General features: G+C 33.9%; 3 protein-coding genes across 14 annotated transcripts; 2 read left to right on the top strand and 1 right to left on the bottom strand.

Annotated features, from left to right (window-relative positions):
- Positions 1 to 10,738: 10,738 nt before the first annotated feature.
- LOC142322512 (uncharacterized) lies at positions 10,739 to 78,550 on the top strand. Of its 11 annotated transcripts, none has more exons than XM_075361660.1 (5): positions 14,191 to 15,397; positions 40,167 to 40,317; positions 47,894 to 48,049; positions 57,972 to 58,260; positions 67,892 to 71,302. In XM_075361660.1, coding segments are annotated over exons 1-5 (792 nt in total). In that variant the 5' UTR covers positions 14,191 to 15,395; the 3' UTR covers positions 68,086 to 71,302. The 11 variants fall into 11 exon arrangements, with proteins under 11 accessions (XP_075217756.1, XP_075217775.1, XP_075217765.1 ...); XM_075361650.1 differs by lacking the exon at positions 67,892 to 71,302 and adding an exon at positions 66,510 to 67,422 and having other exon boundaries at positions 57,972 to 58,578; XM_075361642.1 differs by lacking the exon at positions 67,892 to 71,302 and adding an exon at positions 58,345 to 60,360.
- Positions 12,263 to 13,910, top strand: LOC142322596 (uncharacterized). The gene has a single exon (XM_075361675.1). It carries the CDS (start codon positions 12,757 to 12,759, stop codon positions 13,780 to 13,782), a length of 1,026 nt encoding a protein of 341 aa, XP_075217790.1. The 5' UTR covers positions 12,263 to 12,756; the 3' UTR covers positions 13,783 to 13,910.
- Positions 71,285 to 114,166, bottom strand: LOC142322616 (limulus clotting factor C-like). 2 transcript variants are annotated; one of them, XM_075361693.1, is made up of 7 exons: positions 114,009 to 114,166; positions 110,128 to 110,191; positions 106,514 to 106,743; positions 99,854 to 100,066; positions 91,802 to 91,904; positions 85,292 to 85,413; positions 78,574 to 78,713 (listed from the first exon to the last, which is right to left on the bottom strand). In XM_075361693.1, exons 1-6 carry the CDS (start codon positions 114,070 to 114,072, stop codon positions 85,395 to 85,397), a joined length of 693 nt encoding a protein of 230 aa, XP_075217808.1. In that variant the 5' UTR covers positions 114,073 to 114,166; the 3' UTR covers positions 78,574 to 78,713; positions 85,292 to 85,394. The 2 variants fall into 2 exon arrangements, with proteins under 2 accessions (XP_075217815.1, XP_075217808.1); XM_075361700.1 differs by lacking the exons at positions 106,514 to 106,743; positions 110,128 to 110,191; positions 114,009 to 114,166 and adding exons at positions 71,285 to 71,733; positions 74,318 to 74,471 and having other exon boundaries at positions 78,546 to 78,713; positions 99,854 to 99,994.
- Positions 114,167 to 124,810: the final 10,644 nt, after the last annotated feature.

Below are 124,810 nucleotides of genomic sequence, written 5' to 3'. Positions count from 1 at the left end.
AATTTAATTTAAAGAAATTATTACTCTAGAACGGGTACACCCGGACTAATGAATTTTAAACTAGGTATATGTAGGCTTGCAGGATAGGCAAATCCAAATCATAGTACTTTTGATGCGTTGTTCTCCAACCCACATCTTAATTGATATCAGGAACATCTGAGATCGATTGCTTTACTAGGCATCAGAGCTCAGCACCTTCTTTTATTTTAGCTCTAAATATACATTTACCTCCAGTGCCTCTTGTTACTGAACATTACTCCCCCCCCCCACCCCATGGAAGCCTTATCTTATGAATTATTGCTGTAATGTTGATCAGTATCAAAAGAATTACACGAATCTGGTTATCTTACGAAACAAATCTTTTAATATTGTAAATAGTGAGAATTTAAGTGTTTACAGACAGTGTCAGACATGATAACTCTGTTGGTTGTGGTTGACAATAAGACTTACATGTTTGGCCTTCCCAGTATCACCACTATTTACTTCATAGAGCTGTTTGCAATTAACAAGGTCTTAAATATACTGCCTGACTTTCCGACCCTATTCCATGTGTTTCGTTACGTGGACTGTGTAAATAAAAGAAATACTGATTAGAATTAACAATTGTATATTAGCATGTTCATGATTTAATTTAATTTGTATTACTTTTGTTGAAATATATATATATATATATATATATATAATTTAATGTATGTGCATATCTGTTGTATAACGTGTGAATGATATCTCGACTAGACTAGATAAGATGAGACTGACTGGACGAGACAAGACTAGAAACTGGACTGCCTTATAGATGGACTGCCTTAGTACACATGGAGCTGAGTGAATCATAGGGAACTGAATGAGTTGTCAGGAGCTGAGATAATCGTACGAAGCTGTTCTCAACATACTGCCTCCCATAATTTAACACATCTTATGATAATATTACAAGATTGAATTCAACAAGCTTGGTGACTAGGCTGCAAACATGATTGCGTGTCACACTAACAATTAATGAATAAAATCACATCTTTAATAAAATACAAACAAATTATGTTGAAAAGAGGGAAAAACTAATATTTAACATCACATGGTGGGTAATGGACATATCTTGGTCACAGGTCTTTTACAAGTCCCTGTTGGTGTTTGAATGAGGTTGTCTGTTCCAGGATGTACATCATCCATAACGCCTAGTTTCCACTGCAGTAATGGTGTGTTGTTCTCTTTTAACAAAACTAGAGTTCCAGGTTTCAGCGACGGATGCTCAGCTCTCCATTTGTAACGTTATAGAAGTTGAGGTAGGTAATCAGAAGACCATCGGTGCCAGATCGTTGAATACTTCGCTGAACTGCCATCTGTTAAGCTTGTTTAAAGGTACAAGAGGACTACCAATATCGAAGGATTTCGAAGATAACGTATAAAGGAAGCGAGAATTATGACAAGCTTCTGTTTGGGTCAGTACAGTAATGAGCTCCTCAAAGATTAAAGCTAAATTTCCTTATCACACATCTTAAATATATTTCATTGACTTTACCCTGACTTCCCATAAGCCTGTGAAATGTGGTGAATTTGGCAGAAAAAATAGTCATTGAATCCCCCTTTTTTGGATGGAAAATTTGCTATTTTTATTCTTACATTCTCATTGTTTAAAAATTTATACATCAAGTGAAGTGAATTATTGGCTCCGATGAAATTTATCCCATTATCACTGTATAGGTTTGAACACTAATCTGTTTTTGAGAAAAATCTTCTTAATGCAACTATAAATGCCTTGGTTGATAAATCATTGTCTAATTCTAAATGTGTAGCTTTGGTAGACAGGCAAACAAATAATGCAACATAACATTTTATCCTAATGTTTAAGCGCTGCCCACCTTGACGTATTAATAAAGGTTCTGCATAATCTATTCTGCAGTTAGTGAATGGCTTGTAAGTAATCTCATTGCGGTATTTTGGCAGTTGACCCATTAATTGCCGCGATTGCTTTTCCTTGAATCAAAAACATGTCAGACATTTGTGTAGAACTGATCTGATGATGCTTTTACGATTAGTTGATTAATATATCACTTCATCATATAGTAATGACTTTCAGAGGTACAAGGCACAGATAGAAATATTGGCGTTAAACATTGGTGATTCGGTTGGTGAACTGAACGGAGTGTTCAGTTCACCAATAAGAATGGAGTATTCTTATTTAAAGAATTGTTGCACGCACTTAAGTACTCATGTGACACTTCCCCTGGACCAGACAATGTTCGCCTTTGTATGCTTTCACACCTTCCCTACTCAGCACTACATCTTTTGAATATTTAGAATGGTTTATTCTCCAAACAAGTCTTTCCACCCTGTTGGTCAGAAGCATTTATTATACCAGTACTAAAGCGTGGTAAAGACAAAACCAATCCCTCAAGCTACTGCCCTATTTCTTTAACAAGCGTGTTGTGTAAAATAATGGAGAGGATGGTAAAATAATGGTACCGCAGGCTTGCATGGTACTTGAAGAAACATGGCTTTCTTTCTTCGGAACAGTGTGGTTTCCAACAACCATTGACCATTTGTGTCAATTGTGACCATTGTGGTTTCCATTGACCATTTAGTGTCAATGGAAACAGCCATATAAAACGCCTTCCTGAACCACCAACATCTCATTGCTATCTTCTTCGATATAAAAAATGTGTATGACACAGCATGGCGACGTGATATTCTTAACACCCTCAAGAGATGGGGAATCAACGGCAATATGCTTGCTTTTACAGGGATTCTTAAATCACCGAGCGTTTCGTGTTCGTGTAGACGATTCACTTTCAGACAGTGTCGTCTCGAAAAATGGAGTACCTCAAGGTAGTGTATTCTGTAGCCATAAACAGCATTACCAATTGTGTACAGGCTCCTGTCTCATGATCTTTATTTGTTGACGATTTTGTTATTTACATGCGAGCCGTTCAGCACCCACTGCAGAGCAACTGCTACAGAACACTATATTTCGCCTTGAGGCTTCGTCCAGAACTACTGGTTTCACATTTTCATCCGACAAAACGAAATGTGTTGTCTTTTCTCGGCCACGAAACTCTTCTATTCCGCAGGTTTTTCTGAACAGAGAGCTTATTGCTATTTCTCCTTACATTAAGTTTCTAGGTTTGCTTTTTGATAGCCGTCTTGTGTCAAACATATAAAGGAATTGAGGACAAAATGTTCCAAACTTTTAGATATGATGCGGGTCCTTAGTAACACCAATTGGGGAGCCGATCAGTCATGTATATTACATTTTTACTATTCCCTTGTTCGTTCCCGTTTAGATTAAGGTTGTGTCGCCTACTCTTCAGCTCGTCAAATTGTCCTTAAAATGCTGGACGGTGTACATCATGCTTTTCTTTGGCTTGCCACAGGTGTGTTTAGATCAAGTCCTATCGCAAGCTTACTTGTAGACTGTGGTGAACCATCACTTTGGGATAGACAAGACCAGCTTTGCACCTGTGGGTGTCCGTACCTGACGTCTGCTGCAGCATATAAATGTAGACACTCCGTCATTCTTTCCATCATGTCCGTGCTCATATCCTCCGTGGAGAATAAACCATGTGAATTTTACATTTGACCTTACAACATACAATAAACAATCAACACCGCCTACTGTTTTCTGGCAAATATTTCAGTCTATTCTCACCAAGACGAACCCAGACATGGTGATATACACTGATGGGTTGAAACAAGATGATAACGTTGGTTGTGCTTTTGTTGTCAATGAAAGAACTTATATGTTTGGCCTACCCGGTATTACGAGTGTGTTAACCGCTGAACTACTCGTTATAAATAAGGCTCTAAATATTGTTAACCCTAAATATAGAAACATTCTTATTTGCAGTGACTTGTATAGTGCTCTGAAGGTGTTAGAAAACTTTTATTCCAAACATCCAGTCATCACTGAAATTTACGATGCAATCACTGAGTTAGGTAATTGCAACAGAGAAGTAAATTTTTGCTGGGTTCCTAGCCACAAACAAGCAGATTATGCTGCCAAAGAAGCATGTATTCAGCCTCCTTTCACCACCCAAGTTACTACCTTTGATTTTAGCAATCGTGTAAAACAATCACCGAGAGCAAGGTGGCAAAGTGACTGGGCGAGACTACCATCGATAATAAAGGTTCAGTGTTGCCATGGGGCTTCTCTTGGTTCGCCTTGGGGGTCCTCTGCCGGTTACGGATAGGACATATGAGGATCACACACGAGTACCTAATGTCGGGAGGAATTGCACCCCTATGCATATGATGCAACTGCCGCATGACTGTGCACCACATTCTCATGGACTACATATGTTATGCTGTGTTGTGTCGTAAGTTTAATCTACCTAGAAACATCCATGATATCTTATATAATAATAATGAAATTTTGGACCAGATGTTTCTGTTTTTGCATAGTACCAGGTTAATGCAAAAAATTTAGTATTATCATATATATTTTATCCTAGAAGAGTTGTTGATAATTTTTAACCTTTACTTTCAATTTTGACTTTTTTGGTGCTATGTCTTTAATTTTATTATCTGAGAAGGGAGCCTTTTGCACAACCCATCGGAATTAGGTAAGTTTTATATAGTTTCTTTATTCGATTATTTTAACTTTTATATTTTAAAGACTTCATCCGCGGTATTAGTTTTGAGTTTTATTTTACCTTCTTGACTCTTGTTTTAATAAATTTTTATTGTATGATCAGTATTAATTTTACACCTTATGAGTTTTATTATTTTGGAGTTATTTTACCCTTTTATTAATAAAATTTCGGGTGATCATAACCCCCAGGCATTCTTTGCCCTCAAACACAAAAAAAAAAGAAGTTCAATATTTCTCATGAAGTTGAGAATGGAGTAATTGAGGTCCTGCATGCAAGAGCATAAGATGTTCATTTTTAATTATTAACATAGTTAAATTAGATTTAGGCAGAAGAATAACAGGATGCTTATTGTCAAAATTCAAATCAGATAACTGCACGCAATCTTCCTCTCATTCTTGGATTACTGTTTTCATCTGTGAATGGGTGCATCGAATATAGTTTGCTTACTTTAGATACAGATGATTGGTGTGTAATTCTTTAATTTCCATTTGAAAATTAATATTTTGAATGTGAATAATACATCACATTAAATAGATGAAACATGTTTACAATTAATTTTAGTTTACTTATTTTTCAAATTTTTAATAAATATCATACAATAACACAATGCATTTCTCATTTTTCACAGTAAGGAAAACAAATCAGATAAATCTGTCAAGCTAGTATTTATAATTATTGATGTGGATACTTTTCAAATGTATGTAATAAAATTTTTTAACCAAAAAGGAACCTTCCATCATAAGGATTATTTTGTAATTCGATTGCACTCACTCAAGGTGTATAGAATGGATTTTTTTCAGAATATACATTTCCCCATTTACAGCTTTCAGTATGTTCTTGAATCTCTGACACCGTTTGCTACAAAGGTTTTCCATTTTGTTGGTGAGGCTGCTATCCAAGAAAGTGGAACTGTAGATTCTGTTCATAAATAATTATTACAAGTACTGCCCTGAAAGTAACTTACGTTTTTAATTAAAAAACCACCCAAATAAAAAAAGAAATTTTATTATATACATTTGAAAGAGACAATTTTTAAACTATACTACATAGTCACCATTTAAATTGAGGCACTTATAACGATTCACAAGCTTTTCAGTTGCTTCTCTGTAGAAATCTGCCGCCTTAGATTTTTGGCACCCTTCTTGGACAAAACTTGTGATAACCAAACTTTCCCGATACAATTTCATGCTGTTAACTTCGTGAAATTTGGGGGAATTGAAGCAAGAGTTTTGTAATTGTAATTTGGTGATTTTCATGAATTTTACCATTGATTTTTGTTGAAATGCACATTTCAATAACTCACAATGAACAAAGTAGAAAAATCACAGTCCACATGCTACAACAGCTTGATACATAATGAGTATAGAAATGTTTTGATGCCAAGTTGGTGGCTCTACCCCTACCCACCACCATGCTAGGCACAAGTGTAATTTACTTTCTGGACCGCTGAATTTATATTTAAACAAAGAGCAAAAGCAACATTTTTGACAATAAAATTGTTATATTTGTAAAAAATTGGAGGAAGTTTTTACACACCATAGCCCTTTTCCTGATACAGATGCTATTTTGTCGATAGCAACTAGAGTAATTGGTGATGAAACAATAATTGTTTTAACACTTTCAAAGAAGGCATGAAGCAAAGGGTTAAAATTTAATACATCTTAAACTATCGAAAAAAGAGATCAATCCTTTATTGTCAAAAAATAATAAGGTAAAAGTTAATAACGATTTTGTTCCAGCTTATCTGTTATTGCTATTTCAGCGAATCTGCGTTCTGAAAAAATCCGATGAAGAGCTGAAAACTTACATGAATTAGCCTATATCCTTTTGTTCTCTTTGAAGATAGTTAAATGTGAAAGACAAAAAACATCAATATTATACAAACTATTTCCCGAAGTCTCTACAACTATTCATGGTGTAGAAAATTTTAATTATGTCATTGATGGAGGTATATTGGTTGTTACACCAGTGTAAGTGGCAGTAAGAAGAAAAAATGGGAACAATATGTAATCACTAAGTAAGACATTTGAAGAATGATTACAGCAGAAATGTGTATGCAGTATTTGACAATTACAAAAAGACAGCATAAAATCAGCTGGAAGAAATCATCGTACTTCAAAAATAAGTGTGCAGATAGAGTTTGATAAAGATATGCTGCTTAAAATTAACCAAGAAAAATTTCTTATAAATAGTAAAAATAAAAGCCGACTTACAGAAATGTTAAAGAAGAAATTATCTGACCATAATATTTTTACATGTCAACCAGAAATAGATGCAGATAGATTGATTGTTGAAACGGCATTAATTTACAATCTGAAAATATTGCTATAGTTTCTGAAAACATATTAGTTTTATTAACTGCCCTAACTCCAACAGACCATGAAATTTATTTTCAAAAGTCACCTCGAGGGAAATTTGCTTAGAAAGGTTTTTCATCCAAAATAATTCAAGGGGCAAAAAATAATATTGAAAAGATGCACTGCTGAAAGAAAATGCTACTTCTAATTTTAATACAAATGCAAGTAGCAATTACTTTAGTTTAAAAATTCAAGGTGTAACTCAGATTTTACTTGCTGCGGCCGTCGTTAGGGTTAAAGATTCAGATAATCAGTTGCAATCCTGCCGTGTGTAACTTGATGCCGGCTCTCAGGCCAATTTTATTACCAAACACATGGTGCAGCGCTTAAGACTAAAACTACAGCAAGAAGATTTACCAATCTCCAGAATAAATAACGTTTCCGCAATGACAAAATATAGTGTAAATATTAAATTGTACTCTATGAGAATTATTCTACTTATATTAAATGTTTTGTTTTATCACATATTACAAGTTTGGTGCCCACTGCTCATATAAATACAAACATGTGGAAATTTCTGAAGTTTGTGACTTGTGGATAGTGATTTTAATACACATGATAATGTAGACATATCAGCTGGATCTGAATTATACTTACATTTAATTAAAAAGGGCCAAAACAAGAAAGGTGAAAATTTTCCAGCTATTCAAGACTATAAATTAGGTTGGATAATTGCTGGAAAGTTGCCGTCCACAAATACAGAAGAAAAACCTCCTTGCATATTAATCAATTCTGAAATGAATATTTAAAATCAATTGAAGAAGTTTTGAGAATTAGAAGAGATTGTCACTAAACCTCGCACCAAAGAAGAAAACTTAAGTAAACAGCATGTTTTAGAAAAATTTGTGATGAAGAGGAAAGATATATTGTGCAATTACCAAGAATTCCAACCCATGTTCCTCTATGCAATTCTTAACAATGCCCAACAAAGATTACTTGTATTAGAGAGAAAACTGAGAGAATACCTTCAACTTGGTCATATACAGATGATTTCACCATCAATACAAAAGGATTATTCAACATGCACAGCAATATTGAGAATCCATACTATCTACCACATCATACAGTGTTGAAAAAAATAGCACTACAACAAAAACACAAATAGTCTTTGACACGCCTGCCATGGTGGAAAATGTAATTGATATCTTGATGAGAGGACTGTTGGTAACTAAACTTAATATCAATCGTTTTATGATTAGAATGCACGTTTATGAAATTGCTGCGGATGTTGTAAAGATGTACCGACATGAGCATGTTGACCAGAAAGACTATTAGCAACTGATTTTGTGGCAAAGCTCAAGTAATGAAGAGATCAAACACTATCAACTGAAGTACAAAACTGCATCTGCCTCATTCCTTGCAACAAAGTGTATAATTCAATTAGCTAATGAAAATTCAGAAATATTTCCAAGGGCTTCGGAAATAGCCTCCAAACTATAAACTGATTGCAACAATTAAAATGAAGCAATAAAATTGTAAGACGAAATCATTTTGATCTTCAAACAAACTGGATTTGACTATGCAAATGGTGTTCAAATGAGCCCACACTTATAAATTTTGTGGCTGAATTGGACAATGCCAATCGCTCATTCAATTTTTCTAATCACTGTATTAATACTTTAGGTTTAATCAGATTACTAGATCTTGGATGCCGGTGTTCTTTGGTGGTTGGGCTTCAATTAACCATATATCTCAGGTATTCTCGAACTGAGAATGTACAAGACTACACTCATACATATCATTCTCTGAAGAATTATCTAAACGGTAGTTACCGGAGGCTAAACAGTAAAGAAAGAAGGTTTAATCAGAAGGATATATTACGTTTTCAAATAGTCTCACTCGCCCTGCGCCGATTTCGGCTTCACCCTCCGCAGCATCTGGAAACAGAGTAATCAGAGTGTCCATGCGATATGGTAATGAAATTTGTAGTTTATGAAAAATGGCATATGTGATTGCGATTTGAACCCGCATGAAAGTCTAAATCATATCAGTACGCCACTGAAACCCACCGGGTTGGTCTTAGTGAACGCGTCTTCGCAGAATAATTGATTTCGAAGTCAAGAGTTCCAACGATCAAATCCTGGTAAAGGCAGTTTCTTTTATACGGATTTGAATACTAGATCGTGGATACCTATGTTCTTTGGTGGTTGGGTTTCTATTAACACACATCTCAGAAATGGTCGACCTGAGACTGTACAAGACTACACATCATTTACACTCGTACATATCATCCTGTGAAGGATGAGTGATTTGAAGTATTATTTAATTGGGGGTCTCTTCTCTCAGACCCGACCCACCGATTACACAATTTAATTTTAAAAGCTCGAAGCACACTTTCCGCAGGTGATTTCTCCAGTCGACAGCCTTGTGGCCGATATTTATTTCGCGTTCTCATGTCTGTCAGTCATTTGATAGTTCCATGAATAAATAAATAGTAAAATTTTATCAAGTCTTAGTAGTCCTGCAGCCATTAATTGGACCGCATTTTGTATGAAAACTCGGCACAGCCTTTTCTTGCATCGTCACCGTTCTTGGTTATTCAAAATGTTTTGTGATGAACTGTCCCTGATTACAGTAGTATAGAAAGCTCAGGTTTTGCGTCAGGCCAACCAATCCTGAGCAAGAGCCACTGACGCAGAACCTGAGGTTTTTTTCACGAGAGCGACCTCCTCTTTCGAGTTAAATTTTCACCATGAAAGAGTGTAGTAAGCACAATTCTGTTTTACAAAAAAAAATAAAACTAGATAAAAAATAATAAAAAAACAAATAATTAAAAATTTCATGAAATAATAAAAATAAAATAAACTAATTATGAATTTTGTTTTATTACTTTGCCGGTTAACGGTGAGTAAGCCACTATATTTTCATATATTAGTAAGGGTTTAAAATTCTCTTCAACTTCAATATTAATTTTCAAATTCAAAGCACCCATTTTTATCGATACATCTTGTGAACAATCAATCACTTATAATGGATATTTGTTTTTATAATGGAATATGTGTAAGGTGAATCAGACAATTTATAATATGATGGTTTAAACTCCACAAACATCTTTAACATCAACATTCGATCCCCCTTTAAATCCTCATAAGGATAACAGCTAGAATTGATGAATTCTTTAATATTTTTAACGTTACACGAATCAAATTCTGACGCGTTCTTTGTAGCTTTATTTAATCTATCGGTTTGAAAGCCTACAATAATGTGTCGAGGTTTGTCTAATTGTGATGATGTTTTTACGTTCCAAGTCATAGATTTTGTTTGTGGGACTGTTGGATTCTGATGAAGTTCCCAACTTCTAAATGGTATACGCAACTCTTCATTTTTTCTCTCAATTTAGCCAATTCCAATTGATATTCACTCGACACCTTTAAATATGGTACAAGCCATCCAATATGTGTTATTTCTAGTTTAGATTTATGACCTGAAACTGTGGCCAGTATTGCGTTCACATCATCACTGGTATGTTTCAATAATAATTCTTGTCTGTTGTTAATAATTATTTTTCTATAGTCTTCAGCAAACTTAATAACATTGGTAATGGTATGTATAAAGTAAAACCCCCCTCATCGTCCATATTAATTTTATTTGTTCCATTAACCCATCCCCATCCGGCTTGTTCCAACAATAGAATCGAATTATTTGTTAATTGAAATCACATTTTTCATAATAGAGGTCACACCTACGTTTCTCATACTGGCCATCTCTTGGCAATTTATTTTATAAATTACCTCATCGAATAGAAAGGCACCAACAAAATTCACTCGGAACTGTATACTCATGTGGTTGATTTATTCTTATTTTAATATTGTTAAGCGTTTCTATCGGATCGACCTCTCTGCTAACTGTTCAAGAGGGAGTGGGGGCAGTCTATTGCCAGTCGCGTTCCAGTTGCCGACTCTGGCAGTCCAGTGCTGTTTCTAAACGTAAAATTAAAGGACATGTAATATGCTGAATGTTTGTTATACTGTATCAATGTTATATAATTTCAATAAATACAAGTTATAACTTATTGCGTGAATATCTATTTCACCTTGCTTTATTCTCAAACATGTGTTGGTGACCCCGACGTGATTATTTAAACGACTATATTAAACAAAGTTTCGAAACTATAATTAAACGAATTTAATGAACAGTTCGCTTTCAAGATTAAGTGTGTATTTAAACGGAATTATATTAAACTAGTTCGAGATTTTCCTCATAATTAACTATTTGGTCTTGAGTGCTGTGTATAAACGTGTTTACGTTCACCATTTACGCGAAGATAAACGTTCGATGTATGGCTGTTCAAAATCTGATCTTCCAGCAACATCACCTCAGATCGCATTTTTTTTCTACACCTATGTCTTCATCTATGCTTCTAGACATTCGCAACACATAGGTAGTCAAATCTTTCTTCTACTTATGGTAGTTTGGCCAACGTGTCAGGTTCTGGTGAGAAAAATACGCATTATTCCACGCAAGTCAAGCCATATTTTATAACGTATATCTGTAAGTAATGAAAATTAATTTATTGTACCTTAACATTGACGCAAGCCACTTACGTAAAATATTTAAGCTTATGTTCAGTATTGTTTAAATATTGCATTAGTTCTAGTTGTGAATCTGTTGTTTTTCACATTTCGATTTTTATTATTTACTTGTCTCAGTATACATTTTTGTTTTAACATGTTTGTTACATTTTCGTTATTGTGTCCATAATTTCAAGTTCAACCTTGTATGAGGTCAAGTCGTTTATTAAATATTAAGAGTTTAATACTACATAATTGTTATTGTAAACAGATTTTATTTTGTTTTTCTTCGTTTTTTCTACACTCAGTTAATTTTAACGACCTAAATTCCTCTTATCAGTGTTTATCTTTAAGTAATGAAATCTATATTTTGGCTTCTATGCTAATGTTTATAATCATGTTTGTTATGTAATTCCATTTTACAGTCTTTGAATTTGTGTATAATACTTTCTTATCTTTACTTAATTGATCTTTTCCCAGAAATGTTTGTATGATGGAATTTTATTGCATTTAGAATAATTATTCTCTACAGAATAGTTTTCTTTAAATTAAACGTTTTTTTTTAAATAACTTTTGCTATGTATCTATAGATATCAGTCTATTTACTATTTCTTGTATTCTTACTATTTAAATATTATTGAAGCGATAATATTTATATATTATAATATAATTTTTTTTTTGTTTATTTGACGTATGTAATTTAATATATTCTCGTAGCTAGGTTTATGCATTGTACTATTTAACATTTTCTTTATCATTAATCATATATTTAGCGTACCTAAGTTCAATTAGTTATAATTTCAATTTGTAATCTCAGTACTCGGTTGTTATATTTTTAAACATGTCTTCAAATGAGGAGAACGAGGAAAAGGTTCGGAACGAAGCAAGAGGCTCTTAAGAGCTAAGCGCGGACATGTAAAGGCACGAGTCACTCGCATAAGGACTTATCTCCTTACCTTTAATGCAAAAATCCAATCCTTATCCAATTTAACTTCGAGACTACAGAAGCTTCAAGAATGCTGGACCGACTTCAACGTCATCCAAAAAAATTCAAGAAGTTGCTACTAGTGATTATAATGAAAACGACGAAGCTGAGTACGTCTCATTTGAAGAGAGTTATTTTGATATCCGTGCTAAAATTGAAGATATTCTTCAGCCCCTAAAATTCCTGAAACAAGTAATCCTTTCGAGCTTTCTCCTAAACAAACTGACGTAACTGGTGACGTTAAACTCCCACATATACCTTTACCTTCCTTTTCCGGCAATTATGAAGATTGGACAAATTTTCATGATATATTCGATTCTATGATAAATAATTCAACAAAACTGACAAATATACAAAAATTTTATTACCTTCGTTCTTGCCTTACAGATGAAGCTCTACGGACTATCAAGGAAATCAAGGTCTCAGCATGTAATTACGATTCAGCTTGGTCATCTCTCAAACAAAGATTTGACAATAAGAGATTAATAATAAAGGCTCACGTACAGGGAATACTTAAAATTAAACGGCTAGATATACCTACCTGCTCAAGCAAAAATCAAGAAGTAGTTCTAGCAACAGCGATAGTGTTGGTTGCAGATTCTCAGGGTAATTATTATCTGGGTCGTGCCTTACTAGATAGCGGTAGCCAATTAAACTTCATAAGTCAGTCATTTGCTGCTGCGTTAGGCATTCAACAAGTCAAAACTTCAACATCAATAATTGGCATTGGGAACTCAAATACATCAGCTAAATATTCCGTACGAACTACTATTGAATCAAGGTTTGGCAACTTTGAAGAAGAGCTAGAGTTATTGGTGTTAAAAAGGATAGCTCATGATCTTCCTACATCTTCAATACACAAAGAATTTAATATTCCAAATGAAGTAAATTTGGCTGACAAACACTTTTACAAGAGTAGAGGAATTGACTTACTTATTGGCGCTAGTATTTTCTTTAACGCAATAATAGAAGGACACATCAAGCTTGGCTCTAATTTACCAGTTCTTCAGAATACAGAGTTTGGTTGGATTGTCAGTGGGACGATGACTTCAGGTAAATCACGAGAAATTGAAACTACTTCCATTACTACTATTGCTCATTGCAATATTGCTGCATTAAACGATTTAGAAAATCTTATATCATCTTTCTGGGGGATAGAAGAACTACCAATTGAGAAGTCAAAAACGTTTGAAGAAGATGCCTGTGAACAACATTATACTAATCATGTTAAACGTCAGTCTGATGGCAGATTTATAGTCAGCTTACCATTTTCTACAGATCCTACTATTACTTTAGGCGACTCAAAGGAGCATGCGATTAAACGGGTCTTTGGAACAAAGATTTAGTAGACAACCAGAGTTGAAACAAGCTTATACTGAATTTTTAAACGAATACTTGGAGAATGGTGAGGTGGAACAAATAACCAGCTTTCATGAACCGAACCTTACATACTATTTGCCGCATCATCCGGTAGTTAAGGAGGCATCTTCCAGTACACGGCTTCGCGTAGTATTTGACGCATCGTCTAAAACATTTACCAACAACTCTCTGAATGATGTACTCATGATTGGTCCTACAATTCAACGAGACATTGTCACAATTCTATTATACTTTCGTATTCCTATTTACGTCTTCACAGCAGATATAAAGCAAATGTATCGACAGATATTAATTACAGAAGATGAACGCGATCTCCACGTATCTTGTGGAAGAATGATCCTGCTGAGTCAATTAATATTTATAGACTTAAAACTGTGACATATGGCACTGCATCTGCTCCATACCTTGCAATACGAACGTAAGTTCAACTCGCAAACGAAGGAAAACAATCCTTTCCGAAGGGAGCTGAGTGTCTACTTCGGGATTTTTACGTGGATGATGTTTTGACTGGAAGCGATTCTCGTGAGCAAATATTTGAAGTACAATCGCAACTGATATCTCTTCTGAAGGAAGGCGGATTTGAACTACACAAATGGTGTTCTAATGATCCTACTATAATGGAGAACATTCCAAATGAACGTCGTGAAACTGGATTTACTATAGAAGAATCTAGCAATAAAGCAATTAAAACTTTAGGAATGTTTTGGCAGCCTTCCTCCGATTCCTTTAGATTTAAAATTAATTTAACGAAACCTCCAACTAGAATCACTAAACGATTTATTCTGTATGATATATCAAAATTATTCGATCCTATCGGAATAGTTTCTCCAGTCGTTATTACTGCCAAACTAATTATGCAGGAGATCTGGCAAATAAAGGATCTGGGATGGGATGAAATGGTTCCTGAGCAAATTCAAGTTAAATGCACAAACTCTATTGGTGCTAATAATTTATTCCGTGAATTAAAACAAATGCTAGCCTCTGAAGATCATCGTCATCAAACGCATTCTTTTTGTGCTGATAACGGTTTAACGTGGCATTTTATTCCTCCTCGTTCTCCCCATTTTGGCGGCCTTTGGGAAGCCGGAATAAAAACTATTAAACATCACATAAAGCGAGTACTGGGAACGAATATTCTATAGTACGATGAATTTGAAGCTTTATTAATTAAGATTGAGGCTTGCGTCAATACCCGACCACTTACTAGTCTGTCGAATGACCTAAGTCCCTTAACTCCTGCTCATTTCCTTACTGGTGGTAATCTTTTATTCTCAATTCCTTCACCTGATTCATCTGTAGTAAATGTTAACCGGCTTGATCAATGGCAACGTCTTCAACGTATGTACCAGAACTTTTGGCGTCGTTGGTCAAATGAATATCTTATCAACTCTTCAGCAACGAAATAAGTGGAAGAAGGATTATAAACCTCCGCAGCCAGGAGCATTGGTGCTTCTTAGAAAAGAATTCCGGCCTCCTCTCCACTGGGAATTAGGTCGAATACAAGAACTACACTACGGACCTGATGGTAGGGCTCGCATCGCCAGCATTCGTACTGCCAAGGGAATAGTTAAATACATAAATGTAAATACATAATTATTATTTTCATATTTTTTGACATCCTGGTCGAACGCATAACACAATTTATTATTTTTGTTCTCTTCAATATTTGGAATAGTGTTGGCCGTCATCAACCATTTTAATCCCAATTCATATTGGCCTTTTGAAAGATCGATTGGTGGAAAAAATTACTTTTTAATCAACGAATTCTTTCCGTCAATCGATAACAAACACGATATATGTAAAACAAAAAAAATCTTAATCCAAAATATATAATTTATTCTGATAAAAATTCTAAACACAATCGACCACAAATTACATCATCATCGGCTTGATATCAGTTATAATTGTAGATTACGTTAGATTTTCAAAAATAATTGATCAATTTTGGATGGGGGTGTGTTTCCTATACTATCAAAATAATCTAAATTTTTATCGATTTTTCTAAAGCAAACCCAGTGTATACCACCATCCTTTGAAGTGTCCAAATTGATTATAGTCCGTTCATTTTTTCTAATCTTTTTTGGTAAAGCATCCAACATAAAAACACCGCTAAAATGTGGAATTTTCAATTGTTTTCCACACTCAATCAATTCGTTGTCATGTAAAGCACGCCTCGGTATTGAATATTATTTTTTTCCTTTTTTTAATCTACCCCCACTTTTCTTTAATTTTAATCTACTCCCAAATTTAGATTTTAATTTCATCGCATTTGTTACAGCATAAGCAGCCGCTCTTTCAGTCAAACTACTATCTGGGGCAATTACACGTTCCCAAGCTCGCTCAGCAAGTGGTTTATCAGCTTGTGATCTGGTTTTGGTGTCTGAATAGTTTGAATAGGCTATATCATGCATCATCGAATTTATTAACGCCTTTATCTCCACGTTTTAATCTTTTATCTAATTTCGTCCCAGGCCCACAATAATTATAACATGGTGTGTGCTTCAATTGATAATAAATCTACAGCTTTATTCACCACAGAACCAATAAGTTCACGTCTTCTTTTCTTCACCATATCTATATATATATATAAAAATTTTAATTTCTATTTAAATAAATTATTGATTAATTTCTTTTAATTTTGTTTTTTCATTTTCACGAATCATTTCAGCCACCATAGATTCAATCGCTTGCATTTTATTCTCTACATGTGTCTTGATGGTCATTTTTAAGAGATCTTCACTAACGAAACCGTGTAGCTTTTCATCTATATATGTAACGATTTTTGTTTTAAGCAATTCAATCGCATCTTTCATAAACGTTTTAGTTTCTTCACCCATTTTTAATATTTTATCATCTATATGTTTTTGTATGTACTTGTCAAACTCGTCCAATCTTTCGAGTCGGACAAAGTGTTCTTTCAGAATGGTTATGTATTCGTTAATAATATGTTTAGTACGTCTCAAAATAAATGCATCTGTATCAACGATCGCATCAGATACGTTACACAATCTATGATGATTTATATCAAAATTTCCATCTGGTGTGAGTGAAAAACTTATCCCTGGTGGGCCTCGTTTTCCACGACCTTTGTGACCTAATTTTAATAGTGATATTTCTCTATATAAAAAAAATAAAAAAATAATATTCAAAAATCTATTCAAATTCAACATCATTCAATTCTTTAATTATAGATATGATTTCGTTTGAAACACTTTTGTTTCCAGCGTCATATTCATCCCCAAGTGTATACAATCTATCTATCAACTCGTTTGGATCGTCCCAATATAAATATACTGGATTGTAATTAAACTAATCATGTAGCAACCCAGAACCACTAAAAGACGTGAATGGTGTTTACATGGGGAGATTGGGTTAACAGGTCTTTTTGAAGGCAACAGCTTTCTAATCACTTCATTATATTTAAAAGATTTATTCGATTTTACTGTATTTGTATCATGTCGCACCATCAAGTGGGAATGGAATGGAATGCAAAGTTGACGGGAGTTTATTTTTCCCTACTTATCGCAGAACCTGGACAGAGTCCCTTGCTGCTGGATCATTCTGATCGGGCTTGTTTTTTAAAGGGTTATTTTATATAGCGGGTCTAATTTTCTCAAGTTTTGGTTATTATTATTTAGTTAATTTAAGACGGATTTAATTGCATTCCAATCCGTTGTTGAACCAGCGTTATCGAACCGATTTTATGGGCCGACCGCGGAAGGCTAGGCTTATGAAGCCGGTCCTCCCGACGCAATTCCCCTTCAGACCGTCTACTGAAGTCCTTTCGGTGCTAACGCTTAATAGGCTAGCAGGAATACGCCACAACGGGGCACTAACTATAAGGAGGGAGCAATGCGACCCCTACTTCGGAGGAGTCGCAATTGCTGGTTTATTATTTTTTTTTTTTTTTATCTAACTAGTAAGTTTTAAAAAGGAAAGGTTGTGTAGAAGTTCTTCATCCACTTCTGTTATGGCTGCCTTCCAGGACGCATCTCTGCTGGGCTCTGTTCCGGACTCCAGTCCGTGATGTTGGGACGAGTAGAGGGTCTTCCTTCTTCTTCATCTTCTTCTTCTCCCTCTTCTTCTTCCGAAGACCTCTTCATTCTTCTTTGGCCTGCACTTTCCAAGAATTGGCAGTAACCGAAGTTACATGCCGTTAACCTTGAAATTCCCGAGGCCCCGAAGGGCTGAACGGGGGAAAGTGCAGGTTTCTTCGTTCTTCCGTGCTGTCAGTGGCTGCTGGGCAGGTGGCTGCTGGGCGGGTGGCTGCTGGGCTTGTTCCCTCTGTCTTCTTTCTTGAAAGGAAAGGAAGGTAATAGGGAACTTACAAAATGGTGATACCTATTCGCGATCGCGGTTTTGGGGCGGCGATTTTCCTAGAAGAAGTAAACAGAAATTATTCACCCTACGTAATTATTAACCTTCAGACACACGTGTGTCCAAGAAGGGGTTGGGGGGACCCCGTGGCCGCAGTGAAGAAACCATTTGTTTTTGTGGTGGCTGTTGGTATCTGCAACAAAAGAAGCAGAACACACACACACGAAGAGAAAACAAAAAAAAACCCAAAATTAAATAAATAATAAATAAATAAAAAATTTGATTTTTTTACTTTCCTTTGGACTGGCAGGATGAGAGGAAGGAAAGGCCGTTTCCCAAGACGGCACGACGAGTCGTTCTACATCCACGTTTCTCCCGTTTCTGAAACAAGAGAAACAGAACAAAACACACGCGGAAAAAATTTAAAAAAATAAAAATTAAAAATTTTGACCGCGTTTTTGTTTTATGCGCGACTTACCGTATTTGACGTCTTCAGACTATGTAACTCGCGAAAATCAAGCACTCGCGACCCCAGAAACGCTTCTGACGCGCTATTCCGTTTATGGCTCATGCGATATGGAGGCCCCTAAGCCTGGTTTGTCGATTCTCGGCTCCCGCACCGCACCATCACGGTGGTTCGTCCAGTACGGCGTGAGGCCGCTTCCTTACAACTGTCGGGGTTGGGTCCTCTCGGCAGATGTCCCGAAGATGACTGTGTTCGGACACAGCCGCTCTCCCGAACAGTCTGCGCGCCTGCGCCACCCCCACCACGGACACGGATTAAAATCTCGCATCAGATCGGAGAGTGGCGTTTCTGACGAACCACGGAGCTCCAAAGATCGTCCGCAACGCGATGTTTTGGACGGCCTCGATCTTCTTTTGAAGCGAGGAGCTCAACACTGCCCCCCATGCCGGGTAAGCATATGTTAGAATCGGCAGTACGTACAGCCAAAAAATGAGAAGCTTAGTTGCCAGTGGGTACGGGCTGGCACTGTTCAGCACTGGGTATAGCGAGGCTCTGGCGGCCTTAGCCCTCCGGGTCGCATAATTTACATGTTCGCCGAAGGTAAGCCTCCTGTCCAACACCACCCCCAGGTACTTAACTGTTTTCTCAAAAGGGATTTTCTCCCCTGAGATTTCTAGCTGTCTGGCCGGTTTTCGTGTCTTGCATGTGAACATCACGGCCACCGATTTTTCACCGTTGACCCTGATTCTCCACATGTCGAGCCACGGTTCCACTAAGTCCAGCTGCCTTTGGAGCCTCCGGACCGCGTAATCCACATTTGCGGATTCGTAGAAATATGCCGTGTCGTCTGCGTAAAGGGCCGTTTTGACCCCTTCCGACAGCGGCATATCGTTCACGTACAAAGTGTACAAGAACGGGGAAAGCACTGCTCCTTGGGGAACGCCAGCGGCTATTTCTCTGGTAGAGGAAATCGTTCCCCCTACACGCACGACAAAATGTCGGTCTAGCAGATATGACCGCATCAGTCTGACATAGCGGTAAGGGATCGCTGATCGCGCTAGCTTATAAAGCAGCCCGCTATGTCAAACTTTGTCAAAAGCCTTGGCCACATCCAGAAAAACGGCTGCAGTCACCGCTTTCCTGTTCAGGCCTCCGACAAGGTCATCTATTATTTTTACCAGTTGGAGGGTAGTTGAGTGACCCTCCCTGAACCCAAATTGCTCGGGCCGCACTTCTCCCTCCATGTATCGCCTCAGTTTTTCGAGGAAAATTCTCTCGAACAACTTAGACAATACCGGTAACAGGGAGATTGGCCTATAATTCCGTGGGAGAAGTGAACTTTTCCCCGGTTTGGGTAAACATACGACTTTGGCCATATTCCAACAATTCGGGAAATATCCATCGTACAAAATGGACGTGAATATCACCGAAATTGTTGTAATCACGGAGGCCGGTATGTTCCGGAATGCACGGGCGCTGATCCCGTCGACACCCGGGGCCTTGTCGGGGCTTGTGGCCTTAATGGCTGCGGAAACTTCCGCTTCAGTGACTTGGTCAATCTCTAGAGGGGCGTCCTCCACCTGTGAGAAATAATCTACAAGAAAGGATTCCACCTCGGTTGTGTGCTCGTCGTTCGGGGCGAGAGGGGGGTTTGGAGTGAATTGCTCCTCCAAGGTATCGGCGAAAACCTCGGCCCTCTCCGCTTCCGAGTAGGCAAGAAAACCTCGCTGCCCCACAACCGGATGGCAAGGCTTCTTCCCTTCTCGTAGTCTCCTGTTCAACCTGAACACCGAGGAGATTTCGTCAGAGATCGAGGCGAGGTATTCGTTCCACGAATCCTCTCGATGGCTTGTCAGCAGTTGTTTCACCCTGTCCGTTTGATTATAAAAGGCCCGCTTGTCAGCGGGGGACAGGGTGATTCGATATCTCCTCCTCAGTCGTCGTTTCTCCGTTATGGCTTCTGAGATATGAGGAGGGAGGTCGTTTCGAACAACTGCTCAAGTTTTGGCCGATGAGCTGCCTGCCAGGGCCTCGGTCATTGACGACGTGACGCGCCCGACAGTGTCGTCGATTTCCTCCGGGGTGTTCAGGAGCTCAGGATTTGCCGGCCTGTACTCCCGCTGGAGGGTCTCGTAGAACCTTTTCAAGTTAACTGACCTTCGGGGTATAGGCGGGGGATCTCGGCCACCCCCTGCCTGACCTAGTTCCAACAGGACAGGGGAATGGTCCGAGCTGAGGTCTTCTATCGTTTCAATCATGAACGGGAGGGTACCCCCCGTCATTACTGCGATATCCAGCACGTCAGGCCTGAATCTGCCTGTATGATGGACGTGCGTGGGCACCTCAGGCCTACGACGACCAAGCGGCGGGCTTCGCCCTTTCGTTCAGCAATCTGCCATTCGGGTTTGTCAGATTGCTGTTCCATGACACGTGTTTGGCATTGAGGTCGCCCATGAGTATCATGGGCCCATCCCAATTTTCCAGCACGGCATCCAGATCTGCGCCGGTTACCGCGTCTTCCGACTTGCTATAAGCCGACATACCGTGCCTAGATGCTCCACATGCACACACGTTTGCTCCATCACGTTTGTATGAAGAACAACGCGCGTATGCATGTGGCGTCTTGTGGACTAAAACCGCAGTTCCACCGGAGGTGAGTTGTCCGGGTCGTACTGGCCTATCCGTCCTATATGTAAAATAGTTCCGAAGGGTCAGTTGCTTGCTTGGGTTCAAGCGCGTCTCAGACAACAGTATCACGTCTATCAGTAGATCCTCGGCCAGACGGCATAGTTCCTCCGTCCGGCCTACTACTGAGTTGGCGTTCCACTGCAAGAGTCTGAGGGTGGGCCTAACCATACCTGGACAGTACAGCCATGAGGCACTCTATTAAGGACTGAATACAGTCCTTGAGAGATTTTGCCAGGAGCAGGCGTGGCAAAACCATCATAATGTCTGGGAGGACATCCCTCACTGTCATCTGTGACAGGAAGTCCATGCCCGTGGTCTCCAACGGGGTAGCCGGTTTCGGTTTGCCGCTGGAGGCGCCTTTTGACGCGGCCGCCCTTTTGGTGGGGCGCGGGGCCACAGGGGCCACGGTGTTTTTAACAGCCTGCTTGGCCTTCCCAGCCGGAGCAGGCTTTGCCTTTCCCGTCGAGGAAGGCTTGGCCTTCTTCGCCGGAGCCGGCTTTGGCGCGGCCTTTTGTTTTACCACCTTCTTGGTGGTTGCCGCCGGTTTTGGCTTGGCGGGTGTTGGGGAGGGTACCTCTCCTTTTTTCACTACCGCCTTGGCCACAGGTGCCGGCACCTCCGGTTTGGGGGCTGATTTTCCCCCACCGGCAACACGGGCCCAGCTGCGGCCGTCAACAGTCGCGGGCTTTTTAATACACTTGACCCTGTTGACTTGCTCCTTATAATAGGGGCAGCCCCTGTAATTGGCCGGATGAGGCCCCTTGCAGTTAACGCCCATCAAGTGGGGACCAGTATGTTTTAAAATTTCACCATAAGCTTATCTGCTCTGTGAACCTTTTTCAGGTCTAGATTTTTATAAACTAACAACTCTAAAAGACCTGGTGCTGCTGGATAAATGAAATCCACCAAATGAATTTTATCATTTATAAATTCAATTCTAATGTCACCCAAAGTGCAAGAATTTGTATTTTTATCATACTTTACTCCATACACATGATCTAGAGATACTTTTGGACCTGTTTTTAACATTTCCAAGTATGGTTTAATTATTTCAGTTATGTCGGAAGACTGACTGTCTTCTAATATAAGTGTATATTTTGTATATATTCTAGGTTTTCCTTGAGTTTGTTCAAAGTGTAGTGGTAATGTTGTTTGTTCAGATAACAATGTTGAAGAGGCTACATCATCATCATCATCATCATCATCTTGTTCCAACAAACTCTGTTCACACCTATCTTGATGTCTTTCTAAATTAGGTAACAATCTATCACCCAGTTCACGTCCTACTCTATATCAATATCTCCATCGGTTGGAGGTGGTTTTGATTTATCTATTTTTTCTTTAATTTCATTTATAGGATCTATTATCGGTTTGAAGCATTTGGCAAATAAAGCTTATTCTTCAGCCAAACCCATCGTAATGGCTGCATGTTTATGTTTAAAATCTTTATTAAGTTTATCGATTTCAATCATTTTTTCTCCTTCTTCATTGTTCTAAGAAGAAAAAAATAAAATTAAAAACGATTATTTTATTAGTGATATTAAACACAACGTTTAATGTTGTTACAACGTTAAACGTTACGTTCAACAATGATGAATCTATCTGTACTGTTTCTATATCAACCTTTATTTTTATCGTTCTCTTTATTGATAACTAGAAAACTATGTTGATTTGTGTTCCAAACTTGTTCACACATCGATTTAAAATCATCAAAAGACATATCAATGTTTACATGATCATTGAAAATGTGTTTTAAATTTAAATTGTCTTGTCTGAATAAAATTAAAAAATTTACAATTATCATGTATGATTTGTTTTGGTATTTTAGTATATGTTTGTACTAGATAAAAACAATCAATTTTATTGTGACGACCCCTTGCAAAATAAGCATCGATATTATTTTGTTTCTCTTTGATTACATCATCAAAAATCATTATTCAATGGGTTTCAATCGACTCTGGTTGTGGTCCATTTCACGATTCAACATCATCAAATTTGATAACATTTTATAAAGAGGTTGGTGAGACTTGGAGAAAATGTACAAGTTTTGAAAACGTGCTCCGTTTTCTTGAACTAAAAGATTAAAAACTACATTTGTTTTACCACAATTCGATGGACCACATCTAATAGTGTTTGGTAAGAGAGAACCATGTCTACTTCGTTTTTTGAATGCATATCCCCTTCATTGTGTTCACAATGAGCAATTTTGTTTCCTGTTGTACTTCCTTTATATCTCTAGAAAAAAAATTAAAATTAAAAATTAATAAATTATTAGAAACGAGTGTCTATATAAAATCATCTTCAAGTTCTTTTCTAAATGACTCTACTTCATCAAATAGCGCGAGTAAAAAAATTGATAAATTATTGAAAAGTTAAACTCACGTTGAAACAAGCGCTCACATTTAAAACAATAAACTTAATTTTTGATAAATCATCGTGAAATTCTTTTCTAAATGACTACATCATCAATATCATAACATTTATCAAAAATAGTGTTGCATTTATGAATTGTGTGATAAATAATTGTGATCTAAATAATTAATAATATAATAAAACGAATCAATTGCAGAATTAATTTCAGATTCTACATGCATTGGACTATATTCATCAGGATCTATAAGGGTTGAATATTTAAATCTAGGTCTTGAATTTGGTGAATTAAATTTACCAACAATTTTATTATTACGAAGTTTCATTTCTCTCTGTATTTGAATTAAATTTTCATTCAAATAGACTATTGATAGTAGTAGGTTTTTTGATTTATTCGCAAACTCTATATTCGCGTCTCAAATAAAAATCTTTTATTTTGATAAGAGAAGTTAAACTCACTTTGAAACGAGCGTTTATGTTATTTAAAACATCAAAATTAAGTTTTGATAAATCATATTCGAGTAATACTTCAAATAACTTTTTATTATAAATTGCATCAAAAATAGTGTCGCATTTATCAATTGTTTGATAACCTATCTTCAAATATATTTCTTCGCAATCAGTATCTAATTCTTTAATAATAGAATAGAACGAATCAGTTGCGTCTATAATTTTAGCTTTTACATGTCTTTCACTATATTCATCATGAATTATAATGATTGAATATTTAAATCTAGGTTTTGAATTTAGTAATTAAAATTTACCAAACATTTTATTATAAAGATTCATTTCTCTCTATATTTGAATTAATTTTTTTTTTTATTCAAATAGACTATTGGTAATAGTAGGTTTTTGATTTTTTTACAACCTCTATATTCGAGTAAAAAAATTAAAATTAATAAATTATTGACTAGTTAAACTCGCATTTAAAATATTAAAATTAGAGACGTTAAACTCAATGAAACGAGCGCTCATATTAAAATTAATTTTCAAGTTCTTAGACTACAGAACAGGTTTCTATTCACAACCCTTATATTCAACTAATAATAACAAAAAGTTAAAATAAAATATCATTATGTCTGAAACAATCGACATTGTGTGGGAATCTATATATATAAATTGAAAAAGTGAATTGAATTAAGTATTACAAAACAACATCACTCAAATCGAATAAAATTTCATTCGTCCAATTTGGTAGATAACCCTTTTCAAATACATTTTATGTTTACTTATACGAACACGATCATCAACATTAAATTAATTTTTACAACCTTTTTTCTATCGTATTTTTTACTTAGATTTGCTAACACTTGTGATTCGTTGTTTTTATTCACATCTTTAGGTTTAAATGAAGTAGCTGAATGTATAGTATCGTTGAATTCATCAACAAGGATTTGTAGTATATCAATCCATTTATAGTTGCCATTTTCTGTGAATTTAGTCCACATTTTTGTTTTCAACGTTCTGTTGAAGCATTCAATAATAGCAGTTTTTTATCTGAATAGGTGAAATAATGATTTATGTTGTATTTTTTCAACAAGGCTTTGTGGATTACAAAATTCTTTTCCCTGATTTGTTTGAAAATGTTTTATTTTATGTTTTTTCAATATTGGTTCCAAAGCAAACGCGACCTCTTTACCCGTCTTGTTCTTTAAAGCCACAGCGTACGAAAATTTAATAAAACAATCGATGATGGTCAATAAATATTTATAACCTTTTTTGGTTCGAGAATAAGGTATCATTTCAACTATATCTGCTTATATAAGATCGTTTAGACTTTAATTCGGTCTTTTTCGTAGGATAATTACGTCTTGCTGGCTTGTGTAATTCTTTTGCTTATCGGCTTTAATTGACAAGCATTCTAAAAAGAAGAAAAAATAAAATAATAATTTACTCGTCTTCTACTGTTGTCGTGATTTGTAACTTATTAAAAGTTTTTTCATACAACAAATCTAACTTTTGTATAAAAACATCAAATTCCATATTTATAGGAATATTTAACATTCTATATTAAAATGATTGTTTTCTTTTAAATTTAAGATCTTTAAAAGCAAGATTAAAAAATCGTACACTGTTTGAAACTTTTAATTTTTGATAAACAATTTTAAAATTGGAATATGTTTTTTAAGTTTATTCAATGCTTCTTTTAAATTTTTATATTGATCACGAATAACATAATATTTATACTCTTCGTCATCTTTATTTGTATCTAAAATTATAACACAGTTATCACTATCATCGCGTGAATAAAGTACAGATAAATATAGTGTGGCATAGTTTTAATTTTTTTACATTACCCTTTAATTCGTTAATTTGCAACTTAACGTTTTAAATTTTCATCTACAAGGCTCTTATTCCGATTTCTATAAATTGCAACTTTGAATGTAATTGAGTATTATAATTTTGATATGACAAAATCTTTGTTGAAATACTCTAATAATTTTATACCATTTTTTATAGAAATTAGTAGATCCAACAAGCTAAATTTAAAATTAATTCCTCCCTTAAATAAGTACCAGAAATTACTAAATCTAGTGGATTTGTCCCCTTTAAAACGATTTTATATGAATTATTTTGGGGGTCTGAATTCGGGCCACCAAATGATTCTATTAATTCTTTTGATTGTTTATTTTGAAACCATTTTTTAAATTGTTTCCCACCATCTTTACATAATTTTGTTGCATTAAAAACACCTGTATCTGTATCAATAATTGGCTTAAAATCACCGAAGATATCATATTAATAGTTGTCTTTGATCTGTTCATAACACACATCTATTAAACTCATTTGTTTCTATATAAATATGATAATTTTTAACAATAAAATATTGATTTTAAATATTTTTACTTATTATATAGATACGTAAAAATGTCTAATATTTTCGATAAATTAATTAGTTAAAATTATTATAATAATATTAAAAATATTAGTGAAATGATGCACAATAGGCGATATAGAATTTAAAAAGTAGAGTTTACAAAGACAAAAAAATGGTGATTCAATTATTGCATCAATTGAAAGTTTTGGAAAAATATTTTTACATCAAAGATTCAATGATCTTAAACTATCAGATTTGAATGAAATTAATAATTCTAAAGACGTTTATATAATATATAAGGGTATGAAAAAACTGTCTAATGGTTATAATTATCATGATGTAGGTAGAGTTTACATGTGGTATTGATGTTCCATATTTTAAAGATGTTTTTTTTTTTGTCTTTTTTTTTTTGTCTTCAGTCATTTGACTGGTTTGATGCAGCTCTCCAAGATTCCCTATCTAGTGCTAGTCGTTTCATTTCAGTATACCCTCTACATCCTACATCCCCAACAATTTGTTTTACATACTCCAAACGTGGCCTGCCTACACAATTTTTCCCTTCTACCTGTCCTTCCAATATTAAAGCGACTATTCCAGGATGCCTTAGTATGTGGCCTATAAGTCTGTCTCTTCTTTTAACTATATTTTTCCAAATGCTTCTTTCTTCATCTATTTGCCACAATACCTCTTCATTTGTCACTTAATCCACCCATCTGATTTTTAACATTCTCCTATAGCACCACATTTCAAAAGCTTCTAATCTTTTCTTCTCAGATACTCCGATTGTCCAAGTTTCACTTCCATATAAAGCGACACTCCAAACATACACTTTCAAAAATCTTTTCCTGACATTTAAATTAATTTTTGATGTAAACAAATTATATTTCTTACTGAAGGCTCGTTTAGCTTGTGCTATTCGGCATTTTATATCGCTCCTGCTTCGTCCATCTTTAGTAATTTTACTTCCCAAATAACAAAATTCTTCTACCTCCATAATCTTTTCTCCTCCTATTTTCACATTCAGCGGTCCATCTTTGTTATTTCTACTACATTTCATTACTTTTGTTTTGTTCTTGTTTATTTTCATGCGATAGTTCTTGCGTAGGACTTCATCTATGCCGTTCATTGTTTCTTCTAAATCCTTTTTACTCTCGGCTAGAATTACTATATCATCAGCAAATCGTAGCATCTTTATCTTTTCACCTTGTACTGTTACTCCGAATCTAAATTGTTCTTTAACATCATTAACTGCTAGTTCCATGTAAAGATTAAAAAGTAACGGAGATAGGGAACATCCTTGTCGGACTCCCTTTCTTATTAGGGCTTCTTTCTTATGTTCTTCAATTGTTATTGTTGCTGTTTGGTTCCTGTACATGTTAGCAATTGTTCTTCTATCTCTGTATTTGAACCCTAATTTTTTTAAAATGCTGAACATTTTATTCCAGTCTACGTTATCAAAAGCCTTTTCTAGGTCTATAAACGCCAAGTATGTTGGTTTGTTTTCTTTAATCTTCCTTCTACTATTAATCTGAGGCCTAAAATTGCTTCCCTTGGCCCTATACTTTTCCTGAAACCAAATTGGTCTTCTCCTAACACTTCTTCCACTCTCCTCTCAATTCTTCTGTATAAAATTCTAGTTAAGATTTTTGATGCATGACTAGTTAAACTAATTGTTCTGTATTCTTCACATTTATCTGCCCCTGCTTTCTTTGGTATCATAACTATAACACTTTTTTTGAAGTCTGATGGAAATTCCCCATTTTCATAAATATTACACACCAGTTTGTATAATCTATCAATCGCTTCCTCACCTGCACTGCGCAGTAATTCTACAGGTATTCCATCTATTCTAGGAACCCTTTCTGCCATTTAAATCTTTTAATGCTCTCTTAAATTCAGATCTCAGTATTGTTTCTCCCATTTCATCCTCTTCAACTACCTCTTCTTCCTCTATAACACCATTTTCTAATTCATTTCCTCCGTATAACTCTTCAATATATTCCACCCATCTATCGACTTTACCTTTCGTATTATATATTGGTGTACCATCTTTGTTTAACACATTATTAGATTTTAATTTATGTACCACAAAATTTTCCTTAACTTTCCTGTATGCTCCATCTATTTTACCAATGTTCATTTCTCTTTCCACTTCTGAACACTTTTCTTTAATCCACTCTTCTTTCGCCAGTTTGCACTTCCTGTTTATAGCATTTCTTAATTTCCGATAGTTCCTTTTACTTTCTTCATCACTAGCATTCTTATATTTTCTACGTTCATCCATCAGCTGCAATATATCGTCTGAAACCCAAGGTTTTCTACCGGTTCTCTTTATTCCGCCTAAGTTTGCTTCTGCTGATTTAAGAATTTCCTTTTTAACATTCTCCCATTCTTCTTCTACATTTTCTACCTTATCTTTTTTACTCAGACCTCTTGCGATGTCCTTCTCAAAAAGCTTCTTTACCTCCTCTTCCTCAAGCTTCTCTAAATTCCACCGATTCATCTGACACCTTTTCTTCAGGTTTTTAAACCCCAATCTACATTTCATTATCACCAAATTATGGTCGCTATCAATGTCTGCTCCAGGGTAAGTTTTGCAGTCAACGAGTTGATTTCTAAATCTTTGCTTAACCATGATATAATCTATCTGATACCTTGCAGTATCGTCTGGCTTTTTCCAAGTGTATATTCTTCTATTATGATTTTTAAATTGGGTGTTGGCAATTACTAAATTATACTTCGTGCAAAATTCTATAAGTCGGTCCCCTCTTTCATTCCTTTTGCCCAGCCCGTATTCACCCACTATATTTCCTGCCTTGTCTTTTCCAATGCTTGCATTCCAATCTCCAACTATTATTAAATTTTCATCTCCTTTTACGTGTTTAATTGCTTCATCAATCTCTTCGTATACACACTCTACCTCATCATCATCATGGGCGTTTGTAGGCATATAGACGTTAACAATCGTTGTCAGTTTAGGTTTTGATTTTATCCTTATTACAATGATTCTATCGCTATGCGTTTTGAAATACTCCACTCTCCTCCCTATCTTCTTGTTCATCACGAAACCTACTCCTGCCTGCCCATTATTTGACGCTGAGTTAATTACTCTAAAATCACCTGACCAAAAGTCGCCTTCCTCTTCCCACCGAACCTCACTAATTCCTACTATTTCCACATTTGTCCTACCCATTTCCCTTTTTAAATTTTCTAGCCTACCAACCTTTTTCAAGCTTCTAACATTCCACGCTCCGACTCGTAGAATGTTATTTTTTAATTTTCTGGTGACCCCTTCCTTAGTAGTCCCCACCCGGAGATCCGAACGGGGGACTATTTTACCTCCGGAATATTTTACCAAGGAAGGCGCCTCCATTATTGCTATGTGAAAATGCAGAGAGCCACATTTTCTTGGAAAAAAAGCAGCTGTAGTTTTCCATTGCTTTCAGCTGCGCAGTACTCAGAGGACTGAGTGATGTTGATACGGCCGTTTAAGTCGTCCTGACTCACGCCCCTAACAACTACTGAAAGAGCTGCTGCCCTCTTTCAGGAATCATTCCTTAGTCTGGCTCTCAACAGATACCTCTCCGATATGGTTGCACCTTCGGTCCAGCTACTCTGTATCCCTGAGCACTCAAGCCCCCTCACCAACGGCAAGGTCTCATGATTCATAGAGGAGGTTTAAAGATGTAATGTAGATTAATATTTTTACTTATTATATAGAATTTTAAAAATGTCTATTATTTTCAATAAATTGAATAATTTAAGTTATTCCAATAATATTAAAAATATGTATTGATGCTACATACTAAATAATACAAAATGCATCTTGAAACTAATTTCTTTTCTTTTTTATCATATATTCATCAATTTCTTTATCTCCGTATGGAAGTGTATCTATAAAGTTTTCTAACACGAATCTTTTGTCATGATATGGAGAGAGAGCTTTTTTACACTGATCAATCGAGTGTATTTGATGATTAAAACTACGTAATGATTTCGAGGTGGAATATGAAATGTTTCTATTGAATAAACGATCTTTATAAATGTCATGATTTAAAATGTTTAAATTACAATTTTGATCAAATATACGAGAACCTTTTGTAATTCCCTTGGCCGTCTTTTTTTGTTCTAAATAACACTGATTACGTTCCCAAAGCATTGAATACATTTTTGCTCTTAACCCGATAAATTCATAGATTGGCATCCCACTCATTTTATCTTTTAAAAGACCAATATCTAAGTTCCACGTTGCGTAAACATTTTTGGATGTTCTTGATTCAATCGTTTTGTTGTTTCAAAATGTTCCTCTTTAGTTGGTATAATTGAGTATAATAACGAATCTCTGTGTCATTAGTAGTTTTATGTTTTCTTGTCCATACCTAGGTAAAAAGTGATTGTAATTATAATCGTACATGATTAGTTTTGCCAGATCCGTCACTGTTAAACCTACATATATGGTTTTGTTTAAATATATATATATTTTTGAACATTGATATTCCAACTACATCGTTTCCGTAAATGTTTTACTCTTGGACTGGCGTTTAGGTTTTTAAATTTTAATTTGTCGTTGATTAAACGCATATCGATTCGCTTTCTTACATTTTCAATAGTTTTACCATATACACTGTTGATCAATAGTTTATAAACTTTTTTTTCAATCGGATCTTTTGTATTATACCTTGCATTGAAATTTTTCAAAACATAATCTTTCAACCGTGGAGATTAATTAAAACTAACAGCTCTGTGTATTTTCTTTAAAACCATACCCTGTTGAAGATACAATTTCAACGTTCTATAATTCATCCAATGCTAATACAATATGATGTGAATCGTATTCACGTAAATTATGAAATACAATTGAAATAAATGTTACCTGTTTACCATTTAAATTACAATTTTCATGTGTAGGGCCAATAAATTTATCACTTGTGTGAGAGTGATGTCTTACACGAGTCCCATCAATCTCATTTCCACATTTAGTATGTTCTTCAAATCTTTTTGATCCTTTTCACTCATAATACACCACTCTTTATTGGTTGATAATTCCTTTTTGAAATACTCGTATTTATCATATAAATCTGTGAGAAACTTTTCAACTACCTTATCATCATCTACAGTAGCACTGTATAATTTTGAATCTACAACACATCGATTTTCATCTAGTATAATATAACAATATCCAGATGGTTTAGCAGTGTGTGTTTTTGTAGTATTACTAGTGGCTGGTTCATGATTTGTAATATGATTTAGAATGATAAACGATTCGAAATCTGCGTATATAACAAAAGGGACACGTAATGTTGAAGAATAGTCTTTAAACGATATTGTATTACCACGTCTACAGTTCTCTCCTTTACCAATCCATTCGATTGGCATTCTAATTCTCTGAACCTTTCCTTGCTTACAATCTTCAATATGTTTTGCAAGCTTTTCTTAAGCTTTGCTTTCACTAGTCCAAGATTTAAAACAATACAAATAATAGGGGCAATATTCACATTTTGTACAACTTTTATTATTACCACTCAACATCCTTGATAAACCATTATGTGCGTTTGTCATACTTATTAGATTATTATGGATGCGACAAATTAATTTAACATCAGTTAATAATAACAATCAAACGACGATTTTTCGATTATTATTCACTCGTTTATATATACATTATTATAATTAAATGATTCTTTATCAGCTTTGATATCATAAAACAACACATTTACACCAATATGTGTAATGTGTTTTGAGCTTCAAATTTATCAATGTCTTTAACACAAACAGGATATTCTATTCCTTTCATGTTTGAATGATTTTCAAATTGTTTGTAGAATGAAACACGATAATTACGATTACTATTAGGAAATAGATGTGCTACAATAGACCATAAAAAACATTTTTGATCATCATTTTGTATATTTATTATAGCTCGTTTATTAAATAAAGCTTTTGGTACTGGTAAATATGTACTATTGCCCTTATAAAGTGGATCGAATTCTGATATTGAAAGATCCAATTTTAATATTTTATTCATAACCCAACCACTTCCCATTTGAATAAATCATTCAAAAGATTCGTTAATTTTTTCATAGGCTTCACAAAAATCACATTTATCAGCCTCGCATTTTTGTAACTTAACAACAACGACGATATAACATTTAATATTGTCTCCTTTATATTTTTCAACTTGTAATCTTATAGCGTTAAATACCCTATCTTTCATACCCATTAAAAATTCATAAATATCTACAAAATTTTTATCACTAACATTCCACAAGTGTAATACTTGTGTCTAATACTTGTTTTGTATCTGATATTTGAATATGCAATATCAATTCAAAAACAAATATTTTTTATTTAGATTGTTTCAATTCAAAATAATGTTCAGTTAAATCATCATAAGCTCTGGTGAAGAAAACCTCGGTTCAGAGTCAGTGGCTCTTGCTCAGGACTGGTTTTCCTGACGCAAAACGTGAGGTTTCTATACTACTGATTACAAAGTTGATGTTTTGGTAAAATTCAGAAGGTTGAAACAAACGAACACAATTCATTTTATCTCTTTATAAAATAAACAATTCAAACATTTGCAGGAAGATCCATAAGATGCCGAATTGTAATTACGTACTGCAACGGAGACAATAACGGTACAACACGGCTCGAATGACTATGATATAGTGATATAATTAAAAAAATAAATATCAAACAACCGAAATAACACTAGCCCCGTACGAATATGTAATCAGAAAAGTATGAACATACTAGCCAAAGTCTAAGATAATAATCATAACAGCATCAACCTCTTGCTGGGGACTTCTTAAATCTGAACAGACAGGAATGAAGATGAACTTAATTACAAATTTCGTTTACACAGTCTTTAATACGTGCAGTAATAAGTCCAATATAAATTGTTGAGTAATGACGTTCAAGAGACTGAGGGGTGGATAACGGAGAACGATTCTGTATTGAAAATTTATTATGGCCCCTTGTTATGCCGGTCAAAATCTGTCGTATGCCCACAACACTTTGAGATAAAAATCATCAGGTTTGCAGCACTTCCAACCATGGCTAGAAAAATTAAACAGTTATAATTTCAACTGATAAAGGAAATTAGATTTTGTTATGTATGATAAAATCTATAAAAATAAAAATGAAGACATTACAATATAATTATCAAAACTGAACGCCTATATGAAGCAGAATGATTATCCTTTTAATCAGTATTAAAAGGATAATAACGCTATATTGAAATAAGAAATTAAATAAAATTATAAATGTACTCTAACCAAATTTAACCTATGCTTGGTAACCTTGACTTGCCAGCATAGATTAACTTTGCTTAGATTATTGCGCGAGTGGTAGAGTCTCGGCCTTTCATCCGGAGGTTTTAGTAAGTCCCGGTCAGGCATAGCATTTTCACACGCTATTTTAATTCGTCTCTTCCTCTGAAGCAATACCTAACAGTGGTCCTGGAGGTTAAAAAATAGATTTTTTTTTTATTTATTTGTTTTCTTATTTCAATATAGCGTTGCAGTGGCGCCATCTAAGAAGTAACTATAGAAGCGTTGTGGGCATATAACTGGTATTGACTGTTATGCCACGTAATTGTGGGATAAACGATTCTTTATCAGAAATTGATTCTTTCGATTAATTCTCAGAAAAGAATCGTTCGTCCGGTTCAATGATTCTTTTACTTTCCTACCAGTACTGTAAACTCTAATGCGCATGCTCTGTTTCTCTTCTTCATCCAAGTTTAGCGGTTCATCTTTTCATACTCCAGTTCGACTCAATTCTTTTTCGGTTCAATACGATATTTAATAAACTTAGAAGACTCTTACTTCTAATGCGCATGCTCTCTTTCTGTTCTTCGCCCATTTTTAACAGTTCAGTTCTCTTCATACTCCTATTCGACTCAGTTTATGTATACCTACTAAATGTCTTCGATTCTTCTCTTTTCAACTCTTATTTGACTCTTAAGTTAACTTCTGATTTTTTCTGGATTGAATACGAATTTTATTAAAATTAGTAGACTTTAACTTCTAATGCTTATGCTCTATTCCCTTCACCTGTCCAACGATTCTAGTTAATTCATTTCTTACTCGATTCCTTTACGAAAACAAGCTTATATCAACAAACCTCGTCGCTAAACAGAGAAGGGAAAATTTATTTTTTTTTTGCACCCATCCTATATAACATAATTATTCTTTTTTCTTTTAATTTCATTCGGGCGGGAAGCTATGTAGCACAATATTATTTATTGTCGTTATTTTAGTGCATACTGTCATGCTGAAGATATATTTTACAATTATTCTTAGTAGATGGGTAAAAGACGACGGTCGATTCTGTTTTCATGATGCATAATCTTTTCGTGTTCTATTTAGAGTTGTGTTTTTAGTTTGTTTATATATTTTTTTTTTTTTGGGCCTACACAATTTCGTAAAATTTTTTTACTTTACATAATCAGAAGATGATTTTTTCTAAATGTTTATTGGTATTATTTTTATAAGTCATTAGTTTTTACAGAAGTAGATATTTTATAAGCACTTTTATAAAAGAGTGTTTTGTTTTAAAATTATAAACATGAGCTGCAGAAGAAGTCAAGCTGTAGAAGTCACATCTGAACTTGCTTTTTTGAAGCAAGCTCTGGAAAAGCCTTGTGTAATCTTTGTCATAGTTCAGTATCCTGTGCTGGTGGGACGACTAGTAATCTATCTCGTCATATTAAAGTTAACCCAGTAAACCGAGGAGTTGATATTTCAAGATAAAAAATCCTTGTTCTGATTATCGTTTCAGACATGCATTACAATTTAAATCTTACTACGTCTATTGCGACCAAAATGAACCAAATGAATTGCAGCAATTAGGCCTTAAATTAACAAATCCTGTGGAATCGCGTAATCCTTCTTGTTTATCCAATAACATCTTTGTCCTAAAAAAAAAAACAAAAAAACAACTGTTGTCCCTTACTTCCTTTGTTACAAATCTGTCCCTCAAAGTAAAATCCGAGCGTTAAATATTCAAATAATTAGGTAAATAACTAAAGAATATCAACCTATTTCACTCGTTGAGGATGAAGGATTCAAGAAGTTTGTTCATATGCTAAAACCTGGGTATTTGCTTCCTTGTCGGAAAACAATTACAACTAGTTTAATTCCACAATATATGATTGAATTTATTGTGAGATTTGTATGTCACTATATAATATAAAAGCATGTGCAATAACCACTGACAGTTGGACATCAGTTTCAAATAATAATTATATGGCCATAATTTACCATTTCATAGAAATATTGCTATAAATTGAATCGTAATTTAGAAAGATTTGGTTTCCTGTCATCCATCCAATTCATTGTTAATAACCGTAAAAAGAATCGGGTTCTCCTGTTACCCGATTCTCGATTCTTTCATTCGAATCGAAGGCACGACTCGTACACGATTCATCACATTACTAATGCTATTTTTGAGAGGTTGTTCAGGTGTTACATCAGTTTTATAATTTTTATGCCTTGTAGTCTCTTGGTGTTTCAGGTAATATATAAAATTTGTTCCTGTAAGTATTATCTATGACTTAAGTGGCTGATTACGATAGATATTCCATAGTGCTTTTAACTATGTGTGTAACAATTTATTCTTTTGTTGTGCATGTAAAGAGGTTGTTTAATTTATTATTTTTGTCTTGGGTCTTGCATTAACATAGCACACAGAAATTTTAACTAAAAATCTGATCTCTGAAGTGTAAGTTATAACTTACACTTTATATCAGTAATACCTATAATTTTTAGAATGAATCTATTTGTCATAGAAATTAGGCAAAAGTTAGGCTTTTAGACTGCTTGCTATCCATCCAACATAAATACAAAGACAGTACAATAAAATTGACAATGGAGTTCAGAGACACATCAACTTATAATAAAAGAGTGAAGCTAGGAAAGGTGAACAGTACTCAGTGTAGAAATATAAGACATTTAATTTAAATAACTTGTTAAAAGCATTTAAAATATGAAAATAAACTAAAGAAAATAACCTTAGCTATAACAACAACAACAATAACTTGCATAAATTTATATTGGTAACAAAGGCAAACAAAACAAATCACATAACTGTAAAATACAATATAAAATCTCTCGGATAAAAACTATTATGAAAACTTACCCAGCATCAATAAAGTATTCTGAAGAGTTCATGTACTTAATATTAATAAATCATTTAAAAAATATAAATACTCTGCAAATTGAAGCACCAAGTAATAGTGTAACAATAGTAACAGAAGTTTAGCATGCCAAGATTCACATTGGACTGTATCATCGGTGAAAGAAAAAAAAATATCAGCAGTTAATACTGTAACACCAAAGTTTATCATTATATAAACGTTATGTGTGAAAATTGCAAAAGTAAATCAGATTTATAAATTACTTTGTTGTCTCTATTCTTTCCCATCTTTTGTCCAAATAACAATTGTCAGATTGGTTTGCATGATTTTGTTAAGTCCAATCAAGTACTTTGTTCTCTTCACATCTGTAATAAAAGAAGGATTACTAAATGACATTTAATATTATATAAAATACAAACCACCAAACACTAATTAGATAAATTAAACTTATTAATTTTTAATAACTAGTTTTTGCGGTATCCTGCATCTTTAGTTTGTATTAAATACTATTATTATTATTTTTTTTAACTTTTATGTCTGCGTAGGATCACTTCAGTAAGTCCATTATCCTATTCTCTTCAAAGGAACTGTTCATGCCTTGTAGCCCTCTGAGGAGTACTTTTTCATATGTTCCAATCTCCATGCCCTTTCTGGTGTTGAAAATGTTGTTGTGGGTGTGAAATGAATGTTTTTATCTTTGATTTTTTTCCCTTTAATTTTATCTTTTTCTGTGATGCCTTCTGATGTAAGGCCAATTTCCTTTAGAACCTCTCTCTCTTACTTCTCTAATCCATCTACATCCTTTGTTGGTGTTTTTTTGAGTCGAGATTATACTGTACCAGCTGTTTCCGAAGTCTTGAATCTTGCAGCCTCATGATGTGCTTTAAGAATCCTAGTCTCCTCTTAGCATGGTATCAGCAATTTGTTTGCAACTTTATTGGGCACGATTCACCACTGTCTTTCTTACTGATACTTTTTGTTGATGCAGGTTCTTCCAATTTTTCTTTTGATTTTCTGGAGTCTGTTGGTCTTTGATTGTTCGTTCAGAAGAAAGAGTGTTTCTGCTCCAAATGTCATTTCTGGTTTTATAATTGTGGTGGAGTATGTTTGAGTCCCTGTCTGTTTTCATTTTCTCTGTTTTGGGTTGGCCATTCACCGATGTGTTGCAGTATCTTCTTTCTCTGGCTAGTTGAATATTGAAGTCCGACTAGTTAGTTCTTTAATATGATGTTTAGGTAAGTTATTATGGTCCGGTGAAGTAGACCTCAAAAATGTTCTGTTTCTTTACGGTCTTTTGGAGATTTGGTTTTATTATTAGTAGGGGCGAGGGCGTTATTTTGCTATAGATTTTATTAGATGCTCTTAGGGTAAGTGCTGAGATTCTTAGGGATTGTGACTTGAATTCTTGTACAGAGTTTATTATTTTGAAGCTGACCATAAAACCTATTCCAAACTATGGGACACTTTTCATCACTCTATCAATCTCTTTCCTGGTATACCTTTGTTGGTCGTATGTATCTTGAGATTCCATGGCGTCCTGGTCAGTGTTTCTTATTTTTTGCAGTCCCATAATGAGAATTTTGTGTTGGTCCATTAGGAATTTACATTGTATGTGGAAATGTAAGTGATATGCTTTGGTTTGATTTTGAATTTTATATTGTTCTTGTTCATGTGTGTGGTGATAGGGCATTCCAATGCTTCAAATTGCATGTTACCTTCTAAGTGGTACCCCACCATATCAGAGTGCTGTCTTTTCTATCTTCTCTAAAATCTGGTGTTGCTTGGTTCAGCCAGTGGAGTATTTCTTAAAAGACCTTTCATGTTTGACTGAGGTCACCTGTGGTGGGACTAGGTTTAATATAAAAAAGCAAGCGACAAATAAATAAATTATAAATATAACCAAACTTAACCTACACTCACTAGTCAAAGTTAGCAAGCATAGGTTAAGTTTGTTTATATTTATAATTATAAGTATAGCATTTCAGTGGCGCCATCTCAGAACTAACTACAGAGGCAGATTTAATGTTTTAAATGTAACGTTACATAACAAATGTTTTTAATGTATGTTTTAACATTACAAAAAAATTGAATGCCAACTTCTATCCCGCTTGATGCAGGATACTGTGAAAATTAATAAAGTAGGCTTAACTTATCTACTTACTATGTTTGATGGTTTGCATTTTGTATAATATCAAATTTTATTAGCACAGGGGTCAAGATCTTACTTAATTATTGAATATTCAAAAAATTATAAATAACTGGTAAGCATTATTAGTACTGACAGCCTAAGTCAACACAAATAAGGTATGTTTCAATAATTTTATTGAACATTTATATAACAGGTGCAATTGTACATAATTAAATACATACTGCAGTGGTCTATTTGATTTTTTGTTCTAGTTAACAATGATTTCAGAAGTGAAACTAACTGAGAACATGTATGTCGTATGATTTTATCATGAATCTTTGAATATTGAATCTTATTAAGAATACTGACCGGAAAGGGGAACTGATCATGATTTTTATGATGATTTTGTGATGACAGAATATGAACACTACTTTTGAACCTTGTGAAGACAATGGTAGAAGAATTTAAAATAAAAAAATAAAAGAAAAAAATTATAAAGCTCCAGCTTTAAATATTGAGTTTTGAAAAGTTAATTTCAGTAAATAAAAGTTGAGAGAAAATAAACAAATCAATGGATGACTCATTATGGGTCAAATAAAAATATGATTTTTTTTAATTTTAGCCCTTTCAATAACTAATTACAATATTAATAATATACTACAACAATTATTTTGAATAATTGTATAGGATAAATTGAAAAAAAAAAAAAATAGTCAAAATGTGTATAAAAAATTAAAAATAAAGATATACTTTTAAGTAAAATTAACTAAAAAAAGAAACCACAAGTATCCACTTACATATTGTACAATTAACTTAACATTAGGAGCATATTAACCAGTATTAATATTCTAATGTTAATAGATCTGCAGCTCTTAAAAATTATCTATCATATTAAAACAAATATATGATAGAAAAAATTATAAAGCCCCACTTTTAAATATTATGAATTTTGAAAAGTTAATTTCAGTAGATAAATAGAGAAAGAAAATAAAAAAATAACTGATTACTCATTATGGGTCAAATAAAAAGATAAAAACATTATTTGCATCCCAAATAAAATTCCTTTAAATAGCTAATCCTTCTGGTTGAACCAAATGCATTTACTAGACAGGCTTAAACGATTAAAAAATATATCCCCTGGAAAAGCTGGTGTCTTCATTTCTCTGGGTGCAGATTTTTTCTTTACATACAGGTTTTATTTGTGTAATGTAAATTTTTGAGTTACTATTCGTTGAAATTCTAAAACATATCTAAATTGTCATTGTAGGATACTATCTTATTATCAATTGAATAATAAAACAGATTCTTTTTCTTTAGCAATAAATATTAATAATCTTAACATCTATTAAAGAATTTTTACTGTTGTGCTATTATTTATTGATTTAATAATGTTAACGGTTGATAAACTATAGTTTTTTATTGTAGGAATATGGCTGCTGTACTAGTTGGCGATTCATTTCTTGAAGAAGATCCATTGTGCACTGATGTTAAAATAGAGATTAAAAATGAAATACTGGAAACAGAATGTGTGTTTTTACCGGTTGCCATGACTGAAGATGATCTTGCATCTGAGCATGTAAGTTTTTTAAATTGGTTTCATCACTAACTTGATTTGATACAGTTCTCCCTTCTTTTGCAATCTATGCCAATTGTTTAATCTTTGTATTTGTGATATCGTACGATGTTTTATACTGTGTATTTGAGTAGGTCTGCCAGAGTTATGCCTTTTAGTATATTTTTCTGTATGCTATGAGTCCTGTCATGGTCCTTGAGGGTGGTTTCTGGTATATAACTTTAGTAGAGACCTTGTGTATGAGTTCTGTGTGCTATCTTTTAACAGTACGTTAAATAAAATTTATGGATGAGGAATTAACATACTGATTTCTCAACCAATTCACAAAGCTTGTGGGTACAGATGATTGATTATTCATTATTACTGTACACCCACACCGGTTCTTTGTAGCTAATTCTTGTAAGAAGTGCAATTACTTTTCAGAAGCCTGTTAGTATATTTAACCATAGTACATAGCTCCCAAGTTTTATTTGGAAGAATTAAACTAAGTTAAAATTTAATCTATGTATCATGGAGCTCATTTTATATCTTGACTTGCCTGTAGCCATCGTCCCAGATTTGTCATCAGTAAACCAATTAAATCCTCACATTTGTCATACTCATAAGAAATGTTTTGGGACCAATCTTTAATACTGCCAAGCCATCTGATTCTGTAATCAAATTTAGGGGAAGTTAAACCTTTTTGCAAAGAATATGCATTCCATTTGATTTGAGTCTCAAGCAATAAAGAAATGGCTTCTCAAGTATAAAATCCAATGCTTTACTAATATAGAGGAAATAAACTCTAATGTTTATAGAAAGTACATGCAATAAATTGAAAGATTAGTTGTCTTAATAATTATTTTTAATTATTTATATTAGAATATGTATTTTAATATATTCTATTTGTCAAATAATTTATCTATTATAATAATATGTTATGAATTTGTACAGAGTGTGTAAACAGATGTGTAATTTTTATCTGGCATATAACTCATCAGTATAGGAAAAAAAATGGTTATTTTCATAGGTGTGTAACCATTTTTATTTCCATAGCAGTGTATGTTTTTATGCAGAGATTTAATTCAATCTTGTTGAAGGATTCAGATGTCCGAGTAAGATTTGTTCTACTAATAATCTCTGTAATGGGAAAAGGTTTGAAATTTCTTTATTTCAGAATTAAGAATTAAAGATCAGCAAGAGGAGTCGCTGGGCCGCAGCAAAATGTCCACGCAATACCTAAATAGCCATGCGGTGAGCCCAGAATACAGTATAATAGCTTCGCTGACACCTTTGTGAAGGATACGCATGGTACGGTAATTCAACCCCCAATCAGAATGAATAACTACGGATTCCACAAAAAGCATCAGCAGCCTTTTTTGCTACATACTGTTGTAGATGTTCCTTGAACTGAAAATTCTTATCAAGGATAACACCCAGGTTTTTTTGAGCCGTAACGTACCGAATAGAGAGACCAGATATCCAAGCCCAGATTCGTCGGATAGCAGCCAATCGACCTGTAAGCAACATAATTGTGGTTTTCTCTGGGCTGAAAATCATCTTATGATGGAAACTCCACAGTCAGAGTGTCTCACAAGCATGAGCAGCTACCTCGTTACACGAATCTCCTTCAATCAGTAGCGGTGGGTCCTCAGCATAAGCCATGACACGACAAACACATGGTAACCTTAAAGGAAAGATGGAATCGAATTCTATGATCCAAAGAAGGGGACTCGGAACACTGTCCTGGGGGCATACTTTAGTTAAGGTCTTACGAACCTCCGAGCCGCCATCAAGCAGAGAAACGGTCCAATTGCTGAAATAACTTGAGAGCACTTCTAATTCTTTTCGTGTACACTTGCATCTGAAACACGGAAGAGGGCCACCATAAGTTGTTAAATGCCCCGGATATGTCCAGAAAAATCCCTAATCATATTTACATGGACTAGAGGAATCTGTATCCATCACCTTAGTATGACATCCTCAGTGCTCTTGCACAGTCAGAAACCATACTGGTTGTCCATTAGCAAATGATCAGTGGCCAATCTAACATTAATATGCAAATAAATATAGCATCATCTGATAATCCTTGTCAATCATAGGCAAGAGGGTGGATGGTAAGAAGAACTAACAGTAGTAACTTTGTTGCCACCTTTGAACAACATCACTAAGTCCCCATGCTTGTAACACGCTGGAAAGTTGCCGGCGAAGAGCAGCCTATTATGTATTCTAGTTAGAGGACCAAGGACTACTGGAAGCACTCGGACGAGGAGCTCCACTGTAATACAGTCATACTCGGTGGCGTTGTGCCGTGCCATACTACAGATCACCTGGCGCATCTCCACCTCAGTAATCTCAGATGATAAGTAAGTCGGTCTGGAAAATCGCGCCTGACACGCCGATGATATGAAACCTCACCTAACATAGTGTCATCCGGCAGCAAATCATTCAGCAAAATGTTAAGGACACAGTCCTTATCAATTACCACACCCTCATGGGTTGACAAGGCTGACAAGAGAACTTCGTTCCTGCCCGTATGTCCAAGGGCTCTTTACACAATGCCCCAAGGGTCTCTATTCCCTTGCTCCTGAACGAAGGAGCGCCAGGAATTATGCTTGGAGGACCTAATGCTATGAAAGTACCTAGCTTACTTCTGCGGAAATCCGCAGTTAGGGCGCATGCTGATCAGGGCCATTCTCTCGTTGCGCAGCCTTTCTGAGTTGACTCAGACTGCTTCATTGCTGTCAGATTCTGAGACCACCAACCACCAATCAGATATACGTCCCCAGCCAGTGCCTCTAGGAATGGCGGCTTCAGTTGCCGCCACCACCGCAGAGTGAAATTTTCTGGCAGAACATCGAATAGCAGGCCATCAAGGTCTCGAGAAAAAAATCTCCAGTCGGACTCCACTCCGAAATTCTCCACTAGAGGAGAATTTAAACAAGAAAGTGTCCTTCATGGCCATCCTGCAGTTCATCCACTATTTCAAAAACTATCTAACTAGATTGCTAAAACAGTCGTCGACCACAGACCAGTCAATGACCCTGCCAGGGATGTCCCTACCAATGGTGATGTCAATATTTGTACCTGAAAAAGCCCCTCGTCCGTTGCTGAAGACTCCATAACTGTAGAACCTTACATGCTTGGGTTACTCTGAATTCCGACTCGTTCCGCAAGTTTATTTTGACCAGCAGCAACCCATCGTCGGCATAAGCTACGACGTGGCAGCCACCGGGCATCCTAAACTGCATCAGAGTCGAAATCGACAATCCAGACGAGGGGACCTAGAACACTGCCATTTGGACAACCTTTTGATAGGGGCTTTCCTACTTCCCAAACCGCCGTCATGAAGGACGACAGTTCTGTTGCTGAAATAGCTCAAGAAAGTAACTCATTTTGGGGCAACCATGCTGCTGTAACTGAAACAATGCAGAGTGCCACCACAAGTTATTGAAGGCCCCGGATATGTCCAAAACAACGCCAAAACAACAAGTACATATTTACACTCACTGGCCAAAGCTATACCCGTCACCCTAAGAATAGCATCCTCAGTGCTCCTGCCAGGGTAAACCATACTGGTCGTCCATTAGCAAACGATTTGAAGTTCTACTATTAGTGCCGAGGTACAGGAGATCGAAAACTTTACCTACAACAGGCAGGAGCGTCAGAGGCCAACAAGATGATCTTAATATGGGGTTCCTGTTGCTACCTTTTAAGAGCAGTTTCAATTAACCATGTTTACAACAAGTTGAGAAATATCAAGCAAAAAGCATTTTACTAAAAATCTTAGTAAGGGGACTAAGAGTCACTGACAACGTGCGAACAAGGAGTTCCACTGTGATACAATCATATCCAGGGGCTTTATTCCTAGGCAGGCTACAGATCACTTGATGGACCTCCACCTCACTAATCTCAGAAGACTGAATCTAAGAGCAAAAACCTGTTACTTCCCTTTAGCCACGTTGATGATGAGGTTTCACCAACATCTATTATCAGGAAGCAGGTCGTTCATCAAAAGAATGAGGACACGATCTTTATGTATTACAACTCCATCCTTGGTCAAGGGAGCAGACAGAAGAATGTCTTTTTCTTTTTATGCCCAAGAACTCTATAAACGACACTCCATGTGTCCTTACTTCCCTGCCCTTTTACATAAGAGTGCTAGGAATCACACTTAGAATACCTAACCTTATGAAAATACTCGGTCCTTTTCCGATGATAGTCCTCAAGTAAGGCTGAACGCCGATCAGGATCACCCTCATATTGTGCTGCTCTCCTGAGTCGGCCTACAGACTGCTTTATCGCAATCAAGTTTCGAGTTCACCAACTGGCAACTCTCTCTCGACTTGTACTTTGTGGAATGGAATGGTCAGCGGCTTCAACTACCGCAGAATAAAAACCTTCTACCAACTCCTTTAACGGGAGCTCGTTCAAACTTTGGGAAAAAACCTGAAGCCTGGCCGCAAGAATATATTTGAAAACTTGTACCAATCTGCTCACCTGTGCAAGAAGCACCCCTGCTGAACAGCAATGTATCCCCTATAGACAGGCAGCCCACCTACCAAATCAAAAACTATTAGGCCATGTCACTTACACAGTCATCAACTGCTGACCAGTTGTGAATCCTATCAGGGATATCCTTACCAATGGTAATATTGATGTTGGTACCACGGAAGGCCCTCCGTCCCTCAACCGTGCTGGCAAAAGTAACCAATTTGCCGGCAACATTAAAAACATCAAAGTTATGCTGCACAATGAAACCTTCGATCAATTTGCCATCATCATCGATGAGACTGTGACAAAGAGGCGATTTGGCATTCGCATCATCTCCTATCGGAATCGGACAACCACCTACTAGCCATCTAATTCTATCCCATCCATAACAATTGCACTCCTTACTATTAACAAAGTGTCTATGATCCTTACCTTTTACAGTTAATGCAAGTCGGAGCCTCCTTTTTCTGTGGACAGTCATCGCCCTTGTTGCTTTGCTTGCCAAAATCCGCGCATTCAACACATACTTACAGAATTAGGTCCTGTAAGCACCAATCGAAGCAACACACTTAAAGCATCGCTGTACCACAAGGTATTCCTTAATGCGGCTGGATGCAAAGTCCAAAAATAACCCGCCCACGGACAGAAACTTCTGGAAGAGAGACCAGCACCTACTTCGAAGACATAATGATACTGCTGGACATTATACTTTCCTGTCTTGAAGACCTGCCTGCATTCCTTCTCAAATGTAGTCTCATCCAAGTCTGTGTTCTGTTTCCTCATCAGGGCCAGAACCTCTTCATCAGAGAGGCTGTGGTCGATGTCATATACAATGACACAGGGTCTATACCTATGTTTGGGGTCCATTTTGATTTCCAATTTCCTAAGAGTAGGAGAGTACTTGATGACATGGACTGCCTCCTTGTCATCTGCAACCACTGCCAGCCCTTTGCTGGTCTCTTTTATATCCCTAATCTTCAGATATTTCCGGCTGTCACGAAGAGCAGCCTGGAAGTCCTTGAGGTCAGAGCTCGATTTTTTGGTGCCGTTCATTTTTTTTTTATCAAAGAGCACCTTGGGTTTCTTTGTTTGGCTGGCATCGTTTTTACCTCAGACTATGTTAGCATAGTGCCTGGGCTGTGCTGGGGTCAGAAATGACTTATGAATCGCCTTGACCTCCTTGGGCTTGGAGGCCAGGGTCATATATCCTTCTGCCATAGCAGAAAGGACCTCTTGAATTTTGACTAGGCGAGGAAAAATAGTCTTCCTCGGACCTGCGCTCTTACTTCAGGGGAGCTCCAAAAATTTGCATATGTAGTCCAGGTCGCCCGGGGACTGCTTTGATTAGTGGGGCAGAACTGCCAGTTGTGCCCTTTGCTTTCTTAAATGCCTCTAAAACTGGATTGGCTCTGCTTGGGTGGATGGCCCTACAGCCATTGCTGAACCCTTGTCTTCTGAGGTTGAGGAGATCGATGGTAAAGGTTGGGCCTCCACTTCTGTTTACTCCACCTTCTGAAATTCTTTGGTTATAGCCATAGATACCCTAACCTGACTAACTGGATTAACTGATGCTCGCTGTTTTCCTCCTACCACTTTGTTGGCCAAGCCCACAAATGCAACGATTACCTGCAGCAAGCTACAGGTTGCTAAGAGGCACTTTGTACCTAAGAGGCGCTTCTGGATTGGTTACTTTGACAATACAACCACAGATTATGACCCTTGTTCTGAAAAGAACGTAAGTAGGACTTATAGGAAGTATTCCCTTATTTTTCACTGGGTCTTATGACCAGAAGTCATTGCTACTCTTGAGCCGCATTGAGGCAGCCTAAAATCAAGAAAAGCTCAGAACTATGGGAAGGTGCTCACTTAACTGACTCAAATTACTGACAGTACACTCAATAACCATAGAACTTTGGTCAGTACATCAAAGGGAGACCAAATTTATTTGTACTAACATCCAACCCAACCCATCTTGTGATGATTCCGGTTGTCACCTCCCCCACCCTTTGTTTCTATACTTGTACTAATATCCCAACCCTGCAGGGAAAGACACCTGACTTGTGACGCATCCGGTCCCCACCCCACACCCCCTGGTTTATAATGCTTTAACAGGAAAAATGTACTAAACAGGAAAATTGCACCAAGCCGAGTTTCAGTTAAACTCGGCTAAAAGTTAATAAAACAGCACAATTACAATTCAAAAAGAGTTAATTGTTGGGCAGCTGTTACTGTATTGCCAACTTATGAAATAAAAATTTGTGTCAAATTAAATTTCTTACAAGTTTTATTAAATAGTTTTATCTGTTTATAGGCAATTTAACCAAATTATTACAAGTCAAATGTAAAAAATTATGTTTTTCTACTTTTTTTATATTTACCATCAAATTAGCTTACATTTATATATCCCAGAATTTTTATATGGCTTCATTTCTCTGGAGGAGATGAAATCTGTGCGAAATGAAGCTGCGTTATTAGTTACAGACCGAAGAATTTTGTGGACCTATGTTTATATGTACTTTTTTTCTTTATTTTTCATGTAGAATGAGCTGATAAAGTATCTGCATAATGTGGTAAAAATCACTCTGTATTTGAAAACCAAGAATGTCATTATCTGTAATTTGAATTACAATCATCTGAATAAATTATAGCTGAGATTTGCTATAACAATTTGAAAGTCTACCTTTTAGAATAATATTGCAACAAAAAGGGAGTTACTTTGTTTTTCTTAATTTATTTAGGATCTTGCTTGATAAAACCTAATTCTCTGTTTCTACTAATAATGGATATGAATGATGTAATAATGATCATGGTTACTGTTTTGAGATTTCAGAACATATTCACAATATATTTATTTTACAGTTAGTTTATTTAAATTTAAATTTTATAAAAATTTCTTAAAATTTGCCAATCTTCTTTTTTTTTACATGAGTTTCTGTAAAAAAATAAAGAGAAAGAAAACTGAATGATTTCAAGCATATGTTACTATGAAGATTATTATTACTTTCATTATTATTACATTTTTATTTACTTTATCATTAATTTTTAGTTGACAGTGAATGACAATTTTTTAGTTTATTTAAGCATAAGCTTTTTTTCCATATTACAGATAACAGATTCATCAACTGATTATTCATTTGAGAACAAAGATCCTTTATCCACTAAAATTAAAATAGAAATCAAGCAGGAAATGGAGGAAACTGAATGTTTATTTGAATCTTTTGTTAAGACTGAAGAAGAAGAAGGTGATTTGATATATCGGCAGGTAAGTTTAGATGTTATTATTTTATTCGCAGCTGGGTATAATTTTCTTTTTCGTCATCCATTTCAATGGTTTGATGCCACACATACACACACACACACACACACACACACACACACACACACACACACACACACACACTCACACTCACTTTCTCCCTCTCTCTCACTCTCTCTCTCTCTCTCCCCCTCTCTCAAGGATTTCTTCTTTTCCTTTTTACTTGATGTCTATGTTTTATCCTACAACTTTTCTTTTGTTCTATTTATTCTGATTTTGTGTTTACAGACCATTCTTTCCTTTTTTTCAAACATTAAAGTCTGCTACTTATCTTTGTCTAAATTTATTTAAATGTTTTCATTTGTGATTCACTTCATAGTTCTTTTAAATTTGGGGATAACTTTAACTTTCCCATCGAGATAGCGCTACAGCTCTAGAAGGGAAAGTACTGTAATCAGTCCAATTTAGCATATGTGGTTTTCACTGGATCTTGACATTTTGACATTTAAGGAACCCAAAAAACCAGATGGAAAAATTTTCCGGGTGTTAATTTTTATATGTTTGGTGTTTGGTGTTTGGTGTTTACACCAAACACATATGTGTTTACTTCTAAATCACTTTATATCTCCAGAACTGCTGGACTGATTTTGACCAAACTTGGTCTGATTACTTCTGTATATGAGGCATTGATACCATTAAATTTTCAGTTTAAAAGGTCAAGGCGATGAGGCTGTTGAGCAAGGTCACCCTCAATATCTCAAGATTTTTTCGTAGGCACATTTGTTACAATTAAAAAATAATAATATTTGCAAAAGAAAATCTTTATAAACCCCCAACCCAAAAAATGTTGTAGTCGTCTGCTGTGTTGTGACGTCAGAGATGAGCTGTAGAATTAAATAAATGAATAATAAAAATGGTAGAGTATAGGAAATGTATGTTTTTCACTACTGAATAACTTCAGTTATTTTAATTATAGAAAAAAGTTTTACGTTAAATAATATTTTATCGCATTTTTGAAATCATCATACCTTAATTAGGTTTGGAAAATAATGTCAGTAAGATGACGTCCGTGTTGGAGGCCAATTCAGAGCCTCTTCTCAAAGCTCTGCATAGCATCTTACAATATTTCATTCGAAAGATTCAATTTCTTGACGAATGGAAATTTTCAGGTCTTTGATTGTGTGTGGCTTGTTCATATATACTCTTGATTTCACGTAGCCCCACAAAAAGAAGTCTCAAATCAATAAATCAGGAGAATGTGGGGGGCCAAGAAACATTGCCAAATGGTGAAATGACATGTCCCGGAAACATTTGTCAAATCGCTTCAATCAATTCTCTTGTCATATGAGCTGTGGCACCATCCTGTTGGAACCACATTTCTCTCATGTTCACCTGATGCCTTTCCAGTTCTGGATGCAGGAAATTGTTCAACATATTAATGTAGCACGCTGATGTCACTGTAACTGTGTTGTTCCCCCTTCCTCAAAAAAGTAAGGACCAATAATCCCTATCTTGGAGACACCGCCCACATTGTGTTACATTTGAGCTGTCGAGAGGCTTTTGGTGTAGTTCACCTGGGTTCTCTGATGCCCAGTTCTGACAGTTCTGTACATTAACATAGTGATTAAGATGGAAATGGGCTTTGTCACTCTTTGTTATTAAGGTGTTTGCATCTTCTGTATGAATGGTGTTCATTATCGCTACAAAATTCTTTGCCTTGTACAAAATCCCTTTCAGTTAGCTGCTGGACAATTATTATTTTGTACGGGTGATTTCACTGTGTAAGATGGGATGAAGCAAATGACATGACATGCGCTACAGTTTGTTACCTAGTGGATTGTTTTGGACTAACAAGAACTGAACTTCTCACTCTGTCTACATATTCTGGGGTTTGGACTGAAGGCCAGGTGGCATTTTCTTTATCACAAATCCATTATTTCTAAACCTCTCAACCCAAGCGTGGTGTTTTTCGATCTGGAACTGCACTTCAACTTTTTGACATTAAAACCGTGATCACAGTATCATTGTTTTTAAAAAAACTGCTAACAGCGTACACACAATGTCATACGCTCCAATGCTTCGTGGCTACTGAAACTGAGTCGTAGTCTGACTGAAACGTAGTCTGAGCTGTCCTCTAGAGGTTGCCGAAGGTAAATACCTCCACCTGCTGCTGAGTACTAGTGGTTTAAAAGACATGCGTTACCTCTGCTCCACCCTTTATTTAAAGTGTAAAAAAGTAATTTGGTCTGGCTAGGTCTCAGACTTAGTTGCCCAGCTGTATCGGAACCCTGTGCATTAAGCCTCATGGTACACTAGTTTGCTAATCATACAGGGGCGAAATTAGTTCTACATAACTTGTGAAATTACATTATTTTAGTTAGTGCCAACCGTCTCTGCTAGTACTGCCATACCTGCATGAATTAAATATGGTATGTGCACACATTTTAGTTAGAAATAAGACTAGTAAAGCCAGATATTTTTACATGGATTTGAATACTAGATCGTGGATACCGGTGTTCTTTGGTGGTTGGGTTTCAATTAACCACACATCTCAGGAATGGTCGAACTGAGAATGTACAAGACTACACTTCATTTACACTCATACATATCATCCTCATTCATCCTCTGAAGAATTATCTAAACGGTAGTTACCGGAGGCTAAACAGGAAAAAGAAAGAAAAAAAGAAAGAAAGTTAGAAATAAGAATAAAATAAATGAAAAAATTATATTTAAATAAAATGATGAATATTTTTAATTAATTTGTGTCTGTAAGCCATGCATCAGAAACAACACACAGTTGTAGGGCTTTCCTGGAACATGTCTTTAGCCACATAATGGGAAAGTCCTACAATTGTGGTGTCAGCCTTTTTCTTTATTCATCTAAGACATTTTTGCATCAGAGTTTATGAACTCGTGTTATTTTCAAATAGTAAATTTAGAAACTGGCTAGTGTTCCTTTTTTCATACTTATTAATCATTACTTGTGTGTTGGTTTTTTTTAAGATTTATATTCTTTTTTATTGAGTGTTTTCATTTTACTTTAAAGCAACCTTTCGGTTAACGCTGAGTATGGTTTCTTTTTTTAAAGAATATTGTTTGATATTTGGATTATATTGTATTAGGATTAAAATTGTAATTTTAGATTTATGGTTTTGGTATTCAATTGATTAACTCTCAGTTTATTCACCTATCAAAAACTAATAAAAGAAAAACTGCCTGCATCTAATTGACAAATGTGATATCCATTAATTTTGTATTTAAAGAAATGTTATGCACAGACATAAATGAAGACTTAATTTTATATGGGTAATAATTATGCTTATGTTCTTTTTTTTGTAGGATGATAAAAAATCATACAATTTACCACTGGATGAGGCCAAACCATTTCATTTAGAAACTATTAACATTGCACTGGGTGCGACCAACATGGAAACTGCATAAGTTATATTAGAACTTATGAAAGTGAAACATGAAATAAGTGTTTCCATATCAATTATACAATTAAACTTATTTATAATTTGTATACAAGTTAAAGGGATTGGAGTGGATTGTTACACACGTGCATGTGCGTGTGTTAATAACTGGATCTTAACCATCAAACACAATAAACACACTAAACTTAGCATATTAACACAATAATATAGATTTTTACAGGATCTGCATCATCATTTCATATTCAATTCTATATTACATCAAAATCAAGTACTTTTTAAAAATTTTAATTTAGAATTGCTTAAACTATTACTGTTTTATTAACCTTAATTTTTTTTTTGGACAAACACACAACTCAGCTGCTTCAAACTCCACACTCAACACTCTGCTGCCTGTGAGCAGCAGAGTGTGCTGCCCACACTGGAGTTGTATGCTCATCCATAACAAACTTTCAGGATTATAAAACTGTAATAGTTTATTTTAGGCAATTCTAAATTTAAATGTTTTTAAAAATAATTGATTTTGGTGAAATTATAGAATTGAATACCAACTGATGATGCAGTTTCCTATGAAAATTGGTTACAGGTATGTATTTAGTAAGTTTTACTTATCTCTTTACTTTTTTTTGGTGATTAATTTTCAGTTAATATTGAAATTAATTAGTACAGTGGTCAATATGTGATGAATGTGTATATATTGATAGATCAATTCATTTGCTCATATGATATAAATCCTCTAAATATCTAATGCGGCTTTCTTAATTCAGAGTTCACATAGGCTGCTGCATCCCTAATTAATATAACATGTATACATGTAGCTTGCTACATCTATACATTTCCAGTGCAAGATGTGATGTTAATTAGAATTCAAAATGGTGGCCAGGGACAATAATGGGAAACCAATAGCATTAAATTATTAGTGATTTGGCCCACCCTCAAGCAATCAGCCTTCTGTGTGAAAAGCTAACTCCAAGTTAGTCAGATTTATTATTTTAATGTAAGAGAATAATACAGATTTATCTACAATATCGGAGCTTCTGTGACATAAAATGAAATAAACTGCACAGATTGTGCAGTTTATTTTATGTTTGAAATGTATTGAACAAAATTTTATTATTAATAAAGTATTTTTTATCTTTATTTTATTGCAATATACAAACATTTTCTAAACAAAGTTTTTATTTACTGATATTTAAGAGTTCTTCTGAGTACCTGGTATGAGGATGATTTAAACTACATTCCTTACAGCCTGATGGTTCCATAAAATCTGCAATGCCTCGAGGAGTAGCATCCTGAAAAATTAAGGATGTGAACTAAGGTAAATGCAGTGATCTAAGTTACATCTATTAAATCTTTCTCTCGGACATCATTGAAATCTAAATCATTGATTGCTGTTTAGAGTTATGGCTATTATTTATTAGTAGCTGCTGACCATAGTTTTGATGCTACTTCATATTATAAAAACCCACCGGGTTGGTCTAGTGTGAACTTGCCATCGCAAGTCAGCTGATGTTGGTTGAGACTTCTAAGGTTCAAATCCTAGTAAAGGCAGTTATTTTTATATGGATTTGAATACTAGATCGTGGATACCGGAATTCTTTCGTGGTTTGGTTTCAGTTTATCACACATCTCAGGAATGGTCAACCTGAGACTGTACAAGACTACACTTCATATACACTCATACATATCATCCTCATACATCCTCTGAAGTAATACCTTATGGTTGTTCTGGAAGTTGAACAGAAAAAAGCTTCATGTTATAAAAATAACAATATTGCATTTATTTTAACTTATAATAATCTATTTAATCAGCAACAACAGGCTATTACCCAATGACAGTTATTAATAGGTGATAAAGAATTTTATAGCATCTGACAAATACTGTACCTGGTCGGGGCTTGAAATTGGAACATCTGGCTGAGAGGCAGAGATGCTACCACTCCGCCATGGAGATTGGCGTTATGAGTTGCTGTTTCAGTAATATATTGGTACAAATTGGTAGTGTGTACTTATCCAATTAAGCAATACTTTTCCAACCAAAACTATCAGATCATCAGCTAAATTGATTAAAATACTTTGCTGGTCAAAGAAATTTTGCCAGATACCACACTATACTTATTACTGTTTATGTTGTCATTTTTTTCTTATCACCTGTTGTAGCATCTACTAGCCTTGTCCCTCCACTATGACCCAACTTTCCTACTCTGCGTGACCGTGTACAAGTTACTGTGAAAACAGTGCCGCGCCTTCTCTGTGCAGTGTAGATGTGTAGACCTGTACAGAAATTATGCAATAAGCAAAATCTCCTTACTATTTTTAACGGCCTGTGTGTGAGAGACATATATGTGTATGAACTGAGATCCTATGGTGGGGACTGTATGCTACGCACGCAACCTACCAATATTAATGGTAATGAGTATAGTATGTGATTCACAATTCCTTTGATCAGCTTACAAAAAATGCTTGTAAGGTATATTGGATGATATTAGAGGAAAAAGCCTTTTTTATATGGCATTAGTAAAGGGAATCAAAACAGCTTCACTGCATCAAGGTAGAAAATTACAATTTTTTTATTTTATAAAACATAAAAGGAACATTAAACTCAGTATGTAATTCTCAACAAAAAAAAAAGCTACAAATCTCATTTCATGATTGTATCTTTGAAAATCTGGACCATTGTATTTAGGGAGGAGAAGGGACTTAACATTTCATGAAATATTATTGGCACCATGCCCTGAACCCCATGGTAGCATGGGAATCTCTCTTAGGATGTATCCATTAAAATACCTTTCCCTTTTCAGCATGGAATACTGGGTCCATCGTATGGTATTATCACAATATCCCATACGTTGTCTCCATGCCTTTTGAACCCATTAGGATTTTTTAACTCTGACTTTGGGGTCAAGGACCTGCCTAAATGGAGACTTGGAGGGAATTATTCACCCGTGGATTTATTCCACCAACTTTGTTTGGATGATCTTAACCAAAATCATGGACAGTGTCTGCTATGATCATTCAGCCTAAAGCCTAATCTTAATGATGATCTCTGTGGTAAGCACGAACTCTTTGCCTATGTGCAGGAACCGATCGCATATGATTCCTGGTGTTTCTGGCACAGTCATCTCTGAAGGATAAATATATTTGCTAAAATGATAACGATCTCAACATAACATACTTAGAGAATGGTCTTGTTTAACACTACTGGTACAGGACTGCGTACTGTTGTTATAAATTTCTTGATAACAATGATATAATAGTGAGAAATTCTTTAAACTCTCTCAACATATCTTCTACAAGTCAATAAAGATTATCCTTTTGGAAATCCCAATGTTAATAAGTTCCCAGAAATTCAAAACTGGATTTATGGTTGACATTTTGAAGTCCTGCAATGATTTTTTAAGTGTCCCCTAGCTATCCTCATTCCACAAAGATTCCAAAGGATTTAAAAATTCTCTGATGGCATCAGAATAGAGCCCAGTGCAGCATCAAGTACCAAGGTAGTTGAGCAAATGCATATCTTTATTCATTATTATAATCACCACCAGCAAATTTGCAGTACTTTTCCAGTCCATATTTTCTGTTATTCAACTGCCATGAACCTCACTGAAAACATCAGTATTTTGGTTCTACAATATTGATATTGGTAGACTACTGAAGTTGTATAGTTATATTATCTTGCTAGTATAGAATGAGATATTGACATTTCTCCATGTATCAGATTAAGATATTGAAATATGCAGAAAGAGAAATAATCAACCTTCATCCTTTCAGTTATAAAAGATGTTGCAAAAGTCAGAATAAGTGTTAGTATTGAGTTTCTGTGCCATCCCCATGCCTGATGACCCTAATGACATTTGCTAAAAATTGTAGCTTTATCATTACACAAATCTAGTTGGTCGAGTTAAATCAACCATCAATCTATGGTCTGGGAGACCTTATTAATTTATCGATTTTTGTTTATATTTATATGTATTTAGTTATATTTATGCACATATTTAAGTTACAGATAAATAATTTTGCTTTTTGTCATAGCTGTATCAGAATTTGGTTCATATTTAATGTGTAATAGGTCGCTATTCCTTGGACTTTCTAAAGCGGAGCACTAAAGGAAGTTTCTTTAAAAATGGTGACATATTTCTCGCTATAAGATTAGATAGCATTTATCATTCTTATTACCAATTTTTAATCTAGAATCTGATCGTATGAATTAACATTCATCAATCTTAACAATTACTATCCATAAGTATATGTTCTGCCACCTTCTTTAGAGCTTTCTTCAAATTAAATATCATTGGTACTTTTCTTTTACCTGTCAAGAAATCTCACATACTTTATTTATGGATTATTTTTCTTAATAATACAAGATATATTTAAAGATTTGTAAATTTACATTCTTTAATTACATTTATTTAACACTTTTTTCATTAAAATTGTTCACATAAAAAATTTTAGTTTAGGGCAATAAATCTTTTCATACTTTTCAATATTGTAATATGAAACTATAACTCTCACCTGCCATTTAGGGAGCCAGGAAGCGGCAATATCTTACAGAATCGTAATAAATAAATCGCACTTATGATTATACTGACACTATATGAACTCCGCCAGGTACAAATCTACCATTTGTCTGTAGATGATGAACTGTTTCTTATTTTGATTCTTGCCAATCTCCATATGTATTTAATTGTTGGGTGTGTGCCCGTGTTTGAGGATCAACAAAATTTTCTGAGTGATTAGCAGTTAGGTGAACCAGGGAGGATATGATGCCCATTTGTCTGAAATAATAGTAAGCCCATTCCTATGTTATTAGTTACTAACAGTAGCAGTGAGTTTGCTGGTACTATCCAGTACTATGACCATGAAGCACTTCTTCATTTCTTGGTAAAACCCACAGAAGACCTGCTGCTGATCTGGCCGAATGTGATTCTTCCATTTTGAAAATATTTCGACAATCACACCAGGCTTTCCAGCTTATTCAAGATTGTTCATTAAGTTATGGGCACACACCTCCCACATTTTTTATCACCAGTTGACTAATGTATGGTTTATTTATAATTCTCCCTTGCAAAATTCAACTGAGGCTCAACCCTTAGCCCTACAGTAAATGAAAATAAAAAACAATTTTACAGAAAGGCATTTTTCAACCAGTCATAAATATTTCTTGCTGTAGCCGTTTGAAATCCCTACAGCTGTTCCTCTAGCATGTCCAGCTATCCTGTAAACCCATATGTAAAATCATGTCAAGACCACATTGAAATCTATGTGGATTATGGAGAATGCCATACTCCTGAAACAATTCAACAGTATCATTTTCATTTGTAACTTGTTCAGCAAGGTGAATAAAATTCTTGTTGACTGATTGAACTACTGAACACAATTTAAGAAGATTACATAATAACAGGCAAAAAAAGGCCTTGAAAGTAGGCTTTAGGCTGGAAAATTATACAACCCTGAATTCATTAACCTAACGAAGTGGGAAATTTGCTTTTAGGTTGGCACTAATGGGTGTATTGGTAATGTTTGAGCTTGTTAGCGATAACATATACAGAATAATCAAGTAATCTCTCCCTATTTTGTCTGTCAGTGCCAGATATGGCTATAAGACTATTATGTTTTTTACACAGTCTCAATCTGCGTTTTATTATTTGTTTTGTAGCAATATGTATGTATAAAGTGAAAACAACCAATACTCAAGTGTAAAGAGAATGCCCTTACTTTTTCCATGAAAGTAAAAGATCAGTGTTTTTGTGTAGTTTTTCTTCATAAATGAACAACAGTTTGGTGTACTGTTACTGGGAAGTAAATATTAGATTCAGTATTTTTCATGGAAATTTTAACCTCTGTATGCTACCAACAGTTCATATAGCACTGCTAGTAGATGAACATGATTACTGGTTGCAGCAAAATGGTGCCACAGCCCACTCAGTGAATAGCACAATGTTGCTGTTACGTGGAGTTCTCCAAGGAGAAAGTAATTTCCTGTAAATAGTGGCCACTTATGTCACCAGATCTGTCTCCCTGGAGAATTATTAAAAATATTCAAAAATATACTTTGCAAAAATATATCTTTGAGGAGGTAGATTCAAATGGAAAAATGGGACTTAGATAACGATTATCACAGCTACAACCTTTAAAGAAGTGGCTGCTAACATGAAGAAATGTGTTGACGCCTGCGAAACTGCAAATTGAGGTCATTTTGAACATTTATTACAACAAAATTATTGTACATTATTTTTATCAAGGTTTTGTAATATAATTTTATCAAATTATAACATATCATGTTAGAACATTTGAAAATCATTAAAATTGAACTTGCTTAATAATGAAAAAAGTTCAAAATATTCTATAAAGAATTTTAAATACAGAAAACTTTAATTGGTAAACTCTTTACTGATATTTATGAAAAACCATATCATTACAAGAAAATAATTTTTTTGCAAAAAACTACTTCTAAGAGTTATATTGTTAAAAAACACCTGTAAAATTGTTTGTTTCAGGATATTGTTGTAGAAGCTGTGGACAATTCTGTAGAAGAAAATATGCAGAGTAAAAATTATAGTAATGAGAAAATTAACAGCCCTACAAATAATAGATTAAAGCTGCATAATAATTCAGACATTGAATGCAGTTCAGAACATAAATACTGTGAAAAAACATTCCGATGTAAAAATGCCTTAACTTACAATGTGAATGCTGCTGGAACAAAGAAGGAGTACAAATGTAGATATTGTCAAAGATTATTCAGTAGAAGTAATGATTTAAAAAAACACGTGACCATTCATACAGGTGAGAAAAATTTCACGTGTAATATTTGTCAAAAGTCTTTTAATCGGAGTGATTGTTTAAAGAGCCATCTTTCTATTCATACAGGTGAAAAAAAATTCACATGCAGTTTTTGTCAGAAGTCTTTTAGATGTAGATATAATTTGAAAACCCACTTATCCATTCATACAGGAGAGAAAAGATTTACATGTAATGTTTGTCAAAAGTCGTTTAATGAGAATAGTCGTTTCAAGAAGCACCTTTCCATTCATGAAAAAAAATTATGCAACTTTTGTCAAAAGTCTTTTTCCGATTTGAAGAGTCATCTCATAATTCATGCAGGTGAGAAAAAATTTACATGTAATGTTTGTGAAAAGTCTTTTAATCATAATAGTGGTTTAAAAAAGCACCTTTCTATCCATGAAAAACAATTATGCAACATTTGTGAAAAGGCTTTTTCTGATTTGAAGAGTCATCTCGTAATTCATGCAGGTGAGAGAAAATTTACGTGTAATGTTTGTCAAAAGTCTTTTAGGCGGAATAATCATTTAAAAGAGCACCTTTCTATTCATAATAATGAAAAAAAATTCTTATGTAACTTTTGTCCAAGGTCTTTTACACAGAGTTCTACTTTGAAGAACCATCTTGTAATTCATACTGGTGAGAAAAAATTCAAATGTAATGTTTGTCAGAAATCTTTTGCTAAAAATTTTACTTTGAAATCACATCTCTCCATTCATACTGGTGAAAAAGAATTTACATGTAATGTTTGTCAAAAGTCTTACACTCAGTTTAGTCATTTAAAACGGCACCTCAAACATAAACATTCACACGTAACACTCTGAAGAGACATCTTTTAATTCATTGTGAGAAAATGTGATTTTTTTTTTATTAATAGTTCTGATGTTATGTTTATTTGAAGAGACATTTTCATACAATTGTAAAGAAAAAATTCATGCATACATCTGTCTTTTATTATCAAGATGTTCCATGTCTCATCATCGGTTTGACAAAGGCTATTGAGGGATTAAAAAATGTTAAAATCCTTACAAATATAAAATTTCTTTACCCTTTAGCATATTATTTAGAAATTATGTCAATTATATTACAACAGTAATTTTGATTCTTCTAAAATTAAGAAGAATTACTGCAATGAGATCACAATTACAACCTCATCAATAAACTTTATACAAATATTATTTACTCATATTATTCACAAAGGAAACTAGCTTATACTTTAAACAAACTGTCCTGCCTTCAGAGTGAACTCACCTTAAAAAAAAGCTTTTCCACCTATCTGCAGAACTAAACACAGATTCACTTATTGCATTTCATTCATTTATTGATTCATTTATTTGATTCATTTTATTTGATTCATTTATTGCAAAACTGATTCTATTTCTGATGCACTCTTTCCTCTCTTACATTCAGATTGTTATCATACACACAGACTGGCCTTCAGCATATCCCTAGGCCTAGAGATTGTACTGATGTAACAGCAGCCAATGAGAAAAGAAGCTTCTTTTCTCATTTCAATACTTTAAATATAAATATTTGTAGAAGAGAAGCTATTTTTAAAAAAAAAACATTCATGTGACATCAAATTTCTAAAATCCTTTCTAAATGAAATATCTACTTTGAACTTTTAATTTGATGTCCTTCAGAAACTTTTATTATTATAACATTATCTTATTAGATTCTTGTATTATTTGTTACAGTAGATGAGACTTGAGATTCATTTTTGGTTGTTTTTAATTTGTTTGAAAATACAGTACCAGTAAATGTTTTTTAAATTTTAAGTAAAAAATCTTCAAAGTTTTTTCTTTACGTTAGTAAATTTTAGTTAAATGTATTAATACTGCTTCTTAATTTTTTGGTAAAGAAACTTAATAAAATATAATTATAATTGTTAGTATGTAGTGAGTAATTTTATTTGTAGTCTTTTATTGATAAAAATTAATTCTCATAAGAAGCACCTTCCAATACATAAAAAAACACTGTTGTCTATTTTATATGCAATGTAACTAATAGTAATAATAAATGGGTCAAAGAATAAATCTGTAAGTGGTGCAGTTAATAAATAATTAATTCACTATCCCTAATATATAAATAAATTCTTATGCAAATGATGGATTTTTGTATTGTCTGGCTGGCATCCTTAGTTTAACATTATTAATTGGTAATGGCTATACTAAATTGTTTGCTCTAAACGAATCTACTGAGAATTACATTTCTATAGAAAAAATTTAAAACAAATAATTTACTTAAGGTTTCTACACTTACCTTCAATAAATTCTTTCAGTTCAGATTGTAACATTCTTCATGGAAATTTAAGGAATCAAGAAATATTACCTCCAGTTTTATAACTTTTTTATAGAATTGTAGCTCTCAGTTGATTCCCTCTTACCAAATAACTTGACATTAGTCTCAACCATTTAATAATTATTTTTTTTATATTGGGATGTAAGGGGTAGTGCAAGTTATGTTTATCTTTGATAATTTTATTGTTGCATCACTTTGTACCAGAAAGAAGAATCATGATTATATGAATTCCCTCAATTGGAAAATAAGATAATTTGACTTTTAAATATAATGTTTTTGTTTATTCTGGGAATATGCAATATCTGTCAAAAGTAATGTGTAATTTAGGAGACACTCCCTAAATTACACATTACTTTACTGTCCTTACACTTTTGCTAAACCATACAATGCTTGACATTAGCCACATAATCATTAAAATGGCTAATTCTTTAACCAAATTCAACTTCTCTATCTTTTATAGAATGATTTTATTGTAATTTGTTTCAAAAGTGCATAAACTGTAAGCTGAAATTTAATTTAAAGAAATTATTACTCTAGAACGGGTACACCCCGGACTAATGAATTTTAAACTAGGTATATGTAGGCTTGCAGGATTGGCAAATCCAAATCATAGTACTTTTGATGCGTTGTTCTCCAACCCACATCTTAATTGATATCAGGAACATCTGAGATCTATTGCTTTACTAGGCATCAGAGCTCAGCACCTTCTTTTATTTTAGCTCTAAATATACATTTACCTCCAGTGCCTCTTGTTACTGAACATTACTCCCCCCTCCACCCCTTGGAAGCCTTATCTTATGAATTATTGCTGTAATGTTGGTCAGTATCAAAAGAATTACACGAATCTGGTTATCTTACGAAACAAATCTTTTAATATTGTAAATAGCGAGAATTTAAGTGTTCTAGTGTATACAGACAGTGTCAGACATGATAACTCTGTTGGTTGTGGTTGACAATAAGACTTACATGTTTGGCCTTCCCAGTATCACCACTATTTACTTCATAGAGCTGTTTGCAATTAACAAGGTCTTAAATATACTGCCCGACTTTCCGACCCTATTCCATGTGTTTCGTTTAAGTTACGTGGACTGTGTAAATAAAAGAAATACTGATTCGAATTAACAATTGTATATTAGCATGTTCATGATTTAATTTAATTTGTATTACTTTTGTTGAAATATATATATATATATAATTTAATGTATCTGCATATCTGTTGTATAACGTGTGAATGATATCTCAAGACTAGACTAGATAAGATGAGACTGACTGGACGAGACAAGACTAGAGACTGGACTGCCTTATATAGCGTACATGGAGCTGAGTGAATCATAGGAAGCTGAATGAGTTGTCAGGAGCTGAGACAGTCGTACGAAGCTGTTCTCAACATACTGCCTGCCATAATTTTACACATCTTATGATAATATTACAAGATTGAATTCAACAAGCTTGGTGACTAGGCTGTAAACATGATTGCGTATCACATTAACAATTAATGAATACAATCACATCTTTAATAAAATACAAACAAATTGTTGAAAAGAGGAAAAAACTAATATTTAATATCATATGGTGGGTAATGGACATATCTTGGTCACAGATCTTTTACAAGTCCCTCTTGGTGTTTGAATGAGGTTGTCTGGTTCAGGATGTACATCATCCATAATGCCTAGTTTCCACTGAAGTGGTGGTGTGTTATTCTCTTTTAACAAAACTAGAGTTCCAAGTTTCAGCGACGGATGCTCAGCTCTCCATTCGTAACGTTGTAGAAGTTGAGGTAGGTAATCGGAAGACCATCGGTGCCAGATCATTGAATACTTCGCTGAACTCCCATCTGTTAAGACTGTTTAAAGGTATGTCAGTTACATTAGGATTAGGAGGAAGAGGACTACCAATATTGGAGGATTTCGAAGATAATGTACAAAGGAAGCGAGAATTAAGACAAGCTTCTGTTTGGGTCAGTACAGCAATGAGCTCCTCAAAGATTAAAGCTAAATTTCATTACCACACATCTTAAATGATATTTCATTGACTTTACCCCGGCTTCCCATAAGCCTGTGAAATGTGGTGAATTTAGCAGAATAAATATTCATTGAATCCCCCTTTTTGGATGAAAAATTTGCTATTTTTATTCTTACATTCTCATTATTTAAAATTTTATACATTGAGTGAAGTGAATTATTGGATCTGATGAAACTTATCCCATTATCACTATAGGTTTGAATACTAATCTGTTCTTGAGACAAATCTTCTTAATGCAGCTATAAATGCTTCGGTTGATAATTCATTGACTAATTCTAAATGTGTAGCTTTGGTGGACAGGCAAACAAATAATGCAACATAACATTTTATCCTAATGTTTGAGCGCTACCCACCTTGACGTATTAATAAAGGTTCTGCGTAGTCTATTCCGCAGTTAGTGAATGGCTTGTAAGTAATCTCAATGTGGCATTTTGGCAGTTTACCCATTAATTGCTGCAATTGCTTTGCCTTGTATCAAAAACATCTCAGACAATTGTGTAGAATTGATCTGATGATGCTTTTACTATTAGTTGTTCAATATTTCTCATGAAGTTGAGAATGGAGTAATTGAGGTCCTGCATGCAAGAGTGTAAGATGTTCATTTTTAATTAATAACATAGTTAAATTAGATTTATGCAGAAGAATGACAGGATGCTTATTGTCAAAATTCAAATCAGATAACTGCACTCAATCTTCCTCCCACTCTTGGATTACTGTTTTCATCTGTGAATGAGTGCGTCGAATATAGTTTGCTTAGTTTAGATACAGATGATTGGTGTGTAATTCTTTAATTTCCATTTGAAAATTAATATTTTGAATGTGAATAATACATTACATTAAATGTATGATGAAACATGTTTACAATTAATTTTAGTTTACTTATTTTTAAGATTTTTAATAAATATCATACAATAACACAATGCATTTTTCATTTTTCACAGTGAGGAAAACAAATCAGATAAATCTGTCAAGTTACTATTTATAATTATTGATGTGGATACTATATGAACTATGAACAATCTGATGATTCAAAATTAATTTCATAAGTGCCTCAATTTAAATGGTGACTATTAGAATAGTTTAAAAATTGTCCCTTTCAAATGTATATAATAACATTTTTTAACCAAAAAGGTACTTTCCATCATAAGGATTATTTTGTAATTCAATTGCACTCATTTCTTGAGAAAGTATATCAAGAGGATTTTCTTTAGAATAAACATGCCCCCATTTACAGCTTTCAGTAAGTTCTTGAATCTTTGAGACTGTTTGCTACAAAGATTTTCCATTTTGTTGGTGAGGCTGCTATCCAAGAAATACAGCTGTAGAGTCTGTCCATAAATAATTATTATGAGGACTGTCCAGAAAGTAACATACGTTTTTAAATGAAAATCCACCCAAATAAAAAAAAGAAATTTTATTATATACATTTGAAAGTGACAATCTTTAAACTATTTTTCAACATAGTCACCATTTAAACTGAGACACCTATCATAACGATTCACTAGTATTTCAGTTCCTTCTCTGTAGAAATATGCTGCCTTAGATTTTTGGCATCCTTCTTGCACAAAACTTGTGATAACCAACCTTCCCCGATACAATTTCATGCAGTTAACTTCATGAAATTTTGAGGTATGAAGCAAGCGTTATGTAATCGTAATGTGGTGATTTTCACAAAATTTATCGTTGATTTTCATCGTCAGTTCATCAGTCACAAGGCTAGGCTGACCACTGCAGTCCTCATCATGAACATTGATGCGTCTATTTCTAAACTGAATTCACCACTGCCTCACTCCACTATCTCATTGTTCCATTTCTGTACACCTCATAAAGTTTCCGATGAATTTCAATTGGTTTGAGTTTTTTTGCCAGTAAAAACCAGTGAGTGAACGCACCTCACAACTGGGATTTTCTATTGAAGTGCACATTTCAATAACTGAAACGAACAAAGTAGAAAAATCACAGCCCACATGCTGCAACAGCTTGATACATAATGAGTGTAGAAACGTTTTGATGCCAAGTTGGTGGCTCCACCCATCACCATGCTAGGCATAAGTGTAATTTACTTTCTTGTATTTGTATTTGCCCTTGTATTTGTATTTAAAAAAAGCGCAAGAGCAACATTTTTGAATAATTTTGATAATAAAAGTGCACCGCATAATTCTAATCTTGGTATGGAGATCTCTTTTATTGGTGACATTCTTGATTTTGAGCAAAGAAGATTGTGAGATTTCGCTGATCATCAGCAGCAGAACATAGGTATATACAAGCACCATAGCTATCCTTTGAGGCATCAGCAAATCTACAAATTGTAAATCTACTATTTTTCCTATCCCTTTGATTAATCTTGGAACACAAATTTGCTTTATAAATGGGAACTTTTCATAGAGATCAGACCAAACGTGGAGGAGAATTTCTGAAAGTATATCACCCACTCCAGTTTCTGAAGCCATAATTTTTGCATAAATATCTTTTATAGTCTAACAATTGGACCTGATAAGCCTAATGGATCAAATATGGACGATATGATCGCTAAAAATGTTTTTGTAGTTTATTTTAAAACACAGTTTATCCTTCTGATAATCCCAGATTAAACCTACAATATCAATACTGTGATTAGAAAAATTGAAGGTGTGATTGACATTGTCCAATTCAGCCACAAAATTTAGAAGCGCGGGCTCATTTGTATAAATCAAATCCAGCTTGTTTAAGAATCAAAATGATTTCATCTTGTAATTGTATTGCTTCATTTAAATTATTGCAATCAGTTTATAGGTCATCTATGTAAAACTCTTTGGAGACTATTTCCGAAGCCCTTGGAAATATTTCTGAATTTTCATTAGCTAATCGAATTAATCATTTTGTTGCAAGGAATGAAGCAGATGCAGTTTTGTTCGTACGTGACAGTGGTCAATTGATAGTGTTTGATTTCTTCATCACTTGAGCTTTGCCACAAAGTCTGTTGCAAATAGTCTTTCTGGTCGACACACACTTGTCGGTACTTCTTTACAACATCTGCAGTCAATTCATAAACATTCATAATAATCGTAAAACAATTGATATTAAGTTTTGTTGGCTAACAATCCTCTCATCATGGTATCATTGAGTGATATTACATTTTCCGCCTTGGCAGACGCATCAAAAAAAACTACTCATGTTTTTGTTGTAGTGCTATTTTCTCTAAACACTGCATGATGTGGTAGATAGTATGGATTTTCAATATCGCTGCTGCATGTTGACTAATCCGTTTGTATTGATGGTGAAATCATCCGCATATGACCAACTTGAAGGTATTCAATCATAAAATTGTTGTAATCAGTTTGTAGATAGTACTGGCTTTGTTTAGTTTTCTTTCTAATGCCAGGAATCTATGTTGGGCATTGTTAAGAGTTGCCTACAGGAACATGATTCGGAATTCTTGGTAATCGCACAATAGATCTTTCACCTTCATCTCTCTTCAAGTTTTCTGAAAAATGCTGTTCACATAAGTTTTCTTCTTTGGTGCATGTTTTAGTGACAATCTCTTCTAATTCTCAAAACTTCTTCACTTAATTTTGAATATTCATTTCAGAATTGATTAATAATATTATGCAAGGAGGTTTTTATTCTGTATTTGTTGACTGTACCTTTCCAGCAATTACCCAACCTAATTTAGTTTCTTGAATAACTGGGAAGTTTTCACCTTTCTTGATTTGACCCTTTTTAATTAAATGTAAGTACAATTCAGATGCAGCTGACATGTCTACATTATCAGGTATATTAAAATCACTATCCCCAAGTCACAAACTTCAGAAATTTCCACAGTTTTGTATTTATATGTGTGGTGGGTATCAAACTTTTAATACGCGATAGAACAAAACATTTAATAGAAGTAGAATAATTCTCATAGTTGGAGTATAATTTAGTATTTATACTATATTTTGCCATTGCAGAAACGTTATTTATTCTGGAGATCGGTAAATCTTCTCGCTGCAGTTTTAGTCTTAAGCACTGCACTATATGGTTGTTAATTAAATTGGCCTAAGAGCTGGCATCGAGTAACACATGGGAGGATTGCAAACGTTTGTCTGAATCGTTAACCTTAACGACGGCCATAGCAACTAAAATCTGAGTTCACCTTGAATTTTTAAACTACAATAATTGCTACTTGCATTGGTATTGAAATTAGAAGTAACGTTTTCAGCAGTGCATCTGTCAAGGATGATAGTAAATAATGAAATTTTGGGACTAATGTTCACTTATCATTGTTATGAACAATTGTACAGAAAAACTCACTAAAGTACCAATTCTGATACAAACAATTAAATTTCAGTAGGTTAATTTTTGGAAGAGTGATCGATTGATGCTTTTTAGAACAAATATTACTGTTTTTAAGCGAATAGATGAATTTGATGGCAGTGACCCTTCACCTTAAGAATTTAATATTTTTTGCATCTTCAAATGAAAAATTATGGAATGTTTTCTATTTCTTCCGTGTCGGCTTCTTCATTTTCGGCATTACATTCTAAAAAATGTTTGGACCTTATCGTATTTATGCCAGGTCTAGATTAAATTATGGAATTTGACTTGTAACAGTTCAATATCTTGATTCTCGGTACTGTGAACGATTCGTTTAACGTTTTTATTTGTGTGATTAATATATATTTTAGGTAATAATATTACTATGTTATCGAACATCATACAATTTCTGAAGCTGGTACGTTTGGATTCAAAGATTTGATTATTCATTCAATTTTTTGAAATTATTTATGCCATTTAGGCATTTTCCATATTGTATTTTATTTCTTAAGTTAAATTTTAAGTATTGTATCGTGGTTTTTGCCTTTAGCATACAACATGGGCATTTTCTTCTATTCTGTGTTTATATATTGCTTTTATGTAATTTTTAGGTTACTGTTTTTAATTAAATCTTTTAATATATAAATATAGTCTAGGTGCAAATGATTGTACTTCATTTTGCATCCAAAAATAAATAAATAAAGAATTTGGAGCGAGTTCCCCTTTGCAACCCACTGTTTTAATTGACCTATGATTTTTAGTCGTAGTGAAGAATTCAAGTTTCCTTGATTGTTATTAATGTCACAAGAATTCTTGATTACTTTGAATCAAGTCTCAAACAGCGCTTAGAAATGTTTGTTTTCACAATTTTTATAGATGATGAGCAAATGTGGCATCCATTTTTAAAATAGTTTTTGCATCTAATTATTTATATAAAATATGACACACCCATTCATTTGAGATTCGTATTGTCCTAGCGATCTCATGCATTTCTCTTCTTCATCACCATTTCTTGGATTTTTTGTGTTTTTTGCAGTTATAACTTCAACAATCTGTCTGGAGCATTTAGCATCATTTGTGCTGTTTGTGCATCAAACCAGTCAAGTGACTGAAGACAAAAAAAAAAAAAAAAAAAAAAAAGTGCTGTTTGACCACTACAGAAACAATCAAGCAGCTTGTAAACTATTCTACTCGATGGAGCTGACTCATAATTTAATCAGGTTGTCTTAGCTTTTTTTTGTGTGGTTTTGGTTTGATCACTTGATTTATTGCATAAATTACAATACTAGATTGACTCAAATGATCACCGTCAATAGAATTATGAATTAATCCAACTGAACTTGAGTTAATGCTCCAAGCAGATTCAGGAAACTAAGAATGTTAAAATTTTCGTAGTTTGTAGTTTGACCTCCATATCTTGAGTTTCCACAGACTTGAATGAACAAACATCCTACTTTTGTAAGTTTCATTTAATTAGTATTTTCAATAACAAAAGAATTCTTTCTCTCTTTATCCACCACATTTTTCAAATGCAGGTCAAAAATAGTCCCAGCAATTATAAAATTGAATCATCGGATATGAATATTAGGTTTTTTCTGAAATGTTAAAACATAATTTAGAAAGTATAAGATTATTATTTATCTAAAAATAGCTGATGTTTCATTTTGGAAATTAATTTGCTGTTCAATCATTTAAGTGTGATAGTCTGCTGTCTTGATTTGTAGAATTTTGTGAAAAATCCATTGCTAAAATTCTGTTTGAAATTTTAAGTGGGTTACAGAAATTAAATATCTACTGTGAGTTTTGTCCATAGTATTGTTTAATGGAAAGTTATGATCTGCTAAACTTCTTTAAATAGAATTTATTTCTGTTTAATGGAACATGTTAAAATGTGCATTTGAAGTTAAGTTTTTTCATAAAAAAAAGTATATATATATATCTATATAAAACTTCTTCCTACTGTCTTGGAAATGTGTCCATGGATCATTTTATCTCTAAGAAACATTTATCTAAAATCTGAAAATAAATAATGTTATTCTATAGGCAGTTAGACAGGAAATTTCAACCTAAAGAGAATGAAAAGTGTAATGAAATATGAAAAGAAAGCATGAAGTACAATATTGTGCTTATGATTCATTACAAAATTCTTTGAACAGTTGATAAATAAAACTGGGCAAGTATTTTTATCTCGTTTGTCAATATACTAATATTAGGAGAGGACTGATTTTTGTGCTAGAATTTTGCTCTAATTTTCTATATCCAGAAAATTGTAACTAGGCGTATGCTAAATATGAAGAAAAAGAAAACAGATTTTTGTATTGTAGGTTTATTATAGTGTATGTAAAATCTAAAGGTGAGTCCCCCCTACAAGCTGCCTCTACTTGTCTCCTTTACGCCACTCCTATAACCCAGCACATGGAACACATGCTACTGGTTGTGACAAAACTAAGACCTCAAAATGATACAGACTTGTATTTATTATTATTTTTATTTTTTATAATTATTTATCCTACCATATTGATTTATTTTTTTTAAATTTGTTGTTTAATAATTATTTGTCATCTTTTATTTATTTATTCTACTGTATTCTGACCCATGTTTCACACCCATAAGTTAGAACATTCCAGACAAGCTTTAGCGAACTGTTTCCTTATTTGCATACTCATATGATTATCAGTCAGTATATTCTTTTTATCCTGGAAAGCTCGTTTTGACAGCGCTATTCTTCTTTTTACTTCTGTGACACATTTATTATCACTGTTGATGGTGCTTCCCAAATAACAAAAACTGTCAACCTTCTCTACAACAGTACCGTCTAATTTAATATCAACCTTTGTACCTTTCTTTGTTTTTCCTACAATCATAATCTTTATGTTCTCCTTATTAATTTTCAATTTAAGTTTGTTAGTACTTAAGATAGTGTTTCTAACAATCTCCAATCCCTTTGTTGATTTCACCAGTAACACACTATCATCTGCAAAGCAGATACAATGTATGGATTTTCCATTAATTCTGATTCCTTTTGTTTTTTTTTATTTCTACAGTAGGTTTCTCAATAAACAAATTAAATAGAAACAATGACAGTGGGCAACCTTGCCTGACTCCCTTTCTTATTTTGGCCTTTTTTTTAAGCCGTTGATTTCAATCTCCATTTTCTGCATTTTATAGATTCAGAATTAATCTTTTATCCATCCAGTCAAGCTTTATTTCCCTCATTGTTTAATTCCCAGTCCAACTTGTCAAAGGCTTTCTCTAAGTCTTCAAAAGTCAAAAAGGTCTTCCTATTAACCTCAATTCTTATTTCTAATAACACTTGTCAGCGCTAGTATTGCCTCTCTAGTTCCCTTCCCAGATCTGAAACTGAACTGGTCTTCTCCCAAATTTGCCTCAATTTTCCCTTTTATTCGACTTTTAACAATGTTTAGTATTTGAAGTGTAGGATAACAAAGAGATTGTTCTGCAATTGGTGCAATCCACTGCATTTCCCTTCTTAGTAATTTGATTAAAACGTAATTTTGAATTCTTTGATTAAAATAATTATTATGCCATATGTCTGTGTCAGGTTAGGACCTGAGCCAGACGTTAAAAATATAACAAATATAAAAATATAAAATAAAATTTAAAGTTCCTTTCTGAAATATTTCTTATCAAATATAATTAACTCTCCTTTGCTAGCTTCTTGTTATCGCTCAAAGACTTATTTTAACACAGTCAAATAATTTTTTCAGTCAATTCATTATTTTGCCTATGACCCTATTCAAAAATAGCATTTTTTGTTAATTTAAGATAAGAACATATCTGTTTCAGCAGTGTTTATTTATGATGAGATCATTTGAGAACCAGTTTCTAATCAAATTCAATCAATGTGGGTAAAAATGAATTTATTTTTAGGAATAGTACGAGAATATTAAGATTTTCTTTAAACTTTAATTTATACTGGCACTTATTATAATCATACTCTAATGTTGCTGTTTTCTATAAAGATGTAAGTTGAAATTATTGCTGATAATTACAGAGTTACTTGTTTAATGTGTGGCAAAAATTAAATTACCTTTGCACTGTTTATAGGGTATATTTTTTTTATTTCATCTACTATTATATTCTTAAAATCATCAGGCAAAAATACAATTTCACTTTTTTTTTAGATTAAATCAGTATTTTCTTTAATATCACCTGCCGCAACAAAGATTAAACTTTAATTTTATTTAGTAATTTTTTAATTTATTTTTAGTTTTTTATGTATTTTAATGTATTTAGTTTGTAATGTTACATTGAATAGTTTAGTTTAGTTTAGTTTCAATTGTTACATTGAATATATATGATCAGCCTGACTATACACTAAGTACTTTTTTCTTATAATTTAAATTTATAACTTTGGTATATTGTTTATAACTTAATAACAGTATAAATAAAAAAATTATATTCAAACTCAGATAATTAAAAGTTTATTCACTTACGATTATAGTCTACTAACATTTTTGTTATAGTTAGATTGATAACAAGAACTCTTGTGTTATTACATTTCTATTCAATACTACCTCATCATTTATGCATATTACAATTAACGTGTTATATTTAAAAACCTCATTTAAAACAAAAAACTATGTGTAATAATAATGTTGTAATATTTAATGAATACCATCAATAAATACTAAATCTTTATAATAAATTTATTCTTTTTTAAATTATATGCCATCATTTTCTTCTACTTTTTCAAAACTTCATCAATGAATTTTACATGGCCTGGAAATCGAATGTCGGTAAATGCATACACCTTATCAGTAGCTTTTATACTAGCTACTCCATGTATATAACCTTTTCTACCAAACTTGAATAATATTCCAGACCCGCTATCAATTGGTAATGTAGTATTTGAATCTGTAATATAATTGTGTGTATTATTATTAATTAATTTATGTTTTTAATAAGTTAAAAACATTTAGTAAGTTAATTATTAAATTAAATGAAGCACAAAATGATTACAATTCATTATTGGTTATTGCTGAATGTAATTGATTGGTGATAATATTTTCTAGTAGTTTCTACTTTTATTTTTGATCAGAATAATATAATTATAATCAACTTAGAAAATGTTCTGTTACTTTAAGATATTATGAAATAAAAGTACCCCAAAAGTGTATTAATAAAAAAATTGATTAATCTCTAAATTTCACTTATTGGAATCATGTTTCTGTTTTGTACAGTTCTAACCTTAGTTGGAAACATATCACAACCACATTGAAAAATATCACCTGTGAAAAATTTTGGTTTTCAGATTTCTATGGAAATATCCATTTTGACTGAACCAAAAGTGTCCAAAAAAGCCCACTTTTTCTTAACTGCACTCATTGAGAGCTTTTCAATGATATATCATAAGTGGTACTTATTTTCATTGGTTCCACAGTTACAGCCAAATGAAATTTTATTTAATTAAATATTTGGATCTTAGAAGGGGAAGGCACATATCAGTTTGAATCAGACTTCATCTCCTTTTTCTTTTTTTGTTTGTTATTAATAGTTATTAACCTGTGTAAGAAAAATCTTACAATAATAATAATTTAATAATAAAAAAAAATATGACAAAATATCAGAAGTTATTAGTGAAATAAAATTTTATGTACCTTTACATTTTCAGAAATGTGTATATGTGTCTTAACTTTTCAACTTTTAGTAATGAACAATTGAATAAAAGAATAACTCTTTTTTCCAACAAGTGTTCAATGTGAGCACCTTTCATCACACATACAACCAGTAGTAGAGTATCTCCCAATATTTAATCAACAAGTCTAAAATAACGAAATCTTGTGGCTCAAATCAGATAGATCAGTAGGTAGTGAAAGCATGTACACAAGAACCTTTATAAAACCCAAAGGAAAAAACATCAAATGTGGTAACCTCAGAGGCCACCACAAACAAGCTTTGTCATCGAGTTCATGCTGACCAATCTAGGAGATCGATCCAGGGGAAAGCATCATTCAACTGATCCCATACAAAGTTATATCAGTGACAAGACACACATCATCTTGTTGCCAAAAAAATTCTCTTATCAATCTTGCAGTTGAGCAAAGAGCTATGTACAAAGCATATCCAAATAAGGAATTCCTATTGCACTTGCTTCATCGAAAAAGCCTGTAAATTTGCACGCCTTGTAATGTTGTACAGAAAAGATTTAATTTGACACTTCAACGTCTTCTTCAAACACCCTTGGTTGTCTCATACTCTTTCCTTTAACCAAACATCCAGTCATTTAAAAACCAGTTAATAATTAATGTCACTAGAAGTAAGCAAATTGCAAAACAAAGAAAAGTTTCTCTTCAGAAGTTGCCATCTTTGCTAGTAAGATATTTGAACTTGTTGAAAGTCAACTCTTTACTGCTATTATCAATCCTACAATTGGTTTGCAACAAGGCTCCAGTTTTCTACATTGTTTCCTTTCCCCTGTTACGCTACTAATGTAACTTTTGCTACCATTCAGCATTACAATCCACATCAAGTTATCTTGAAATGTCTATTAATTCCTAAACTGACTTCTGCCCTTACAGTGTCCAGCGTTTCCTGTAGGTAATCAGAATAGGTGACAACCTTGCCTTATACCTTTTTATACTTAAGTTTCTTCTTGTTGCCCTCCCAATTTTACTATCAATATTTCTTTTCTCCACACTTCCCAAATTACTGTTTTGTTTCTCTGATTTATTGTGCTACTTTCTCAATATTCTTAACATTTCTTGCAATTAACATTACCAAATTCTTTTTCAAAGTTCAATAAATGTAATATACACAGTTATGAATTTTTTTAGGTTTTTCTGAATTAGTATTATCAACGCTAATGTAGTTTCTTCTAATTCCATTCTTTTTCTAAAGCCAAATTGATTCCCAGTTAAAATTTAAAAAAAGAATAGTTTAATTAACTCAGCATTTCCGAATGTTAATCTTGAGTGTTTAAGGGAATTATGATATGGGAGTTCTTTTTCATTAAACTATGAGAAGACCCTTTTTGTGGATACAAAGAATTAGATCCAGATTTTGGTATTTACATATAGAACTAAAAATTTGAGGCTTTTACTTACATCACATTTACTTTGTTCAACATAGGGACTGGTCATATAATGCATCATTAGTTCCAAGGAAAACAATGCTGACTGGTGTTACAGTAGCCTTACCTTAGATGCTTTACATTGATCATCAGCTACAGAATAACACAGAGTGTGAACCAATAAACTAATATACTGCTCTCTGTGGAGAACAATGTTTTATAAACACTGTCTTCACTCTAGGATAAATTAATCTATGAAATAAATCAAGCATAACATCACCATTTAATTTATACAGAATGCTACTCCCAAGTGGAGTTGCCAGTGTTGGAACCATTAGGTTTTAAGTAATGTAATTTACTATCTTACCTAGGGCCAGTTATTTTATTTTGTATATATCTATTCATGGAAAAACTAAATAATTTACATACCATTTCTTTCCAAAGTGCAGAATTTATCATTTGTTATTTGATTTTTATATTTACCCACTGCATTTCTACATTCTTCTAAAGTGATATATGGTACTTTTACTTTTTTAAGCCCCTCTGATTGTAAATAAAGACTATGTAGACTCCAGCCAACCACCTATTAATAATCAAAATTAATTATGATTATTATTTGAAGTACAGATTTATTTAGGGGTTATATACATGAATTCCTCACTTAAAAGTACTAGATTATCTAAGAAATACCAATTACGTCTCTGATTTCATGAAAGGAAAATCCTGAAATTCACTCTCTGTGGTAGAAATGGGGCAATGATTGTCTATATTAAAGTTAGTTGGTATATATTCAAGCGCCTAACAAATGAAGGAACCTAACAGCTCCAAGAATAAAATCTCCGCATCTACAAGGCCATACCATACCAATGGCCCCTTCAGAGGGCAGATGAGAAGTAGAGGTTTGGGGCACTATATTGCCCTGGTGATGTGAAATCGCCCCTAACGGCGGAAGAAACTTCCATAGGAAGTCAATGGCATTAGGATACAGAAGGCAACAGAATACCACTTTATTAATTTTTCCTAATCAGGCACCATGATGAAGTCGTCTTTTGTAAAATATTCTGGAGGTAAAATGACTTTTTATTTGGATCTCAAGAGGAAGTAACAGGAATGTCACAGAAACTATAAATATCATTTTTTGTTGAAAATAGATACAGGAATGCCATCAAAAAGGTAAATGGACTTCCAGGAGCTGAATAGAAAGTTAATGGTATTAATGATGAATATTCTGTTACTGATGGAAATGAAAATAAGATTACAAAGAATACAAACTACAATGAGATGTGATGAGAGACGCTGCAGAGAAAAAATGGTTTCTATGAAAGCACCCAGGCAAAGAAACCTTGTGTAACAAAAAATGGAAGAAAGAAGAAAATATAAAAATAAGGGTGATACAACACAGCAATCTATTGAAAATTGAATAACGGATTGAAGAGAGAAACACATAAAGCTAGGGAAGGGTGGCTAAAAGAAGAATGTAGACATAGAAGATTTAGAAAAGAAAAGGAAGTGATATATTGTATAAAAAGGTAAAAAATGCCACATAAGAGAAAAGAAATCCTATTTATAAAATGAGAGAAATTGAGATGAAAGATGGTAGAAAGATGATGAGATAAAGAAATGATGGGAAGAGTTCATAGAGGACCTGTTTATAGAGAGAAGGAAATGTGAAACATGGAAAGCTGAGGTGGAAGAAGTTATGGAAGAGGAGAAAGGTCTACCAATTTTGAGATTCGAGATTACACAAGCTATTAAAGACATAAAGAAAAACAACAGGAAAAAATATACAGCATACACCTTACAGAGTACAGTGGAAAAAGTTAATTGAGATTCTGAAAGAAAAGAGAATTGATTGGAAGAACAGGAGACTGATCAGAGAATTCTATATGAAGCAAAAAGCATCTATGAAAATGAATGAAAATCTCACAGATTGGTTAGAATTAGGTAGAGAAGTGAGGCAAGGCTGCTGCTTGTCACCGATACTGTTCACCCTTTATGTCAAAAAAGTTGAAAGAAATATTGGGTTGCCAGAAAGAAGTAAGCATAGGTGGAAGAAATATAAATTATGTCAGATTTGCTCATTGTAGCTAAAGACACTGACATTACAAGGAATGATAAAAGTATTGGAAGTATGGGTTGAAAGAATATGGGATGAAAATAAGAATGAGGAAATCAAAAGTAATGAAAGTGAATGAGAGGGAAGATAAGGATCTTGTAACAGTAGAAGGAAAAATTGAACAAGTAAAAAGATACAGATATCTTGGGACAGTACTAACTGAGGACTGGAGGAGTAAAAAGAGATTAAGACAGTTGCAATAGCAAAGAAGTCTTTTTCAGAAAAAAAATTATCCTGTAGTAATATGGATCTGAATCTGGGAAGAAATTAGTAAAATACTATCTCTGTAGTATACTTTTGTATGATAGTGAAACATGGACACTGGGAAAAAAAGGAAAAAGATAAGATTGAGGTTTTTGAGATGTGGGACTGGAAGAGGATGAAGAATGTAAAATGGGTGGACAGAGTAAGTAACGTAAAAGTATTAAGAAAAATAAATGAAGATAAAACAATATTCGTGACTATCAGAAGGAAGAATGGAAAAACTGGATTGAGCATATAATTAGAGGAAAAGGAATAATAAATAAAGGCTGAGTTGAAGGTGAAAAAAGATGATAAAGTAAAAGGCTGATTTTAATTAAAAAAACATACAGGTACATACCATAGGAGAAAAAGATAAATGAATTAGTGATTAAAAAAAACTTTTCAAACAGACTATGTAAATATTTTTATAATTAGTATCTGTGGTGTCTTGTTTTTTTCACAAATTGGACAATCCAAACCTTTTTGATATTTGGTTCAAAAATGCTATTTTGTTCTAAAGCAATTTTTTCTTATTTAGACTAAGGCTGATTAATGGAGTGGTTAATGAAATCACAAAATACACTAATAATACAAGCATTAAAATACAAAGGACATTAATTCATATGAAGCTGAATGTTGATAACAAATAGCCTTCAACAGGCAGCTGAGTATGACTAAATGAGGACTCTTAAAGTAATGAACAATAATTAATTAATTGTATTAACAGATTTTAATACATAGTACACAGTCGCTGATGGATTGATTGCATAAAGTTAAATACATTAAGCGACGAACATCTATACAATATGAAAGCAAAATTACCTTGTTTAAACTGTGAAGAACTAAATATTGAATAAATCATGGTAATTTAAGAAACATTAGATTATATAATAAAAAAAATTATTTAATCACTCAACAACAAAGATGGACTCATATGATCACAAGCCAAACGTTTCTGAGCATTAACAAACAAGTTAACCTGCTAAAAATATCAATGAATATTTTTTAAAAATATCAGACTAATAATGGTAATAGAAATAAATAATAGTTGATGGAAAAATTATAATTTATTCATTTAAGAAGAATTTCTCCCAGTCATGTTCCACAAAATATTATACGTCTGTTCCAAAAATTGTAGATGTAATCTAGAGAATTCATTCAGTTGCTTCATAATTCTATCTACTGTGATGCTGAAGCATCATGTAGTTACTTCCTTAGTGGTTTGCCAAGGTTAATAGTGGTATCAGTAGAGACAAAAATTCAGGTGTTCCTTTCCTAGCATTGCTCAATAAGTTAATTCAAAGTATAATATCTTTAATTTACATATAGGATTGTTATTAGTGTAATTAGTCAGTTTATTAATTAATTATAGCTACAGATATGACATTAAATTAGAAATCGTTCACTGGAGTCCAGCCAAGGCTATTAAGACTGAGTATACCCTGTTGCAAGCCCAAATAATTGTAACTCCAACTTTAAACATTTATTATCCTTAACTTTTCAGAAAAATCTGAATAAGAGATAATTACATCAGTGCATGCTGAAATCTATTAAAAATTTCCAATTGTTTGTGACTGTAACATGTTTGAATTTGTGTCAGTACTGAAAGATAACTTTTTGTTATAATACAACATACTTTACCGTTTTTTTATTTCAGCACCACTGCTATTGATTTCCAGTACAAACAGCTTGATGTAAACAAACCAGCATCTGCTGAATTTATTTTTATTGAGGGATGGTTAAAACATTAAAAGAGAGTTTAGCATGACAAGATAATCTCTTTATACAATTTACGCATATATAATTAACTTACTTTTGGTTAACGTGAAGTATTTTCTTCTTAAACAATTTTTATGCCTTAGTATTGTTTTGCTTTTGCCATTACAACAGCAACAAAATAAAACAAACAATTTCACATACCTAGTAAACGTATTATAATGTACATTAAATATTACATGTTAAGGGATTTAACATATCAAAATTCCTTAACACAATTCAAGATGACTCAACATGAACTATAAGTGACATAGAAATTTTAAAAATAACTTTTCATGTAAAGCTTTATCTGGTAACTAAAAATGAAGTGGTTTCCTGTTCAACCAAATTTATTATTATAGATCATGCATGACCAACCTAATAAAAAGCAGGAGACATGCAGTCCAACAAGTAAAACTTCTACTATGTTGATTGGCTGGCTATATAGTCTCACTGAAAGAGATTGTTGTCTCTTGTATCTCAGATGCTTTAAGTGTGTTACTTGTTTTCTTCTTTTTTTTTTAATAAATTAGAAGTACTTACCATTCCTAACATAGATGAATTAATTACATTATTATTATATCTGTCGACACATGCTGGCATAATAGAAAGGCCTGATGGAACAGAAGATGTTAATTCCAAAAGAGCTATGTCAAATGAATATATTAAATTTTGGCCTTTATATTCTGGTAGTATGTATATGTGTGAAACCTAATTAAGTAGAAAAAAAAAATACATGTATTCAACAAATTATCTTGTTTTTTTCTTAATATATAATTCTGTTTTTATGTTAATACTATAAATTTAATCATTAAACCTTTTGTTATATTTTTAAAAATAATAAATAAACTGCAATCCTTGCAATATGATGATTATTATACAAATCCTATATGTATCAAAGAGTAGCATTTATTAATTTGAGGTATTTAATATAATAAGTACAAAATGTAAATTACTGAAGCTACCTTTAATATACCAGTTTCTGAGGATCCCAAAGTTAAGCAATGTTAGGTGAAATTTCATTTCATTAATTGAAAATAACTAACAATTTAACACTTCATAATATGCTGATGATAATTTGGCAATATTGAAATAAACATGAATCTTTTTACACAAATATTTGATGGGATTTAGAGTATAGATATGAAATTGTGAGGAAGATATTTTTATTTTATTGTGGTAGTAATACATTAATGTGCATTTACGTGGTACTGAAAGCTTATGTCAAAATCTTATTAACTTGACAAGAGATTCATGTGTACATTATAAGAAATGAGGCATCATTAAGTGGATAATATTTCAGGAAAATTGCTGTTCTAAAGGATATTGAATACTTCAAAGTTTCAGTTAAATGTAGCAGAACATTTGGAGTCAATTTGTAAGTTGCACTGTGATGTTTGCAGAAAGAAAAAATACGTCTTACTTGCACACTTGGAACATATTCTGGAAAACATGGAGTTGATGTTTTATTTGACTGTTGAAATTTTACTAGACATTTGTTAATTGAAATGTAAGGAGAATAGAAGAGTGGTCAGTCACATGTTGAACTTTATGGTAAATTTTAGGTGTTGAAAAAGAGATTTGGTGTTTCTGCTGACTACAAGGTTATACGGGACTCATGGTTATGTAGTAGATGAACAACGTTTTTCTGCGGTGTCAATTATCTTCAGTAAGACATCACTGCTGTTTAGATAGCAGCAAAATAACTGTTTAAATTAAAACAGCACTGAATTTTCCTTTTGAAATTTTTTACCCTACATACTAGGATAATTTTATATGTATCTTGTACCTCCAGAACAATCTTTTATTATTTAATTTGGTAATTTTATTTTAGAGAAAACTTAATTTCATTTAAAAAATTTATATTACCTTATTTATCAGTGATGAAAATAAATTTAATTATCTAAGCATTTCAGTGAATATATATATATATATTCTCCACCACACGGGAATTGTTTTTCATTATAGTAGCAACACGCCTAGGTTTTTCTTATTTCTTTTTGTTTGTGAAGTTATTTTTAATATGGATGTTTCATTTAGATTATTTGCACCTGGAAAGGTGCAATAAAGCCATGTCCTTGATTATAGTTAGAAATGAGTTTCAATTGCTAGAAAGTAAGTTTTTCATTATGGGGTTTGAGCTCAATACACATTAATTATTGATTATGAATTTTTTGAAAAGTTTAAAAATTCTGTGGTAAATAGTGGAGAATTAATATACGGCATTATTACCAATTTATAAAAAAGTCATCAAACTTCTTTGTAACTTTTTAGGAATCCAAATGCTTTTTACAAAATCTCAGCTTCTTTCTAATCATTTTGCAAACTGCAAATATTATTGTATGATAACAGGGATTTCAAGTATGACAGTGTGTCTTGCCTAATCTTATAATGGACTTGACTGGAACTATTAAAGTGGTTGTTGTGGGATCCACACTTCCTTACCTTTTACTTTTTTCTGTTTAGCCTCCAGAACCACTACTTCAGAGGATGAATGAAGATGATATAAATATCATCCTCATGTAAATGAACTATAGTTTTGTAGTCTCAGGTTCTGAGACTACCATTTTGTAGCTACTTGAGACCATTTCTGAGATGTGTGGTTAAGTGAAATTCAACCATCAAAGAACACAAGTATCCATGATCTAGTATTCAAATCCGTATAAAAGTAAAGATGCCTTTACTAGGATTTGAACATTAGAACTCTTGACTTTGAAAATCAGCTGATTTGCGAAGACGCGTTCAATCTGGTGGGTTGGGATCCACACTTCCAATACTGATGAACCCCACTACTGGAAAAATATCCAGAAATAAGAATCATTTTACTGCATCCAATGAATTTTTACCTAAAATTTTTCATGATCCCCAGAAAACAGCATTGTTATTTAAAACTATTAAATTAATTTTATAGACAAAATGAACAAATAAAGTTAAAGCTATTTGTTAAACGGTTATTGAAATAGATTGAAAGACAAGATTATGCATAAAAATTGTTACTTAGATATACATATATACTTAGATACACAGAGTGATTCAGGAGGAAAGGGAAAAAATTTGGTAGCTGATTATAGATCTTAAAATAAGATAAAGTTTATACAGATGACACAAAAAACAGGAACTTTTGAATTCCCTCTGTGCACCTTCTTCCCTCTGTGCATCATTGGTTTTGTAAAACGTTTTTATGAAGGCACGCTGTTTACTGCTCCAGTGGCAAGGTTGACTTTGCATAAAGCAGTGCTGCCAACTGTACATGGCTGCTAGTACACATTTTAAACTTTTTTGTGTCATCTTGTACAATCATATGTTCAAAAACACTTTTTGTTATCTAGTTATTGCTAGTGAAAAATTTTGCCCATATTTCAGTTCCCCCGTTGAAATGAGCCATTACAAAATTTTTATCGTGTTATATATGGGGTAAACTTGATGGTTTATTGTGTTTTTTGACCTGAAAAAGCAAATAAGCAGGTCACAGAACTGTATATCCCATAGTTTTCATGATATCCAATGTAAAACAGAAAATAAAAATTGTTAACAAAAAACACATTTTATCTGATTTGAGGTAAATAACTGTTACATAACTTAAAAAATAATGTTATAACTTAAATAATACTATGAATCTGTAAAAATTAATAACAGGTATCTTTAGTACAATAAATTTAGACCTTTGAAAAATTAGGTTGGCAATACTACTGTAAGCTTCAAAATTAATTTGTATATTACTCATTGCTGTCATAAAATTGTGGTTACATGTTAATAATAAATGTAAGGCGGGTTTTTATACAATTTTGATTGTGGTTAATGTTATTTTTAAAAATCAAGATATGTATTTTTTTTGTTTGCTGTTCCCTAAACTGTAACTACGTTTTTCCAATTGAATTTGAATTTAAAAAAGAGAAATTCTGTTTTGAAAAATGTTGTAACTCTTCACGCATGGAGAATTTGCTGATATAATTTTTATGCTGTATGATTTGCGATGTAAAAGCTCCAGCTGCAGTAGAAGAATACCGACATCGGTGTCCTGGACGAGTAATTCAAAACCATAAAGTATTTTGTAGAACTTTTAAAAATTTTCATGAAATTGGTACACTTCCCTGCACCCATAATTCATCTGAACATCAGATGCATGGGAAACAGTGCATGGGAAAACAGTGAAAGGGAAAACATTCTTCAGGTGGTACAGATTAGTCCTACAATAAGCATGTGAAGAATTTCTACAAGACTCAACATTCCATGAACTGCAGTATCAAGGACATCATATTCTTATGGAATGCATCTTTATCATGATCAGAAAGTTCAACACCTCCAGTTCGGTGACCATGCCAGATGACTGCAGTTTTATCAATGCGATAACAATAATTACCACTTATTTCCATTCTTAATATTTTCGGACAAAGCTACTTTTACCCGTATGGCATAAATAACACACAGAATTCACATTGGTGGTCTGAAGTAAACCCACTTGCTGTAATAGAATCAAATAAAATTTTCAAAAATGATTTTCAGTGAATGTTTGGTGTGGCATAATTGACAACCAATTAATAGGCCCTTTCAGATTAGAACAACGTAGGCAGAAATTAAATGGAATTTTTAAGCAATGAATTTCTTACAGAGCTTGAGAATTTATCATTGGCGAAACGAATTGAAATGTACTATCAACTTGATCGAGCACTATCACATTTCACGAATGAACTAGGACAACTTTTAGAAGAAAAATTAATTGGATTGGTCTGGAGGACCAGTAAATTGGCCACCTAGATTACTGGACCTTATTCCCTTATATTACATTCATGGAGTTGAATTAAATGCGAGGCATACGTAGAAGCAAGTGATCAACTGATCGCTTGCATTCTCAATGCTGTTGTCCTCATCAAGGAATCCGATAATATCATTAGGTTGGCCATAGAAAAAATAAGAAAACAAGTTGAAAAGTGCATCGATGTCAATGGTGGAATTTTCAAACACGTCACTTAAATTAATACATTATAATACCACAGTGAGTATTTTGTACTCATGTGATACCTTGCTTTCATAGATGACCGAGTTCTAGCAAAATCAGAAGAACTAGTTTCCCAAATTAATGAATTAAAAGAAACAGCAGAAAAAGCAGGCGAGCAAATTTCCTACCAATACACAGAAATCATGACACATCTCAAACATTATCCCAAATAATCAATACAGATTAAGTATGGAAAAATAAATATCACAAACCAGTTTAAATAGTTAGGGGAAATAATTTTTAAAAAAAAGATTACAAATAAAGCAGCTTTAGAAAAAATATAAAGATTAAAAATAGAAAAATTAAATTTCCTAACCAAAAAAATATACGACAAAAAGTATCTTTCTGTAAACAGTAAATTGAGGCATTACAACACTGTTGTTAAACAAGTGATCTTTAATGAAATTGAAACAGCAAGAAAATCTCCTCAAAATCAAGAGGAAAATATGAAGAAGAATCTATGGTTCTAGAAAAACAGAATTAGGGTATAAACTAAAATCAGATGAGAGCCAGCATCGTATTTTTAAAAAAAAAAAAAAACTTAAAGTTTCCAATAGAAAATTTTAGTTCTTTCATTTGGCCAACTCTATAGATAAATTGGTCAGTCTGTATGTCAGTGACTTACTTTTAGTGTACTGGATTGAAATAAAATGAGACATTGAGTGTACTAAATTTAATTTTAACATAAAACAGACATTAAATGGTACATGATATTTATTTCGATAATATTCAACGAGAATTTTGTTCAACACTGGTCTGTGATATGAGAAGTAAGAGACATAAGGCATAATAAACAGCGGTAGAGGTGCTCGTGCTGTTGGCATTGTTCACGAGCATGTCGTGCTGGCTTTACAATGCTCCTGAAACAGTCTTGCTTGCTCGGCACCAGACATTGGGATACCTGTCTGTTCCCCATACCCCTTTCCAACGATATGCGTAATTTATATTTCTGGCTGGCTGAGGCTGACATATTGAGTTTTTATACCTTTTTACACGTTTACTTAAATTTTTTACACATAAATATTGTCCAAAATACACTTATTATTACTTAAATCGATCTATCTCGACAAAATCTAAACAAAAACACACGAATCACCACGCTGACAAGTCTTAAGTCATGAGCTACACTGAATGGAAATGAGCAAGAGCACCAGTTTTGACTGATCTGTGCTGTGCCTCCTCCCACCAACCCACTCTTTGGTGACGCAAAATCAAAGTTGTATCGGCGAGCTGTCCAGGTAAGTTATAAAATGACAGTGTATTTATGTCTCTGAGACAAATAGTTAAGAAGTTATTAAGGCAGAACGATATGGACCTTTTTGTTAAGCTACAAATTTTTGTTCTGATACCTGTAAGTTTCAGTGTGATTTTAAAGACGTTTCATAAGGTAAAAAAGACAGAAACCAGACTAAAAGAGAGCATTTGGCTCATTACTTATAAATGACAAAGAAATCAGTTGTAGTACAGCATTGACTGGAAACTAGTCACAAGATTATTTTATTAGAAATACCGTTTTAAAAAATATATATAAAAGAAAATAGATTTGTCAATAGTGATGTAAGAATTTTATTGTTAAATAAATAATCAATATCTGAATTTTAGATATTCTACAAGACTGATGAAATTTCAGATTTTCTAAAAATACTTTTGGGAAATTTTTAATAACATTTCCTCCCTTAATTTTTTTTTTAAGGAACTGGGTTTATTTCTAATTAGTTTAAGGCTCATATGGTCTTATGTCTCAACCTATATCTCAACTTGTATAAGAGGCATTCATTGAGTGGTGGTTGGCAGTCAAACTTGAGGTTTAATGGTTTCGATATTTTTCAGCTAAATCTGAAATCTCTATTTAGATTATCTAAATGATTGAAGTTGCTTTATAGTGTTTTTGTGAATATTTTTTTATAACAATTTCTACTTTTTTTTGCATTTATTTATTTAAACATTTTCTTATATTGTCTAGTCTAGTGGGCAATTATTTAACAAGAAACAATCATCTAGCTAAACATCCTAAGTAAAGATTTTTAAATGAGTTTTTAGAATAATTTGTCTTCCAAAATTAAATAAGATAATCAATTGCTAATTGCAATGAACACAGTTTCTGTAATACACATTAAACATTGATCTGTTGCAGATAATTAGTACTGTCACCACAAAGAAGGAAGAATTCCTACATTGAAAAAATTCTTACTCCATCATGATTTATTATTGCGCTTTGTCATAGTTAATTTACTTAAAAAAAAGAGTTTGAAAGTGTTTTAATAATTAACAAATAGATTTAAGTTATACATACATTTCTGTACTGTGCTTCAGTATCTCTTTCATCATCGTAGTTTACATAGAATTTAGCAAAAGCGATTCTAAATTTGTTGGCAGCTATTACTTCTCCTTCAGTTTTAGTAACACAGTGAGCAGCTGAATAATCAGTGTTGAAAACATACTGTTATTAATAATAACAATTTATAAATGATAACCTTCTTATAAGTACACTATTTAGATCTAATGCCTTGTTGTATAGCGTAAAGGTGCAAAAATGTGGACTTAATCAAATTTGCAGTAATGGATACCTTAATTACAAATGCCTACTTGTAGTACAGTATACATCTGTACAGAATTTAGTGAAATTTAGTTCAACCAATTTCAATGACTTATTTAGAATTGCAGACAGAGATTTTGTCTGGGTATGGTTTAAGTTAATAGTTTGGTAGAGCAAATATAAAATAACCATAAATAAATATAATTTAAGGGCACTTCTTTATTCTTGGAAAACATAAACAGAACAATATTTTTTTTTGTTTAACACAAAGTACAAATCAATTAAAAATTAAATCATAGCATTTTGTTTTAATTTATAATATACTTAATATTTTCAAAATAATTAGATGTCTTGTCTTACCTTGATTTTTTCTAAGCAGTTTTGGTACTTTTGTACTGGTTGATCCTCGATGAAGTTCAACTTCTATTCTAAGAATAGTCTGATAAAAGTTTTTCAACTTCAAAGTACAAATTTTCTAAAACTGAGGGATTTGGATAATATGTTGACTTTTCGTAGAATCTTTTGTCATAACTAGACCAATCTTGCTATGACTTTATTTATGAGTTACATTAGTTAGGGATTTATTTGTTTTCAATTCTCTTCTTTAAAACTTGGTCTACAATCTTCAGACTGTTAAGTTTTCCATTTCTTTTGAGTCTGTGCAAAGTTTGCCTTTAAATCTTTTCTGCTTCTTTCTATCATTCAGTTCCCCTTTTATTTTGATCTTTTAAATTAATCCAGAGTTTTGTTTTTAACATTTCTTTCATTAGTGCTGGCTTGCAGTTTAATGATCTTGTTGCAATGTTCTCTTTTGTTTTTCTTCTGAGCAATTTGAAGTATTTTATTCACAGATTTGTGTAATTCATTCTTTGTTTAGAGCTAATATTGTTAAAGTAACAGAAATCTTTAATCTGTCTGCTTTTTAATTTTCTTAACATTATAGTTTCTGGAAAACCATGCTTCTAAAACATTCTTTCAAGTTGATTAGAAATTTTTTTTCAGTTATTGATGCCAAAACGTCTACAAATTTGCAGTAATAATCTTAACAACTAACATATAATCACCAGAAAGCAGAGGTTCCTTGAAGTTTGGTGCTGTCTCCTGCTGCAATGACTTTTACTTAGATTTTTTTTCATGGTTTTCTCATATGTTGTTTCCCACCAACCAGTTGACATCAAAAGCAAGTTGACAATCTTTTTGTTCGTCTACATCTGTTCTTGGTCACCAAACTTAAACACAACCTGCTGCTCATAGCTACAAGTGATATATGTTTCTGATATTCAGAATCACATCCTAAGGCTATTTCCTAAAGATTTAAGGACATGTTCTACAAGTAAAAATTTTTAAAAAATGTTCATATAAACATGGGTCTGGTAACGCTTCGTTTTTTTAGTTATAGCTAGAAATAACTTTTGTCCTGATTTCTGATTAAAATGAAACCATGCCAAACACTTTTTAACATAAATTAACGAGTAAATTTTATGATTTAATATAGTTTTCAACTTGAAAGTTAGAAGAAAACCAACCCCCATAACTTTATCTGTAGTAATTATTTTATAACACAAAAAATCAATGTCACAAAACAATTTTTTTAGACTTAATATGAAATAACTTGGTTAAGTTGGTAGTAACAAATAAGATTTCCAACAAAATTTGAAAAGGATCTATATCTGAGAAAATCTATTTACATTACATTAACTGAACATAATTGGTTATTTGTGATAGTTGGTTTGCTTGGCATTTGCTCTCACCACCACCCCATTCGGTTGCCTTAAAGCATAAGACCGGCTGTCTGTGCCACAAACAACTACTGAGCTTTGAAACAGTTTAGCGACTAGTGTCCTAACTAGCTCCTAGAGCTAACCTAAAAGCGTGAGCGGAATAAGCATGGTACCATACACCACTCGCTTGCGTGTCCCATTGCCCACTTGTCATATATCACTAAAATGGGTAGGCACACCCCATCAACTACTAAAACATATATGATTATCAATAATTAAATTTATCTCGTTAAAGACAGCAATTTGCTGCCACACCTAGATTGCTGAATTCCAGCAAGTACCTGTCCACCATTAAAGCGCTTAGAGCCTTAATCTGGCTGGTAGCTTCCTACAGCAGCACGTTAGGAGTCTTTTCCCTTAGGTAAACTACTGATGTTGGTTGAACAAAGCAATTGCATCAAGGAACTCCCACACGGTCGGACAACGCGGTTCTCGCTGCTTGTAAGTACCCAATTTTCCCCTTGACCTCTAAGTTCCAGGGTGGCCTGAGTTCTGGCTCCCCAAGAGATGGGCAGTCGAACATCATGTTTTCATTCGACTGGACCTCCCCGCAGATTCACAGCTCATCAGCTGCCAGGCGGAACCGAAATAAATATTGGTTTAAATTTACATGGTTGGAGAACACTTGGGCTTCTGTTTCCCTTAAAAATGACAGCGAGGTTTACCATCTCCCCAAATCTTGTATAAACTTATACAAGGATCTTACCTTGGTCGTGGCGTGACATTCTTGCTGCCATGCTTCCATTATGAGGCTGTAAAGCCTCCTCCGTAGGCAGGAGATGAGCAACTGTTTGAAATTTATAACCAGTACTTTGAGATCACCGTTCTTTTTCGGTACAGGCTCGGCTCGAAACAGCATCCCAAATACCTTGGCCTCCCTGCCTCTTTGCAATTTCCAATTGGCCGCCTGAACTTTCATCACTAAATCGATTGGGAGGGCCTTTCCCAGTACAGTGGTAGTCTAGTTGGAGGTTGTTTTAAAAACACCAGTGCATACAATTAAGGGTCTGAGCTGGGCACTCCTTAAATTTTGGATAAGTGCTTGATTTCTTTCCAACCTATGTCGCCACGCAAGAGGTCATACTTTCAAAGACACCTTTGTACACCATGCACAAATGACACCCCGACAGCCCATAATCCTTTTGAGCCATCTTCCTAAGCTTGTGCATCATACAGATGGCATCTGCCACTACTTGCCTAATGTGGTTGCTAAACAGCAACTTTTCACAAACGAAATACCTAGGTACTTATGAACTCGAACTTGGCTGATTACACAGCCTTTATATACTTAATACAGGGATTACGACTGTATGATAATTTGTCTGCATGCTTGAGAAGCATAAACTTCGTCTTGGGCACAGAAATCTTAAAATTTTTAATGTCCATCCAGCCCTCTGCGGTTGACAAAGGGAACATTGCGGTGTTCCTACTCATAGAGGACAGAACTCCAACACAAGGAAGTAAATGCTGCCTCTGTGTCAATAAAAATTGCCAAAACATATTTACAGTTGGTACCTTCCACCTCGGCAAGAGCATTTAAGATACAATTCTCAGTGCCAACCCCTTTCATGAAGTCATACTGGCTTCGATTTAGAAGTGAGTACTGAACATAAATAAGAGTTCAAGAAAAATAAGGTCTGTTTCCATACTGAAATGGTTCTTGTTTTATTTCAAAATTAGAATAAAGTATTTTTTTGCATGTTATGGTCTGTTTTGTTTTTAATAAAAGTCAAATTTCTTAATATTCAGTTGACATTATTTTCGTAGATTTTATTTAAAATTAAAAATATTTTCAAAGTAATATTTTCTACAAATTCTGTCGCAAAATCTTGTTTTTTGTTGGCAATTGGAAATCACACCCAAAAAATTGTGCTTTGCAACACAAAACTTTTGTGTTTTATAATAATTTTCTCATAAATTACTGCATATGCAGTTGTGAGACCTGTTTTATTCAATTTTCAGTCAAAAACAATATGAAACCATCAAATTTATCCCATAATTTAAGTTAGAAGAAATTCAATAAAACTTCATTTTACATTTTGGGTAGAAATCAGAGCAAAATTTTTTGCAACCTGTAACTCGAATACAAAGCTTTTCCAGATCCATGTCTAAATGAGCTTTTTTATTAATTTTCACTCATAGTTCATGTCCTAAAATTCTTTCTGTTTCTTCATGATACACGTGTATAATACAACCACTTAACTTATTCTGAATATATTCATATTCTTACATCACTTTTACCTGTTTCCTGATACTGCAGTTTCTTTCCAAAATGTAATTTTTCATCATCCTGAGACCACCTTCACAAATATTTTGACATAATTTTGGGCACAGGTGTCATTATAATTCTATAAAACTAAGTATCGCTTTCTTTCCTGAATGCATTAACATTATTTACTAAAACAATAGTAAGTGAACAAACTATTCTTCCCTGAAATGTATTTCACAGCAAAGTTATAGCATGTTATTGATGTCTTTTTTTAAAATATAATGTAATTTTTGTTGTGTCGTTTGTAAAACCAATAATGCTGAAAACTAACTGACATGAGATACAAGTAATATCTGAAACCCAACTAATAATGCAGAGTTCACATAATATATTTATTTCAAGTTTTTCTGATCTCTTTATTCTTAATTATTGGTAAAAATATTAATTTGTTTTAGATGGGTTGGTATTTCCAGGAGTTTACATAGCACATTATTGGTTTCCTTGATACATTTTTAATATCAAATTTATGTTAGTCTTATTAAAAGCATAATTCTTTAAAAAAAAAAAAAAAATAGATTTATAATTTTAAATTAGGGTACAACTAGTAAGATCCCTAGCTGTAATATGTTTTTGTTATTACGTTATTTTCTAACTAGGGATTGTTTTAGATAAAAAAGAATGTAATACATAATTTGGTTGTTAAGCACTATCTGACCCACTCTTTATTATGGCTGAGATGAATATGAAGAAGCATCGAAGCATTTATCAGTTACTTTCATTATACTGAAAGAGCCTGTAAATATAAACATATGCATTGTCACTTAGCTAGGAACATCATCTATATTTGGTGTGGTAAAAGCAATATAATGTTGTGTTGAAGGAAACAACAGGAAACCATTGCATTCATTTTTTTTTTAGTAAGCTTGTTTGGATGTTGTTATTCTTGAATACAGTTATAGAAATTTTGAATTTATGCTTCATATAAGGTTGCCTTTAGATTACATCACCTAATTTACAAATGCTACCACTCGCAACATGGAGGCAGGCATTATAGGTTTTAAAGATATTTTTTGTTACATTAGTATGCATGATTTATATTACAGTTTGTTTACAGATCTGTTACTCATACTGAACGATTTCTTTATTTACAATGTTTTTTTGTAAATATTTTATCTGAATAATCAAGTATAATAAAGTTTGTCTTGCATAGGCCATGGAAGATATGAACTTTCCATCGTTAAAATGTTACACACTCTTGACAGTACAGCATAAAGGAAAAGAGTAAAAATGTAAATTAAAGGTTCTAGAAGAAGCTTTGTCAAAAAAGCACCTAAGCATTTTTACTGAGACAGTTCTGAAAATAAATGCTTTTCATGTTTAAAAAAAAATGTTACTAAAAGAAAAGATTAGTAAAGTTCTGAAAATAACAGGATCATATGTAGTGTTTCTTTATTAAAGTGAATTAATAAATGACTGTACAACTTGATTTTAGAAATAGAACCGATTTGACTGGAATGTCAACCTTGATTAAAGATGTGAGAAATGATGATTGGAAATGAGTAGACACAAAATTTATGAAGAGTATTTAATTTCATAAGTAAGAACAAGAAATCATTGCCAATATCAAGATGGCCATGCCAATTTTTATTGTTACTTTATTCATAGAGCTCTTTTTGTAAACCAATTTTAATTTAAGGAGTACAAGATCAAATTCCTTTCCTGATTGGTTTTCCAGAGAACTTATTAAGTGGGTTAAGCATAAGAAAGTGGGACACTGAAACTTCAAAAGAACAAAATTAGTTCCTTATTAAGATGAATTTGCTCTTTAGGAAAAAAATATTAAAGATCAACTAGAGTGATCCATTGGAAAAAATAAGAAGAAAGAGGAAGAGTATAAAGTAAAGCCTGAAAACCTGTTTAAATATGTGAAATTTTTTACGAAGAAAACTAGTGGAATATATCCAGTTAAAGTTCAAGACAAAATTATTACAGATACCAATTCAACAATACCCTTTAGGAAAGTCTTTGGCTAACTTTATGGATTCTATGTTTTGACACTAAATTTAGTTTTCTGGATAGGAATTGATTAAAAAGTCTCACTTATGAGTATTCAGTGATTAAGGAATTTCTGAGAAAAAACAGCACAAAAATATTCACAAGAGAATTTAGATAAAAAAAGTTTAAAATTGGCCCTGAAAACTCAGAATAAGCTTTCTTATAATTTTTTTACCTTGATAAGATTAATTTATGAAATAAGATATGACATAGTCATTTTACCTGTCAAAACAACAGTAGGTGTTATCAATGTTCCTCCACACAACATATGTGTAATATGTTCTGCTTGGCATTATTTTGACTTCAGAATTAAACTGTCCACATGCTAGAAATAAATAATAATTCCATATAATTTTATGAAATCTAAAATATACTTACTGCATTTGGGAAAAAATACTACTGTAAGTACCATTCGATTATCTCAGTAGCAAAGTACTTGTAAACCTGAGGTCCAAGAATTTCTTTTATAAGTCTGAAATTTTTACTTAATAAAGATTACCTTTTGATATAGCTTATGTAGATATAGAAAACAATAGATAAACACTAAAATCAAAAATCCATGCCAAAACAAGTGAGATCAGTTGTATAATGTCTTTAATGAAGATGAGTTGAAAATAAATATGTAAAGTCCTTTACAAAGAAAATTAGTGGAATATGACCGATTAAAGTTTAAGACAAAACTATTAGATACCAAACAAGTAAGCAACGAATTTGGAAAGTATTTTTGGTCATTTACCAAATTGTGGATAATAAGGATAGATTTAATTGTAATGATGACCATCGCATTACTGATGCAGTAGGCATTTCTCATTTTACTGATAAAATAGTATCAGAGAGTATTATAAAAATAAAAGTGCTGTCTGTTGTTGCTAATGTTGACAAGACATCTTTAATAAATACACTATGCAACTGATCTCACCTGTTTTGGCATGGATTTTTGACTTTAATGTTGATTATGGTAAATTTCCAGATTATTGGAAAAAGTCACTAGTTAGACCTATTGTTATTATAATACTTATTGTTATTATTATTAGAGTTACATCTATTTTCAAGAAAGGTGATCTTCATATAATTTCTAATTATACATCAGTCTCTCTTTTAAAAGTGGTCGCAAAAGTTTTTGATAGAGTTTTTCATGACCACCTTTATGATTCACTAAATAAATACAATTATCAATGACAGCGTGGTTTTGTGGCCAAAAGATCTACTGCTACATACGTAAATGAAATGTTGTCTTCATTGCACCCAAGGTTATAAACCAAAACAGGTTGATGCCATCTACTTTGATTTTTTAGGTGGCTTTTGATAGTAAACATAATGGCATCCTGTTACAAAGGCAAGAAATTTATGGTGTTGTAGGTTTTAAACGGAGATGGATCCATTCATATTTGTTTGATACGATTTTTCAAGTAAAATTGTCTACTGAACATTTTGCAATGTCTGGAATTCCACAGGGATCAAAATTGGATTCACTTGCACTGATAGGATAGTACAGCATATTAAGTTTTTACATTTATTGCTTTTGCTTTCCACTTCCCTATTTGTAGATTAGGATGGCACCGGAGGTGCGGATGGCAGTAAGAGGTGAAAGAAGGCATCTAATAAAAAATTTATTATTATTATAATTTGTGTAGTCTTCTTTTCATTTAATTTAGGGTAAGATGCGCTGTAAAGGTGATCAACTGATTTTGCAGAGTGTAATTAATAAATATATAATGGTCTATAGTTAACAGAATGCCCCTCAGTCTAGGAAAAACCATTATCGTTACGTATTCCAGAAAGCCATTGAAACTTAAATAGTTCTTTAAGATGGTCAGTTTCGAATATCTTGAGAAGCAGTAATGGACTTAAGTATTTTGTTTGATTGCAAACAATTGTTTAAAGAACATGTTTTTTGAACAGCATTCAAAGCAAGAAAGAACATAGTTATTGTTATGTAAATATGTTACAGAAATACAGACTATATAAAACATTAAAATATACATACATGCAGTGCCAATTTGCAACACACATACTATCAAGTGTTAATTTATTAAAAATGATTTTTATTTCATAGATATTTCAAGAGCCCTTGATAAACTTTACGTTCATAGGCCTATTCCTTTGATAAGAATAATGAAAACGTTCAAACAAATATTAGTCTGGAAATGCTGTAACTATGAGAACTACAGTATCTTTGTTCTGAGATACTAGAATATAAACTACTAATATTATGCAGTGTTACTGCATCCCTAGCATCAAAATAATGGCTTACCTAACCAGTAATAAAATCAGTTACATAGAGACGTGTTCAGCATAAAATCGATTCCTGCAACTTTCAATGACTGCCCTTATGACTTATTAATGGGCACTGCAAAGTTGACTTTAATTAGAAATTGCATCCTTTTGAACTCGAATGGGTTCAACCTTCTGACTACCTTAGTGGTATGTGAGGAATGAAAAATGACTTTCCTCAGGCACAACCAGTCATAATTGTAGTTTTGAGTACATTTATCAGGAAAGCTTTTACACATAATTGTGTATCATTGCACAATTTAGGAGGATAAAGATTTCGCAGCAACATAAAGTTGCCCCAACTTTTAGAAGTCTGCACGCTGGAGATCCGTGAGAATTGAGTTGTTGAGAAACTCTATTGGATACAAAACATTATCAACTTGTAATACTGAATCGACAGATCTGTACTCCATTAGTTCCTCTTTTAAAAGAATTTAATAAAATGTCATTGATCTCAGCAGCTGTATCATTTTTTAGTGTTCATTTCTCTTTTACATAGCCATTCCATAGATTTGTTCTTGACATTGGCAATGTCAGGATAAATTCTGGTAATACGTTCTTTTAACAAATACTACCATACCTAAACCGTCAGGTATAGTAATCTATCCTCCAGATTCAGGGTATTTCTCATCTCCTACTTGTAAAAGCAGCTCAGAAAATTGTTCAGCAGAAAAAACCTCTCAAATGAACTGCCATGTTTGTTTTCAGAAAAACTTTGTGTGTTTGAGATGACTTGATGCATGCTTTCACCTTATTGGCTTGAGTTCCTCTCGATACTACAGGTAGACTCATTCCAGCCAAAAGTACGGTAAGTCCACCACAAAGTTCACCACGGTAAGTTCAACAATTAAACTAGATTTTAAATAAATAAAATTAAAAAAAACAACAACATTAATAAAATAAATAAATGAAGTGCTACATGAAATATCTTGTACAATAAAAAAATTTTTTGTGAAATTTTTGTTAATTAGGCATTGCTGGATATATTACATATGAAGTGCTTTCTCATCATCTAGGGAGTACAGAACCTTGACAAGGTGGTGATGTTTGCGCGTCCCAATGACCCTGAGAGCTATACCAGTGGTAGCTTGCTACTGGTATGGCGTCCCAAGCCAGAATGGTGAAAGGGTAGGGACCAGACTAAGAAGTACTCCAAACAGTAACTACATTAGACCTAGCAAGTTGATTCTAGAGAGTAGAAAACTTTCTAAAAACAAACTAAACCTTTTAGAACTGGAAATAAGGGCAAAAATCGAAATCACAAATTAAAAAATTGGAACATTGAATATACTTAGCTTAGAATAATTTTATCAAACATGGCTCATGATAGGACATATATGATATGACATATGGCCATGGTATGATTAAACAATAATAATAATGATGATGATGATTGATTGTGATGGTGGTGGTGGTGGTGATGATGATAATGATGCCCTGATGTAGGTAATCCCCACGTCCGGAACACAACATCTACGTTCCACGTCCAGGGCGGCAACAGCTGTACTTATGTACAATACTTATAGCTGGCTAACGGGGCTCTGAGTAAATTCCTCGGATATATTACTGTTTTTGACCTGTTTCCATCTTCAGGTCACCAGATGGATGGGATTTTTCGACCACCTGCAGGATATGAACAATTAAATGATTAGGAAGTGGACACATACCATATTTAGAGCTGGCGATGTGGCGGCCAGGGTCAATGTTATTGCAGGTGTAACAGAGACCCTTCCGTTGTCCACATGCCCCCTGTGATGGAAAGCATGTAGCAATGATGCCCATGTATGTCGGTGCATGGGAGCTCTGAAAGCTTCGGTGAGTAGGAGCCTGGAGTCAGTGCAGAGATTGCACATCCGCTCTCTGCCAGGACATATGCTGGTTCAACTGGAGTACCGGATCGGACCTCCAAGGTTAGTAGCCCTGGAGTGGAGGTGTACTCCGGTGGATAGCCTTGCTACAGAAGGGATAATTTCAAATGAATACACTTGAACAACCAATCGTGGCAGAGGGTGCACGTAAACACCCTTGTTTAGAAACCGCCGATTCGCCACAAGTGAAGAGGAAAAAAAGGAAAGAATCAGATAAGATTAGAAAAGATACTGATAAAATCAGTAGAGATTTAAGAAGAGTTTTGTTTGGAAATAACGTTCCCAAACCAAGATTTTTGATCATTACAAAAGAGAATGGTAACTTCCAAAAGGTTAGTCCATTCTTAATCGCTAGAGAGATTGCTAATTGTGCTGGTGGTCCTGTCAAGGAAATCCAGAAGACTAATGGATTGCATGTCGAAAGTATCAATGACATGCAAAGCCAGAAAGTCCAGGCATTGAAGAAGGTCGGTTAATTTGCGGTTTCTGTCCAACCGCATAGCACCCTTAACACATCCAGAGGAGTTGTTTGCCGTGATCTTCTAAACTCTACAGAAGAAGAAATAGTACAGGAAATGTCTAGTCAGGGAGTGACACATTGTTGCAGACTCACTATGAGAAGAAATGGTGAGATTCTTCCTTCGACCTCGCATGTTTTGACATTCAATAGGCCGAATCTTCCTGAAAAGGTACGAGCTGACATCCATCAGCTTGATGTATGGGCATTCATTCCGCAGCTGATAAGATGTTTTAAGTGTCAACATTTCAGACACACTGCAGCTAGATGTGAAGCGCAGGAAATATGCATATGTGGAATGAAAACACATGAGGGTGATCCGTGTAAAGACCCTCCAATCTGCATTAATTGTAAAGGGCACCACAACTGTCGATCTAGGAACTGCCCAGTATACAAATTAGAAACGACCATTCAGGAAGTAAAACGGTTCAAAAAGTCAGTTACCTTGAAGCAAAGAAAATTGTCAATTTACGAAAACCTAGACCATCGACTACTTATGCAGAAGCAGCTGCTGCTCCTCCCACATCTACAATTAATGTGGAGCAGTTGCTTAATACGATGGCAACAAGTCTTGCGACAATGATAGAAAGAATCATTGATTCCAAGATTGAGTCGACTCATCAGACAGAACAAAGTAAACATGAGAAGGCTCATTCCCGGACTGACGTCGTTGACATAAGACACATACAAGCGTAGCCTAAAAAACCTGCGATTATAACGTCATCAATTGACGTAGTGAGTAAAAATCTTGATCTATCCGGAAAAGGAAAAAAGATCACTCCATCTTCTAATCAAAAGGCTAAGGAAATTGTGCCAAGAGTACAGGAAAAGTCTGGGTCTACCGAAATGGAGGTGCAAGTCATTATTGAGAAAGCACCAGACACAGATGATATACAAACTGTACCAATAGAGCCTCCAAAAGCTCAAAGAACAGCTTCGGTGAGAGTGTCTATTTCAGCTGAACCCAGCACTTCATTAGAGATCGAATCCAGCTTATCAGCCGCCGAAAGTGCATCGCTTGCTAGTTTAGATTCCATAGCAACGATGCTAACAGCACCAACGAAGCTTTCATCACCTGATGTAAGCCGGCTGTTGGGTAAAAATTAACAAAAATAAAATGGTACACAGCTCTTATTTGCCAAAAGAAATTGGACTTTAATTATCACACAATTAAATTGCGAATAAGCTAATAATGTGAAAATATACAATTAAACAAAGCCTGAAAACAAAAGAACATAAATCACCTTTTTTACAATCATATACTTAAAAATAAAAATAAATGAATTACGAAAATAACTGAACTTAAATTAATTCTTTACAGAAATTATACAAGTAATATCGGCTGAAACAACATATCAGTTATGATAATAAGGGACAAATACATAAATATACATATTTCAAATAATCATTTTGAAAATCTTTTGCATTAAAAATACGTGTCTAAAACAGTTTAAATAACTAAGTACAATATTATTCAAACAACAAGATAGAATACAAAAGCAAAAAAATATTGCTAGATCAAATCACAATATTAATTACGAAGAATCCAAAAACGTAACTTCATTTCAGGAGTTATTTTCGTTAGATTAAATTAAGAAAAGTAATGAGAATTCAGTTCATGAATAAATAAGAATTAATATCTGTGATTAACAAATTACATTAAAATTAAATGAAAAAGTTAATTATAATATAAGCAAATTGTAATAAGTAATCACATAAATAGAGTTTATTTAGTAAGTGAGCTTTCTTGAAAATACATAGGTTTCTTAGCCATTCTCATGTTAGTGACTTCCTTTTTCTAATTTGTGTAAAATAATATAATACTTGATTGAGCAAACAATATTTAACATTGATTAAAATTATTAACAACAGCAATAATCTTAACTGTCTCAGTAAAATTGTTATTTTCCAAATGTAATCAGAAGTTTGTGCAGTTACAAGGGTCAATGGAATACAATAAAAAACATTCTTGAAAGTTGCTAAAATGTATATAAAATGTTATTAACCAATACATTAATGTTTGTGACATACATATTTTTATAATTCTGAAGTAGTATTTAATTACAAGTAGATTTGATAATAACGATAGTTGGCATTGATAGCACATAGAATATGTTACACATGAAAAATAATGTATGTATATGTAATGTAATGAAAAATAAAATGTGAATTATTGAACCTTTTTTTTTATTTTTATTTTTTGAAGTGGGATGGGGCTAATGACCAAAGTAGTCAGTCGATGCCCCTAAAAACCTCAAAAAAAAAAAAATTATAATAATAATAATTTATAAAAACCACTTACTACTAACTTTTTTATATGTGTTCAAGTACTTTCGAGTTCCAAATCAGAGACTTCAGAGACTCAAAAAAAAAACTTTTATATAATTCTTAAAATAAAAAACTAAAACTCATTCATCGTATGCTTGTCGTTTTTGCATTTTACATAACGACTTATATACAATGAATGAGTTTTTGTTTTTTTTTTATTTTAAAAATAATATAAAAGTTTTTTTTTTTTTGAGTTCCTGTAAATGAATCTGATATCCAAAAGTACTTGAATACATATAAAAAAAAGTTGTTGGTAAGTGGTTTTTATAAATTATTATTATTATACTTAGCTTAAACAGGAAAGTGGGTGAGCTGACAAGGGTGATGGAGAAGAGGATCATGGACTTGCCAAGACAAAATGGAGGAGAGAAGGTATGAGATAAGGCTATAAATTCTACTGGAAGAGAAATAACAGGGTGAAAAAATGATAACAGAGAAATAACAGGGTGAGAAATAACAGAGTAAAAAACAGAGTAATAACAGAGTAAAATAACAGAGTATTGCCATCATAGTAAATGAAAGGATAAAGAACCTAACAGAAGAGGTGACATAAACGTCAGAAAGGATGATGTACTAATATTACATGAGAAAAATAAATAAAGAATCAATTACTGTTCTAGCAATTATACTAGTAAGTGTATTGTAACTGTAACTGTAATGTATTATAGTAGGCTATGAAGGTAAAGTACCTTGCTGTTTTGGTAGAGAATAACTTGTTATGGGAGATCTGCATTGCTAATATGAGTAAATAATTATACTTCTTATTTAATACATTGTATTACTTAAGGTATTTATGACCTAGATATAGATTCTCTAAAATTAATTTTCATTTGTTCATTCCTGTTTAGAATACACTATTATTTCCTGATAAGTAGTTTTATCCTCTAAAATCATTAGTGTGTCTACAAAAATCTTTTGTATATGCTGCTGTCAGTTCTAGCCAGACTTGAATACCTGACTTAGGGAATCTGGAATTTTGCCTTTAAGATATTTATTTGCATATGAAATCCTTAACCACTTTTCTTTTTTGTACAAGTGAAACAGAATCACAATCACTTAATTTAAAACACTTGCTCACAATCAAAAAACCTAATTAAAAGTTATGTATTACATGAGTGTATTTCAGCACATTTACAAAGGATTTTGCTAAAATTATACTGTTTACTTTGAATAGTATGTATTATTTTATTTAATCTATTTTTTATTTTTCAATTGCTATTATCACACACATACAAAATAAGAGAGATAGGGCGGATTAAAACTAAAATAATTTAAACATATCATTACCAAAACTGCATCTTTGAACACCACTATACTTCCAGTTGCCACTTGACAGACATGTGTCATTAAAATACATTTCTGGTAATTCCTGTTGGTACCCTTCTCTGCAACTAAGTCTTGCTACTGTACCAGCACGCACTGGTTCTTCACAATTAACACTTTCTCCATTATATTTACAAAATACTTGTAATGATGTAGACTTGATTGGTTCGCAGAGCTCTAGAATGAAAAACAGGTAAACAGTAGTATAGTTTGTAATTTAAATGAAATATATATGATTATTTCTGTAGTACTAAAAAAGAAAGTATCGACACTGCTAATACTGTCATGAAGATTCTAAAATTATTCAAAGAATAAGCTATGCTAAACAGTAACTGAAATAAAATCAAACAAGAGAATGCTCAAACAAAATGTGAAAGTCTAATAAATACTAGATGTGTATTTCGATTTGTTACAGTCAGCATCCTTATTAACAGTAGAGAATTGAATATTAAAGGAATTAAAAAAGTAGAATTATTAATTTAGAATTAAATGGGATTAAGATAGAAATGAAAAAATAATACATTAGCGAGAACATACGCAGAGCTGCATCATATAACCATATGGACCATGGACCATATAACAGCAGAATTACGCAAGGTTGTTGGCTCCGAATTGCCTGATAACATATAGTACACATTCAAGACTGGATACGGAGAGACTAGGATTACCATCTGCGATTGCCAGCCCCAATGGCTGCCCTTATTGCAGAGAAGGACCACGTGAGGATCAGTTTCTTCTCCTGTAGAGTTGGGGGGGATGTAAGAGAACAGCCCCTACGATGTTACTGCTGTTTTGAAGTGGGTCATACTGCCAGGAACTGTTGCAGCGTAGACCGATCCGGAATGTGCTTTAACGGTGGAGGTGCAGGCCATAGGGCTATTAATTGTGGCGTACCTTCAAGGTGCACGATCTGTGATACAGAGGGCCACCGTATCGGCTCACTCTCCTGTCCTAGCGGCGCTGGAAGTAAGACTGACAGTGCCAATTGGGGGAGGACCGGCTGGACTATGTCGCAACAATGAACCTAAAGATTGTACAAGTTAATCTAAACCATGCGATGTTGGCCAATGATATGCTGCCAAGATACGCCTTGGAGATGAGTGCAGATATTGTGCTTATCTCAGAGCCGTATCTCTCTTGTCCTAGAACAGGATGAATCCTGTTGGAGGATAAGACTGCTGCCATATGGATACGCAAACAAACAGCAGTTAGAGAGGTACATCAAGGGTCAGGATTTGTCAGTGCTTGGATAGGAAGCGTGTACTTCTATGTGTGCTATATTTCATCTAATACATTCATCGAATGGTACACTGAGACCCTGATGTCTATTTCGAGAGACCTACTTGCACACCGGCCGGATATTTTAGCCGGCGATTTTAACGCTTGGTCTAGTACACAGGGGTCAATCAGGAAGAATGTGAGAGGCAGAATAATGGTGGAGACTATTGCGGCATTGGATATGGTGTGCCTTAAAAACGATACTGCGTATACATTCAGGAGGGGGTCAACTGGTTCTGTAGTCGACCTTACCTTCACTTCACCGGGATTGGCTGCACAGATCCATGGCTGGCAAGTATGGGAGGGCTTCTCCGCCAGTGACCACCAACCCACAGTTATGACTCTTGTTGATAACGACAATCGCCAGCTCAGTGTGAATACGGTAGAAGGTTGGAGTGTTAGAACTCTCAATGCAGGAGTATTGGCTGAGACTCTTGACTTGCAGGGTGTCACTGGAGTGGCCTCAGCGAAGGAGAAAGCCTATCATCTGACTGACACTATCGAAGAAGCTTGTGATGCAATGCTTCCAAGGATATATTGTGGTAAAGGTCATCCACCTGTTTATGGTGGACCCATGACATAAATGAGAAATGGAATGAATGTCACGGACTTAGGAGATTGGCCATGCGCACACACCTGCTGCAATGGGTGTGCGAGGTTCACCCTTATTCACCAAACAAGAGCTGGCAGCTCCTGAAGCACACATGCCAGCAGATAAGTCTCCTGGCCCGGACCTACTGCCAAATCTAGTAGTCAAGACAGCAGCACAGGCTGATCCTGATGCATTTCTGGAATTTACAATGTATGCCTGACAGAAGAAGTCTTTCCAGACAGGTGGAGAAAGCAAAGACTAGTTCTCGTCAACAAGCCTGGGAAAGACGCTGAGCTCCCCTCCTCTATAAGGCCGCTTGCTATGCTGAATGCAGTGGCAAAAATACTGGATTGCATGCTCCAACATAGACTAGTTGAGGCTGTCAAAGACTTGGGGAGACTCTCTTCGAGTCAATTTGGCTTCCAGAAGGATAGGTCTGCCATTGATAAGAGTAATATGGAATGAGGGTGGCCGGTCCACTGGTAGGATATACGTGCTAGTCCTCGTAGACGTTAGAAATGCTTTTAAAAGCATTACCCATGCAGCTATTGTACAATCGTTACACATGCATGGGGTACCTGAATATATAGTCAAGATTGTAACCTCATACCTGATGGGACACATATTAACCTGTGAAGCTGAAGAAGGTGTCCTGGAGCGCGCACTGGTTAGAGGAGTTCCACAGGGTTTGATCCTTGGACTGACCCTCGGGAACCTTGCCTAAAACGGGGTCTTTCACCCTCACGCTTCCTCCGGGTGTATCTCTTGTTGGCTACGCGGATGACCTCGTTGTGGTGGTAGAAGCAGCCACAAAGAGAGAGGCAAAGGAGAAAATACATAACGCCTATGGTAGTATCAACAACTGGATGTGAGTAGCTGGGCTTCTACTCGCACCTGAAAAAACAGAAGTAGTCGTGGTAACTGTGGCTAAACGACGACCTAAATTGATAATTACCTTGGAAGTTCAACGCATCCTGTCTAAACCGGCCATAAAATATTTGGGTGTAAGGCTTGATGTCAGGCTACGTTTCGGGACACATACAATAGAGGCATGTAAGAAAGCAGAAAGGGTCATGGAAATAGTTGCTGGCCTACTTCCCAATTGCAACGGCCCAAAACAACATCAGAGACAGCTTCTTATAAGCGTAGCCTGCTCCACACTCCTATACGGTATGGAGGTGTTGATAGGAGCTATGGTGCATACCAGTTACAGGGGAGCAGTAGAGGCACATCACAGGCAGTGCTGCTTCCGTGTCATATCTCCATATAGAACTGTCTCTGGTGCGGCATCTGAAGTCTTTGCAGGACTTCTCCCCATGGACTTGGTAGTGGAGCAATGGAGGAGAAACTGGGAGATAAGGGCTCTTCCTCCTGAAGACAGAAACAGGCAATATACTCTTATATTGGAAGAGATGACCAATGTCAGCCAACAGAGGTGGCACCAGAGCGAAAAAGGACTCTGGACACACCATATAATAGGTGATGTCAGGTATTGGATTAACAGGCGTCATGGCTCATTAGATGGTCTACCATGGCGGGCCATAGTGGTTTTAGGTCCTATCTATTTCAGTTTGGCCTTGTTCACTCAGATGCATGCCCAGTGTGCCATGAGGAAGAAATTGCCCACTGTTCTTCAGGTGCACCAGGTACGACATGGAAAGGAGGCATCTACTGGATGTACAACACAGAGTGAACATATTTGCAGCTGAAGATATTAAGGATATTCTCCTCCACTCGGAGAGACATTGGAAGGCCGTTGCTGACTATACCAAGTCAATCATGCAAAACCTAAGGATCTGGGAAGAATCACGTGCTAGGATGAAGCGTCATAGGGCTTGAAAACAGAGAGGTTCACGGCTGAATGACTATGACTACAGGGTCCTCCTCCACACACGAGGGTGTCGCGTGGACATGATGAAACCATGGGCACTCTGCCTTCTTGTCTGATGACTGCCTCCCAGTAAGTCTGATACAACATATCATATAAGTATGATGTATCATGGATGTACTGTATCACTGAGTTTTTGCCTGCTTTATAATTCATGTATATTATTAGTGTTTATTTCACTGTACTTGTAGTATTGTATTGATTTGTAGTAAGTTTTGCTATGCATCTGATTATATCATGATGTTCACTTGTTAGATATTGATTGTGTATGAGGATGCCTGATCAGAACTGTATGTTTGTGTGTATTGATGCTGCAAGCCTTTGCTGTATCCAGTTGTAAATATGTATTTGTGGTATAAACTATGGTCTTTATTATTTTGATGTTTTATATTATAATGATTGATGTTATTTTTCTACTGATATGATTGATTGATGATAGTGTATATTGATGCTGTAGGTCAATGCTGCTTCTTGTTGTAAGTATGTATCTAGTTGTATGAACTTAGTTGATGTATTGTATCATAGTAATTATGGAGTATGACTATCTGTGTGGGTGATCTCTCCCTTCCTGAAGTAATGCTTCTTTAAACTTTGCCAGGGAGGGTGGATAGCCAGGGGTGGAGGATTAGTTAGTAATGTGCAGGAACACATACGCACTTATTAACATCTTGCAGAACCTGTTAGCAAGCCTGACACTGCTTAGGCACCCGTAAATGGGGTTCCTCCACCTTGTAAAAAAAAAGTGAAACCAAAAGATATGTTAAAAAGTAAATAAAAAAGTAATGAAGCAAAATATATTATTTTCTCAGTGTTATGTAAAATTGCAAAAATAGTATTTCTATCTCGGTTAAATTAAACAGAATAATTAATTAACTATAAACATTAAACAACATCACTTTAAACAGTTCAAATTGCAAATGAATAATAACCTTAATTACACTCTAAACAATTCACTCACAACCAGACTGTACATCACACTTCATTACCTCCAAGTTTCAATCAGTACATTCATAATTCTGTTACTGGCAGTCATTTGTGTCGAAGTATTGTGATTTGTTTAAAATAAATGAAAGAGAATTTCATTCATGGGGTAATAAAACATTATTTTTTGAAAGACAAAGCCATACAGCAGACTAAAGCCAACTGGATAAATATGAACAGTTTATTAACAGTTGATTTTGAGTGGTCATGAGCACAAATGATGTTCAATGTTTTGGAGAGCAGTTTTTGATATTATAACTGCAGATTTTTAAAAAATCCATGTAATGTTGTAATGGAGGAATGTTGAAAGTGCATGTGATGCTAAGACAACGGGCATCTTAAATCAACAGAGCCATTATATTTTACAAAAATATTTACATATGTGAAAACTGACCACAAGATGGAAGCTACATTTGCTTACAAATGGTCAAGAGCGTGAATGAATAAATATTTGTAAGTACAGTTTTCAGCTGAATCAATATAATAAAAAGGAATTTCTTTGCCATTTTATAGCAATTGAAACTCTGACACATCACTATAAGCTGAATCGAAGGAACTGTCAAAACAGTAGGTTACAGTCAGCGAATTTAGTCCAAAGAACACAAAAATCATTCCATCAGCAGAATAGATGATTGCCACTCTTTTGGAATTCCCATTGCACAATCTTAATTAACAATCTTAAAAAGTGCAAAAAAATAAATGGGGAATATTTTGCTTCTTTTTGTCATCTAGATTAGGAAAAAACGATTGTTGTAATTAAATTACAAAATTCTTCTGAATTGCCTGAACTTGCCAAATATAGTAGCTTTGCACTATTATTTGTTCCAAATATGAAGAAGCAGCTTGCTAGAATGAGACTTATACAAAATGCTGATGTTATTGCCGAAATATCTGCCTATTTTTAAGATTTGAATAAACCATATTTTAAGGAAGGATTAAAAAAATTTAAACAACATTAGTGAATAAATATGAAAGTGTATAGAAATGAAAGGCGACTACGTTTTGAAATAAAGATTTTTCCCAAAATTTGTTTCTACTTTATCTTCACACAAACTTATTACATACTCCTAGAATGTTTTTATTAAATAATCTGTACTATATATAATATAGTTCTGAGAATCTGTGATGGTTAAAGCATAAATCTTCACTCACACTTTTTTGCAAAATTGAACACTGTTCACTGCTAAGACAATGGATTTCATACAAATATGTGATCAATGAAAGTATTAACAAACCCTAGTTTAACACTAATATGTTTATTTATTTCCAATCTATTTTTAGATTTATGAAGAAAAAACATATTAGCACTTCTATTGGGTCTGTTACATAATGTCAATGTTTATATTGCCCAGTAAAAAAGGTGTATGATCCTTAGAATACTGTTATAAAAGATTCCAACATTTATGATCAATACATCAGCAACTGCTGATGAATAAACAGAAAAAATATGAATTTTTTATTTACTATTTGAAAAAATAATCTATTGCTCTTATTGAATTCTACTGTAACCAGCTTTTAACATTAAGATAAAATCTAGCACCTGATAGCGACATCAGGATTGTCTTCAGTTACATAAGGTCTGCAAGTTTGATAAAAAGTAAATAGTACTAAACAGGAACTTTTTCTCCGTTAATCAATAGAATTGTCTGAATGATGAACATCAACACCCTCTGAGAAATTAATCCTGACTATACAGTAAAGATTAATGCATAACAGTTGCTTCTATACACACCACAGAATGAAAAAGACAAATAAATAATGAAAGCAACAGATCAATTTGGTATTTATGTTGTAAAACAGTGCTTTATACATATTTTTCTCAACTGAGTGGATCAACAATACATAGTGAACATGCCTAGAAAGTAATGATGATTTTCTTACTTACTAACACAAGCTGTAGGACTTAGTTGCCATTTTCCATTTATGCAGATTGCAACAGAAGCATTCACATATCTTAATGCAAAACCTTCCTGACAGTTTATAAAAATGTGTTGGAAGCTATCTATTATTTCATTTTCTTCAATTGCAATACATTCTTCAAAACTTGAACATTCATTTCTAGAATACTTTGTACCAATAGAAAATAGAGGAAGTAAACATTTACCTGATGGAATGCTGTAATAACAAAGATAGTATTATTTGTAAATGAAGCATTTATATAAATGCATGGATGGATAAATAAATATATATAATAGAATTTGTGTGTACACACACGGGTGTGCTCAACAGCTGTGCAGTTAGGTAAAATATAATTACAAAATAATAGATTAATATAATCTGACAAAAGAAACAGATCAAAGAATTTCTACAGAGCTAACCTGCTATGGTAGATGCCAGCCTGTCTCATTGCTGACCAATCTGGCAGATGATTCAAGTGCTTTTTTGGGGCTATCAGGTTTAAGTTGTCTCTAGTGATAATGTAAAACATATTTATTAAAAGCTGAAACTGAATTAAAATTCAGTAAAAATACAATATATTGTATTTGTTTCTATTTTGACCATCTAGACATTCTTGATCCTATTTAGTTTGAATAACTAATGGTTAAAATTATTTACAATTGAATATTGTAAATATAAACATATTAAAAAAGTATAATATTGATTAATCGCTAAAATGAAGATAGGTATAATCCTAATCTCAAGAAGCAGTTAGGTTTGTTTTTAGCAAACACAGAGAGGAATTTTAGATAAGCATTTAAAATTAATAGCAATATGTAACTGTTGTTTCTTTGTTACAGAGTGCTGTGCCCTTTAAATAATTTTCTTTACACCAATCAAAAAAGTATATAACATCAAAGAAAATAAATATAAATTATTCTGTACAAGAAGCATTTCTGCTATGCACAAATCATGTTGTTCCAATTGAATCCATCTTGAGGTTAAGACTAAAGTTAATCTCAAAGTTATACAAATTCAAAAATTAATAAAAATAAAACTGTCAAGTTTTGTACCTACAAACTATGATTTGCGAACAGCATTGATTTTTTGATACCATTTAAAGAAAACTGCTGCAGAATCGCATCGAATGCTTGTCAAAGCTTACTGTGAGCATGCTCACAGTATTTTGATTGGTTTAAACAATTCAAAAGTGGCGATCTTGATGTGAGAACCGAAGAACTTGGAAAACCACCAAAAACATTTGAAGACAACGAATTGCAATCATCGTTTCCAGAAGATGGGAAAATGGTTTCCATATGAACTGAATAAAAGACAGCAAAAAAACAGAAAAACCACTTGAAAAATGCTGCTCACCAGGTACAACAGAAAGTCATTTCTCCATTGAATTGTAATAGGTGATGAAAAGTGGATATATTTTAAGGATCCTAAGCATAAAAGATCATGGGTAACTCCAGGTGAACCATCAACATTGATTTCAAGGCCAAATCGCTATGGAAAGAAGACAATGCTCTGTGTTTGGTGGAATCAGAAAAATGTGTCTATTATGAGCTGCTAAAACTTGGCGAAACTGTTAATACTGAATGATACCAACATCAAATGATCGATTTGAATAAAGCATTGCATGAAAAACGACCAGAACATCAAAAAAGGCAACACACAGTGATTTTGCTTCACAATAATGCCCCATCATACACAGCAAAATCGGTGAAGGAAACGATTGAGGCAATCAGCTAGGAAATACTTTTGCATGCGGTTTACTCACCAGACTTGGTTCCATCCGACTACTATTTATTTGCATTGATGGGACACACACTTTCTGAGCAGCACTTCACTTCCTATGAAAATGTACGAAAATGGCTTGATGACTGGTTTGCCTCAATAGAGCAAGTTTTTTTGGCATGGCATTCATAAATTGTCAGAAAAATGGGAAAAATGTATAGCTAGCGATGGGCAATATTTCAAATAAAATATTTTTTTATCGTTTTCAATAAATGTGTATTTTCTATACAAAAATTTCAGTTTCATATTTACACACCTGGAACATATCTCTGTGTCTAAAACAAGTTTGCCGATTAAAAAATGTTCTTTTCAGTTTATCTTTTTTTTTTGTGGTGCACTCTAAAAGTACAGTAAAGTTTTGATATGAACATAACTATTAAGCTTAAAACCAACACCTGCAAATAAAGAAAGTCATGAATTAAAAAAAAATAAATGCAGGCAGACTCAATTTTTTTACAAAGACAGTCACGATGTCAACACAATTTAAGTCTTAGAAAAGCAGCACAACCTACTACTTAATTAATCACTTAAAGGTACTCTACTTAAAAAAAAAAGAAAAACATAAATAGAATGTAAACATAGTAGTAACAATTTTTTAGAATGTAGGGTTTGTGTTTTGTTAATAAATAATTCAAAATTTAATAGTACTAAAAAGTGGTAAATTTCATACATGTACAGCTAGCTCCTTCCTTAATTGTTCATGATCAGTGATAAATTTTTGTCAGTATTTTTTATGTTATCGATCGTATTTTTTATTTACTTAGTAATTTCTTTTAATATGATTTTTTTTTATGTAATACAAAATTTAATCTAATTTAAAAACAGATCTATTTTTTATGTAGATTTACAGATTAAAATAAGTACACAACAAAATTGTAATGAAGAGTAGAATTCCTCTTATTAATTAGACTATTTTGTTTTTTATTCTTTTATTACTGTTATTTTTATTATGAAATCATTCTTTTTTTAACTCAAATTTCACAGAAATATAAATCACTTTAATTAATGATTATGTTTCACTACAAGTAAATTTTCAGTAACTGTAATCGTTAATTGTAAATTTTCTGTTAACTAATGTAACATTTTTCTTATCATGTTTTCCTTTAAAATTAAATAAAAAATAACCACACAACTCTCCATAAAAAAATAAAAACTGACATTTACTTACTTGCACATGCGTTTAATACATCCGAGAACACTATGACAGTTAACATTCAAATGTATAACATTATTACGTTATGATCTAACTCTTTCAGAAATAGATTCAGCTATTTTCGAAAAGAGGTGACTTGACTCGTTATATAAAAACACTATAAAACTGTTAAATAAAAAACTACCAGGTTGTAGGATTTAATGGAAACTTTGGATTATCAGATTTAATGATCACAAAATCTTTGAAGGAACAAGTACAATAATCAACGATTACTAAAAAAAAAATCTACATATTGACAAGGATTAAAGAAGGTATTATTGAAGAAATCTATGAAATCCTTTGATTTGTACAAGAACATGAATATTTCAGCTAATTAAAATTAGCAGTTTTAGCTTACACCACTAGTAAGGGTAATAATAAACTTACTAACCTTCTAAATAAGTCACACACACACACACATCACACATGCACGTGCAGGCACAGGCACTGGCACGCACGTGCACGCACACACACACACACAGAGAGAGAGAATGGAAAAGAGAGAGAGAGTTAGAGGGGGTGAGGGAGAGAGAGGAGAGAGATGTAAAATGCATTCACAAAACTGAAAACATTCAAATGTTATTTAATACATTACTTAAAAATAAATTTAATATATTACAGATACTTACTGGTGCAGTGCAGATTGCATCTCTCTTTCTTCCATATTAGTTGACAATACTTCTAATGAAAGTCCTAAAATACAAGTAAAAAAAATTGCAAATTCTGCTAAACCCATAAATTATATATATATATATATATATATATATATATGATATATACATATATCAGGAAGATTCTGCCATTCATTATAGGCATATTCTTCTCATCAAAATAATGAAAAAAGTTCATACAAATATAGGTCTAGAAATGTTTTGTTACAGCTAGTTAAAACTTCTGTCCAGATTTCTACTTTACAGTAATATAATGCTATACTAAAACTCTATGGATGTAAATTACTCAACAAAATTAATTTTACATGCATTTTATGAGTCACATGAAAAGATAGATCCCAGACCTGTATCTTTAGTCATTTATGAGATAATTATTGTTAAAGCCCTTTTTACAATTTGAGCGTTTTAGGTTTTACATAAATTTACTTTGTTAAATTTCCAATTACGAAATAACCTTAAAACAAAATTTGTAGGGAATTAAGTTTTACTGCTTTTTTGTATTTGCTTTTAAAGAAAAATCTGTCTTCAAATTGATTTAGTAATCAATCATTATAATATTTGATACACATTTTTACATCAACTCTCTCTAATAAATAAATAATTACCGTGTAAACAAATATCAAATTTAAAAATGATGGCTATTTTTAAATATTTTAATCTTTTACATCTCAATTTCGTATATCAAAACATTAGTTTCATCAAAATGTTAAGGGAGTAATCAACCCAAATTAAAAAAAAAAATTCCTTCGATGCAAAATATCTGTAACCTTGGTAAATAATTTCAATTTATACATGGATATTAATCAGCAGAAAAAAAACAAAATTTCAACAAGAAACTTTATTTTTGGAATGGTTTGGAAAAATCAGTTATAATTTCAGAACCTCATATCTTTACTTCTATGAGATCTAATGACTGTATTTTTTTTTAATGTAGGGGATAATTAATGTATAAACTGTTGTATGCTTTTATAATTCCTACTATCTGTATTAAAAAAAAAAATCATCTGATTAAGATGATTTTTTTTATTTATTGGACTTAATGTTAAGTCCAATAGATTTTTTTACCTTTGTTGGCAACTAAAAGTGTTAAATTTCTTTAGCAGAAGACGGATGATTTTTGATGTGCCAAAGATATACCAAAAATTATTTAGAGAATTAGAATTGTTAAATTTCTGGTTATTTTAGTATACATGCCATCAATAAATGTTAGTTCAAACATTTGCTCTAAGAAAATTGAGAGTAAATCTGGCATGGATTTATTTATGCCTGTTAAATATTTATTTAACTTCTGTTCAAATTTAAATGAATTCATTACATATCTATATAGGTTTTTTGTCACAGTCAACAAAGTTTTTATTGCTAACATGACCTGTGACATTTGAAAGAAGAAGGCCCCTTCCTATTGCAATACATCAAGCTGACTAAACTAACTGATGATTTGAAAATAAAAAATTTTAAAATAATTTAAAAGTTTCTTAAAAAAAATATTTTATATAGAATATATAGTCAGAGAATAGTTAGATTTTTGTACATGAAGCAGAAATTTCCGAATGTAAGTGAAGGAAAAATTAAAGAAGGAATATTTTTTGGTCCTTAAATAAGAGAGTCGGTCAGAGATGATGTATTTAATTATTGTTAAATAATGTAGAAAGTGCAGCTTGAATTTCATTTAAAGACATTTGCAGAAGTTTTCTCGGCAAACAAAAATCCGATAATTACCATGATATTGTTAATCATCTTCTTACTTCATACAGAGCTATGGTTTGTAATATGTCTTTGAAAATACATTTCCTGCACTCACATCTGGATTTTTTCCTGAACAACCTCGAAGACATAAGTGACGAACACGGTGAACATTTCCACCAAGACATTGCAGTGATGGAAAGCTGCTATAAAGGGAAATGGAATACTAACATGCTAGCTGATTATTGTTGGACATTAATTTGGGATGTGCCTGGGGCTATTTATAAAAGAAAAGCACCAGTAAAATCATTCCAACACAGGTATGGCCATGCAAAATTATAAATTTTACAGATTTTAACTATATTTTCTCTTAATTTTTTTTGAAGTGTAATGTATTTAAAACTAAAGGTGATAGAAAAATTGTATTTACAGATCTGTAATGTACACAAAAAAAGTAATTCAAGAAATGGTATCACACTTAACAGAAACATTGAAATTTTTTTTGTCTGTCAGTGTTATCTCCTGTTTTTTTAACTTTATCTTAAATAGTTCCATGTATTCTAAAATATGAAAATGTCTTCCTTTTTCTGCATAATGTAATATTTTCAAAGATTCTAGCATTTCAGTGGACTACATACAATATTTCTATCAAATGAGTTACATAATCTAAATGATGATTTCACATTTATAATGTTATCTGTGCATGTATATATGAAATTCAAATTTTTCTTCTACCTTTCTTCTTATTTTCAAATTTAAAAAGTTTACCGCATTGCTTTCTTCTTTTTCCATGTGATTGTAATATGACTTGCATAGGACAAATGGGGCGAAAATTTAAAATAGAATTTAATGAACACATAAAGTCAAAATTTCTAAAATATAGAATCAGAAGGAATAGATTCAAGAAATTGTGTAACCATTAGAGCAGGAGGGACAAAAGAGAAGAGGCCATGACAGTAGGTGTGGGAGTGGTAGAAGCTGAACATCACTATTTATTTGACGATCCCAACTCAGGAAGACTCAGCATTAAAACTAGTTTTGAGAATGGAGGTACTCTAAAACATGTCAACTACAAAAGTTAGATTGACAATGCTAGGAAGGGCAGAAAGTAACGATCAAATCAAGTATGATAACCCTAATAGAAATATGAAATACTGCCACAATTTTAGTATATATTTTTTTATATGTTGAAAAAAAAGTTAATACTCTACTCTTGTTAAAAAAAAGTTATCTAATAATAATCCATCTCTTCAAAGTAATCAATTTAGAATAAACAATCTTCTTCATCAGCACAATTGCGCTATACTTCTGACAGTTAAAGTCATTTTTTTTTTACCTATTTGACATTAGAATTTCTCTGATGTGAAAGAAACTATAAATCTTAATTGAATGAGAAAATATTTAGTAGTCAATCTTTACGACTTCTTAACAGAAAAATAAATTACTGATGTCTTAAAAGGTATGGAAATAATACTTACCACTGAACTGAAAGAACAAAATGTAATAATTATTAAAAATTATAAATATCTCACTTATTACGGCCAAATTGTAATAGAACGATTTAGTAAGCTAATTAAATACTTATCTGGTTCATCTAAATATGAAAATGCATTCAGATACAAATTCTTGAAATGCAGACAATGTACACCAGATAATTATCTCATATCTGATTTCATAGAAACAAACACACATATAAAGACATCAATATTCAAATTTTACACAGTACATGAAAACAAGACCTCAGTACATTTTAATTAAATGAAATTTACAAAACTAAATTTTACAAAAACAACTCATTAAGAAATATATGTATATATTATTTGAATGTGTACTATGGGGCTTTATCCTTTTTTTTTTTTTTAAGATAGTTAGCATTTATATTTGTACTACTGATGATGATCCTGAAAGAGAAACTATAAAATTAGTTCTGGCAGGTTCTCTCAGAGAATATTTTCCATATAATTTAAAACTAAATTTTCTGTTTAAAAACTGAAAATTCTGCTTCCAGTTTATATTTTATGGAAAAAGCATTATATATTTTTTATAACATAAGTAACTGAGCCCATTGTTGGTTAAATGTAAAATTTACAACCTCACAGAATGGATTCAATTCAGTTAGATTTGTAAATAAATTTATATATAGTTTTGCAAAATACCTGTTATACTAATTAAAGAGATGATTAATTTGAAAACAAACACATTTTCATTACGGAAAAACATTATTTCCTTTTAACTTCTTCTTTTTACACTATGATTATCAATAATGTAGACTTATTTACAGCTACACACTAAGTAGGAAACTTGATAAATAAATAAGGAAAATAATTCTGTTCAGGTTTTGGTCAAGGTCGCAGACACAACGTTGTTCAAGAACAAACACTTTTGCAGATTTCGTAATAACGGGCTAGAATCTGTGAAGTTATAAATAAATCGTCGGGTTAAGCTCTTTACTAGATTTAAGTTATCTAAAGACTTTAATTTTTACTTACTGTTAGCGGCTGTTTCTGTATTGTCGGATATAATATATAAAAATTAAAATTTGATTATTTATAAGCAAAATGTTGTGCTCGGTAAGACAGACCCTGCTATGTTTTCTTGCTGTACGGTTATTATGTGTTTGAATTCCTGTATTTTTTTTTATTTGTGAACGTATTGTTTATTCAAGCAGACTGTATTATTCTCAGTATAGCCTTCTGTTCTTGTAGCATAAATATTATTTACCGTATTATTTTCCTTTAGTTTAGTAGTTGATGCATAAAATATTCTTGAGTTTCTGGTATAATTATAAATTTAACAAACTTTAAATACTGTTGATGTGCTGTATTATTTTTTTTTCTTCTTTCGTAATCACTACGTAATCCACACCATTAGATCCTCTCTGAACTTTTTTTGGTCCTCTGAGCCGGCTCTGGGTAGTGAATTTTGTGGAGTGATCGTAAAATTGTCTATAGAACATAGTCACCGTACAGCTCGTGTATTCGCGTCAGCGCTAACGCACTTGCTATGTCTTTCGCCGATAAGCTTTTGCTCCAACGGAGTTGTGCATCATTTATTGAGTCCGTGGCCAATGAAACCAAATCAGTCACCTTTCTCACCATGGAAGCGTCCGAAGTACCAATCCAAATTAGGTCTGCTGGAATCCACGTGGTCTCGATTCAACGACCTCCACGAGAAAAAGTTCCGTTCAACAGATCCAGCTATCACCGGGGATGCTTATGTCAAGGACAAGGTCTATGAGACCTGCATGCTTAATTATTCATTTGCTCGGGTCTCGCTCATTCATGCTATCATACAAAAGGGTGATAATGTTGGCCTCTCAGAATCGTTTCGACGTGATAACACTACAGCTGCTTAATTCAGCAATCCGGCGATTAGAGGCACCCTTCCAGACATTGCTCTGCTTCAGTTCTCTGGGGAGTTTTTAGAATGGCTCTCTTTTCGGGACCTTTTTAATTCATTAGTGGGCTGCAACACGGAACTGCCCAGAGTAAAATGCAGTATCTAAGGACCAGCCTCAAGGGCGAGGCAGCTCAATTGATCAACCATCTCCCGATCAGAGGTGACTCATTAAATATCGCCTGGGGATTAGTCTCCGATTGATACGACAACCCACGGCTGCTCATCTTCACTCAAATAACCAGAATGCTCTATACTCTACCCATGACCATCCACTCAGCCAGCCACTTGAACAGGTTGCTCTGTACTACCACTGAATCGCTCAACGCTCTTCATGCTCTTCAGGTACCAGTGGAAAATTGTGACGCTTTTCTTGTGATAATCATCAGTAGGAAGCTCAGCCCAGCTTTCCTTGAGGCCTGGAAATACAAAGTCGAGCAATCCATGATTTTCCCGTCCCTGTCGGAGCTGCTCAAGTTTCTCGAAGGTCGAGCTCGTGCCATGGAGGCCATCAAAGCCCGGAAAGTTGCGCAGATTGACGCTTGGCCTTTTGGATCATCTCAGAACCTCTCTCGTTCTTCTCAGCAGACATCACGCTCAATACAAGCGGTATCTCATGCCACCAGCGCTTCCAAACAGCCCAACTTAGCTCAAGATGGGAATTCATCGGGTACTGAACGGTTCTCCTGCTACTTCTGCCAAGGTATCATTACAACTCACCGGGTTGTCTAGTGGTGAACGCGTCTTCCCACATCAGCTGATTTGGAAGTCGAGAGTTCCAGCGTTCAAGTCCTAGTAAAGCCAGTTATTTTTACACGGGTTTGAATACTAGATCATGGATACCGGTGTTCTTTGGTGGTTGGGTTTCAATTAACCACACATCTCAGGAATGGTCGAACTGAGAATGTACAAGACTACACACTTCATTTACACTCATACATATCATCCTCTGAAGTATTATCTGAACGGTAGTTACCGGAGGCTAAACAGGAAAAAGAAAGAAGGTATCATTACATCTCATATTGCCGCTCTTTTGACCAGCTCTCGGCATCGGAGCGCCGACAGTCCGTCACACAGCAACGCTTTTGCTACAGTTGTCTGGATTGACATGTTGTGCAGGCATGCCGCTAATCTAGACGGTGCATAATTTGCCGAGATCGTCACCACACGTTGTTGCACCCGAAGACCAGCTCAACCGTGCCTGCCATCCAGCAGGCTCAGGCTCTTACACCGGCTTCACCAGCTCCAGTTTCAACATCAGTCAACGCACTGGCTGTCAGCTCGCTGGATTCATCACCAGGACAGTTCAACCTCGAATGAGGATTCGCCTCTCAGGAGAAGCACACCAACTCTCTCCAGGATGCCAGCTCAAGAATAGCAGTTCTCTTGGCGACTTTTTTGGCAATATTCATCACCTCTGACAGCACGCATCACCAGGTAAGAATTTTACTGGACTCCGGTTTATAACTAATTTCGAAACAGCTCGCTATACGGCTGAATATTCCTCGGTGTCGATCATTGGAGTTGGTGGTATCTCTTCTGGGCACTCATCTGATCTAGTTCAGCTCACTCTGAAATCTCGCTTCTCGGATTTCACTCTCAACTCCTCAGCGTTCACTCTCAACAAGGTCACTTCCTCTCTGTCCTATTTTTCAGTTTTCTCTACGCCACAGTGGCCAAATCTACAAGGATTAGATCTTGCGGATCCCGAATTCCTTCGCTCTGCTCCCGTGGACATTCTTTTGGGTGCTGATGTCTACAGTCATGTCATGGAGCTGCAGATTATCAAGGCAACGGCAGATTCTCCGGTCCCTTAGCTGATAAAATTCGGTTGGGAAGTTCTAGGGCCCACCTCTACAAAGGCGACATGTTGCTCCGTCTCTGCTCACATAGCCTTCGATTATTCTAAGCTCACGGAACTCCTCACTCGGTTTTGGAGACAGGAGGAGGTTCCTGACGCGCCCGACAGTGACCTTTCTCCAGACGAGGCGGCTTGCGAACATCACTTTCAGCGGTCGTTCACCCGTGATCTTTCAGGACGATAAATCGTGCGGCTTCCGCTCAGAAAATCAGGCTCAACTCTCCGTAACTCTAGTTCTGTCGCAAAAATTAAGCTCCATCAGCTTCAGCGTTGGTTTGATTGTTATCCAAAATATGCTCGCCTCTACACAGAATTCCTTGAGGAATATGAACGCCTGGGCCAAATGAGAAAACTTTCAACCGCTCCATCGGTCCAGACGGAATCGTATTACCTTCCACACCATGGGGTTCTCAAGGAGCATAGCTCTACTACTAAACTCAGAGTGGCATTCAACGATCCAGTGCCACTTCTAACGGTCTTACATTCAATGATATTCTTTATCCAGGAGCGAAACTTCAAAGAGACATCTTCGACGTGCTCCTGTGGGCTCGACGACATAAATTCATTTTTATGACCGACGTTGTTAAGATGTTCCGCCAGATTCAGGTTCACCCCGACGATTGGCCTCCAGCAGATTCTATGGCGCGATTCTGAAGATCATCCCTTGACGTTTCAGCTCACTACGGTCACTTATGGAACTCGTCCGCTCCGTTCCTCGCCTGTCGAGTGTTCCTTCAGCTAGTCAAGGATGAGGGTCATCGGTTTCCACTCGCTATCGATTCTCTCGTCTCTGTTCGATACGTAGACAACATCTGTGAAGGAGCAGACTCCGAAGAAAAGCTCATTAACGTTACTCAGCAGGTTCAGGAGCTCTGTTCTGCAGACGGGTTTCCGCTCGCCAAGTGGCAAAGCAATTCATCAGCGGTCCTTAAGAAGTTCTCGTCGCATTCGAAGGATCAATCGGCCACCCTCTTTGATCAGTCCACTTCGAAAATTTTGGACTTGCTCTGGAGCTCCGCCGACGACCACTTCAGGTTCTATACTTCCCCTGAGGAGCACACATAATTCACTAAGCGCAATATCTTGTCGGAAGTAGCTCAATTCTTTGATCTTGTTGGCTTCCTCGTTCCAGTTGTGATCCGTGCTAAGATCCTCCTTCAGAAATTAGGGCTCGATAAATTCCAGTGGGACGATGTTATTCCATCTCACTTGGGCACTCGGTGGAAAAACTTCCAAGATGACGTGGCTCAACTTGTGGACCTTAAAATTCCTCGATGGCTCGGACTTACTCATTCGTCGTCTCCAGAACACCACGGATATTCAGACGCGTCTCAAGCAGCCATGGCCGCAGTTGTTTATCTCGTCACTCGCAATGCAGATAGCTCCATTCGCACGTCGCTCGTGTACGCCAAAACGAAGATAGCTCCGCTCAAACGGCTCTCCATTCCTCGGTTGGAACTCTCAGCTGCCGTTCTCCTCAGCCGGCTCGTTCAGCATGTTATACCAGCTCAATAAGCCTGACATGCCAGTGTTTCTATGGATTGACTCCTCGGTAACTCTCGCCTGGATCAACTCTCCTCCTTCTCGTTGGAAGGAGTTCGTTCGAAATCGAGTTGCTCTCATTCAGGAGATCACGCCCACTGCTCAATGGCGGCTCATACCCGGGAAGGAAAACCCCGCAGACTGCGCATCAAGAAGATTTTCAGCAGTTCAATGCGCACAGTTTACTCTTTGGTGGTCCGGCCCTCCTTGGTTCATTCAAAAGTCATCTCATTGACCTATGATCGAGGTTAGTCTTGATCAAGCTACACCTCTCGAGGAGGTCTCAGGGATCTCTCTAGCATCCTCTCGGTCACCGCAAGATTGGGAGTTATTAAACAAATATTCATCGCTCCCTCGACGATTGCGTATTACGGCTATCCGTCAACGCGCTCTTGCACGGTTCCGGCGCCTTCCCTGCTCCTCTCTGCTCTCGCCAATAACGCTGGCTGACCTGGAGGCCGCTCAGCTCCTCTGGGTCCGCTCCACTCAAGCCACCCATTCGCTGTTGAACTCAACCTTCTTGCTCAAGGCCATAAATTATCAAAATCGAACTCGCTCACCCGCCTCATGGCTTTGTTGATTGGAGTAGGGTACTCAGAATTGGTGGCCGTCTCCAGCACGCTCTCATCGGGGAAGACTCCAAGCATGCCACCATATCGCCTCGTCACGCTCGACTCTCTCGTCTGCTTCTCCAAAATGCTCATCTTCAGATTCTCCATGGAGCAACTCAGCTCACTCTAGCTCAACTTCGTCGTCGCTTCTGGATTCTTGGTGGCCGTGCGCCGGTTCGCTCTTTCATCTTGAACTGTGTGGTCTGTGCTCGCTTCAGGGGTCAAAGAGCTCAACAACTGATGGGTCAACTTCCTGCATGCAGGGTGAATCCCGCTCGTGCCTTTCTCTCCACGGGAGTTGACTATGCAGGTCCAGTTTCTATTAAGTCTTGGAAAGGTCGCGGACGTAAGGGCTGGTCATTTTTGGGTGCATGGTGATGTCAGCGGTTCACCTAGAGTTAGTTATCAGACTACTCTGCCGACGGATTCATCTTGGCATTCCGGCGGTTCATCTCGCATCGAGGTCGCTGTCAGTCTTTATCATCTGATTGTGGAACCAACTTAGTTGGGATGGATCAACAACTAAAACGGTTATTTTCTCGCGGGACTCTGGAACATGCAGCTCTATCGTCTGTGTTACTCAACGATGGCACTCAGTAGTCGTTCAGTCCTCCTGGTGCTCCCCATTTTGGAGGAAAGTGGGAAGCAGCCGTGAAATCAGTGAAGTTTCACCTTGTTCGCACAGCCCGGGACGTTGTGCTCACGTACGAGGAGCTCAGCACGTTTTTAACACAAATTGAGGCCGTACCCAACTCTCGGCCGCTCGAACCACTCTCAGAGGACCCGGACGATTTCTCGACGCTCACTCCAGGTCACTTTCTCATTGGGGAGGCACCCCCATCACGATACCAAGATCTATTCTCTGCACCAGCTTTCACTCGATGGCAGCTCATTTAACAACATCTACAGTCGTTCTGGAAGGTCATCTAGTTATCTTCAGCAGCAGCAGTCCATCTCCAAGTGGTATCACCTCACTCACGACATCTCAGTTGGCGCTTTGGTCCTGCTCACAAATGAGCGGTTTTCCCCTTCAAAATGGCCGCTTGCTCGTATTCTTGCTCTTCACCCTGAGAAGGATAGGCTCAATCGAGTGGTTACACTTAAAACCGTTATCTTTACTCTTACAAGACCTATCTCTAAGCTTGCTCTTCTGCCCATTTGCCTCCAATCCTGATAACACTAATAATAATTCTATGTTGCTGAACGAAGATCAACAACTCCGTGCTGTATGCTGGTGGAGAATGTTCAGTTTTTGGTCAAGGTCGCTTTACTTACTGTTAGCAGCTGTTTCTGTATTGTCGGATATAATATATAAAAACTAAAATTTGAAAATTTATAAGTAAAATGTTGTGCTTGCTAAGACTGATTGTGCTGTACGTTAATTATGTGTTTGGATTCCTGTATTTTTTTTATTTGTGAACGTAATGTTTATTCAATGCAGACTGTATTATTCTCAGTATAGTCTTCTGTTATTGTAGCATAAATATTATTTACTGTATAATTTTCTTTAGTTTAGTAGTTGATGGATGAACTCTTCTTGCGTTTCTGGTATAATTTTAAATTTAACAAACTTTAAATAGTGTTTATGTGCTGTATTATTTTTTTCCTCTTTCATAATCACTACCCAATCCAGACCATCAGATCCTCTCAGAACAAATTCACGAGTTACCTTTTTCAATAAAGAAAAATTCTCTTTTTAATGAAAACAATATCTTTTTAAGTAATCTTCTTTCTACCAGTATACTGAAATATTAACATTATTAGAGTATTTCCCATAGCATGCAATGTTTAAAATTCTGCAATAGCAATTACATATATATTATATTAAATAAAAACATTTTTATTTATTAGTATGCTAGAGTAAAATCTGTTTAAAAATAATAAAAGATTTATTTTGAAAAAAAAAATAATCAGACTGACAGGAAAACACTGAGCACTCTTTATCAGAAATTTGTTTACCCTATTATTTATTTATAGCCTTCAACAGTCACCGCTTGCAAACCACAGAAGGTGCTTTCCTGCGAATACAAATACTATTCTGCATCATTAAAACTTCTTGGTGTAAGCATTTATTAGTAACAAGTGAAGAGTAAATAATAAATGTGGATAAATATTAAATCCAGATTTGATTTCAAAAAGGTGGTAATGAATTTCATAATTTTCCTATGCTGGTCAAGTTATGCATTTCAGTTTAATCAATTTAATACATTTTATTGAACTAAAGATTTAAATCCATTTTGATTATATTTAAACCTTTTAATTTTAAGTTTTGAACCCAATATGGTCAATAAAAAATGCAACAACAAAAATTTGTAATATTAATATATTTGCATTACAATTTTGAAAAAAAAAATTCAAATTTTTGAATATTTTAATCGTTAAACACAATTTGAAAAACAAAATTGATTTTAAATAAATTAAAATCAAAATGTAAAAAATATCTTTTCTACTTATTTTAAAAGCTGGGAGCTCCCAAATTAAGGAATGGGGTTATTAAGTTATATAGTGACTTTATTGTTTAACAAAATACATTTTGAGCATCAAAAATTAAATACGAAAAATTATTATTTTTTTTCATTTTGGGCAATCCCAAAATGAAATTAAACCGAAATTATATAAGTGTTGGAGGAATTGAAGATAGTACTTTAATATTTAGGATATCATGAATAAGATTGTAAGTACAATTAATAATTCATGAGAAGAATGGAGAAACAAAGAATTAATTTATAGAGAGCAAAAAGCTTTAATATTTACTTCATTGTACGAAGTAAAGAAAGTATTGTGATCATGAAAAGTTTAGTTTTCAGATTTCAATGGAAATATTCATTTTGACCATTCCTGAATCCATTTTGACTAGTTTTGGCGTGACCTCTGTACATATGTATGTATGTATGTACAAGTATGTAAATATATGTATATATGCATATATATTTGCATAACTAAAAAATAATTAGTCATAGTATGTTGAAATTTTGGATTTAGGACTGTTGTAACATGTAGTTGTGCACCTCCCCTTTATATTGCAGTCGACTAAATCAAAAGTATCCAAAAAAAGGCCAAATTCAAAAACAATCTGGATTTTGGACTTTTTTTTAACTGCAGTAATAAGCCCTCATTGGGAGTTTTCAATGATATATCATAAGTGGTACTTATTTTCATCGGTTCAAGAGTTATAGCCAAATAAAATTTTAATTAATGAAATATTTGGATGTTACAACAGAAGGCACATTGGTGCAAATCAGATTTCATCTCTTTTTTAATTAATTTTTCTTTTATAACTTTTTTTTAAATTTAAACATATTGATTTAATAATTATTAACCTGTAATTGTAAAAAAGGTTTTACAATAAATAAAAAAAAACAAAATATGAAAAAATCAGAAGTTATAAGTGAAATAATAGGCATTATTACATATGTATATGTGTATAGATTCGGTGAAACATCTGATTATTTAATATTAATTGAAAATTATAATTTAGAATCGTATTATTTTTGGATTTTCTACTTTAATTTTATTTAATTGTTCTAGAATTTCTGTTTAATTTTATCTACATAAATGTTAACTATAGAGTGACTGAAAGATAAACCCTCACAAGAACAACATAAACACTGAGGGATGCATGCTCGATCTTTAATAAATTGCAAAAACTTCTTATCTTTTAGTTCATTACTCCTCTCATGTTATCAGACAATATTCTCCCTAAGTCGGAGTTGAACATATTTTGTTTGTTTGTTTTTTGTTGCCAATCATTTAATTGCTCTTTGGTTTGATGTAATTCTTCTGATCTTAATTTGTGTACACATTCTCTATTTCTCAAATTTTCTCTCTCTTTATATTTATCATCCTCGCTTAATTTTTTTATTCCTTCTTTGGTCTTAACATTTTCTTTCTCTTTATATTTATAATTTTCTTTTAGTTTTTTTATTCTTCCCTTGTTCTTAACATTTTCTTCCCCTTCAAAGTCATCTTCTTGTCGTTTTTTTGAGATATATTTCTTCCTGTTATCTTTCTTTTTCTTGTATGATTGTTTCTTTTTCATTTTTTATTATTCACCAAATAATCCAATAATAAAAAACTGAATATTTTACATTGCAAGATCGAAATTAACATTTGTACCACTATACAGGAGTTTACTAAACAGAATAGTTTAATTATTATTAACTTTTATTTATACGACACACCTGTTAATCAGCAACTCACGAAGATATGAATAATAGTGATCTAGTAATACGAGTAATAAAGAAACTTTTGTATGGCGCTTGTGTTTAAGCTGTTATTATGTCACGTAAAAAATATCGCACAATAAAAATGAAGGTATCGTCGGAAACTGCAATTATTTTTGTACTAAATGGATTGGTTAATTTTAATTACCGTCATTCGTCTGAAAATTAGGGCGTGAAATATGGAAAACAAACGATGTTTTGCACTTTTTTTGAGAACGTCAACTTTGAATTACTATAAAATCAAAACCGATCGAGATAAATATTTTCTATTTTTGGAAGTAGATTAAACGATTGTTTCTCAATAATTATAATTAAGATTTAGTCCAAATCTACTACTATCTAAGCGTACAGGTAGTTTCAAGTAAAATCATCATATTTCGGTTAACATTAGGTGTATAAAAAAGAAATTGCCGCTAATTTCTGCCATTATTTTTGTAGAATTCATATTTACACAGTTTAAATAATAAATATTCGTGTTATATGGTGAGGATCACTTACAGATCATAAAAAATGATTTAAAAACATGGTAATATATGATATACTGAAGAAGACGTCTCAGCGAGCGGTACAGTATGAACAACTTTGTAATACCTTCTATTTGTGTTCTATTCATGATTTTTTTAATCATGTACCACTACATGTATTAATCAATATTACATTAACTCAACTTCTTTCTTTATTCCTGTTTAGCTTCCGGGAAAACTAATTGACTTTACTATGACTTGAACGCTGGAACTCTCGAATTCCAAATCAGCAGATTAGGGAAGATGCGTTCACCACTAGACCAACCCGGTGGGTCAACTCAGACATTTTAGAAATAAAATGGGGACTGATCCAAGATGATGCAGGAAATTACATTCATAAATGCTACATTCATCTCAACAATTAAAAAGAGGAATACTTTTTCCAACCAGAGAAGTAGCATTTGATCTTCAAAGTTGATGTAGAAAATTACGTAAAATGTTTACAGTGTTTACAATGACAACTTCTGCACCTTTTACTCATTTTTAATAAATTCCACAAATTTTTTTTAAGGTGGAGGCTTTTAAAAAATTTAATCATTAATGAAGCACTTATGGTACATACAGGTGAGATTATCTTTGATCTTTCCTACAATACACTTGTAAGTGTCTGAAGTCATGTTAATAGGAGATGTCAATCAAATACCGTTCATCAACAAATCAGATAAATTTGAAGTAAAGTATTTCAGCATTAATAATGTTGTTCAAGAATCTCAGACATTGTATCCATCCTACAAATGCATTAAGATCATAGCTGCTCTTCTCTCCAACTATTATAAAGGTGTCTTGAATGCATGCAGCCAT

Source organism: Lycorma delicatula, chromosome 1, assembly GCF_047948215.1.
Source record: "Lycorma delicatula isolate Av1 chromosome 1, ASM4794821v1, whole genome shotgun sequence".
In the NCBI taxonomy this organism is placed as follows: domain Eukaryota; kingdom Metazoa; phylum Arthropoda; class Insecta; order Hemiptera; family Fulgoridae; genus Lycorma; species Lycorma delicatula.
Note: the sequence above shows the minus strand (reverse complement) of the source record. Positions and strands in the feature narration are given on the sequence as shown.

What these genes read in the sequence shown, in the direction of transcription:
- LOC142322596 (XM_075361675.1), top strand. Translation starts at nt 12,757, where the DNA reads ATGATAAATAATTCAACAAAACTGACAAATATACAAAAATTTTATTAC.
- LOC142322512 (XM_075361639.1), top strand. An exon ending in ATGATCTTGCATCTGAGCAT is followed by an intron (nt 40,318 to 47,893) that starts GTAAGTTTTTTA and finishes TCCATATTACAG; the next exon opens with ATAACAGATTCATCAACTGA. An exon ending in GTGATTTGATATATCGGCAG is followed by an intron (nt 48,050 to 57,971) that starts GTAAGTTTAGAT and finishes TGTTTGTTTCAG; the next exon opens with GATATTGTTGTAGAAGCTGT.
- LOC142322616 (XM_075361693.1), bottom strand. Translation starts at nt 114,072, where the DNA reads ATGTTTTTCCGTAATGAAAATGTGTTTGTTTTCAAATTAATCATCTCT. An exon ending in AAGTCCTACAGCTTGTGTTA is followed by an intron (nt 100,067 to 106,513) that starts GTAAGTAAGAAA and finishes TTTTCATTCTAG; the next exon opens with AGCTCTGCGAACCAATCAAG. An exon ending in TGTTCAAAGATGCAGTTTTG is followed by an intron (nt 91,905 to 99,853) that starts GTAATGATATGT and finishes ATTTATTTCTAG; the next exon opens with CATGTGGACAGTTTAATTCT.